At 40.5% G+C, this 117,752-nt stretch overlaps 2 protein-coding genes across 2 annotated transcripts; both read left to right on the forward strand.

Annotated features, from left to right (window-relative positions):
* The first annotated feature begins 225 nt into the window (after positions 1-225).
* LOC136581729 (mucin-2-like) lies at positions 226-103,320 on the forward strand. The gene is given in 59 exon segments (XM_066582353.1): positions 226-301; positions 664-925; positions 4,920-5,034; positions 5,250-5,340; positions 6,128-6,243; positions 12,048-12,264; positions 13,352-13,477; positions 14,655-14,772; positions 16,798-16,936; positions 17,064-17,174; positions 17,295-17,364; positions 17,524-17,661; positions 18,689-18,853; positions 19,724-19,818; positions 19,904-20,030; positions 20,571-20,826; positions 21,709-21,832; positions 21,945-22,097; positions 22,152-22,303; positions 24,215-24,353; positions 25,235-25,345; positions 27,437-27,616; positions 27,980-28,219; positions 28,758-28,914; positions 30,048-30,179; positions 31,581-31,728; positions 32,467-32,513; positions 34,261-34,446; positions 35,645-36,313; positions 41,200-41,367; positions 43,147-43,560; positions 44,518-44,619; positions 46,822-47,235; positions 51,174-51,689; positions 53,447-53,548; positions 55,675-56,088; positions 57,133-57,234; positions 60,171-60,686; positions 62,435-62,536; positions 64,628-65,023; positions 68,983-69,084; positions 70,702-71,115; positions 76,528-77,043; positions 77,900-78,001; positions 80,073-80,486; positions 81,451-81,530; positions 90,617-91,703; positions 92,644-93,119; positions 94,414-94,588; positions 94,738-94,985; positions 95,326-95,509; positions 96,454-96,643; positions 96,748-96,923; positions 97,034-97,109; positions 99,423-99,514; positions 99,827-99,858; positions 100,907-101,084; positions 101,227-101,331; positions 103,190-103,320. Coding segments are annotated over 59 exon segments (12,684 nt in total).
* Positions 103,321-103,476: 156 nt separating this feature from the next.
* Positions 103,477-108,191, forward strand: LOC136581730 (intestinal mucin-like protein; the record flags this gene model as incomplete). The annotated part of the gene is made up of 6 exons (XM_066582354.1): positions 103,477-103,614; positions 104,582-104,701; positions 104,790-104,885; positions 105,948-106,076; positions 106,632-106,671; positions 108,130-108,191. Coding segments are annotated over exons 1-6 (585 nt in total), but the record flags the coding sequence as incomplete, so codon positions are not given.
* Between the last annotated feature and the right edge of the window lie 9,561 nt (positions 108,192-117,752).

A 117,752-nucleotide genomic window follows, 5' to 3' on the forward strand; every position in this document is an offset into this window, starting at 1 on the left:
AGGCTAGGTCAGCAGTGCCAGAGTTAAGGAAATGAATATCTCTTAGTGTATCCCTCCCAAATGGCTTAATATGAGGCGAGAAAGAGAATGTTTACCTTGATTGTAAAGATTAAAAATGTTCCTGTCCCTCCTACTCTGATGTCACTAAGACACCAAATAATCCTATAAGAGCAAGGTGCAAATGTTCCTGACACTCTAGAAGGTGAATCGCCCCTGGGGCATACAATGGGGTACCATACTGCCAGCTTGTGGGTGCTATGGCTGGCTTTGGGGCTCTCTAATGCCTTAGAAGTGAGACCAGGTAAGTACTTCTTGCATTTTCTGAAATAACTGTTACATTCGATATGTTTCTAGCAGAAAAGAGTCACAATAACGGAATCAAAACAGTAATGTATTAATACTAATGATCGGGTTTAACTTACCATTATAAATACAGTTTAACAGCAGGGTCAATAGATAAGACCATGGTGAGTTTACACATACTTAATACCCTGGACAATAACACAATTGTACTAATTATTACTGATTTGATCTGTTTTACAGAAGTTCTGACCTTAAACAAGGCCTTTTAGTAAAGCTATAATTTTTTACATTATGCTTGAAAGAGCCTTGATTAGTGGAATTGTTCTCAGACTTATTCTAACCTTTAGCAATTTTCAACAGGTCGAATCCGTAATCATGGCCACTACGTCTGCAGTACTTGGGGAAACTATCATTTCAAAACCTTCGATGGGGATTTCTACCAGTTTCCTGGCAGCTGTACCTATAACTTGGCCTCAGACTGTGGAGATTCCTATCCGGAGTTCTCTGTCCATGTCCATCGCTCCACAGTCAGTGATCATCCTCTTATAGACAAAATCACTGTCGCCATCAAAGATATTGTCATCCAATTCAGAAGCAATGTAGTGATAGTGAATGGGGACATGTAAGTCTATTGAATTTATGTTATTTTTATGTGTGAACATCTATTATGCTTTTTTTTTCTTTTCCACTTATGATCTGCTTACCGTTTTGTCATGCCTTCCAGTTTTTACAATGTTATTGAGATAGACGATGAATTACTTATAATCTTGTCTCTTTGATCTACATAATCTATTTATTCCCCTATTGACTTATAATAGCTTATGGTCCTTCTAGATGAGCCGATTCTTGTTTGAAGGAGCGAACGAGCGGGTGAGGTCATCGTTAGCTCATTTGTTCTTGTACAGCCTGTTTAGACAGGCATAGGAATTAGAGATGAGCCAACCTACTCGGCCACGCCCCTTTTTCGCCCGAGCGCTGCGATTTTCGAGTACTTCCGTACTCGGGCGAAAAGATTCGGGGGGCGCCGTGGGTGAGTGGGGGGTTGCAGCGGGGAGTGGGGGGGGAGAGGGAGAGAGAGAGGGCTCCCCCCTGTTTCCCGCTGCTACCCCCCGCTCCGCCATGCCTCCCCCCGCCCCCCGAATCTTTTCACCCGAGTAGTGAAGTACTCGAAAATCGCGGTGCTCGATCGAGTAATTACTCGAAACGAGTACGTTCGCTCATCTCTAATAGGAATCATTGGCTCGTTCAAATGAGAATTGTTCAATCTCCATATAAGTAAATGTGAAAGACCATTAGTCGGATCTTCATTTTCATTGCCAGATAGAACAGAACAGCAAGCTGCATTAAGGAATAATACAAAAGCTAACTCTCTTATCAGAGTGCTTTATGTGCCACTCTTTATGCCAACCACGACCAGCACCTTGTGACAACTTGAGTGAGGTTCGAAGAGCCAGGAAAGTCATGCAAGGGCTTAAACAGATGGGCCTGTTTTAGTCCCATTATGCGGCCGTGGAAATCACGGCTGCATAACAGGACGAAACAAAACCATTGATTGTACCGTTAATACTACGTGCGAGAAAGATAGGGCAGGAACTATCTTCCCACTTTTTTTTCAAACTTGCACGCACTTGTGTCCTTTTGTTTCAATAGTTGTCTTCACGTGAATCTTTGAAAAATATGCTTGTATGTGAACACTTTTATAAAATTCTCACACCAAGCCATAAGAACTTTGGCTTCAGTGTGCTGTGATGACACTTAATACCGACATGTATTGTGAGACGACCCCTCTAAAATAACGCATCGCAATGAAAACCCAAAAGTGGAAATAATGCAAATGTGAACAGAGGTGTATTCAGAGTTTGGGTTGTGTAAATTATGTAGTTATGTGTAAATCATGAACCCAATCCATTTTATCTAATACCAGCGGATTTGTATGGGGAAGTATATGTGGCTGGCAAAATTCAGCCACAGAATATCTATCTATTTAAAATGAATGATATGAATCTTGTCTTGTATTTCATGATAGAGGAGTTCTCCATTCCTAACATTTTATTTTATATCTATTGTCTGTTAGATCCTCGAAAAATGGGATGGAGACTGTTGTCTGGTTTGTCTATAAACTGAAGGACGTGACAACAGTCTATAAACTGTTGTCACGTCCTTCGGTTTTAATGACTTGATGGCCATATATTTTTGGTCTTGGCTCCAAAGACATCAGTTGGTTTCTTAAAATTGACCAGTCTGAGGTATAGAAGTGCAAAAGTCAGAGGCTGACAAGACTGAACTAGTACTACTAAATGATGAAACCACTTCATTTAGGACATCTGCTTGATGCTCAATCCCATTTCTTCACCCATATAATGTTCTGAAGAATTTCTAAATCTAACCAACCTTAGATCTCTATTCTCTGAAAATGTAATAGACATTTATATTAAAAACCTGACCACTTTATTCTGTTAAAGTAATCGATAAGTTATCACGTTAAGTTAAATTGATACCTTTTTACTGTTACTTCTCTCTTTAAAAGTTTAGTTCAGATTTTATTGTCTGTTTTATTACAAGTGCTACTATAGAGCTGCTTTGTAAAAAGTGACCTTCATGTAATACAAAGTTTATGCTAAGGGATAATTAAGCTAATAGTTATTTAGGATTGAAGCTGTGACACAATAATTCAATAGAAAATACTGTTTTTTCTGGTTCAACAATCCCTAAGATTCCCAATGATTGGTCATCATTATCACTTATCTCAATGTACAATCCATGTAGGTCAAAGCCAACTCTAACAATGTATTCCTGTGTTCATTGATATAAAGTGAGTGACTGCACATGCTAGGTCCACTGATTTTGACTGATCCAATGTCAATTTGAGTAAATGTGTTCTATACTTGATAGATAGATATATGGATGGATGGATGGATAGATAGATAGATAGCTCTGGTGAGAACACATCTGGAATACTGGTGCTTCTTTACTATTCAAAATATGACAGTTTTATGGTGCAAATCTTGCAAAAAAAACTGTCTTACATGCTTTCACAACATTTATCACGTGTTTTTAGACATTTTTTCCAACTTGCCTGAAAAAAAGAGCATAACTTTAACTGTGAAAAAATTTGCCCCAAATTGCTGTAAATTTTGGCAAAATTTGGGGGGTAAAGCAAGAATTTGGGGAGTTAATTACATTTTTATGTATTTCATAGATAAAGTAATAATGTTTGCAAAAGTATATGAGCAGTAGAATACACAGATGGCTATCGGTAACTATCAGTAGTGAAAACTATGCTTTGAACACCGCTGTGGTTATATAATGGAGATGCTGAGTCCCAAATACAGTATGTCAAAGTTATAGATAGAAAAACTTTCCTGAAGCCCTCATGTGAATGCTAACTTTTTACAGTGTTGTATTCTGAGAAGAACAGCTGTGGGCCAGAGAATCTGACTTATAGACTGACATTTGTAGAAGATGTTTGTTTGGGTGTTCTCCGCTCTTATAAAGTAATTAAAGTGGAGTTTCTTTATGACCACACCAAGCCTTATATGTGTCTTAGGCCATATGGTGAGCAGCTTGAGGTGGGACTCATCAGATTACACAATTTAATAGGAAGCTATAAATATTTATAGCCTTACAATTTGCTGGGTTAATCAATAAGTGAATATTAGGAGGTTTACCCTTTACTTTAAAAAATATATGTTAATGATTTGATATAGTACAATTACATCAACTAATCTAGAATGTATTGCCGAAAAACCACAAGACTCTATGGTTATCAATATGAAACAATTATTCTATTGCTTTTCTAAATATGGTTTTACATTAAAATAACATTTAGAATGTTCTAGAATATTCTGAAGCCAAATCAGGAAAACCAGTCCATACTAAGAAAGTAGGGACATTTCTAAGGAGCATCTATTTAAACCTGAGATGTCCATGGGAATTAGAAGTTAAATTTAACATGACTTTATGATACTTGGCATTAAAACAGTTTACATAAAGGCTTAATCTACTCTCTCAATCGTTATTTCCCATTACTTATATGTTGACTGAAAGTTAAAGTAGTATGTACTTCCAACTCAAGCTCAGTAGTAGGAACACCCAGATTCAACACCCATTGATTGAATCCTTTGGGAGCCTCCTAGCTGTGAAATACAATAAACAGTCTTAATAAAAAAAATTATTTAATAGTACTCGGTAGACAGAATGTACAATCCAATCCAAGATGTTGTATAGTTCATTTTTTCCATTGATCCAAACAAGCTAAAAAGTTAGGTCCTATGGTTAGAAAGTCCTAGATGACCCATTAATGCAGAAGAGAAGAAAGAGACGAGTAACTATAACAATTAAAAGTAGTTGGCATATAATGTATATAATAAATACATCCCTTCCAAAGACAAACCCTGTGCTTATAATAACCTTGTGTCTAGTCAATATAACGTCACACCAGGTCTCTAACCATAGAGCTTCAGACTTTTTAATGGTACTTTTTGTGCACTTTTTTACAAATCAATCAGCCAATTAACTTTAGATAACTGTCATAGTATTTCTACTCTTTCAAGATGTTCCACAAAAAAATTTGGTGATCAATGAGAAGAAATAATTATCTTTTTTTTAATTTGTAGAGCCAAGATACCTTATTACAGCTTTGGAATCCTCATACATAAAAATGATGCCTACTATAAATTGCACACAAAGACAGGCTTGACCCTCATGTGGAATAAAGAAGATGCTGTCATGGTGAGTTTCAGAATAAATATAAAGCTACCAGACATATTTCATGCATTTTACGGGAAGGTGTTGGGTTGCTCATGTTGTCTTTACTTTCGCTTGATATATATATTGCTTCTAATTAAAAAGTGTGCTATAACTGACTTGTATGGGGAAGTTTTTTTGTGATTCCTTTTTTTTTGTAAAAAAAGTCTTGGATTAATATTTTCTCTCTTCCTTCTCAGGTGGAGCTGGATTCAAAGTATAATAACCGCACTTGTGGTCTATGTGGTGATTACAATGGGGTCCCTATTTATAATGAATTTGTCTCTGGCGGTAAGTAGGCTGTAACAATTGGTTCATGTTTGCACCTCAAATAGAGGTGAAATAGACAAGGTGTGGTATATACGAAAGTAATGATCTAGCACATACTATAGAAAAGCCAGGTAAGGTATGGTCTAACACAAAGCAAAGCTAGAGAGGTTGTGGTCTAGCATTTACTTAACAGTTACTAGTATATGATAAGAAGACTTAGAGGATGTTGCTAGGGTATTCCTTTAATATCTGAACTTCTGTGTGTTTGACTATTGAGAGTCCCATTATTCAGACATTGATTAATTATCATATCAATGTGCCTCCAGTGACTTTTTTGCTTCGTTCACATGAGCGCTGTTTTCGTGCATTAGAGACACGGGAAAAGATGGCGGCTATACTGCACTAAAGATCGCGTGAACGGCTGAATTCAAGCTATTTTCATTAGCTAGTTCCCATGATCGAAGGTAAACCAAAGATAGGTCAAGTTCTATCTTTTCTTGCACCATGGACCATAGATGTGTGCATTGCAGTCACTGTCCTAGCTTTGATTGGTGCGAGGATTTAGTACATCTAAAATTCCTTCATGTGAACGCTTCTATAGGAAACCATTGGTTCTCATAGAAGCGCTCTTTTCATGCACCTCTAATGCGCGAAAACAGCACTCGTGTGAACGAGGCCTTATAAGAATGCCTCTCTATGCAAATTGCCATGCAGGACATACTGTAGGTTATATTGCTCCCTTTTGTCAGATCTAGTCAATGTAATGCACACAAAGTATTGTGTTTCATGATATCTTTCTTCTTCTTAGATATTATGCTGAACGCCATACAATTTGGAAATTTACAAAACATTCATGACCCAAATAATGAGTGCACAGACACAGACGAGACTCAGAAAACGGACACAGCACAATGCTCCAAATTTGTAAGTAACTGTATTAGGGCTCATCCACAACAGCGTTAGGCCTAGTTAAGCATTTCCATTTCTCTGTTCCATACTCCTGGGCTACATGTACCACAGGTTAACCGCTTAGTGACGGAGCATTTTTGCTTTTTTCCATTTTCGTTTTTTCTTCCTTCCTTTTAAAAAATCGTAGCTCCTTTATTTATCCATCGACGTCGCTGTACAAGGGCTTGTTTTTTGCGGGACGAGTTGTATTTTTCAATGGTGCTATTTATTGTACCATATAATGTACTGAAAAACTTTTAAAAAATTCTAAGTGGAGAGAAATAGAAGAAAACGACATTCCAACATCTTTCGGTGCGTCCTCTTTCTACGGCGCACAAACTTCAACAAAGATGACCCGATAACTTTATTCTATGGGTCACTACGATTACTACGATACCAAACATATATATAGTTGTTTTTTTTTTGCTGTACTACTTGTATTTTTTTTAAGATATTTAATTTTTTTAAATTATTTTCTGTCCATTTTCTGCGCACGATAACTTTTTTATTTTTTTGTCGACATAGTTACGTGAGGGCTCATTTTGTGCGGTACGTCTTGTCGTTTCCGTTGGTACCATTGATGCGTACAATTGACTTATTGATCGCTTTTTATTACATTTTTTCTCGGAGATAGGGTGAGCAAAAAAGTGCATTTTGGGCGTCCTTTATTTTTTTTTTCACCGTGTGGGGTAAATAATACATTACTTTGATAGATCAGACTTTTACGGACCCAGCGATACCAAACACGTATTTTTGGTTTATTATTTTGATTTTTTTAATTGCAAATGAGGCCAAAGGTTTTTTTTTAATAATTAGTAAAACTTTTTGGCTCTTATTTTTACACTTTCTTTTAGTTCTCCCAGAGGACCACAACCAGCGATATAGCATTATGTCATACTGCTTTTTGACAGGCAGTTTATATAACCCAATCCTGCTGCCGTGACACCTGCACGGCTTCCCCGATCTCAGCGCGCGCGCGCGCGGGGGGGGGGGGGGGCGTACGGGACCCCCGAATGTCGTTTGGGGCATTTAACCCCTTAACGACGGCCCCATCGGGAAACTACGTCCTCAGAAAGTGGGCCTTAATCCTAGAGGACGTAGTTTTATGCATCCTCTTTGGATTGATGCCCACTGGCCTGAGGACGTGACAGCTCCATGCTGTCGGTGCCCGCAGGTAGCCGACAGCATGGAGCTGTCATCCCAGGATGCGGGCAGTCCCCCCCGGCTTTGCGATCGGCGCTATAAAATGAATAGCGCCGATCGCAAAAAAGTAAACAAAACAGTGTAAAAAAGTAGTAATTCAGCTGCTATGATGGATCGGATCCATCACGGCAGCTGAAAATACTCACACGGCTTGTCGGCGGTGTCCCCCGGAGATCTGGTCCTCCCGGACCCGCCGGCGGCCTTCTGCGCATGCGCGCCTGACGATGACGTCACGCGCACGCGCAGGAGCCCGGGTGTCCCCGGCAGATTTAAAATCTCCTGGCTCCCGGCTCCTGAAGGTAGCCGGGAACCAGGAGGTGTTACCGGGGACCACTGTGAGCGGTCCCCGGGCCCGCGATCACCGCTATCCATTGCGATAGCGGTGATCGCGAAAAAGTTTAAAAAGTAAAACAAAAGTAAAGTTTCACCTCCCCTCATGGATCGGATCCATGAGGGGAGGTGAAGATACTCACCCCCGGTCCTCTGCGATGTCCCGATGTCCCGGGACCCGAAATCCCCGTCTGCGCATGCGCGCCCGATGATTGACATCGGGCGCGTGCACAGAGGGGCTCGAGCCCCGGGAAATTCAAAATTGCTCTGCTCCTGGCTGCCATGTGTAGCCAAGAGCAGAGGGATGTCGCTGGGGACATGATCACTGTCATCCAATGGATGACAGTGATCATGTAAAGTAAAAAAAAAGTGCAAAAAGTAAAAAAAAAAAAAAAAAAGGGGTAAAAGGTAAAAAAAAAAAAGTGCAAAAAGTAAAAAAAAAGTTTTAAAAAGTTTAAAAAAGCTTGCGTTTCATCTCCCCCCACGGATCATATCCGTGAGGGAGGATGAAATGACGTACCTAAGGCCTGCGGATTTATCCGCGGACCTCAACCCAGCTTCTGCGCACGCGCCCGTCGCCAAAGTGGCAGGCGCATGCGCAAAAGCCGTGGTTTTTTAAAATCTCCCTGCTCCTGGCTACAAAACTTAGCCGAGAGCCTGGAGATTTCACGGAGAGCCGCGGTGAGCGGTTCCTGATCACGTGTTCGCCGTTATCCAAAGAATAATGGCGATCACGTAAAAGTTAAAAAAAGGTGAAGCTTCATCTCCCCTCACTGATGCGATCGGTGAGAGGAGATAAAATTTTTTACCGGAGGCCTCCATATTTGCACCCCGACGCGATCTTCTTCCGTGAACTTTCCCGTATTCTGCGCATGCGACCGCCGGCAAAACACCGGACACATGCGCAGGAGTCGGGGAGCCCAGGAAACTTAATATCTCCTTGCTCTCGGCGACCGTTGGTCGCCGAGAGCCTGGAGCAGTGACGGGTGGCCTCGTTGAGCGGTCCCCGGTCACGTGAAAAAATGGTAGCGATCTACCTTTGGCCGGTCTCACATGACCGGATAGGAATTACGGATTCCGCATGCGTTTGATTAGCGGTAATACGCAGATCAATCGCATTGGATTACACAATTCCGCTCACAGTAGCGGGTTGGAATTGCGTAATCCACTCGCAGAAAAGAGAACGCAGCAGGTTCTATTTTACCGCGGATATCCGCAACATAGAGCCCATTGTGCTCCATGGTCGTGGATATACCCGCTGCCCATACGCTACTACGTTGTATACGGGCTGCGGGTACCCGCGTCATCGCTAAGCGATGGTGCGGGAAATACAAACAAAAAAAAGGTGTACTGCGCATGACCGCCCGTGTAAGTACGCAGTTATGCGCAGTACATTACGCGGCCGTACGCAGGGTCACAGCCGGGCTCACAGCCGGGATCCACCTACGGCTGTGTGAGCCCGGCGTTATTCAGACCGCTACCTGTAATACGCAATTTACAAGAAGCCCCGGGAATGCTCGCCTTCCTGGAGTTCCAGGAGCAGCTTGTTGAGCGCCTTCTGTGTGAGACCGCCGCACCTCATCAAGCTTACGGAGACTCACAGAGCGCCACTTTTTCCACCCCATCCCCGCCACTGAGGTCAAAAAATGACTCCCAAAAAGCATGAGAGGAGGGGGGATACCCGGTTTTATTGCCCCATGTGCCCATCCCAACCAGCCTCCATAATTACCCGTCTTTGGAAATACTACACAGTTCACATTATTACTTTTATCTAAGATTTGGGGAACGCCGAAAAGGGCGTGGAGGGGGGGGGGGGGATTTTAGGGAGTCAATTTTTATTCCGTACAAATGAGCAATGGGGCCTGGAATTTATTCAGTTATGCCCTGCAATCCAACGCGTGTTCCCTCCATTACAGGCCTTGCCATGTTTCCTGTAAGTAGATTAGGGCCACAATGGGTATGTTTGTGAACACGGGACAAACGGGGGTATCCATTTGGGGGTGAACGTCTTCATTCCTATGTAAACTGTACAAAAAAAAAAGTTTTTAAATTGACAAAATTGCCAAAAAAATGAAAATTGTAATTTTTTTCTTCTGCTTTGCTGAAATTTATTCAAATACTGTGTGGTCAAAATACGCAGTACACCCCTAGATGAATTCGTTAAGGGGTCTAGTTTTTAAAATGGGGATATTTGTGGGGGTCTTTATAGTTTTGGACGCTCAATGACTCTATAAGTGGGCAATGGGGCCTGGAATTTATTCCGTTGTACCCTAAAATCCAACCGGAGCTCCTTCCTTTATAGGCCTAGCCATGCGTCCTTTAAGTAGATTAGGGTCACAAGGGGTATGGTTCTGAACACGGGACAAACAGGGGTATCCATTTTGGGGTGAAAGTCTTCATCCCTATGTGTGCTGTACAAAAAAAACAGTTTTTAAATTGATACAACTGCCAAAAAAATGAAAATTGTAATTTTTTTCCTACTGCTTTGCTTAGATTTATTCAAACATTGTAGGGTAAAAATACACAGTACACCCCGAGATGAATTCGTTAGGGGGTCTAGTTTTCAAAATGGGATCATTTGTGGGGGTTCTATGTTGTTTTGGCCGCTCAAGGGCTCTACAAGTGGGCAATGGGGCCTAAATCACCTTCATGCTAAATTTCTGTTCTGAAAGCCACCGACTACTCCTTTCATTTTGGGCCCCGTTGTGCATCCAGACAAAAGATTAGGGCCACAATGGGTATGTCTCTGAACACGGGACAAACAGGGGTATCCACTTTGGGGTGCAAGTCTTTATTCATGTGTGTGCTGTACCAAAAAAGCAGTTTTTAAAACGACAGAATTGCCAAAAAAACGAAAATCACAATTTTTTCCTTTTGCTTTGCTTCAATTCATTCAAAAACTGTGGGATCAAAATGGGCAGTACACCCCTAGATAAATTCATTAAGGGGTCTAGTTTTCAAAATGGGGTCACTTGTGGGGGTTCTCTTTGATTTTGGCCGCTCAAGAGCTCTACAAGTGTGCTATGGGCCTAAAACTCCTTCAAGCAAAATTTATGTTCTGAAAGACACCGACTACTCCTTTCATTTTGGCTCCCGTTATGCATCCAGACATAAGATTAGGGCCACAATGGGTATGTTTCTGAACACGGGAGAAACGGGGGTATCCATTTTGGTGTGTAAATCCTCATTTTCATGGGCTCTATAGGAAAAAAAAATGTCTTTAAAATGACATATTTGCAAAAATATGAAATTTTATTTTTTGTCCCCTAAATTGAACTAATTCCTGAAAAAAACTGGTGGGGTCAAAATACTCATGACACCCCTCAGTGAATACACTAAGGGGTGTAGTTTTTAAAATGGGGTCATTTGTGGGTGTATCTATTATTCTGACACTTATGAGCCTCTGCAAACTTGGCTTGGTGCAGGAAAACAAAGTGCTCCTCAAAATGCTAAAAAGTAATGTTAAATTTGTACGTCCTCTAAATGGTTAAAAAAAACACAAAAGTTTTTCAATTGTGCATTCAGAATAAAGTAAACAGATGGAAATACATATCTTATCAAAAATTTGTACAGTATGTTTGGACATATTTGAGATATTACGGTTGAAAATGTGAAAAAATGACAATTTTTTCAAAATTTTTCCAATATTGGTACTTTTAATAAATATACACAAATTATATCGGTCTCTTTTTACAATCTAAATGAAGTACAACATGTGGCGAAAAAACAATGTCAGAATCACTGGGATATGTAAAGCCTTTACGGAGTTATGCCACGTTGAACGACGCATGTCAGATTTCCAAAATTTGGCTCCGTCACTAAGGCGCAAACAGGCTTCGTCACTAAGGGGTTAAAGGGTTGATAGGCATGATCGGCCATACGGCTGATTGCGGCTATTGGCTGCGGGTGTCAGCTGTAATAAACAGCTGATGCCCGCACTGTATGGAGAGAGATAGCAGCGCTATCTCCCTCCATACATGTCCTGCAACAGCAGGACATAAAAACACTATAGGGCCGTCACTAAGGGGTTAAAGGGGTTGGATGTTTACCGGACAACATTTTCCCTTTTAGAGCCCACTGTGCTAATATAACCAAAGAAACACTATTTACCCACCCTCTGCCATGGGGATCCAGCACTGCAGCCCCAACAATTTTCCGGTGTTTGTACTTGAAAATAACGTCACCGGATATCACCGGATAAAGAATACATAACTAATGATAATAACACAGTGATATTTTCCCCTTAGCGCTCTGTGTGTGAACGGCACCTGACGCATGAGGCATTCTCCAATTGTGAAAGTTCTGTGAACGTGGAAAACTACATCCAAGCCTGCATGCTGGACATGTGTTCCTGTGATCAGTCTCAAGACTCCTTCTGCCTGTGCAGTACTATCACAGAGTATTCCAGACAATGCTCCCACGCTGGAGGACGCCCAGGAAACTGGAGAACTGAGAACTTCTGTCGTAAGGATTTTACTTCTGCCTACTTGAGGAAAACCTGACAGCTGCCCAGAAATTTTGTCAATACTTGCATTTGCCACAAAATAATGGTTGTGGAACATCTTTTCTTAAAGGGCCACTCTATGAAAATAATTTTTCCCCCCTCAACTGATTTCCTGTCATACTTTAGAGGTCTCCTCTGTGTATTCCCATCACTTCCATGATGTGTAGCCCCCTGTCTGATGCTTGTCAGGAATCATCCTGAAGATGAGATTTTTTTTCTTTCAATTTCACATCTAACCCATGATGCATCAGCACAACATTAGCTAAGGTAATACCATTCTACCTGATAGGGAGGCAGTTTAATTATCATTATATTCTATATTAATCTAAATAAGCTACAGGCCACAAGTAAACAGTCAGAAGGATGAGCTGTGATCTCCTCAATTATAACTGTGTGATCATCATCAATAACTGGTATTGGAGTGCATGTATGCCCCTGCAGGCAGTTTCAGTGGTAGATTCATGTAACAGCATCACACAAACTGAGAATTTGACTAGAAAATGAATACATAACCCCCAAGTAGATTTGAGTAGATCACATGACCATCTCAGGAAAAAGAGTCTGGGAGATTTAGACAGAAAGAAATAACTAACCAAGGTAACACTAGCTCATCTGTGTATGACTGTACATGCAAAGGTAGCCATCAATCACTGATAGGATCGGCCATTGAACTGTTCAACACAGAACAAGTAGAGATATAAATGAATAAAATACAAGTTCTACTGAATCTTTCCCCATAAAACTATATATCAGTCCGCTCAGCTCCTCCTGCTCTGTAACATGAAGCCTGCACTTTCGTCAGCATGTTCAAGCTGACAAACTCTCTATAATCACATTTTCTTATTATAACATTCAGTCTAATGGTAGTTTAGCTAGTGGCATTAACTTGGAGATCTCTAAGCTAAAAATCAGAGAGCATGGAGCTCAAAAAAGACCCCAGAACCCCGTTGCTCAGTTAATGGGTGGGGGTCTCAGTTGATACTAGTTATTTCTAGTATTCCATGCATAATATAAATTGAAAGTAATATGTGTTTATGTGTTTTCCAGCTAAGCAATGTCCTGCAAATATGATTTATCAAGAAAGTGCCTCCCCTTGCAAAAGCTCCTGTGCCCATCTAGAGATACACAGCCTGTGTGAGGAGCATTACATGGACGGCTGCTTCTGCCCTGAAGGTGGGTCATGCGGAAAATATATATAATTTCTGCTTATAATAATAAAAACTGTAAATTGCTGTTACTGTGTAAACATACTACAGCTGTACTGACCATAGAGGGAGCTTAGCATCTAAGATGGGCAATTTGGTGTGTATCCTTGACCCTTATTGCGAGGGTCCACTTGAAAATGGCCCATTAAAAGGCAAATGCTTAGCTATAACTTTGAACTTAACTTGACTCCAATAGGAGATGCAAGACTTTCGGGTGCATTGTAGAAGGTACAAGGCTTAGTGGATACAAGCACAATTAAGTACAAAGCTTGGTAGTTGCATAGCCTCTGAAAGGCACAGAGCTTAACGGTTACTGATAGCAACAGAACAGTCTCTCAATAAGGCCACACTGCATGTCAGTTACAGTCTCTTCTAGAGACCCGTCAGGTTAATGCTTGCGACTGCATCAATACCTGGTAGTCATGCCCAGCTACACCTTATACTTGTTAAATACTTTACAGTTAGGTATATCTAAACTCATAGAGGTATATAACACAACCCTCTAGATAGTCTCCGATTTCACCCTCAGCATAGCCTCTGTGGCGTTACCTACAGCATTCATACCCATGACAAGAGGAATCAGATATTCAGAGATCTTGACTAGTAATAATAGCATATAAATGCTGAGTGACTTTATAATCTGCTATAGTGCTTCAGGCCAGACAACGGAGAACAGTGCTTGGCATCACAGTTTCAGGGATATTGTAGCCCTGAAGTTAGGAGCACTAAGGCATATGTACCATAGAGGCAGTCTCTATGGCGCCTTTGAAGATGGGCAGTGGGCTTGACCCCATGTGTTTTCCCTTTTTCAAGATTCTGCAAAGTTAGAAAACAAAGAGGTTGAAATCCCACCAAATGATCCCAATATTGTTCTCTCCTCTATGATAAGGGAAGGAGAAAAAGATAAACAAGTTCTGTACCCTCCTGCCATAGGATGAAAGATGAGCTCGCATTAACGGAGACCAAGAGAGATGTCTCATTTTAATTCTCTATCTATAAAGCAAATTATATTTGTGGCTCTCACAGATTACAAATTAACAGACGTTAAGACTAATGTAGGAGGGAGTATAATGAACATTGCCTGAAAGTCAAAGATATAGCAAAATTACATTTAACAATAAAATATTTGTGTCTACTATTTCCAGGCACTGTACAGGATGATTACGGCAACAGGGGCTGTATACCAGTCAATGAGTGTCAATGCAAGCATCGAGGAACATTATATGCACCTGGGCAAACCATGAAAAATGACTGTGATGAATGGTAAGGACAGAAGTATGACAGCTTTTAACCCTTTAAATGCAACTGTCAATTCTGACAGCGGCATTTAAATGTTCTGAATGGCACTGCCGTGATAAAATGGTGGGAGTCCTGTCCGGATGTCATTGCAGCTTGAGGCCTTCAGAAGGCCCCAAGTGCTGCCATGATTGTTTTCCTATTGATAAGTGCCTGTGACATGTTTTTAATGGAAAGCCTATTAAAATACAGTGTAATGCAATACTATAATATTGCATTATACTTTATAACTGATAAAACTATTGCAAGTTAATATTCCCTATTGGGGACTAAAAAAATAATAAAGTAAGTAAAAAAAAAAACCTTTTTTCAATAATATATATTTTTTTCAAAACATAAAACAAATGATCACATAAAATAATAATGAAGTACAACTATTCCAATAGACATGTAACTCGTGTCATGAATTAAGTAAGTTATTGGGTAGAAATGACATCTATTGGTTTAAACAAATAAATAAAAGAGATAGGTAGATAAATACCTATTACCGGGTAAAACAAAAGAAAGTTCTAAACATATCTCCTGGGAACTATCAACCATCTGATAGACGCATAACAATATACAGAAGTATAAAAATATGGCAATCATCCAGATATGCACAGGATATCCAGGCTCTCCATGTATATAGAAATTGTAAAAATACCTATGTGTTACATGCAGACATTTTCTCATATACATATATATTGCTGTATACATATATCTGATTGATTAAAGTGATAGTTTCTCCTATATTAGGGATGTCAGTACTTGTCCATTGTCTAAGTTAAAGGGGTTGTCCCGCGCCGAAACGGGTTTTTTTTTTTTCAACCCCCCCCCCCCCCGTTCGGCGCGAGACAACCCCGATGCAGGGACCTAAAGAAAGCTTACCGGAGCGCTTACCTTAATCCCCGCGCTCCGGTGACTTCTATACTTACCGGTGAAGATGGCCGCCGGGATCCTCTTCCTCCGTGGACCGCAGCTCTTCTGTGCGGTCCATTGCCGATTCCAGCCTCCTGATTGGCTGGAATCGGCACGTGACGGGGCGGAGCTACACGGAGCCCCATAGAGAACAGGAGAAGACCCGGACTGCGCAAGCGCGGCTAATTTGGCCATCGGAGGGCGAAAATTAGTCGGCACCATGGAGACGAGGACGCCAGCAACGGAGCAGGTAAGTATAAAACGTTTTATAACTTCTGTATGGCTCATAATTAATGCACAATGTATATTACAAAGTGCATTATTATGGCCATACAGAAGTGTATAGACCCACTTGCTGCCGCGGGACAACCCCTTTAAACCAAGTCTGATAATGCCAACACTTTGCATCCCAGAATTTGAAAGTTTGAGCTTTTTTGGTCACCCCATCTCAAAAAATTGCAAAAAAAGCAGATCAAAGCTTTGTTTGCATGCCAAATTGTTACCAATAAAAACTACAGGCTGCCCTGCAAAAAACAAGCCCACACACACCTGCATCAATGGAAAAATCTAAAAGGTTATAGGGGTCAAGAGAGCAATTTTTCCTAAAGGCATTTTTTTAAGTAGTGCTACATAAAAAATATATAAATGTAGTTTAGTCACAATCGTACCGGCCTACAGAATAAAGATAACATGCCAGTTTTACTGAAGGTCGTAAAAACAACCCCCCACTGCAAATGGTGTTTTTTTCCATTTTGCCCCACTTAGAAATTTTTAAAAGTCTTCCAACACAGTAAATGGTAAGTTAAATTGTACCATTGGAAAACACAACTTGTCCTACAAAAAGACAAGTTCACATACAGATATATCACTGTAAAAAAAAAAAGTTATGATTTTTTTATATGTGGGGTTGCCAGAACTTCAGAATATGACATGGACACAGGAGCATCAAAATCTCCTGAAAGTGTTAAATACCCCGGCCAGAGCAACGGCACTGCTGGACCAACCTAGCTACGGACTTACTCTACATAATGTACCAATATTTGGCTTTGATGTATTTTATGAATGTTAACCCTTTCAATATTATATCTATTTTAGCCAATGTGCTGCTGGAAGATGGCACTGTACAGATCATGCCTGTCCAGGACTTTGCTCTATTGAAGGTGGAGCCCATTTCGACACTTTTGATGGGAAGGCCTATACTTTCCATGGGAACTGTTACTATTTGCTATCTAAGGCAAGGAACTTCTAGTTGCTGTAGCTTTTATGTATCCATCCCTTTGTCCATCAATGTAGCCATGTCACTGACTTGGAAACACTTAGCCAATTCACTTGACTATATTATATTTTATCCCTCGTTACAGGGCCCTACAAATGAATCCCATGTTATAGTAGGTGAGCTGACACCTTGTAGTTCCTTGGAGAGAGAGACTTGTCTTAAATCTGTTGTACTCCTAACAGACAGCAGGAAGAATGTAAGTACGGTATATGAATATATATTAGGTCCTTACATTTAACATGATAGAAACATTGAAGAATAAAGACTGTAACTAAGAAGTGTACCAAACCAACTCACTGTTGTTTCATTCTTCTAGATCGTGGTCTTCAAAGTAGATGGCACAGTGCTACTCAATAATCTTAAAATAACCCTGCCTCATGTCACAGGTAAAACTTGCAAATAGCAAAGTAATGAATAATATATAATTCTGTATAGAGAATAATACATTAAAAAAGGTAAACCATGGCACTAAATGGGCGAAGGGTGCTAAGTGGCGGCATTTGAGCATCAAGGTAATTATCACTGACTTTCTGTTTTCTCCACAGCAAGTTTTTCAATCCTGCAGCCGTTTGAAAACCACATCATTGTACAAACAACTTATGGCCTTCAAATGCAGATTCAGCTGTTATCCAAAATGCAGTTGTACATCACTATGGAGAAATCCGCCAGAAGACGACTAAGAGGTCGGTGAAACTATAGTCAACATAGTTTCTTGCATGCCAAAGATTAGCATGCTACATTTTATGGATTCAGTAAAAAATGATCCCAACTGAGCAACGATAAACCAACGCAAAGTGATATAGTTAGCACCAATTGGAATCCCACATGCCAAAATAGTACAAAGGCAAAAGCGAATATAATTACTCTTTTATTTGTATTTAGCAATATAAGTAATGCAGAGTCAGGCTGGTACTAAGCACAACATTCTTTGGAGAAAGCCATATTCTTCGTGCCAGTTTTTCATGCAGTTAAGCGGAAGCTAGAAGGGGATTCAAAAGGAATGGAGATATAAAAGAAGGACTTCTACTTCTCCTTCCTGCTGGATCCACTTCTGGCTTTGGATCAAAAAAGTGTTTCAAAAACTGTTACATAACTACCATAAAAAGGCTTCTATTGTGTCACCATTTCAGAACTTTACGCTTGGAAAGGTTGTCTATTGTGGTTTCTAAAGTCATTTGAACCCACCAACCAGATGACAACCATATGTGTATAGGTACCTCTTGGCTTTCCATTGACAGTCGAGTATCAACACCTGGTCCTTTTGTTCTTCCTGGAAAGTTTGACTGTGGTTTTCTCCACTCAACCCTTCGAAACCACATGAATGCTGGACCTCACTTAGGATTCATGTGTATGTGAAAGTTGGGAGAAGTAGCTGTTGGCTGAGCAAGCATTTGGCTGACAGTTATTAAAAGGTCTATGGGAACTTTTGGTTTCTTTTTTGCATACATCCAACATCAACTTCACAGCACATAGATTAGCCATGTCAATTAGTGCAAAAATCGGAGGAATAAAAATTGCAACAACAGTCCTTTATAGTCCTAGCAGTTTCGTCTTTAATTTAGATTTTCAAAGTAGGACGTATTTCTAAAGTATCAGGAAGGCATGGGGTACAATTATATTTGTGTATATTTGCAATATATGATTTATATCTGTGCTGATTTTTTACGATCATTATTCTAGATGTCCTTAAAAATTCATTGTCTTCTTTAGGCCTTTGTGGAAACTTCAACTCCAAGGAAGGAGATGACTTTAAAACATCTGGAGGTCTTGTGGAAGCAACAGCATCAGCCTTTGCCAACACTTGGAAGGCCCAGCCCACTTGTCATGATGTATCTGATTGGTTGGATGATCCATGCAGCCTTAGCATTGAGAACAGTAAGAATACAATTCACCTTGAATATGTATTATAATGAAAACATTTTTGTCTAACATTAAGAGTTTTATTGCCAATTCTTTAATAACAAAGGCAGGCATACATAGCACAGTGATTATCACATTATACATAGACACCATTGGCATGAGTAGTACATAGTTGAGCTTTCCTGAGAAAAAAACTAGTGGATCGGTTGTTAAAAAAATAAGAGTGTTTCTTGCAGTTAACACTTAGAGAATGAATGGGTAAGAGCTTGAATCATTTTGAATTGAACACTTCATTATTATAGGAACAGTGTGCAGTCAATATTGCACTCCTTGTAGTCCACTATACAACATGGACATTAAAAATACTGGTTGTGCTATAAGTTTTGTTTACCATCTTTTACATTGTCCTCTAAGAAGGTTGCATTGATTAGTGATATGAAATGATGTGAGAACTTGCACCAAGTCAAGATTTACAGTACACCTCCAGTAGAGATTGCTAGTCGAAAGACCAAATTTGTGATTTTACATTTGATCTTAGGTTCTGTTCACATTACCATTTTTAGGTTTCCGCTAAGGGTTCTAGTGACTAAAATTAGGCTGCAAACTTTGGTATTCTGCAGTCATAATAATTGAGACACTGCCAGAAACCTTATGGAGCTCATTGTACATTAAAGTCATCCACGAGGATACATTTGGATCCATTGGATAAAGATCCAGCATAGTTTAATGGCTCCATTATGAACGATAGCCATGACGCTAGTTTGCACAGAGCATAATATCGATTAATATGAGAATGTTAGGCATAGTAAATGTTCTTTCGTCAGGATCACTATCCTGATATTAAACTCATCAGATTTTAAGCGTACTACCCACTTTATTTTTCAGAAAATTATGCAGACTACTGGTGCTCTAAGTTGGAAAAGGACGAGTCTCCATTTGCCAAGTGTCATTCCACAATAGACCCTACTGAATATGCAAAGGTTTGCTTTAATTTTGTGTGTACAATCTCAAGATCATGCAGTTGTATTCTTTTCTCTATAAGTTCCTCTTATTTTTCACCCACAGAGGTGCCGCTATGATTCATGCTCCTGTAAGGACAGTGAGCACTGTATGTGTGCGGCGCTCTCCTCCTATGTCAGAGCCTGTGCTGCGAAGGGGATCATTCTGTGGGGATGGAAGAACGGAATCTGTGGTAAGAGCATCTTATGTGGCTGATTTTACAAACACAATGACTATCACCACTATTATTGTTGGGACCCATAATAGAATAATCAAAATGGCACTCCTTCAAATGCTACCTTAGACTATTGTCCCCTTGCATTCTTTTCTCCCTTTCAATCCATTGTCTTTTCTCCTCCTACTTTCTTCCATGTTTGTATGTGTGTCAGTGCAGGGGTGGAGCCATATAAAAGTTGACACCTATGAGGATGTGGGATGACACCATTCTGAACTAGCTCCTTCTTCATAGTAACATTACAAGTTCTAACAAGAGCTGATTTTAATAGATCATTTGACACAATCATTCAAGTACATTGTTGTGTTCTTCAGTGAATCAATTTGTAATTACTTTATTTGATTTTTTTGTGTTACTCTCTCTATTATAAATTCAGTTGCATCATCGAATGCATTGATATAATACAATTTTAAATTAAGGAAATATCTTGCGAAGGTTGAAATCATTGATTTGTTAATGTTAATTACTGTAAAAACTGTTTTCCAATTTTCCCTATAGATAAGGACATTGCTTCCTGTTCATCCAACCAAGTTTACATGTATAACTTGACCACATGCCAGCCGACTTGCCGATCCTTGGCAGAGGGAGAGAAGGCTTGTCACACTATATTTACACCAGTAGATGGCTGTGGGTGTCCAAATGGACAGTATTTGAATGAGAAGGACGATTGTGTGCCCATATCTGAGTGTTCCTGCTATTACCAAGGCACCTATGTGGAACCATTAGATGTTATCTACAAACATGATGAGCGTTGGTAAGTGTTCCCAACCAGCTTAAACTGTTCAATACTGTAAGTCATAGAATTGTAGTGTCACCCAGAGGAGCATGAATGGGCTTATACGTCTTTTCACTCACTCACCTTCTAGGTGCTCTCCCTAAGGAGATATATTTGAAATCCATTGTTCACATTTATATTGTGGTCAATTAATTTGACAACAAATCAACTACAAACATAACTCAATATACTCTATATATTTTAGGCAGAAATCTTTTTAACACAACATTAGTGATTTTTACCACATTTGTCAATCACAAGTGCTATGAAGTTATTTACAATATATTTAATTATTTTATAAAACAGCTCCTGCCATAATGGGAAGCTTCTCTGTACCACCCACGTCAATGAAAGTAAGGAAATATTATAATCTTCTATCTACTTTCTATATTTCTATAATTTCAAAGTCAGATTGATGCATTCAATAACAGACAGGGGTTGTTACCATTGAAAACAGTGTAATAGTCAGAAATATATATATATATATACATACATACATATATATATATATAAATAAATAAAATGGGATACCTTGAAGAAAGTAAGTAAAAATCCGCAATATACTGGAGATAGTAGAATTTTTTGACTAGTTTTGAAATTTACAATGAATAGAGTGATTAGCAGGGAATATATTCTCTCATCTGCATCATACATAAATAAGTAAAGTTAACGTGAACACCTTACATGATGGAAGACCTTTTGTAATGCCGCCGCAAAGTAGATTTAGGAAAGTTTGAAAAAGAAAAAGGAAAATTTTTTTTTTTTAGAATTGCTTAGTACCAAATCCAGTTTTGGCTAACAGGTCCCTATTTGTATTTTTCCCTTTGAATTGTAAGTATTGAAAGGGTTGTCTGAGATTAGGAGAAAGAGAGTCTTTTTTCATAACCAGCATCGCTTTTGTCTAGAAGTCGCATCTGGTATTGTAGTGCAGGATCATCTACTTGAGCTGCAATACCAGACACAGCCTATGGATAAGCATTATGCTGTTTGTGAAAGAAAGAAGACACTTTTTTAGTCTCATACAGCCAGTTTAATAAATAGATATACTACTGATATAAGCCAGATATACTACAGACTCATCTAGTGTCTCTTTACAGCTTGCCCTGCGGGAAAAGTCTACTTTGATTGCAACAAAGCCCAATCAAGTGGTTCGGGAGCCCAAGAGCACAGGAGCTGCAAGACTCTCGGAGTTGAATATGTATGTTGCATCTCTATCTCTTTTAATCATTGTTATTGTTACTAAGCATAATGTAAGACTTAATTGTAAAGCAGAAAATGTATAATTAGCTTTTCTTCTAATGCAGTTCCAGACAGAGTGCATCTCGGGGTGTGTTTGCCCCAATGGACTTCTAGATGATGGAGCTGGAGGTTGTGTTCCTGAAGACAGATGTCCTTGTGTCCATAATGAAGTCATTTATCCCCATGGAACTCATGCCAAAGTGGACTGCAATACATGGTAACATAACAAGGCAAAGTAATCGAATATAAAGCTAAATATACATTTCTGATTAGTCTGAGATATATTATTATAGGTGAGCTTGACATTTTGAAAATGCCAAGTATTCACCTCCAACTCGTTTCCTGGCTCATGCTGCAACGTGAAAGCTTATTTTATTCTTCTCTATCACATTTTAATGTTTTCCCCCTATTCCTATGAACACTTGTAATCTTTATAGACATCATTTGTATCTCTTGGGTCTTAATGCAAAATCTGCAACAAAGTACCCCACCTACCATGTAAGGATAGGGGCCATCAATGTAAGATCATTGGATAGACTACCACTGGAAGCAATGACAATGAGCATAACATTGTGTAGTCCCCCCTTACTGCTGTACCCCACAAAGCAGCATTCTCATTCATGAAGCTCTGTTTGGTACTATAGATGTAGCAGTGCTAATGCACAATGCGTTAGCGCACTTCAGGGATGGTATTAACGTAGCATGGCCGACTATCTAAATTAAAGAGCAGTGGCCATGCTATGAAAAAAGCATAGTGGCATGAAGAAAACCTATGCTACTAAGGTAGTGCACCAGCCATAGTGGTTGGCACGATTACATAAAACCTATTTTTCTTCTAATGAGACTGAGTTGCAAAAGCAGACACAACCCCATGTACATAGTTCTGTTGTGTACTACAGTAAAGATGCAACCTCCTTTGTTCTGTTGTTTGGCCCTAGGAGATCGCTGGTCAACAGATCCCACACTGACGACCAATCCTTTAGAAAGATCATCAATATTAAAACCTGTAAAATCCATTTACAACTAAATCACAAACAACTCTAAAAAATTGATCACTCTTTTTAACTCCCACTTTTTGAATATTTTTAATTTTGCATGAATTCATTATTATGCTCACTTGAGTATAATTTCATATCGTATGATTTAAATGAGTTGTTCATATAGACAATCCCTGTCTATACGGCCTATGAGGGCACGTGGACATCATAATGGGCGGTGCCTTGCTTGGGTTCCACCTCTCTATGAGAGAGAGTGGAGATGGGCTTTGGGATGCCATTTCAGCAGATCTAGCCTTTCCATGAATTGCATGAATGGTCATTCATTTGCATCGAAAATGTCTGGACAGAAATGGCTTTTCCTAGAGAGAACAGCTTATTGCAGAGGATTGGAAAAGCCAAACTTTTGAGAAGCAGCTAAACCCCTTTCTTTTAGGCCTTGTTCACATAAGCGTTATTTTGCATGCATGCGTGGTGCGCAAAATGCAGTGCTGCACAGATGTGCAGAAAAATGCGTGAACAAAGCTCTGTGCCAATTGCTTTCAATGGGGCTGCCGCTGCTCACCTCTCTGCCACTGTCGGGGCTTGGAGCGTCTAGCCGCTTGGTCCCCCTGCATTACTCTGAAGCTTTTTCAGCAGGTGGGGCTAAAAGGGCTGTGTCTTATTGGCTGAGTTCTCAGCCAATCACAGCAGTGAACAGCCATTCATAAGTCAATGAATGAAAGTGAAAGGTCAGTTTCACGTGAGTATTTTGCAACATGTTCGTAATACGGATGTAGAACAGATGACATTGCGACCGCATGTCATCAATATTTCATCATTGTTTCATTTGTACTGGTGTTATTGGTTTTATTTTCTACTGGATAAATACGGATCCATATTTCTTCAATAGAAAACAATACCAGTGACAGCAAATACGGAGGCAAAAACGGACAAATGGTGTTTTTAAAACATGGCCAAGAAAAATCTATAGATTTATGTAGTAAATCAGTATTTTACAGTATGTAAAACACAGACCAAATATGGAGTAAAAGTACGCTTGTCTGAAAACGGCTTAATCAGTTTGCGATAAGAGCATTCTTCAAGGAAATCACATACAGTAAGAAATTCTAAGCGGATATTTTCCCTTACAGCTCATGTCAGAAAGGAAGATGGACGTGTACTAATGCTGCCTGCTATGCTACATGTACAATCTATGGAAATGGTCATTATATCACATTTGATGACAAATTCTATGACTTTGATGGAAATTGTGAATTTGTGGCAGCACAGGTAAGCCATGCAATTCTAATATAACTATGAATAGCACTGACCACAAGACTCCTTCTCTTTCTACTATTTCTTTACGTATTATTAAGTACTATGTTACTATAATTTTGAGATTTCTCACTTACTGGTCTTTTTGTAGGCATAATATAAGGCATTCTTGATACTTCAAATTTCGAACATGTAATTCTAGAATCGGAACCTTGCTCGCCGAGGTGGATTGTAGTCACAGTGGAATAGCTTTTAGTGCTGGCGATCCAGAGGAAGGCAAGAAAACCCCAATAAGACAGAAGCCAATTAGCTCCCTTGGGGGAAAAAAATTCCTTCCCGACTAGATAATGGCAGTCAGATCAACATTTGAAAACTCCCATTACATTCCCTGCTGGTTATTTAATGTTTATATCCTGTAATATCATAGCACTCTAGAAACGCATCTAGTCCCCTCTTGAACTCCTCTATAGATTTTGCCATCACCACATCCTCAGGCAGAGAGTTCCACAGTCTTACTGCTCTTACAGTAAAGAACCCCCTTCTATGTTGGTGATGAAACCTTCGTTCCTCTAAATGTGAATAATCCCAATTTTGTTAGCCTTTCTAGGTATTCCAGATCTTCAATTATGAAAGTTGCTCCTTATAGCTATACGTGTGCTCTGGAACCCTTAAAGAGAGAAAGTCAACTCTTTCCTCATCATATAGAATATATAATGGGATATAACTTGATCTAAGGGTCATGTAGAGAGGTAGGGTCCTCCTGTCCTTCTTTGTAGTAAGTACAGTAAGGTCTATTAAATCCTAAATATGTGTTTAATGGAGAAATATTTTGATATGAAGTGCTTGCTGTTACATTTTCATTCTGAAGCTCAATAATGTAAGTTATTCCATTGCAGGATTACTGTGGCCCTAACCATTCTGCAGGCAACTTCAGTGTCATCTTAGAAAACATCCCCTGTGGTACCACCGGTGTTACTTGTTCAAAGTCTATAAAAGTCTTCCTAGGGGTATGTATTTCATAACCTTATTAGTGTGGTGCTTTTTAAATAAATGCTGCATTGAATTAATAGCAATCCCTATTTATTTTTTTCACAATGGTTACATTTTCAATTTTGTTGTGAAACTAATCACTTATTGTCACTTAAGGCCCGTGATCATGGAGTTTTGTTTGCCCAGATTCTGAATCATGTTCCGTGCCAAAATCTTTGTCAGAATCCATGGGATTTCCGCATTCCATTATGTTAGTATGAAATTGACATGTCATATCTGGCTCCATGTGGATTTGCCCCCATTGAATGGGGGTAAATCTAAAGTATTTCAAAATGCAAATCCATGGCAGAAATCCGAAGGTCAGCCTTATGTGGCAGATCCATGTCAGATTATGATGTGTGAGCGGGTTCTAAAAGCTCGCATTAGTTCAAATGTTCAGTGTATAACAATGCAATGAAGTCTTGTTTTTTTGTGCATACATTGACCTTCACTGGATCAATATAAGGAATTTATATCATGTTCATATGATATAAATTCCTTATATTGATCCAGTGAAGGTCAATGTATGCAGAAAAAAACAACATTTCATCATATAGACAAATCTCTCAAGGTTAATGTCGCTTTGTGGTTTTCTCTTAAATTCTTGTTAGGTTGTTTTACAACTATTTAAAGGCCTCACAAAGATCGTAAATCTAAATATGGTTCACTTCATTTAAAGTAAAATATTACAGCTAGAGATGAGCGAGTATACTCACTAAGGCTAACTACTCGAGCGAGTAGTGCCTTAGCCGAGTATCTCCCCGCTCGTCTCTAAAGATTCGGGGGCCGGCGCGGGTGACAGGTGAGTTGCAGCGGGGAGCAGGGGGGAGCGAGGGGGAGAGAGATCTCCCCTCCGTTCCTCCCCGCTCTCCCCCGACGCTCCCCACCCCCCCGCCGGCCCCCGAATCTTTAGAGACAAGCGGGGAGATACTCAGCTAACGCACTACTCGCTCGAGTAATGTGCCTTAGCGAGTATGCTCGCTCATCTCTAATTACAGCCAATTCAAAAATACAAAGGTAAATAAAAAATACGTGGAGGTATGTAAATACAGAAGTTGCAACCAAGCTCCTACTAAGAAGTCATTAGGACCCAAAAACCACTAATGTTGAAGTTGAATGGCTTCTTAGGCTAATTGCACAGTGCTATGATCATGCTACCTATGGCTATGTGAAACGTGAGTTTTTGTTTGTTAATAGACTCTCAATTGCATTATATAATTACAAAGCTGTAGTCCTTTTAGGAGGTGGGCCAAGATTATAAACATATATGATATACTTACTATACATCTTATAGCTGCTATGGGGCCTCCTGAGCAGAGAGAGTCAGCTCAACTTTCCCTCAAAAGGTAAAGAGAGCCAGAAGAGAGCTGCCATTCTTCAAAGGCTCTGCAACATTAAAAAACAATGGAACTGTTTTTCAAACTCGACATGTGATGTGTCAGCAACCTCTCATGCAAAAGATTAGTAGTCAAGTGTCTGTACAACCATTAGGTACTCTTGCCAAATTTTATAGTATAGGGAAGGCCTTATTGTAAATTTTGCTATAGGGCCCAATCTTCCCTACGTACGGCCTTAAGCCAGGTAATGCATTTGCGTCAGGCAAAGAATTGCAAATTACTGCTGTAGGATGCCAATTTAGATTAGCCCTATACAGCGCTTCTTGGCCACTCAATATAAGATCACACTATTGCACTGCAACTATAGTGAATGCGGTCTACATGACAGTCAACAGAAATCCAAACCTGCTGTATTTAGCACGAACACATTCATTATACGCACCATGCAGTCGTTTTGTTTTTTGTAACATGATGAACATCATAACGGAAACCTGACAGAGCCACTACAGTCAATGAGGTCTGTTGGGTGCCATTGGTGTCCAACATATGATGGATCCAACATCTCCGTCACAATCAAACTGCTCCTATATGTAGAAGAACAATGGAATTGGTTAATTACGACATGAACGAGGCTTATAGTCACATGCCAGTAATATTGCTAAAATGCTACAAACTGTGTACAAATATGAAGTAAAATTTGCCTCCCTGTGGTTATATTCTATCATTTTTCAGAACAAAGTGCTGAAGTTAGCAGACAAGCAGATAGAGGAAGCAGTAGGCGAAGGTGTGAAGGATGTGACATACCTAACTCGTACAGTAGGCGTTTATCTGGTCATTCAAACAAGCAATGGAATTCTTCTAATTTGGGATACAAAAACCACTATTTTCATCAAGGTGTCACCGGAGTACAAGGTAGGTGGATGATATTCAATGCTGCAGAACACAAGGATTATAGCATATGAAGAACATGGACTCCTTGCAGGGCACAATGTTGCATTAAATGGGTTGGGCAGGATTAGAATAACATGGCTGCTTTTTTTTTTTAATGAGGCCAGGGGCGTAACTATAGGGAATGCAGAGGATGCAATTGCACCCGGGCCCAGGAGCCTTAGGGGGCCCATAAGGCCTCTCTTCTCCATATAGGGAGCCCAGTACTATGAATAAAGCATTATAGTTGGGGTCCTGTTACAGATTTTGCATTGGGACCCAGGAGCTTCAAGTTATGCCCCTGACAAGGACGCTTAACTTACCACCTCCTTTTCTATTGTCTTCTAGGGAAAGCTTTGTGGTCTATGTGGAAACTTTGATGACAACTCCCAAAATGATTTTACAACCAGTCATATGTTAACAGTCGGTAATGTGTTAGACTTTGGAAATAGCTGGAAGGTTGATCCCACCTGTCCTGATGCTAAAGATATCGAAAATCCCTGTACTCAAAAACCACATCGCCACTCTTGGTCAGAAAAACAGTGCGGACTTATCAAAAGTGACGTATTTAAAGTCTGTCATAGCAAGGTAAGCAGATGAGACCCGACTGCATGTAAATTATCATGTATATATGCAATGATACTCCAGCGGTGCTTCTCAAAATGTGTGGCACTGACCCATGTCTTGATGAGGTGGAAAATACTTCCAAGGCATCCTGGAGTCAACAGGAAAGACCCACATTCCCAGAACATGTTTCTTCTGCCCTGATGAAAGGAATGTTTCACAAATTACTTCATCCGGGTAGACATTTTCCTATGCAGATTAGTACAGGAACAGCAATTACAATGTTACTTACTACTTGTGGCAGGAAAGACCGGAGTGTGGATGGTACTGTGGGCACATTGTCTTATACTTAGGGCAATGCAACTGGCAGCAATGATTCTCTTCATGTCCCACTTTTGGTACAGAAGTCAACAATTGATGAGGGCTATGGTTTGGCTCTAAAGCTCTAGAAGATGAAGTTTTCGAAAACTTTGCACTAGATAATGCGTTTTGACCCCTTTATTGTTATGAGTTGTTTTGAAAGTGTTGAAAAAGTCTAATGAGTTGAATCTACTTATTTAAGGTTGACCCAAAACCATTTTATGAGGCCTGCGTAAAGGACGCCTGCTCATGTGACAGTGGCGGAGACTGCGAATGCTTCTGTTCTGCCGTTGCTGCTTATGCTCAGGAATGTACCAAAGCAAAAGCCTGTGTCCACTGGAGAACACCAGACATATGCCGTGAGTCTATTATTAGCTACTATTACTCGAAGAATAGAGTATACAAAAACAGTAGCGTTAGTGGAAAGTTCCTCACTAACCCTAGTATGCAAGATGGAAATGTATCAGCCTATAGAGATAAAGGGTTCAAGCACAAATATTGTATTCAGTCAGAACACAATACCCCAAAAAGTCTATGGGCTCATACTTTACTTCGATATGCCTCCAGAGAAAAAAGGTACATATTCCATCCCAAATAACATAAAGAAGGTACTCACCCTAAAAGCTTTATTTGCAATAGTTTGGTATCATGTAGGTCCACAGATTGCATTTCAGAATTATGCAGTATATCAAATTAGTTTCTCTGTTACATTTTAGATCACCTCCGTGTACATGAAATGCATGTACAAAAACAACTAACCAGCATGAGGTCAAGCAATAAAAATACAAAGTTTAAAATTAAAATAATTAAAAAACATGGTGACTGCTAACTCGTTTTGGACGTTGTCATATCCTTAGTCATAGCTGTCACCAAATGGCACTGATCACATCTATATAGCTATTACATAACACAAGTAAAACACATTTGTAAAATGACATAATGATACCTGTGCAAGTAATCCATGTCTCCACCCTGCCCATTAGCACATAGCAGTGACGTCCTAATCACACGGGATACCCTCATGTGATAAGACATATGATGTGATCAGATAATAACATGGTAGGTGCCAAAACTTACTGAAAAATGAAAAAAGTGAAAAAAGATTGAAAAGATGTGTCCACATTCCAGGAGGATCAACCCAAGAGTGTACATGTTAAGTTAGATGCATGTGACAAACTATGAGTAAGGAAAAACTCAACACGTGATTAAATTTGGTGGTTATTATGAAAAAAAAATAAAAATTATGAGAAAAATAAATAATGATGGATGTTGTTGTTCCCACAGATGCATAATATTGTCACAATAACATACAATAATCGCTTTCAGGCCCAAGTATAGTATGTACATCCACAGTCCACTGCTACTTTAATCCTTCAAACGTCATTTCCATCAAAGTCGTCCATTCACACTAAGCTCACCAAAAATGAATTCTGAATATATGCACTCAATGAGAGAATTAATGGGTTACTTTCTTTCTTTCCATCTAATTTAGCCATATTTTGTGACTACTACAACCCTAAGGATGAATGTGAATGGCATTATCACGCATGTGGCAAAGCTGACATTAAAACATGCCGTTCCATTAACAACGTGTACACTAACGTCAGTATAACTTATCTGGAAGGTAAGCACCGTACTACTACGTTACCAGCGCCAAAAATGTAACTGCTAGAAATGTTTTAGTAATATTATATACTGGTGGTTGACTCTTTAGCTTGACTCTTAAAGGCCATTTACACGGGACGATTATCGCACAAAATTCGTTCAAATGAACAAAAATGTGCTGTAATCATTACTAAGGATGAGCGAGTATACTCGCTAAGGCACTACTCGCTCGAGTAATGTGCCTTAGACGAGTATCTCCCTGCTCGTCCATAAAGATTCTGGGACCAGGGGAGAGCGGGGGGGAGAGAGGGAGAGAGAGATCTCCCCTCCGTTCCCCCCCCCCCCCCGCTCTCCCCCGCAGCTCCCCGCCCCGCAGCGGCACCCGAATCTTTAAGGACGAGCAGGGAGATACTCGGCTAAGGCACATTACTCGAGCGAGTAGTGCCTTAGCGAGTATACTCGCTCATCCTTAAAATTACGTCTAAATTGAAAGCCATTGTGCGCCATTCATTTACTTGTCGTTTGTCGCTCAGTTTGAACCAGTATACGAATGATCGCTAGTTCGCTCTCTTCTCATTGCGCCTAAATACTCCCCGCTCAGTGTTTCACACAGAATGTGGAGCGCTGAGTGAGACGTCAGCGAGAAGTGAGCGATACTCAGCGGTGATCTGCCTGTCTTAAAAGTTCTGCAGGAGCGCTAACAACTAGCGGTGACGTCACCTGCTCATGCAGATCGTTTAGCTTATCCCTTGTAAATGGGGCATTAGGCAAGGTGATATCAGGGAGGATTGTTTGCACTTAGAATTACTTTACAATGGGTTCTGTTGTGTTAAGATAAGAGAGCAATATCTTGTTAATGGGTTAAGATAAGATAACGTTCTGAGCCCAGCTATCACAATCAAAGTCCGATCTGCAGGTTACAGGACTATACAAATTATGGTAAATAGGAAAGGGATTCTCCAATTCCTGCAAGTAATACCTGCTTGTTGTATAACGAAAAATCACCTAATTTGTGTATAAATACTTGATGGTTTCCAAGATATTCGCTTACATTCTTGGTAAAGTCAGTCTAATAGAGTCACGCTCTGTTTTAGTGTTTCTAAATGTTATTCTTATTTTGTTCTTTAACACCTTTATGAGAGTATGGATGTAGATTAGAGATGAGCGAGCATGCTCGTTTGAGGGAGCGGGGGGGGGGGAGGGGGGGGGGAAGAGAGACATAGGTGATACCACTGCACTCCCTTTAAATCAGATTGTACTGATGTAAGTAGTGAGTAAAACTTGAACATTATCTTAACCTTTCCTATTCAATACAATTTCAATGTATGGCAAAAATGGCCAGTACCATAAAATAGCTAAATGTTAATCCATTGTATAGCTGTATAAACAAGAGACACCATTGTATAATCTGTATTTTTAGGCTGTTACCCTACTTGCCCAGAAGACAAGCCTATATTTGATGAGTTAAAAAGAATATGTGTAACCAAGGATCAATGTGGCTGTTACGTTAACAATACTCACTATGACATTGGTGAAAAGGTGCCTTCCACTGAAGTCTGTACCTCTTGGTGAGAAACTCTACTGCCTGCAAGCAGGCAATATTTTATTTGCCAATTAGATAAATGATTGCTTAGGTTCATATACAATTAGCATGATCACTTTATGGCAATGATAGCATTCAGTAATGGACCATAATTCACACAGTTGACAATAATTGTAAATATCAGGGCTCTTTCACATGAGTGTAAATCGGACGCCGTTTTCACGGCCGGCTGATATATGCTATGATCTGATGCATTGGATTCCAATGCATCAGATCACATGGTGTATTCTCGTGGCGTAAAAGCCCGGGCCAATATAGCACCGGGCCAGGAAGATAGTCCTGGAACTATCTTTCTGGACGGAATACATAGGCCGCTGCATGGGCTTCTATGGGAGGCAATGACAGCTGCCGGAGAAGGGAAGTGGGAGGGAGTTAGCAGCTTGACTGTTAATCTCCCTCCCACCTTCTCTCCTCCCCTCCAACTGTTTGCAATGGAAGGGGTCGGGACGGGGATGGAGCTAAGCTCCACCCTATCCAATCCCTTTGCTGGCTGTGGACAGGGGAGGAGAGAGGAGGTAAGCTGTCTTACCATGTCCAATGGCATTGCAGCCTCGGCATATATGCGCCGGGGTTGTGCTGTCTGAATGGGCGCACAAACGTTAGATTTGTGCGCCCATCCAGGCATTTTTACGGTGCTGGTGCCGGGGTTAATGTATCATGTCACAAGACAACTGTGTAACAGTATATTTATTTTCTGTTTCAGTATCTGTAACCCAGTATCAAAGGTTGACTGTATCTACGATCGATCAGGTAGATTATCATTACAGATGAGTTATGATGATTGTGTTATCATTTTTGCACATTTTTAGCTTAGTGTATTTAGATTATTTTTAAGTGCGCTGTTAAACTTTTATAGTTAATGGTGATTCAATATCACAGACGCTTGATAGGTTATTAGTGGAAATGGGATGCTAATCCCGCCGGAAGAGAATGGGAAAAATTCACTAAGACTGCCACTTCCAATGCCCAACATAGTATGATTTTCCCCATGATGCAGCTAATATATGAAGAGGGCAAGCTGTCTAAAAGAAAATCTTTATTGCCCATAGTAACCAATCACAGCTAAATTTTTATTTTACCGCATCAGTATAAGAAATGAAAACTACACTGTGATTGGCTGTAATGAGCAACAGACAGGTTTTGTTTTACATAGCTTTCATACGAGTGTCATGTTGGGCTACTCTTCTATGCCTGTAGATGCTATGGTGATGATGAGTGGGTAGGAAGTGTAGCGTGTAGTTACATAATGCATACACATGGGGGCAGAGTTGTTCTGATAAGTCAGTGTGAGGCATAGTGTATAGTGGTACGTAATGCATACATATGAGGGCAGTGCTGTTTTGATAACAAACAGTACCACATCTGGCAAAAATGTATATACTTGATTAGGAGATATGAACATTATAGACCAGGATCTCCCTTTATGAGCCTGGACAGGAAAGACTTAATGGGCAAATTCTGGTGGTCTAGAGCAGTGAAGTGGTTAGTGGCCTTGTCATTTTGTTTCGTTTATTTAAATAGCCCCAAAATGGTGATTATTTTCATTATATATATTGAAATAATCAGCATTTTGGGGTTATTTAAATAAATAAAAGATAATATATCTTTTTTTCTAAAACAGATCTCCAATTCTACTTTTGCCCTTCACACAGCCGTAAAGTTACATAATGGAATTCTGTTGTTTCCTATACCCAACACTAGTGGGAACTTATTTCCTATGAAGGGTAAGGGTTCCTACACACGAACGGATTTGCATTACTGAATCCGAGGTTGGCATCCGCCTCCAGGTTCCGTGGCAAATACCAGCCATAGCATACTATGTAAAAGCACTTTTTCCTGCTCAGGAGCAGAAATCAATTGTGATTTTGTGCTCACAGAGGAAAAATAGCAGCATGCTCCATTTTTGCCCGGATACCTCCCAGCTGGCTTTCATTGAAGTCAATGGAAGACGTCCAACCTGCCCCATCCGTAACTGACATTACGGAAAGGTCGGGGGACTTAGCAACTGCGCAGGGAAATCTGTACTGCGCATGTCTGACAGCTCAACATCCAGACCATACATAGCACAGGGTCCGATTTAGGTGCGGGCTCCCACATCCGGAAACCGACCCGTTTATGTGCAGCCGGCCTGAAAGGTACAACCCTTTCCTGTTTGTATGTCCATGAAGGATAAAGGCTTTAATATTAGGACTACAATGCAAAGTGAAATTTACATATTATCAATTAAAAATTCTATACCTTCTATACAATAGGGTTACTAATGTCAATCAAGGGCATAAAAAACTATAATTTTATTAAAACATGAACATTTAGCTGACATGCTATTTAGTATGCATTTGCTGACATCGGCTAATTAGTGAATTTATGTGCTATTGAAGAACAGTGTTATCTTTCATGGGATGCTTATATGGTTCCACTCATCAGGATGTAATAAACATTAGTGATAATGATTGCATATATATCTTTCAGTAATTTAATTTCTTTACTTTGGTTACAGAATGTTTCTGTGTGATCAATGGAACACGATATGAAGAAGGTGAAACCATATACAGTGAAGAGAAATCTGGAGTTTGTATTGAGCTAAAATGTGAAAATGGGACAGCAACGCCACATTTCAGCATCTGCTCTACTGCAGCCCCCACCACTACATCAGCCACCAGGACTCCTACTGTATCTACACCAGGTAATAATATGTGCCGTACTTCTCTGCTATGTCTACACCTCTACAATACTTAGGGTTTTTAAGACCATTTAGAAGATTAATCATGTATTTCGGATCTTATATAGAAGAAGTTGGCATATTGTTCTCCTATTACTTTACTATGGAGCCTCTTCGCAACCAAATTCATAAATGTCTTATGAGTAATAACTCATCCATAATATCATTGTTTGTATGACCTGAGGTTAAAATTGACTTGAACTTTTCGATTTTCATCACAAAACAATACTTCTATTTTCAGTTACGACCACAACAATTGTGACTTCAACGCCCCCTATACCTACAACCTGTAAGTACTTAATACTTCTATTAAGTCGCAATTACTACACATCAAGATTTTTTTATGCTAAACCCTGTATTTGATCATTACATATAGAAGATTAAATATTTTAAAATATTTTTTTTAATATCATAAAATAAACTGAATAGTAAAAAGAACTTTCTTTACGTTCCTCTATTGCATGAGAACTATGAACACCCTTGCTTCTTCAATGTTAGTCCAGGCACATTGGCGTATTTGTACACACAGCTGTACCTGGAACTGCCACTCAGACCAACAAGTGCCCTTGTCCCTTCATTTCTGCTGATCATAGGGGTCCAAGAGGTCGGAGCATCACATGGATGGCCTCGTAGAGATCATGATGGATTGTTTCCACTCTATGACTAATTGGTTTCCGATATTCAGTGGTGTTTTTGTCTTTGCATCAATTAGGATTTGTGTGAAGTTTGAAATTGAAGATTTTTTTTATCTCTTCTTTCAACCCACCATTGTTTGCATATGAAACCACGTTTTAGCCTATGTCCCGTTTTCCTGTCCCGGGGTTCAACTGAATTTCTAAAAATGGCATTTAAGTGGAATCCTGGACACAACCATAAGTTTTCATTGGTCAAACTGAGATCAATAAGATCAGGCTTGTCTGCCTCACAACATTTGTGCCAGACAGAATGGCTTAGTATTTACGCTACCTTATTGGTCTTCGATTGGCTAATACAAGTTCATGGCTCTGAAAAAAGGGACATAGGCTGAAATGTGGTATGAACACATCTTTACTGGAATATACAGGTCTCCCTCACTTAACATTTGCCACAAATACTGTAGCCTGCATAATTTTTTGTGTTGTAAATCTGAATTTGTGTAACTAATTCATGTGTTTTTGTATAGCTTGTGTTTATGTAGAAGAGTGCAAATGGACTGATTGGTTTGATGTCAGCAAGCCAGGAGATGATCTGGATAGTGGTGATTACGAAACATATGAGGAGATAAGAAAACACCATACACTGTGTGACGTCCCACAGAACATTCAGTGCAGAGCAGTAGACCAACCTGATGTCAGCTTGGATGACTTAAAACAGGTTGTACATTGCAATGTGTCATCTGGACTCATCTGTAGGAACAGCGAGCAGAAGCCACAAGACAACCTTTGGCCAAAGTGCTTCAATTATGAGATCAGTGCATACTGTTGCGAAACTGTGTGTGAGCATTCCACAACAATCACTACAACACCAACTACCACAACACCAACTACCACAACACCCACTACCACAACACCCACTACCACAACACCCACTACCACAACACCCACTACCACAACACCAACTACCACAACACCCACTACCACAACACCAACTACCACAACACCAACTACCACAACACCAACTACCACAACACCAACTACCACAACACCCACTACCACAACACCCACTACCACTACTTCCACTAGTACAATTACTACAACTCCTGAAACAACAACTTCATCAACAACTCCATCAATGACTCCACCAACAACTTCACCAACTACAACTTCAACAGTTACTACTACAACACCTACAGGTGAGAAATATGATGAAATAATATTAATATAATATAAAAACCTAAAATCACTTGATTTAAATTATTAAAGAATCTACAGTCCCACTTAGGACGGCCTCACACGGACGTATTTGCGCGGGAAATTTTTGCACGTGCAATACGCAGCAAATGGAACCCTTTGATATCAATGGGTTTGTTCTCGTTGTTCTTTTTTGCATGTGCGTTTTGCTCACCCCCCAAAAAAATACAACATCCGCACATATTTATGCTTGTATTGCGCATGAAAAAAATTATCCTAATTAGCCTTTTAAATCAGGACAAAGGTGTTTCCCCCTCCCCCCAAATACGTCACGCAGAAGGGAGTGTTTTTGGCTTACGTTTTTGGCTTACACATATTGCCCCGTGTGTCCTTAAAATGACTATTACTAAGCAATACAAATAGCATTTGACAATAACTGTCTGCTAAAATCTTCTAGATATATTGATCCCCATATCGCTAGATCTTCATATTTCCACACATGAAAACCTTAGCGAGCATCGGCGAAATACAAAAATGTTCCGGTCGCCCATTGACTTCAATGGGGTTCGTTATTCGAAACGAACACCCGAACATCGCGGGAAGTTCGTTTCGAATAACGCGAACCCGAACATTTTGGTGTTCGCTCATCTTTAATATTGATCCCCATATCGCTAGATCTTCATATTTCCTGCCTAAAAACCTTCCAGAGTTCTAAATTATGCAATAGAGTTTTACTCAGAAGTTTATAAACTCCAAGGATATCAAAGAACTGTCATTGGCTTGCTGAATGTATAAATTGTATTCCTTTTATGTAGCAGCTGATGTATGTGATCCATTGTGCTCATGGATCAGGATTGGAACATATAGGAATGCATATGCTTTATAGAGTTATTAGAATAATGTATTGCCTGTTACAGTATAACATGTATCCTGATTTCTGTAGGTAATTGTGACCCAGATTGCGAGTGGTCACCGTGGTTTGATGTGAGTTATCCTGAATATGAGAAGGGAGAAGGAGATTTTGAGACCTATGAGAACATCGAGGCTAATGGAAAAAAAGTGTGTGAAAACAATTGGAGGCCACAAAACATTTCCTGCAGAGCAGAGAAATACCCAGGTTTTACATTGGGCCAGCTGGGACAGATTCTGACGTGTGATGTCTCCATCGGGCTCAAGTGTTACAACAAAGATCAGAAAAGGGACATGCCTGTTTGCTTCAACTATGAGATCAGTGTACTATGCTGTCGTCCTTTACCCGATCACTGCACTCCTACACCTTTTACAACTACTACAAGAACTACTACAGCCGAAAGTACATTCTCAGGTAAAGAATCTACTAAGGGAAAAAAAACTTTCTAAAATATTATTAAGGGCGGCACATAAAGCGTAAGGGTCATCAAAGTGAAAATAAAAAAAAAGACATACATAAAAGGTAGAAGAGGGAAGAGGAAAGCTTATTTCCTTTATGAACACTATTTTTCTATTCTAAGGGCCCAAAAGCAGATAGTAGCTGTTCTATATATACATTTGGACAAAGTGTATCTTTTTTCTGTTATTCTAATCTGTATAAGGGTTCCTGCACACTTGCATTTTTCTTGTGTGTTTTTTCACGCGATTGTCAATGGGACTTTCTAATGTTAAAAACTAGAGGTGAGCGAGCACGCTCGGATAAGTCAGTTACTCCAGCGAGCTTCGCTCTTCTCGAGTAACTGCATTCTTGTCCGAGCAGGCTCGGAGGGGCAAAAATGTAGACATAAAAAAAAACTAACACATAATTATACTTAGAAGAAAAATGGAAGTTTTCCAGCAGCTTGGGCGGTATAAAAGGATTTCCTTATTACAAAATTCCAGTAAAAACATGGATAAAAAAAATAACATGACTATTTCAAATGCCTACATGTTTCAAGCAGGAGCTCTTAGTCATGATTAAGAGCTCCTGCTCAAAACATGTGGGCGTTTAAGATACTCATGCTAGGTTTTTTCATCCATGTTTTTACTGGAATGTATAAATAAAGAAATCCTTTTATAATGCCTGAGCTGCTGGAAAACTTCTACTTTTCTTCTATGTTTCCTAGCAGTGGCTTTCTACTTCTGTGCACTCAGTAGGTTGGAATAGCAAGACTGAGTGAGCTGACAATTCCTCCAGTGTGCTGCATAGAATGATATTGGTTAGATGTGCTTGAGGACAAAAAAGGTTATTAATGAATTGGTGCACCTTCCAGCTAGAAAAAGTAGATTTTTTAGCTTTACAGAATATAGTATGTACTGCAATTATTCCATTTCTAATACCTAACTATTAAACTTAGTACTGTAACACACACATGGAAATGACTAGTGTCATAGAAACCCAGGCATGGTTCCTGAGGTGTGACCTGCATCTATTATGCATTAGCTACATGTATCATATGGATATGCTATAAATGCTTAAAAGGGGCCTACACTGTTAAAAGGATTGCCCCACCTCCAGCTGTTTTGCTGGCGAAAGCAGATAGCTCTGTACATTTGCACAGTGGTCTGAGTTGGTATTGAAAGCTGAAGCTTATTGAAGTGAATAGGACTCAAACTGCAGTACCAACCTGAGCCACTGTGCAATGTACGGAGCTATCTGCTTGCTGCAGATAAACAGCTAGACGTGGAACAACCCCTTAAAGCTATTGAACTTCTTCCATGTGTTATCTAAAGTGCACTATCTCTCTCATGGATAATGACTAGAGAGGTGTGGAGCTTCTATTAGAAACTGTACAGTAAAAGAGAGAGCAAGAATAATTTTTCTTTTTTTCTTTTTGCATATCAAATAATTGCTGCAGTTTTCAGAAACTATCTACTATCTACATTCAGTAATTTGTCTTATAAGGTCCAGTATAAGAACTCCCGTCAGGATACTTATTAATCAGTAATTTACTTCTAAACATACAGAGCCTACACCTCCACCAACGACTACAACTACTAGCCCCAAGACTACCAGTGTGACGGTAACTTCACCACCAACAGAGTTAACTACCACAGAGTGTACAACAGAGACTGAAGAAACAACTCCTGAAACATCAACTCCAAGTAAGTTATACTTGACAAATCTGTACATTTTTTATGTTTTTTTTAAAAAGAAAGTGTAAATTAAACAAATCTGGAAAATTAGCTCCCAACATGTATTATAGAAGAAGTTCCCTTGTAGTTCAGAAATGTTGGATAGTATAAATGGCCCCCTTAGAACACAATGTTAGCAGCTCACACTCAGAAAGTCACCTGGGACTAATATCTCCCAGGGATTTGCCGGTGCAACTTATATCCACTGATTACTTCTCTACCACATCTTGCCATTGCAATTTCATTGTCTTTTTGCTCTAAGCTGTATCGCACAAGGGGCATAGCCACAACTATATGTACAATGTTGTGTCATAGCCACGTAATCCAGCTAATTAGTAGCAGAATCGGACCCTGACCAACCAAGTTTTAATGAGCTATCCTAAGGACAAGCCATGAATATTGCAATACCAGAAAAAGTGTTTAATGGGGCTTTTTGATTTTTGTGTGATAACAGGGTGTCCACTTGCTGTGAAAAATCTATTGTCTCATCTAAATACTTAGATTAATAATAGAGATGAGCGAGCGTACTCGGTAAGGACAGATACTCGAGCGAGTATTGTCCTTTTCGAGTACCTGCCTGCTCGCCCGCAAAGATTCGGGTGCCGGCGGCGGGGGAGAGCGGGGGGAAACAATGTCCCCCCTGCTCTCTCCTGCTCACACCCGCAACACAGCGCTCATCCCCACCGGCACCTGAATCTTTGGGGGCGAGCAGGCAGGTACTCGAAAAGGACAATACTCGCTCAAGTATCTGTCCTTACTGAGTACGCTCGCTCATCTCTAATTAATAAACATTTTTTAATGTGCTATAGAGAATGAATATTGTTTTCAGACTATAAGACGCATCTGACTATAGGACATTTAAACAATATTTAATACTAATTAAAACTTCCCTCATGGTTTAAGTAAGTGGATGGGTGAACGTCTGGCTCGCCTTTCCCCCCTCCTTTGGATGATAATTTTTTTTCTTGCTAAGAAACGCATCTTAAGGTCCAAATAATATGAAAATCTTATCCTTCATGGTATCAAGACAAATACACATATTGCCCCGTGTGTCCTTAAAATGATTATTACTAAGCAATACAAATAGCATTTCACAATAACTGTCTGCTAAAATCTTCTAGATATATTGATCCCCATATCGCTAGATCTTCATATTTCCTGCCTAAAAACCTTACAGAATTCTAAATTATGCAATAGAGTTTTACTCAGAAGTTTATAAACTCCAAGGATATCAAAGAATTGTCATTGGCTTGCTGAATGTATAAATTGTATCCCTTTTATGTAGCACCTGATGTATGTGATCCATTGTGCTCATGGATCAGGAACATATAGGCATGTATATGCTTTATAGAGTTATTAGAATATTTTATTGCCTGTTACAGTATTACATGTATCCTGATTTCTGTAGGTAATTGTGACCCAGATTGCGAGTGGTCACCGTGGTTTGATGTGAGTTATCCTGAATATGAGAAGGGAGAAGGAGATTTTGAGACCTATGAGAACATCGAGGCTAATGGAAAAAAAGTGTGTGAGGACAACAAGAGGCCCGAAAACATTTCGTGCAGAGCAGAGAAATACCCAGGTTTTACATTGGACCAGCTGGGACAGATTCTGACATGTGATGTCTCCACTGGGCTCAAGTGTTACAACAAAGATCAGAAAAGGGACATGCCTGTTTGCTTCAACTATGAGATCAGTGTACTATGCTGTCGACCTTTACCCGATTACTGTTCTTCACCTGTGCCAACTACTACAACAACAAGAACTACTACAACAACAACAACCGAAAGTACTACTACTTCAGAGGTGACAACTCCCACCACTACAGAGTCCACAACAACAACCACACCAACAACCACCACCACAACAGAGACCACACCACCACCAACAACAACCATAACAACCACCACCACTACTGAAACTACAACTACTACACCAACAACCACCACCACTACTTCACCAACAACTTCAAGTGAGTATTGTGATGACATAATAACTAGGGTCTGATTTAAAAGATTTAAGAACCCACATTCACACTTAATATAGGAACAAAAGCAAAGAAAATAAGGGCCAATTCATAAAAATCAATCATTTTAAAAAAGAATTGGAATATGTGCAATGATTCAAATTGCACAATTGCTAAGACAATTGCAAATACAACAACACTGAACATATCGATGGAGTTGTGTTCACATTTGCTTTGGGCATTCTGTTTTTCTGTTCTGTAGTAGGAACAAAAAAAATGAAATGCCAGCCTTAGGGTGGCTTCACACGAGCGTGCTTTTGTGCGTACATAGGTACGCACCCATGTATGTGCCAAAACTCGCATGAATGCAGGCCCGTGCATTGTTTTCAATGGAGCCGCGGCTGCTACCACCGGCTCTATTGAAAACAATGCTCTGCCGGCACCACTGCATTCTTTTTCAGGGAAGGGCTTTACATATAAGCTCTTCCCTGAAAAAGAAAAATTTTAGTGTAAAAAATAAATGAATAAAAAATATACTTACCTGTCCACCGCTGCTGTGACCCCCGCAGAGATGAAGAACACATCTGTCATATGGACAGCTCCTAACACATCTGCCGCATGGACAGCTCATCTTGGAGATGGGCTGACATTTGCTTAAAAATGGAAGCCTTATAGTCAACAGAAGCTGTCCATCATATGACACTTCCACTGTGAGCACAATGGAAGTATTGCTTGATTACGCGTAACCACCCACCAAAGGCCGTGTCATCACCCACCGCCGGCAAGTCATGCACTGCACTGTGCATGTGCGCCATCTTGCCGGACGGGACTCACACAGCGGATCTGGAGAGGTGAGTATGGGGTCTTTGGGGGCGCCGTGTTGGATTCTGCTGCAATATTCAGCTGGCAGAGTCTGACACGGCCGTGGGCATGGGGCTTCATATTTGAAGCTGGATTTCCTAAAATTGACAACCGCTATTCAAAAAGTTAATGCTGAATTATATCAGCTAGATGTGATTGATGAGACAAAAGTCAAACGTTGCAACTTCCTGCTAGGAGAATTAGAATTTTACATTTTAGAAACTATAGTACTATAAATACTTTGAAGCAGAGGCGTAACTTGAAGCTCCTGGGTCCCAATGCAAAACCTGTAACAGGGCCCCCAACTATATTGCTTTATTCGTAGTACTGGAGAGTAGTATATAGAGAAGAGAGATCTTACAGGTCCATAAGGCTCCTGGGCCCGGGTGCAACCGCATCTCCTGCATCCCCTATAGTTACACCAGTGCTTTAAAGCATTTATCCAGCTGCTAATGCTCAACAAATGAACTTGATAACTCAACATGCAGCCAAAATGTTAAAATTGAAAAAAAAATGACAGCATTCTATTTTGGGTTTTCTCCAGCTGTACTCAGAGCACAGTATTCTTATAGTGGCCATTCTGAGTACTACAGGCTTGTTCTATGGAATTGAATGGGACAAGCCTGTAGAACTCAGAATGGCCATTATAAAAAATATGGTGTTCTGAGCACTGACAGAATGCTCAGAAATAAACATTAAAATGCTGCAGCGCTTGCACAAGTACCGCTGCCCCTTTTAGCAGCTGATTGGGGAAGATCCTGAGCAGCGGGCCCCCACTGATCAGATATTGATGGCCTATCCTGAGAATAGGCTATTAGTTTTTAAAGGTTGGATAACCCCTTTAACACAGATGTTTTAAAAATCCATATACATCAAAGAGTTACCAAATGTTTGCTGAAAGCATATTTTTTCTTTTTTATTTAGCAACTCCCAATTGTGATCCCATGTGCTCATGGTCAGAATGGTTTAATGTGACTTATCCCAAATTTGAGCCAAATGGAGGAGATTTTGAGACCTATGATAACATCGAGAAAGCTGGAAAGAAAGTGTGCGAAGACAATAAGAGACCAGAGAACATTTCCTGCAGAGCAGCAGATAAGCCACACGTTCCACTGGACCAGCTGGATCAGATGGTGACGTGTGATGTCTCCATGGGGCTCATCTGTAATAACGATGATCTTATAGGGTACATGCCTGTGTGCTACGACTATGAGATCAGTGTACTCTGCTGCCGTCCTTTACCTCCTGAATGCTATTCTACAACGTTTCCGACAACTACAACTACAACAGCAACAACAACTACAGCTCAAACTACAACTGAGACACCTACAACCTCCGGTAAAGGAAGGGTTTGCTTATAATACTAAATATCTTCTACGAAAATAATAAGCTTCTTAAATACTAATAACTTTTCCTCATCAATAGGTTCTGCAACAAAGAAGTTTATAATTTTGTTAGTTTCACACATTGTGGAAGATTTTTTAATATCTGTTCGAGTAAATTGCACCAAATGTATTAAAAGGCACATACCTTTTGAATAAACGTGGCACACCATGGACTGTCCTAAAGTCAAAATGCTAAAGGGGTTTTCCCACTACCTTAAAATTGCCTCAGAGCCACTCTGTACTTACTGGTTGCTGCAGACCAGGACATGTGACTGCGGCAGCCAATCACTGGCCACAGCAGTGGGCTTCTAGGAAGTACAGAATGGTTGTGAAGCAATTTTAGGTAGTGGGAAAACCCCTTTAAATGTAAACTTACTTTTTTCACTACTGCACAAAACTTTTAATCGGTGTGAAAAGTCAGAAGCTTTAGCACAAAATGCAGGGCACTAAAAGTTTCAACTTTTTTACATCACAGACTTGGCGCAAATTGCTTGATAAATCCCTTACATTATGACTGTATAATTTGAAACAGGTATTAAAAATAGCAGCTGTCCATGAATTAAAACATAACTATTGTGGATATTTAGTGACAATCATAGGGTATAAGTGGCATTATTAAAAAAATCAAAATGGGGCTCCCTTACCACTGCTGGGATATGTCACCAGTACAACTATGGAAGAAAGTGGTGGAATTGGGACTTCTTTCCCTTGCGGACACTGTTTCCATTAAAGGCCAAAATGCAGATTTATACTAGTGATTCTCTAGCAGATACTTGCATGTAATGTGTAGAATGTCTCTGTTATTCTGTTCTGTTTACCCCAATATTGAGTTAAGCACAGTTTATTTTTCTTCATTAATAATGTCCATTGTCACCCCAAGTATTATTAATACCCCACTTCTAATACACAGAGTCTACAACTCCAATACCTACATCAACGACCACAACCACCAGCCCCCCTACTACCAGTATGACGACAACATCACCAACTGTCACAAGTACACAGACTTCAAGTAAGTAACACTTCACAAACCTTTATATGTGAGACAAAGTTTTCCTTAAAGGAAAAAGGGTAATTTAAAGCAATCTGGAAAAATCAGAATGTAAGTGGTGAAATGGCTATTTAAGGCAAACTGAGCTGTACTGTGCCCTCAACGAAGCCAAGTTCATTTTGATGGCACAGATACATCATTACAAAACCACGCCCCCTAGACAACAGTACCAAGCAGGTGTCATGTTGTGTTGTTTAGCACACAGCATATGCCTAGTGATATGGCATATGGCTTAATCCCATGCAAGGGATGACTACAGGACAAGGACTTGTTGTGTCAGCTGTTACAACAGGGGAAAGGTCGAAGAGATATCAGAGCTCTGTGACCACTACTGCTAGTAGCCAACTACCTGCGAAGATGGCGGAATTGCGCTTTTATTTTCATTTCACTCCACTTTTTTTTACATAGTAACATTGAAAAATGCAACTCCTTTCCTGCTAGGAGAACTAGACTGTTCATTTTTAGACTGCTTCCTCATTTACTACAAGTCCACCATCAGGGCTGCGGGTGTTTTCATCTTACTTGCACTCATCAGTCGCTTTGCTACCAGTCCACCATTAGGGTTGGTAGTAGATTTAAACAGCACTTTTTCTTTGCTAATTTGGTATGCTTTCCATCATAGTGTGCCAAATTTTCAATTTTTCTAATAACCCCCCCCCCCCCCCCCCAAAAAAAAAAAAACATGGCTTCTGAGGAAACTTTAGCAGTAGAAACGCGTTGAGCCATTTTTTTCTTTTTGGGCTGAAAAGTCCAAATGTTAGAATTGAATCAGCTTAGAGAAACTAAAACAATTGGACTATCTCTTTGATCTGAGAAGGTTACCTGTCAGAAAGATTGAGGTAGGCAGCTCATAGCCTCTCCTGCTAGAAGTGCAGCTAATGACCGCAGCCTGATTACACGGCTCAGAAGGAATGCGGGTTAATCCCGACATCATTCTGGGGCTGCCATATTGTGGTGAACTATCAAAGCGCATATTCCCTAGAAGGTTCACCAGTCATTCAGTGCAGGAACTCTGTATATGCACTAAAGTTATCCACTTATACTGACCATGCTATTGTGACCATTATCTACATTGGAGACATTGGATGCATAATTTAAACTTGCACCGAAATATATCTTCTCCTCTTTTTTGTGTTAATGTATGTTAGTACTGTTAGTCAGCCCGTATATGTTTTTAAGAGTTTCTAATAAACTATATTCTTTTAGTCTATACCTGTGAAGGGATATTCCCTAGAAGGCTACCAACCCATTTAATATGAAGTGTAGTGAGATATCAGCTTTACACTCAGTCTGAGATGATGTCTTGCGTTCTTTTAAATGGTTGCTGGTCTTTCATCTGAGGAATATTTTTTTCTATGTCCCATTTAAGATGTATAATGTCTTTCACTCTCTTTATGCAGGGGAGGAAAATTAAAAAAAAAAAGCCTAATCTCAGTTTGGAAAAAAACAACTAGAGTTCATATATTTACTAGGTCAAAAAAATCTATTGACCATTTTCTCAACTTGAGCTTCTATGTTGATTCTCCTGCTGAGGTAGTTGTTGTTTTTGGGTCTGTGACCCTAAAGATACCAAACCATTCGTGGTCAGGGCCAACCTACTATTTGCTGATAAACGGCTTTCTGAGTTCTTAGGTTTGTGAAATAAAAGTTGTGTTCCCCAGAATAAAGGTTCTCTCTGCCGCTGTGAGATATAGTACTGTACATACTTTAACTTGATAACTCAACATGTAGCCAAGATTTAATTTTTTTTAATTACAACATTCTATTGTGGGTTTTCTCCAGCTGTACTCAGAGCACCATATATTTATAGTGGCCACTCTGAGTACTACAGGTTAGTTTTATCGAAATGAATGGGACAAGCCTGTAGTACTCAGAATGGCCATTATAAAAAATATGGTGTTCTGAGCACTGACAGAATGCTCAGAAATAAACATTCAAAATACTGTAGCGCTTGCACAAGCACCGCTGCCCCTTTAAGCAGTTGATTGGGGAAGGTCCTGAGCAGTGGGCCCCCACTGATTAGATATTAATGGCCTATCCTGAGAATAGGCTATCAGTTTTTAAAGGCTGCATAACCCCTTTAACAAAGACTTTTAAAAAATCCAAATACATCAAAGAGTTACCAAATGTTTGCTGAATGCATATTTTTTCTCTTTTATTTAGCAAGTTACGATTGTGATCCCATGTGTTCGTGGTCAGAATGGTTTAATGTGACTATTCCCAAATATGAACCAAATGGAGGAGATTTTGAGACCTATGATAACATCGAGAAAGCTGGAAAGAAAGTGTGCGAGGACAATAAGAGACCAGAGAACATTTCCTGCAGGGCAGCAGATAAGCCACACGTTCCACTGGACCAGCTGGATCAGATGGTGACGTGTGATGTCTCCATGGGGCTCATCTGTAATAACGATGATCTTATAGGGTACATGCCTGTGTGCTACGACTATGAGATCAGTGTACTCTGCTGCCGTCCTTTACCTCCTCACTGCTATTCTACAACGTCTCCAACAACTACAACTACAACAGCAACAACAACTACAACTCAAACTACAACTGAGACACCTACAACCTCCGGTAAAGGAAGGGTTTATTTATAATATTCAATATCCTCTACGAAAATAATAAGCTTCTAAAATACTATAAACTTTTCCTCATCAATAGGTTCTGCAACAAAGAAGTTTATAATGTTGTCAGTTTCACACATTGTGGAAGATTTATTAATATTTGCATTTCATGCATCAGACTTACTGGTTGCTTCTGACCAGAATCTGTGACTGCTGCAGCCAATCATTGGCCACAGCATTGGGCTTCTATAGACAGTGATTGGCTGCAGCAGTCAAATGTCCTGGTCAGAAGCAACCAATAAGTACAGAGTGGCACTGAGGCAATTTGTAGGTAGTCAGAAAACCCCTTTAAATTTACACTTTTTTCACTAATGTACAAAGGTGTTTATTGGTGTGAAAAGTCAGAAGCTTTAGCACAAAATGCAGGGCACTAAAAGTTACAACTTTTTTACATCACAGAATTAGCGCCAAATTTATTGATAAATCCCTTACATTGTGACGGTATAATTTGAAACAGATATTATAAATAGGAGCTGTTCATGAAATAAAACATAACTATTGTGGATATTCAGGGATAATGGTAGGGTATAGGTGGCATCTTGCAAAAATCAAAATAGGGGTCCCTTACCACTGCTGGGATATGTCACCAGTACAGCCATGGAAAGTGGCGGTGGGAATTGGGACTTCTTTCTCTTGTGGACATTGTTTACAATAAGGGCCAAAAGGCAGATATATATTAGCTATTCTCTAGCAGATACTTGTATGTAATGTGTAGAATGTTTCTGATATTCTGTTCTGCATAACAATTCCAGTTTACCCCAATATTAAGTTAAGCACAGTTAATTTTTCTTCATTAATACTGTCCATTGTCACCCCACCTATTATTAATACCCCGCTTCTAATACACAGAGTCTACAACTTCAATACCTACATCAACGACCACAACTACTAGCCCCCCTACTACTACTAGTATGACAACAACGTCAACAACTGTCACAAGCACACGGCCTCCAAGTAAGTAACACTTCCTGCTCTGCACAAAGCCAATCAGACCACGGACACATCAGTCCAAAACTATGCTCCCATAACAACATGACCACAGTGCCTCTCGAAGAGCTTTACCCCATTGATGATGTGTCTACTTATTACCAAGGATGTCACAGAAGTAGGAGGAGCCAGGGCAAAGCAGGAAGCAGATGCCATCTTGTATAGTTCAGAGCAGCATACGTATTATGGGCAACACATCCTCATGTTAGGAGCGAATGCAAGGAAATTTTGTGCCAATTTCTATAGCAAGTGGAAGGTCTAACAGTTATCAGGGCACAGTGACTACCAGTGCCAGTAGCCAGCAGCTTGTGATTGGAGATGAGAGTAGTCACCACAGTTGCGGTGGCCAGAGGCTGGCTACAAAACACTGTGCAGCCCATCCAAAGCACAGCATGGAAGGAGAGGGTATCTCCCTATTTGCCATGACAAGATGACCAGGCCATGTACCTGATCCAGCTGATAGCTGGAAGTTGAGACTGTTGAGAGAATGCTGGGTTCAAGAGGAAAGACAGAATTAGGAATAGTATCACTCAGTCAAAAGGAGTCAACGTGTTGGCCTGTGCATCAGCCACTATAGTCATGGACCTGTGGTATTGGTGAATGCCCAGTTTGAGTGGACACTACTGTAGGAGGGGAGACCCCAAACTAAACTATGTAAGGAGGATGAAAAGTGTGCCAAGTGTAGTTAGGTAAAATGTCATGTTTGCTAGGATCTATTTAGGAGCACTGCATAAAATATTAACAGATATTAGAAAAATGTTATAAATCCAGTGTTTATTGGAGTAACAGCCAGTAACAAGGATGATTATTAGGGGTAATGATAGAAATGCTGTGCATTTAACCAGAAAACTGTTACACGTATGTTAGAGTTAGCCACTGATGTGGAGAAAAGTGCAAACTTATACAAGGAAGGCATTATAGAGACTCGTGTTATAAGGAGAAATGCCCTTAATTAACACTGTTTCTTTTGCAAATGCAACAGAGTGATATAGTTATTATGTAGTTGCAGAGGGTAATGTTGTACCGTAACTGTATAATGGGCAACTGATGGTTAAAGCATAGTTTATACTGTTTATGCTTAACTATGCAGTTGGATTATTGTATCAGTCAGTGTTGTGGCCCATGTGGACGTGTTTTTGTGGTCTTGAACTCAGACCCGGAGATCATTGGAAGTTGTACAACACCAGGTTACTATGCAGGGTGTCACTTGTGTGTCTATGGATGAATCAGAAGGACATGTTGGACCTCACAAGGTGTTGCTGAGTAAGGTAAAAACTGCAGGGTGTGGCACGCAGGTTGTTGCTGTTGTGCAGCCGTGGTAATAAAGAGCAAGCATGAGGATGTCATGCAGAGCTAGTGTGGTCGCACCTAGAACCTCAGAAATCTGTGTGAAGAGATTGGAATCTGCTGAATTCGGTGAGCTATGAAAGAATTCCCAGAAGCATCCTGTCCAAAAGATTGGGTACTTTGATATTGGGACCATAGTAGCTGTAGTACCCCCAGCCATGTACTGCTGTGTTGCTGAATGAGATCTACTACCCTCCACCACAAAGACTATGAGTGTAAAACACTATGTAACGTCTTGAGTGTCTTTTAAGGCATGAGAGGACTAATAAATATTAAGAGACTGTGGACCTTAATTACTAAGACTGTGTAAACCTTAAAGTAAACAGCCTTACAATGCGAAAGATTTATCATGGTTGCTTTGCTGAATAATATATCTGCCAAATGTTAAGACTGTCTGGTCTACATTTAGACCACCTTTTTGTTGACCTTGTTTACACCAGAAATTGCAGCAAAATTTTTGTGTAATTTGCACCAATTTTGCACAATTTTTGGTGCAATTTAGGCCATGGCTTTTATAAGGGGGTAATAAGAGGCTGATGTGCCTTCTAGGCTGTGTTATAGTGGTGATGATGGGATAGCTCGACTCCCATGAGGGGCAATATATGACTTTTTCCTCTTTGAGGGGACAAAGTCTAGACACCTGCTGGAGTCTCTTTATGGTTTGCTGAAGGTAATGGTACACTGGGCCCCACAGATGATGATTTGTTACAGAAGCTTCTACCCCAGATTCATACACACAATTTTAACCCCCTCCAATCCACTGTCTGACATCGTACAACATTCTTATTGAAGGCTGTACAGCTCTGATGTCGGAAGACGTCTGGCAGGGCATTCTTACTGTATAATACTGGCCGCTCTGTTGTCAGTGGCCTCTCCGGCATGTCACATACTGCAGTACTGACTCAAGCCAGCAGATGGCACCATTGTAAAATGTCAGAAAGAGAAAGCTCCCTAGGTAACCCTGAATCAAAATTGGATTGCAAAGGGTTAAATGTATTTATATTTGAGAAATTATGGCTGAAATGGGAATACCAATCTGTATGTTGTGACCAAAAGTGGTTGTGTTAACAGAAACAGCCAAGCTGGCTGTTCTACACTGTTTCCATAAGTCCTATAGAAGTGAATGTGGGTTATGGAAACAGTGTACCACAGTGGGCAACGTTGTTCTTGTAACTCCCAAATTGCGAAACAGCGTAGCACCTTGTTCTATGCTGTTTCTGTAGCTCCCTACATACTTTATCTACGGGAGCTTTGGAAACAGTATTGAACGGACAGCTCGGCTATCTCTGTTGTTTCAGTAAAACTGGCCACCTCTGACTGAACCATACAGATAGGTATTCCCATGACTGAGATGGAAAAAAAATCTTTGACTATTTGATTTAATCTTCTGTATATATATTAATCTCCATATTGATAGGTTTTCATGTTTCTTGTCTAAAAACTTCCCAGAAAGTGCCTGATAACATGATAATATTTTATTTATTTTTCAAATGCAAGGACAGCAAAGAATTACCAAATGTTTGCTGAATACATGCATTTTTTCTTTTGCTTTAGCATCTACTGAATGTGAACAAGTGTGCTCGTGGTCTCCATGGTTTGATGTGGATTATCCCACTTATGAAAATGGAGGAGATTTTGAGACTTATGTGAATATCAGAAAGAAAGGATTTGAAGTGTGTGAAAAGCCAGAAAACATTTCCTGCAGAGCAGAGAAATACCCAGATTTTTCACTGGATCAGGTGGGACAGAAAGTGACATGTGATGTCTCCATTGGGCTCATCTGTGAAAATAAAAATCAGCCTAGATTTAATCCTGTGTGCTACAACTATCAAATCAGTGTCCTCTGCTGCCATCCTGACTGCCCAACTACAACCGCTCCAACTACTACAAGTACAACAACTCCAACCACAACAGAGTCCACAACAACAACCACACCAACAACCACCACCACAACAGAGACCACAACACCACCAACAACAACAACAACAACCATAACAACGACCACTATTATTATTGAACCTACAACTACTACACCAACAACCACCACCACTACTTCACCAACAACTTCAGGTGAGTATTATGATCACATATTCATTGGGGTTTGATTTAACCCCTTGACCGGAAATTTTCCGTGACGAGCTCCACTGTTCATAGCAACATAGCCCGGAAGATTTCCGGGCTATGTATCACTATGGGAGCTGCAGAGCACAATGCCACAAGCTGTGGCACTGTGCTCTGCCTGCACAGACCCACAGAGAACAAGGCAAGGGCTTTGAAAAACCAGCAGAAGATATTGCCGATATGCCGGCAACCTCCTGCTTTGTTTACAGGTTGCCATAGAGACCATCGGCTTATGGTCTCTGTGGCAGGGAGAGCTTGGTGCTTGGCTGTGAGAGGACAGCTAGGTACTAGCTCTTACAGCAGAGATCAGAGAAAACCTCCGATCTCTGCTGTGTTAACCCTTTACATGCTGCAGTCTATGTGACTGCAGCATGTAAAGGGCTGTCACTGCAGCATTTAAAGTCTGTCACCATCGGACCCCCGGAATGTGATCAGGGGTCCTGATGGGTCCCTGTGGAAGTCCCCTAAAGGGACAAAAAAAAAAAATTTTAAAAATAAAAAAAAAAAATTTAAATTTTTTTTTTATGAAATCATAAAAACACTTGTCTCCCTTTACTTTGTAAAAAATCAAAAATACAATCACACATGTGCTATCCATGCATCATAATGACCCAGAGAAGGAAGTTAATGCATTATTTAACCCCTTAATGACATGGCCCCTTTTTTTCTTTTTTCGCCATTTCTTTTTTTCCTCCCCCCTGTTTAAAAAATCACAACTTGTCCCGCAAAAAACAAGCCCTCATATGGCCATGTCAATGGAAAAATGAAAAAGTTATGGCTCTTGAGATGCAACTGCAAAATAAGTTGAAATTCAATGATTAGACCATTTTAAAAAACCTGCCCTGGTGGGCACGACAGGGTGGTAGGAAACCCGCCACTCAAGGGGTTAAAAGATTTAAGAATCTACATTCACACTTAAGATAGGACAAAAACAAAGATAATAATGGCCAATTCATAAAAAGGATCAACTTTTTGAAAGACATGGAATGTGTGAATTAATTGCAATTACACAACTTCTAAGACAATTGCAAATACAATGACACTGAATTTATTTGTTAGGCTGGGTTCACATTTGCTTTGGGCATTCTGTTTTTCTGTTCAGTCATAGGAACAGAAAAATTAAAGGCCAGCCTTAGACTGATCTACCACATGACGGATATCAATGGCACCTAATAGACCCCATGGACCGTCAAGTTTCCACAGTCTTATCCAGGGCAGGACTGTACTACCAGGGACTATACTCCAGGCCTGCAGAGCCACTAGTCTTTTCTGAAGCTTTGTCTTTAGTCCCCTAACAGGGATTTTCTCTAATCCCATCCCAGCCCCACCTGCAGCCTCGCCAGGGTTTGCGCATGGTACCACTCTCCTCAAACACTGGTTCCCATACCTGACTATTTCCACTGACTCAGTGGACTACTCAAAGCTATTCATGCAGGCTGATCACATAACAGTCACAATCCAGAATGTGACAAAACACCTTCCATACAGTACCAGAATATTAGTCCCTGGACCACTACTAGTTATTAGCAGTTCAACATTCACTCTGTGAACCATGCTTCAGGGCCCTGCTTGTGTGTAATGTGTAGAATGTCTCTGTTATTCTGTTCTGTTTACCCCAATATTGAGTTAAGCACAGTTTATTTTTCTTCATTAATACTGTCCATTGTCACCCCACGTATTGTTAATACCCTGCTTCTAATACACAGAGTCTACAACTCCAATACCTACATCAACTACCACAACTCCTAGCCCCACTACTACCAGTATGACGACAACTTCACCAACTATCACAAGCACACAGACTCCAAGTAAGTAACACTTCACAAAACTTCATATTTGAGACAAAGTTTTTCTTAAAGAAGAAAGGGTAATTTAAAGCAATCTGAAAAAAAGAATTAAATCAGAATGTAAGGGGTGAAATGGCTATCTAATGAAAAGTGAGTGGCGCTGCTGCTCTGGATGAAGCCACTTTCCTTTTGATGGCACGAATACAACATTCCAAAACCATGCCTCCTAGACAACATGGCCACAGTGCTACTTGCGAAGCCTTGCCCTATTGGTGATGTGACTGCACATTACCATGGATGTCACAGAAGTAGGAAGAGCCAGTACAAAGCAGAAAGCAGGTGCCATGTTGTGTAGTTTAGCACACAGCATATGCCGAGTGGTATGGCATATGGCTTAATCCCATGCTAGGGATGAGTACAGAAAAAAGACTTGTTGTGTCAGCTGTTACAGCAACGAAAAGCTCCAAGAGATATCAGAGCTCTGTGACCACCACTGCTAGAAGCCAACTCCCTGCGAAGATGGCAGAATTAGGCTGTTATTTTCATTTCACTCCACTTTTTTTTACATTTTTCAGTACATTATGTGGTACAGTACATAATAACATTGAAAAATACAATTCATTTCCTGCTAGGAGAACTTGACTATTTGTTTTTAGACTGCTCCCTCAGTTACTAACAGTCCACCATCAGGGCTGCGGGTGTTTTCATCTTACTTGCACTCATCAGTCGCTTTGCTACCAGTCCACCATTAGGGTTGGTAGTAGATTTAAACAGCACTTTTTCTTTGCTAATTTGGTACGCTTTCCATCGTAGTGTGTCAAATTTTCCCTTTTTCAAATAAAATCCCCCCCCCCCAAAAAAAAATGGCTTCTAAGGAAACTTTAGCAGTAGGAACGCGTTGAGCCATTTTTTTCTTTTCGGGTTGAAAAGTCCAAATGTTAGAATTAAATCAGCTTAGAGAAACTTGAGCAGTTGGACTATCTCTTTGATCTGAGAAGGTTCCTGTCAAAAAGGTTGAGGTAGGCAGCTCATAGCCTCTCCTGCTAGAAGTGCAAGTAATGACCGTAGGCTAATTACACGGCTCAGAGGGAATTTGGGTTAATCCCGACATCATTCTGGGGCTGCCATATTGTGGTGAACTGCCAAAGTGCATATTCCCTAGAAGGCTACCAACCCATTTAATATGAAGTGTAGTGAGATATCAGTTTTCCACTCAGTCTGAGATGATCTCTTGTGTTCTTTTAAATGGTTGCTGGTCTTTCATCTGAGGGATATTTTTTGTAGGTCCTATTTAAGGTCACAGCAAATGGAATTTGGTTATTGAAGTATAATGTCTATCACTCTCTTTATGTAGGGGAGGAAAATGAAAAAAAAAAGCCTAATCTCAGTTTGGAAAAAATCAACTAGAGTTGATATATTTACTAGGTCAAAAAAATCTATTGACCATTTTCTCAACTTGAGCTTCTATATTGATTCTCCTGCTGAGGTAGTTGTGTTAGTTTTGGGTCTGTGACCCTAAAGACACCAAACCATTCGTGGTCAGGGCCAACCTACTATTTGCTGATAAACGGCTTTCTGAGTTCTTAGGTTTGTGAAATAAAAGTTGTGTTCTAAGGGAACTTCCCTGTGATTTTTTTTCTCCAGAATAAAGGTTCTCTCTGCCGCTGTGAGATATAGTACTGTACATACTTTAACTTGATAACTCAACATGTAGCCAAGATTTAATTTTTTTTAATTACAACATTCTATTGTGGGTTTTCTCCAGCTGTACTCAGAGCACCATATATTTATAGTGGCCACTCTGAGTACTACAGGTTAGCTTTATCGAAATGAATGGGACAAGCCTGTAGTACTCAGAATGGCCATTATAAAAAATATGGTGTTCTGAGCACTGACAGAATGCTAAGAAATAAAAATTGTAAATACTGTAGCGCTTGCACAAACACCGCTGCCCCTTTTAGCAGCTGATTGGGGAAGGTCCTGAGCAGCGGGCCCCCCACTGATCAGATATTAATGGCCTATCCTGACAATAGGCTATTAGTTTTTAAAGGCTGGATAACCCCTTTAACACAGACTTTTTACAAATCCAAATACATCAAAGAGTTACCAAATGTTTGCTGAATGCATATTTTTTCTTTTTTACTTAGCAACTCCCAATTGTGATCCCATGTGTTCGTGGTCAGAATGGTTTAATGTGACTATTCCCAAATTTGAACCAAATGGAGGAGATTTTGAGACCTATGATAACATCGAGAAAGCTGGAAAGAAAGTGTGCGAGGACAATAAGAAACCAGAGAACATTTCCTGCAGGGCAGCAGATAAGCCACATGTTCCACTGGACCAGCTGGATCAGATGGTGACGTGTGATGTCTCCATGGGGCTCATCTGTAACAACGATGATCTTATAGGGTACATGCCTGTGTGCTACGACTATGAGATCAGTGTACTCTGCTGCCGTCCTTTACCTCCTGAGTGCTATTCTACAACGTCTCCAACAACTACAACTACAACAGCAACAACAACTACAACTCAAACTACAACTGAGACACCTACAACCTCCGGTAAAGGAAGGGTTTGTTTATAATATTCAATATCCTCTACGAAAATAATAAGCTTCTAAAATACTAATAACTTTTCCTCATCAATAGGTTCTGCAACAAAGAAGTTTATAATGTTGTCAATTTCACACATTGTGGAAGATTTATTAATATTTGCATTTCATGCATCAGCCTTAAGCAAAAGTCTGGTGGAGTAAATTGAACCAAATGTATTAAAAGGCACATACATCTGAATAAATTTGGAATACCATGGGCTGTCTTAAAGACAGAATGTTAAATCTGTTTTCCCACTACCTTAAAATTGCCTCAGAGCCACTCTGTACTTACTGGATGCTTCTGACCAGGATCTGCAACTGCTGCAGCCAATCATTGGCCACAGCATTGGGCTTCTATAGACAGTGATTGGCTGCAGCAGTCACATGTCCTGGTCAGAAGCAACCAATAAGTACAGAGTGGCACTGAGGCAATTTGTAGGTAGTCAGAAAACCCCTTTAAATTTACGCTTACTTTTTTCACTAATGTACAAAGGTGTTTATTGGTGTGAAAAGTCAGAAGCTTTAGCACAAAATGCAGGGCACTAAAAGTTACAACTTTTTTACATCACAGAATTGGCGCCAAATTTATTGATAAATCCCTTACATTGTGACGGTATAATTTGAAACAGGTATTATAAATAGGAGCTGTTCATGAAGTAAAACATAACTATTGTATATATTCAGGGATAATGATAGGGTATAGGTGGCATCTTACAAAAATCAAAATAGGGGTCCCTTACCACTGCTGGGATATGTCACCAGTACAACCATAGAAGGTGGCGGTGGGAATTGGGCCTTCTTTCACTTGTGGACATTGTTTACAATAAGGCAGATATATATTAGCTATTCTCTAGCAGATACTTGCATGTAATGTGTAGAATGTTTCTGATATTCTATTCTGCATAACAACTCCAGTTTACCCCAATATTAAGTTAAGCACAGTTAATTTTTCTTCATTAATAATGTCCATTGTCACCCCACCTATTATTAATACCCCACTTCTAATACACAGAGTCTACAACTCCAATACCTACATCAACGACCACAACTACTAGCCCCCCTACTACCAGTATGACAACAACATCAACGACTATCACAAGCACACGGCCTCCAAGTAAGTAACACTTCCTGTTCTGCATGAAGCCAATCAGACCACGGACACATCATTCCAAAACTATGCTCCCATAACAACATGACCATGGTGCCTCTCGAAGAGCTTTACCCCATTGATGATGTGTCTACTTATTACCAAGGATGTCACAGACGTAGGAGGAGCCAGGGCAAAGCAGGAAGCAGATGCCATCTTGTATAGTTCAGAGCAGCATACGTTTTATGGGCAGCACATCCTCATGTTAGGAGCGAATGCAAGGAAATTTTGTGCCAATTTCTATAGCAGGTGGAAGGTCTAAGAGATATGAGGGGACAGTGACCACCAGTGCCAGTAGCCAGCAGTCTGTGCTTGGAGATGAGAGTAGTCACCACAGTTGCGGTGGCCAGAGGATGGCTACAAAACACTGTGCAGCCCATCCAAAGCACAGAGTGGAAGGAGAGGGTATCTCTCTAATTGCCATGACAAGATAACTAAGCCATGTACCTGAGCCAGCTGATAGCTGGAAGTTGAGACTGTTGGGAGAATGCTGGTTCCAAGAGGAAAGATAGAGTTAGGAATAGTATCACTGGGTCAAGAGGAGTCAACATGTTGGCCTTTGCATCGGCCACTATAGTCATGGACCTGTGGTATTGGTGAATCCCCAGTGTGAGTGGACACTACTGTAGGAGGGGAGACCACAAACTAAACTATGTAAGGAGGATGAAAAGTGTGCCAAGTGTAGTTAGGTAAAATGTCATGTTTGTTAGGATCTATTTAGGAGCACTGCATAAAATATTAACAGATATTAGAAAAATGTTATAAATCCAGTGTTTATTGGAGTAACAGCCAGTAACAAGGATGATTATTAGGGGTAATTATAGAAATGCTGTGCATTTAACCAGAAAACTGTTACACGTATGTTAGAGTTAGCCACTGATGTGGAGAAAAGTGCAAACGTATACAAGGAAGGCATTATAGAGACTCGTGTTATAAGGAGAAATGCCCTTAATTAAGATTGTTTATTTTGCAAATGCAACAGAGTGATATAGTTATTATGTAGCTGCAGAGGGTAATGTTGTACCGTAACTGTATAATGGGCAACTGATGGTTAAAGCATAGTTTATACTGTTTATGCTTAACTATGCAGTTGGATTATTGTATCAGTCAGTGTTGTGGCCCATGTGGACGGGTTTTTGTGGTCTTGAACTCAGACCCGGAGATCATTGGAAGCTGTACAACACCAGGTTACCATGCAGGGTGCCACTTGTGTGTCTATGGATGAATCAGAAGGACATGTTGGACCTCACAAGGTGTTGCTGAGTAAGGTAAAAACTGCAGGGTGTGGCATGTAGGTTGTTGCTGTTGTGCAGCCGTGGTAATAAAGAGCAAGCATGAGGATGTCATGCAAAGCTAGTGTGGTCGCACCTAGAACCTCAGAAGTCTGTGTGAAGAGGTTGGAATCAGCTGAATTGGGTAAGCTATGACAGAATTCCCAGAAGCATCCTGTCCAAAAGATTGGGTACTTTGATATTGGGACCATAGTAGCTGTAGTACCTCCAGCCATGTACTGCTGTGTTGCTGAATGAGATCTAGTGCCCTCCACCACAAAGACTATGAGTGTAAAACACTATGTAACGTGTTGAGTGCCTTTTAAGGCATGAGAGGACTAATAAATATTAGGAGACTGTGGACCTTAATTACTAAGACTGTGTAAAAGTTAAAGTAAACAGCCTTACAATGTGAAAGATTTATCATAGCTGCTTTGCTGAATGATATAACTGTCAAATGTGAAGACTGTCTGGTCTACATTTAGACCACCTTTTTGTTGACCTAGTTTACACCAAAAATTGCAGCAAAATTTTTGTGCAATTTGCACCAATTTTGCACAATTTTTGGTGCAATTTAGGCCATGGCTTTTATAAGGGGGTAATAAGAGGCTGATGTGCTTTCTGGGCTGTGTTATAGTGGTGATGATGGGATAACCTGACTCCCATGAGGGGCAATATATGACTTTTTCCTCTTTGAGGGGACTAAGTCTAGACACCTGCTGGAGTCTCTTTGTGGCTTGCTGAAGGTAATGGTACACTGGGCCTCACAGATGATGATTTGTTACAGAAGCTTCTACCCCAGATTCATACACTTACGATTTTAACCCCCTCCAATCCACTGTCTGACATCTTACAACATTCTTATTGAAGGCTGTACAGCTCTGATGTCGGAAGACATCTGGCAGGGCATTCTTACTGTATAATACTGGCCGCTCTGTTGTCAGTGGCCTCTCCGGCATGTCACATACTGCAGTACTGACTCAAGCCAGCAGATGGCACCATTGTAAAATGTCAGAAAGAGAAAGCCCCCTAGGAAACCCTGAATCAAAATTGGATTGCGAAGGGTTAAATGTTTTTATATTTGAGAAATTATGGCTGAAATGGGAATACCAGTCTGTATGTTGTGACCAAAAGTGATTGTGTTAACAGAAACAGCCAAGCTGGCTGTTCTACACTGTTTCCATGGGTCCTATAGAAGTGAATGGGGGTTATGGAAACAGTGTATCTCAGTAAGCAACGTTGTTCTTGTAACCCCCAAATTGCAGAAACAGCGTAGCACCTTGTTCTATGCTGTTTCTGTAGTCCCTACATACTTTATCTACGGGAGCTTTGGAAACAGTATTGAACGGCCAGCTCGGCTATCTCTGTTGTTTCAGTAAAACTGGCCACCTCTGACTGAACCATACAGATAGGTATTCCCATGACTGAGATGGAAAAAAAATCTTTGACTATTTGATTTAATCTTCTGTATATATATTAATCTCCATATTGATAGGTTTTCATGTTTCTTGTCTAAAAACTTCCCAGAAAGTGCCTGATAACATGATAATATTTTATTTATTTTTCAAATGCAAGGACAGCAAAGAATTACCAAATGTTTGCTGAATACATGCATTTTTTCTTTTGCTTTAGCATCTACTGAATGTGAACAAGTGTGCTCGTGGTCTCCATGGTTTGATGTGGATTATCCCACTTATGAAAATGGAGGAGATTTTGAGACTTATGTGAATATCAGAAAGAAAGGATTTGAAGTGTGTGAAAAGCCAGAAAACATTTCCTGCAGAGCAGAGAAATACCCAGATTTTTCACTGGATCAGGTGGGACAGAAAGTGACGTGTGATGTCTCCATTGGGCTCATCTGTGAAAATAAAAATCAGCCTAGATTTAATCCTGTGTGCTACAACTATCAAATCAGTGTCCTCTGCTGCCATCCTGACTGCCCAACTACAACCGCTCCAACTACTACAAGTACAACAACTCCAACCACAACAGAGTCCACAACAACAACCACACCAACAACCACCACCACAACAGAGACCACAACACCACCAACAACAACAACAACAACCATAACAACGACCACTATTATTATTGAACCTACAACTACTACACCAACAACCACCACCACTACTTCACCAACAACTTCAGGTGAGTATTATGATCACATATTCATTGGGGTTTGATTTAACCCCTTGACCGGAAATTTTCCTGGACGAGCTCCACTGTTCATAGCAACATAGCCCGGAAGATTTCCGGGCTATGTATCACTATGGGAGCTGCAGAGCACAATGCCACAAGCTGTGACAGTGTGCTCTGCCTGCACAGACCCACAGAAAACAAAGCAAGGGCTTTGAAAAACCAGCAGAAGATATTGCCGATATGCCGGCAACCTCCTGCTTTGTTTACAGGTTGCCATAGAGACCATCGGCTTGTCAGAAGCAAGCCGATGGTCTCTGTGGCAGGGAGAGCTTGGTGCTTGGCTGTGAGAGGACAGCTAGGTACCTGCTCTTACAGCAGAGGTCAGAGAAAACCTCCGATCTCTGCTGTGTTAACCCTTTACATGCTGCAGTCTATGTGACTGCAGCATGTAAAGGGCTGTCACTGCAGCATTTAAAGGGCTGTCACCATCGACCCCGGAATGTGATCAGGGGTCCTGATGGGTCCCTGTGGAAGTCCCCTAAAGGGACAAAAAAAAAAATTTAAAATTTAAAAAAAAAAATAATAAAAACACTTGTCTCCCTTTACTTTGTAAAAAAATCAAAAATACAATCACATATGTGGTATCCATGCATCATAATGACCCAGAGAAGGAAGTTAATGCATTATTTAACCCCTTAATGACATGGCCCCTTTTTTTCTTTTTTCGCCATTTCTTCTTTTCCTCCCCCCTGTTTAAAAAATCACAACTTGTCCCGCAAAAAACAAGCCCTCATATGGCCATGTCAATGGAAAAATGAAAAAGTTATGGCTCTTGAGATGCAACTGCAAAATAAGTTGAAATTCAATGATTAGACCATTTTAAAAAACCTGCCCTGGTGGGCACGACAGGGTGGTAGGAAACCCGCCACTCAAGGGGTTAAAAGATTTAAGAATCTACATTCACACTTAAGATAGGACAAAAACAAAGATAATAAGGGCCAATTCATAAAAAGGATCAATTTTTTGAAAGACATGGAATGTGTGAATTAATTGCAATTACACAACTTCTAAGACAATTGCAAATACAATGACACTGAATTTATTTGTTAGGCTGTGTTCACATTTGCTTTGGGCATTCTGTTTTTCTGTTCAGTCATAGGAACAGAAAAATTAAAGGCCAGCCTTAGACTGATATACCACATGACGGATATCAATGGCATCTAATAGACCCCATGGACCGTCAAGTTTCCACAGTCCTATCCAGGGCAGGACTGTACTACCAGGGACTATACTCCAGGCCTGCAGAGCCACTAGTCTTTTCTGAAGCTTTCTCTTTAGTCCCCTAACAGGGATTTTCTCTAATCCCATCCCAGCCCCACCTGCAGCCTCGCCAGGGTTTGCGCATAGTACCACTCTCCTCAAACACTGGTTCCCATACCTGACTATTTCCACTGACTCAGTGGACTACTCAAAGCTATTCATGCAGGCTGATCACATAACAGTCACCATCCAGAATGTGACAAAACACCTTCCATACAGTACCAGAATATTAGTCCCTGGACCACTATTAGTTATCAGCAGCTCAACATTCACTCTGTGAACCATACTTCAGGGCCCTGCTTGTGTGTAATGTGTAGAATGTCTCTGTTATTCTGTTCTGTTTACCCCAATATTGAGTTAAGCACAGTTTATTTTTCTTCATTAATAATGTCCATTGTCACCCCACGTATTGTTAATACCCCGCTTCTAATACACAGAGTCTACAACTCCAATACCTACATCAACTACCACAACCACCAGCCCCCCTACTACCAGTATGACGACAACTTCACCAACTATCACAAGCACACAGACTCCAAGTAAGTAACACTTCACAAAACTTCATATTTGAGACAAAGTTTTTCTTAAAGAAGAAAGGGTAATTTAAAGCAATCTGAAAAGAAGAATGAAATCTGAATGTAAGGGGTGAAATGGCTATCTAATGAAGAGTGAGTGGCGCTGCTGCTCTGGATGAAGCCACTTTCCTTTTGAGGGCACGAATACAACACTCCAAAACCATGCCTCCTAGACAACATGGCCACAGCGCTACTTGCGAAGCCTTGCCCTATTGGTGATGTGACTGCACATTACCATGGATGTCACAGAAGTAGGAAGAGCCAGTACAAAGCAGAAAGCAGGTGCCATGTTGTGTAGTTTAGCACACAGCATATGCCGAGTGGTATGGCATATGGCTTAATCCCATGCTAGGGATGAGTACAGAAAAAAGACTTGTTGTGTCAGCTGTTACAGCAACGAAAAGCTCCAAGAGATATCAGAGCTCTGTGACCACCACTGCTAGAAGCCAACTCCCTGCGAAGATGGCGGAATTAGGCTTTTATTTTCATTTCACTCCACTTTTTTTTACATTTTTCAGTACATTATGTGGTACAGTACATAATAACATTGAAAAATACAATTCATTTCCTGCTAGGAGAGCTTGACTATTTGTTTTTAGACTGCTCCCTCAGTTACTAACAGTGCACTCATCAGTCGCTTTGCTACCAGTCCACCATTGGGGTTGGTAGTAGATTTAAACAGCACTTTTTCTTTGCTAATTTGGTATGCTTTCCATCATAGTGTGTCAAATTTTCCCTTTTTCAAATAAAATCCCCCCCCCCCCCCAAAAAAGGCTTCTAAGGAAACTTTAGCAGTAGGAACGCGTTGAGCCATTTTTTTCTTTTCGGGTTGAAAAGTCCAAATGTTAGAATTAAATCAGCTTAGGGAAACTTGAGCAGTTGGACTATCTCTTTGATCTGAGAAGGTTACCTGTCAAAAAGGTTGAGGTAGGCAGCTCATAGCCTCTCCTGCTAGAAGTGCAGCTAATGACCGCAGGCTAATTACACGGCTTAGAGGGAATTTGGGTTAATCCCGACATCATTCTGGGGCTGCCATATTGTGGTGAACTGCCAAAGCGCATATTCCCTAGAAGGCTACCAACCCATTTAATACGAAGTATAGTGAGATATCAGTTTTCCACTCAGTCTGAGATGATCTCTTGCGTTCTTTTAAATGGTTGCTGGTCTTTCATCTGAGGGATATTTTTTGTAGGTCCTATTTAAGGTCACAGCAAATGGAATTTGGTTATTGAAGTATAATATCTATCACTCTCTTTATGTAGGGGAGGAAAATGAAAAAAAAAAGCCTAATCTCAGTTTGGAAAAAATCAACTAGAGCTCATATATTTACTAGGTCAAAAAAATCTATTGACCATTTTCTCAACTTGAGCTTCTATGTTGATTCTCCTGCTGAGGTAGTTGTGTTAGTTTTGGGTCTGTGACCCTAAAGATACCAAACCATTCGTGGTCAGGGCCAACCTACTATTTGCTGATAAATGGCTTTCTGAGTTCTTATGTTTGTGAAATAAAAGTTGTGTTCTAAGGGAACATCCCTGTGATTTTTTTTTCTCCAGAATAAAGGTTCTCTCTGCCGCTGTGAGATATAGTACTGTACATACTTTAACTTGATAACTCAACATGTAGCCAAGATTTAATTTTTTTTAATTACAACATTCTATTGTGGGTTTTCTCCAGCTGTACTCAGAGCACCATATATTTATAGTGGCCACTCTGAGTACTACAGGTTAGTTTTATCGAAATGAATGGGACAAGCCTGTAGTACTCAGAATGGCCATTATAAAAAATATGGTGTTCTGAGCACTGACAGAATGCTAAGAAATAAAAATTGAAAATACTGTAGCGCTTGCACAATCACCGCTGCCCCTTTTAGCAGCTGATTGGGGAAGGTCCTGAGCAGCGGGCCCCCACTGATCAGATATTGATGGCCTATCCTGAGAATAGGCTATTAGTTTTAAAAGGCTGGATAACCCCTTTAACACAGACTTTTTACAAATCCAAATACACCAAAGAGTTACCAAATGTTTGCTGACAGCATATTTTTTCTTTTTTACTTAGCACCTCCCAATTGTGATCCTATGTGCTCGTGGTCAGAATGGTTTAATGTGACTATTCCCAAATTTGAGCCAAATGGAGGAGATTTTGAGACCTATGATAACATCGAGAAAGCTGGAAAGAAAGTGTGCGAGGACAATAAGAAACCAGAGAACATTTCCTGCAGAGCAGCAGATAAGCCACACGTTCCCCTGGACCAGCTGGATCAGATGGTGACGTGTGATGTCTCCATGGGGCTCATCTGTAATAACGATGATCTTATAGGGTACATGCCTGTGTGCTACGACTATGAGATCAGTGTACTCTGCTGCCGTCCTTTACCTCCTGAATGCTATTCTACAACGTTTCCGACAACAACAACTACAACTCAAACTACAACTGAGACACCTACAACCTCCGGTAAAGGAAGGGTTTGTTTATAATATTAAATATCCTCTACGAAAATAATAAGCTTCTTAAATACTATTAACTTTTCCTCATCAATAGGTTCTGCAGCAAATAAGTTTATATTGTTGTCAATTTCACACATTGTGGAAGATTTATTAATATTTGCATTTCATGCATCAGACTTAAGCAAAAGTCTGGTGGAGTAAATTGAACCAAATGTATTAAAAAGCACATACATCTGAATAAATTTGGAATACCATCTGCCGTCTTAAAGACAGAATGTTAAATCGCTTTTCCCACTACCTTAAAATTGCCTCAGAGCCACTCTGTACTTACTGGTTGCTTCTGACCAGGATCTGTGACTGCTGCAGCCAATCATTGGCCACAGGATTGGGCTTCTATAGAGAGTGATTGGCTGCAGCAGTCACATGTCCTGGTCAGAAGCAACCAATAAGTACAGAGTGGCACTGAGGCAATTTGTAGGTAGTCAGAAAACCCCTTTAAATTTACGCTTACTTTTTTCACTAATGGACAAAGGTGTTTATTGGTGTGAAAAGTCAGAAGCTTTAGCACAAAATGCAGGGCACTAAAAGTTACAACTTTTTTACATCACAGAATTGGCGCCAAATTTATTGATAAATCCCTTACATTGTGACGGTATAATTTGAAACAGATATTATAAATAGGAGCTGTCCATGAGGTAAAACATAACTATTGTGGATATTCAGGGATAATGGTAGGGTATACGTGGCATTTTACAAAAATCAAAATGGGGCTCCCTTACCACTGCTGGGATATGTCAGCAGTACAACCATGGAAGGTAGCGGTGGGAATTGGGACTTCTTTCTCTTGTGGACATGGTTTACAATAAGGGCCAAAAGGCAGATATATATTAGCTATTCTATAGTAGATACTTGTATGTAATGTGTAGAATGTTTCTGATATTCTATTCTGCATAACAATTCCAGTTTACCCCAATATTAAGTTAAGCACAGTTAATTTTTCTTCATTAATACTGTCCATTGTCACCCCACGTATTATTAATACCCCACTTCTAATACACAGAGTCTACAACTCCAATACCTACATCAACGACCACAACTACTAGCCCCCCTACTACTACTAGTATGACAACAACGTCAACAACTGTCACAAGCACACGGCCTCCAAGTAAGTAACACTTCCTGCTCTGCACAAAGCCAATCAGACCACGGACACATCATTCCAAAACTATGCTCCCATAACAACATGACCACAGTGCCTCTCGAAGAGCTTTACCCCATCTAATTGCCATGACAAGATGACTAAGCCATGTACCTGATCCAGCTGATAGCTGGAAGTTGAGACTGTTGAGAGAATGCTGGTTTCAAGAGGAAAGACAGAATTAGGAAGAGTATCACTGGGTCAACAGGAGTCAACATGTTGGCCATTGCATCGGCCACTATAGTCATGGACCTGTGGTATTGGTGAATGCCAAGTGTGAGTGGACACTACTGTAGGAGGGGAGACCCCAAACTAAACTATGTAAAGAGGATGAAAAGTGTGCCAAGTGTAGTTAGGTAAAATGTCATGTTTGTTAGGATCCATTTAGGAGCACTGCATAAAATATTAACAGATATTAGAAAAATGTTATAAATCCAGTGTTTATTGGAGTAACAGCCAGTAACAAGGATGATTATTAGGGGTAATGATAGAAATGCTGTGCATTAAACCAGAAAATTGTTACACGTATGTTAGAGTTAGCCACTGATGTAGAGAAAAGTGCAAACGTATACAAGGAAGGCATTATAGAGACTCGTGTTATAAGGAGAAATGCCCTTAATTAAGATTGTTTATTTTGCAAATGCAACAGAGTGAGATAGTTATTATGTAGTTGCAGAGGGTAATGTTGTACCGTAACTGTATAATGGGCAACTGATGGTTAAAGCATAGTTTATACTGTTTATGCTTAACTATGCAGTTGGATTATTGTATCAGTCAGAGTTGTGGCCCATGTGGACATGCTTTTGTGGCCTTGAACTCAGACCCGGTGATCATTAGAAGCTGTACAACACCAGGTTACCATGCAGGGTGGCACTTGTTGCTGTTGTGCAGCCGTGGTAATAAAGAGGAAGCATGAGCAGGTGGTGCAAAGCTGGTGTGGTGGCACCTAGTGCCTTGTGAGACTCTCAGAAGTCTGTGTGAAGAGGTTGGAATCAGCTGAATTGGGTAAGCTATGAAAGAATTCCCAGAAGCTTCCTGTCCAAAAGATCGAGTACTTTGATATTGGGACCATAGTAGCTGTAGTACCTCCAGCCATGTACTGCTGTGTTGCTGAATGAGATCTAGTGCCCTCCACCACAAAGACTATGAGTGTAAAACACTATGTAACGTGTTGAGTGCCTTTTAAGGCATGAGAGGACTAACAAATATTAAGAGACTGTGGACCTTAATTACTAAGACTGTGTAAAAGTTAAAGTAAACAGCCTTACAATGCGAAAGATTTATCATAGTTGCTTTGCTGAATGATATAACTGTCAAATGTTAAGACTGTCTGGTCTACATTTAGACCACCTTTTTGTTGACCTTGTTTACACCAAAAATTGCACCCAAATTTTTGTGCAATGTGCATCAATTTGGCACAATTTTTGGTGCAATTTGGCCATGCTTTTTTAAGGGGGTAATAAGAGGCTGATGTGCCTTCTAGGCTGTGTTATAGTGGTGATGATGGGATAGCCTGACTCCCATGAAGGGCAATATATGACTTTTTCCTCTTTGGTGGAACTAAGTCTAGAACCTGCTAGAGTCTCCTTAGGGCTTGCTGAAGGTAATGGTACACTGGGCCTCACAGATGATGATTTATTACAGAAACGTGTACCCCAGATTCATACACTTACAATTTTAATCCCCTCCAATCCACTGACATCTTACAACATTCCTAATTAAAGGCTGCACAGCTCAGATGTCGGAAGACGTCTGGCAGGGTATTTTTACTGTATGTTACTGGTCGCTCTGTTGTCAGTGGCCTCTACGGCATGTCACATACTGCAGTACTGACTGTGGCCAGCAGATGGAACCATTGTAAAATGTCGGAAAGAGAAAGCGCCCTAGGAAACCCTGAATTAAAATTGGATTGCAAAGGGTTAAATGTGTTTATATTTAAGAAATTATGGCTGAAATGGGAATACCAATCTGTATGTTGTGACCAAAAGTGATTGTGTTAAGAGAAACACCCATACCCATAAAAAGGATCCATTTTTTGAAAGACATGGAATGTGTGAATTGATTGCAATTACACAACTGCTAAGACAATTGCAAATACAATGGCACTGAACATATTTGTTAGGCTGTGTTCACATTTGCTTTGGGCATTCTGTTTTTCTGTTCCGTCATAGGAACAGAAAAATGAAACACCAGCCTTAGACTGATCTACCACATGACGGATATCAATGGCATCTAATAGACCCTGTGGACCGTCAAGTTTCCACAGTCCTATCCAGGGCAGGACTGTACTACCAGGGACTATACTCCAGGCCTGCAGAGCCACTAGTCTCCTTAGACCCCTAACAGGGATTTTCTCTAATCCCATCCCAGCCCCACCTGCAGCCTCGCCAGGGTTTGCGCATGGTACCACTCTCCTCAAACACTGGTTCCCATACCTGACTATTTCCACTGACTCAGTGGACTACTCAAAGCTATTCATGCAGGCTGATCACGTAACAGTCACCTTCCAGAATGTGACAAAACACCTTCCATACAGTACCAGAATATTAGTCCCTGGACCACTACTAGTTATTAGCAGTTCAACGTTCACTCTGTGAACCATGCTTCAGGGCCCTGCTTGTGTGTAATGTGTAGAATGTCTCTGTTATTTTGTTGTGCATAACAACTCCAGTTTACCCCATTATTGAGTTAATAACAGTTTATTTTTCTTCATTAATAATGTCCATTGTCATCCCATGTATTATTAATACCCCGCTTCTAATACACAGAGTCTACAACTCCAATACCTACATCAACGACCACAACCACCAGCCCCCCTACTACCAGTATGACGACAACATCACCAACTGTCACAAGTACACAGACTCCAAGTAAGTAACATATGACAAACCTTTATATGTGAGACAAAGTTTTTCTTAAAGAAGAAAGGGTAATTTAAAGCAATCTGAAAAAAAAAAAGTTAAATCAGAATGTAAGGGGTGAGATGGCTATCTAATGAAGAGTGAGTGGCGCTGCTGCTCTGGATGAAGCCACTTTCCTTTTGCTGGCACGAATACAACACTCCAAAACCATGCCTCCTAGACAACATGGCCACAGCGCTACTTGCGAAGCCTTGCCCTATTGGTGATGTGACTGCACATTACCATGGATGTCACACAAGTAGGAAGAGCCAGTACAAAGCAGAAAGCAGGTGTCATGTTGTGTAGTTTAACACACAGCATATGCCGAGTGGTATGGCATATGGCTTAATTCCATGCTAGGGATGAGTACAGAAAAAGGACTTGTTGTGTCAGCTGTTGCAGCAAGGAAAAGTGCAAATGTTAGAACTAGATCAGAGTTGGACTATCTCTTTGATCTGAGAAGGTTACCTGCCTGAAACATTGAGTTAGGCAGCTCATAGCCTCTCCTGCTAGAAGTGTAGGTAATGTCCGCAGCCTGATTAAACGGCTCAGAAGGAATGTGGGTTAATCCCGACATCATTCTGGGGCTGCCATATTGTGGTGAACGACCAAAGCGCATATTCCCTAGAAGGCTACCAACCCATTTAATACGAAGTGTAGTGAGATATCAGTTTTCCACTCAGTCTGAGATGATCTCTTGTGTTCTTTTAAATGGTTGCTGGTCTTTCATCTGAGGGATATTTTTTGTAGGTCCTATTTAAGGCCACAGCAAATGGAATCTGATCGTTAAAGTATAATGTCTTTCACTCTCTGTATATAGGGGAGGAAAATGAAAAAAACGCCTAATCTCAGTTTGAAAAAAATCAACTAGAGCTCATATATTTACTAGGTCAAAAAAATCTATTGACCATTTTCTCAACTTGAGCTTCTATGTTGATTCTCCTGCTGAGGTAGTTGTTGTTTTTGGGTCTGTGACCCTAAAGACACCAAACCATTCGTGGTCAGGGCCAGCCTACTATTTGCTGATAAACAGCTATTTGGGTTCTTATGTTTGTGAAATAAAAGTTGTGTTCTGAGGGAACTTTGCAGTGATTTTTTTTCCAGCATAAAGGATCTCTCTGCCGCTGTGAGATATCGTACTGTACATACTTTAACTTGATAACTCAACACGCAGCCAAGATTTATTTATTTTTTTAAAATTACAACATTCTATTGCGGGTTTTCTTCAGCTGTTCTCAGAAAACCGTATTTTTATGGTGGCCACTCTAAGTACTGAACGCTTGTTTTATCGAAATGAATGAGACAAGCCTGAAGAACTCAGAATTGCCATTACAAAAATCATGCTCAGAAATGAACATTCAAAATGCTGCATCGCTTGCACATCCACCACTGCCCCTTTTGGCAGCTGATTGCGGACGGTCCTGAGCAGCGGGCCCCCACTGAACAGATATTGATGGCCTAACCTGAGAATAGGCTATCAGTTTTTAAAAGCTGGATAACCCCTTTAACACAGACTTTTTACAAATCCAAATACACCAAAGAGTTACCAAATGTTTGCTGAATGCATATTTTTTTTCTTTTATTTAGCACCTCCCATTTGTGATCCTATGTGCTCGTGGTCAGAATGGTTTAATGTGACTATTCCCAAATATGAACCAAATGGAGGAGATTTTGAGACCTATGATAACATCGAGAAAGCTGGAAAGAAAGTGTGCGAAGACAATAAGAAACCAGAGAACATTTCCTGCAGAGCAGCAGATAAGCCACACATTCCACTGGACCAGCTGGATCAGATGGTGACGTGTGATGTCTCCATGGGGCTCATCTGTAACAACGATGATCTTATAGGGTACATGCCTGTGTGCTACGACTATGAGATCAGTGTACTCTGCTGCCGTCCTTTACCTCCTCACTGCTATTCTACAACGTTTCCGACAACAACAACTACAACAGCAACAACAACTACAACTCAAACTACAACTGAGACACCTACAACCTCCGGTAAGGGAAGGGTTTATTTATAATATTCAATATCCTCTACGAAAATAATAAGCTTCTAAAATACTAATAACTTTTCCTCATCAATAGGTTCTGCAACAAAGAAGTTTATAATGTTGTAAATTTCACACATTGTGGAAGATTTATTAATATTTGCATTTCATGCATCAGCCTTAAGCAAAAGTCTGGTGGAGTAAATTGAACCAAATGTATTAAAAGGCACATACATCTGAATAAATTTGGAATACCATGGGCCGTCTTAAAGACAGAATGTTAAATTGGTTTTCCCACTACCTTAAAATTGCCTCAGAGCCACTCTGTACTTACTGGTTGTTTCTGACCAGGATCTACAACTGCTGCAGCCAATCAGTGGCCACAGCATTGGGCTTCTATAGACAGTAATTGGCTGCAGCAGTCACATGTCCTGGTCAGAAGCAACCAATAAGTACAGAGTGGCACTGAGGCAATTTGTAGGTAGTCAGAAAACCCCTTTAAATTTACATTTACTTTTTTCACTAATGTACAAAGGTGTTTATTAGTGTGAAAAGTCAGAAGCTTTAGCACAAAATGCAGGGCACTAAAAGTTACAACTTTTTTACATCACAGAATTGGCGCCAAATTTATTGATAAATCCTTTACATTGTGACGGTATAATTTGAAACAGATATTATAAATAGGAGCTGTCCATGAAGTAAAACATAACTATTGTGGATATTCAGGGATAATGATAGGGTATAGGTGGCATCATTGCAAAAATCAAAATGGGGCTCCCTTACCACTGCTGGGATATGTCACCAGTACAACCATGGAAGGTGGCGGTGACATTGTTTACAATAAGGGCCAAAAGGCAGATATATATTAGCTATTCTCTAGCAGATACTTGCATGTAATGTGTAGAATGTTTCTGATATTCTGTTCTGCATAACAATTCCAGTTTACCCCAATATTAAGTTAAGCACAGTTAATTTTTCTTCATTAATACTGTCCATTGTCACTCCACCTATTATTAATACCCCACTTCTAATACACAGAGTCTACAACTCCAATACCTACATCAACGACCACAACTACTAGCCCTAGTACTACTAGTATGACAACAACGTCAACAACTGTCACAAGCACACGGCCTCCAAGTAAGTAACACTTCCTGTTCTGCATGAAGCCAATCAGACCACGGACACATCATTCCAAAACTATGCTCCCATAACAACATGACCATGGTGCCTCTCGAAGAGCTTTACCCCATTGATGATGTGTACTTATTACCAAGGATGTCACAGACGTAGGAGGAGCCAGTGCAAAGCAGGAAGCAGATGCCATCTTGTATAGTTCAGAGCAGCATACGTCTTATGGGCAGCACATCCTCATGTTAGGAGCGAATGCCAGGAAATTTTGTGCCAATTTCTACAGTAGGTGGAAGGTCTAAGAGATATCAGGGCACAGTGACCACAAGTGCCAGTAGCCAGCAGCTTGTGCTTGGAGATGACAGTAGTCACCACAGTTGCGGTGGCCAGAGGATGACTACAAAACACTGTGCAGCCCATCCAAAGCACAGAGTGGAAGGAGAGGGTATCTCCCTATTTGCCATGACAAGATGACCAGGCCATGTACCTGATCCAGCTGATAGCTGGAAGCTGAGACTGTTGAGAGAATGCTGGGTTCAAGAGAAAAGACAGAATTAGGAAGAGTATCACTGGGTCAACAGGAGTCAACATGCTGGCCTTTGCATCGGCCACTATAGTCATGGACCTGTGGTATTGGTGATTGCCCAGTGTGAGTGGACACTACTGTAGGAGGGGAGACCCCAAACTAAACTATGTAAGGAGGATGAAAAGTGTGCTAAGTGTAGTTAGGTAAAATGTCATGTTTGCTAGGATCTATTTAGGAGCACTGCATAAAATATTAACAGATATTAGAAAAATGTTATAAATCCAGTGTTTATTGGAGTAACAGCCAGTAACAAGGATGATTATTAAGATAGAGAACAGAAAAAAATGGTACTCCTGCGCTACTTTATATAAAACAAAGACCGATTCTTTTGAAAGATTACAACGGTCAGTATCAGTTAATAGTCAAAGAAACATTTATTATTACAATCTAAGGTCACAGCCTCATATAAAAATAAGTAGATACTTGCGGGACAAATATGCGACGCGTTTCGACGTGCTAGACGTCTTTCTCAAGCATACGTAAGACCAACAGAGCCAGGTATATATAGCACAATAAATCATTAACAATTACATACCCTTCCCTGAAAGGTCACCGGAGTTGTGCATGGTTCCGGTGTATAGCGCCATCTTGGGCCATGAGTGATGACGTTATCTCCTAATATTCTATGGAGCTCCTCTGAGTCGACTTTAAGAGCCGACGTACGGGGCTTCATCACATGACTCGTATTGTAGAGCTGCGCTGTATAAGAGACACGCAGCGCTGCGTTCCACACAGGGTCCAGGGGCGGCATCACAAAGCCGTGCTGCGTGACATATAACAGAGCTGCGCTGTGTAAAAGACACGGAGCGCTGCGTTCCACACAGGGTCCGCTGCGTGCCTCTTATGCAGTGCAGCTCTGTCATGTGTCATGCAGTACGGCTTTGTGATGCCGCCCCTGGACCCTGTGTGGAACGCAGCGCTGCGTGTCTCTTATACAGCGCAGCTCTACAATACGAGTCATGTGATGAAGCCCCGTACGTCGGCTCTTAAAGTCGACTCAGAGGAGCTCCATAGAATATTAGGAGATAACGTCATCACTCATGGCCCAAGATGGCGCTATACACCGGTACCGTGCACAACTCCGGTGACCTTTCAGGGAAGGGTATGTAATTGTTAATGATTTATTGTGCTATATATACCTGGCTCTGTTGGTCTTATGTATGCTTGAGAAAGACGTCTAGCACATCGAAACGCGTCGCATATTTGTCCCGCAAGTATCTACTTATTTTTATATGAGGCTGTGACCTTAGATTGTAATAATAAATGTTTCTTTGACTATTAACTGATACTGACCGTTGTAATCTTTCAAAAGAATCGGTCTTTGTTTTATATAAAGTAGCGCAGGAGTACCATTTTTTTCTGTTCTCTATCTTTGTATGATCTGACCTCTTATGAGGCATGGATTTTTTTTTTTGGGTGACATCTGCAGCTCTCCAGTAAAATTTAATTCAGTGGATTTCTTGTTAAAGAAAAATGCTATATGCCTACTTGGACACTGGGTGCTGACATGTCTGGCACCAGGTGTGTTGATACAATATACTATCGATTATCTGGAAAAGTGTTTGGCGCTCTCCCTGACTCCCTTTTCTCTGTTATTTTAAGGATGATTATTAGGGGTAATGATAGAAATGCTGTGCATTTAACCAGAAAATTCTTACACGTATGTTAGAGTTAGCCACTGATGTAGAGAAAAGTGCAAACTTATACAAGGAAGGCATTATAGAGACTTGTGTTATAAGGAGAAATGCCCTTAATTAAGATTGTTTATTTTGCAAATGCAACAGAGTGATATAGTTATTATGTAGTTGCAGAGGGTAATGTTGTACCGTAACTGTATAATGGGCAACTGATGGTTAAAGCATAGTTTATACTGTTTATGCTTAACTATGCAGTTGGATTATTGTATCAGTCAGTGTTGTGGCCCATGTGGACGTGTTTTTGTGGTCTTGAACTCAGACCCGGAGATCATTGGAAGTTGTACAACACCAGGTTACTATGCAGGGTGTCACTTGTGTGTCTATGGATGAATCAGAAGGACATGTTGGACCTCACAAGGTGTTGCTGAGTAAGGTAAAAACTGCAGGGTGTGGCACGCAGGTTGTTGCTTTTGTGCAGCCGTGGTAATAAAGAGGAAGCATGAGCAGGTGGTGCAAAGCTGGTGTGATCGCACCTAGAACCTCAGAAGTCTGTGTGAAGAGGTTGGAATCAGCTGAATTGGGTGAGCTATGAAAGAATTCCCAGAAGCATCCTGTCCAAAAGATTGGGTACTTTGATATTGGGACCATAGTAGCTGTAGTACCTCCAGCCATGTACTGCTGTGTTGCTAAATGAGATCTAGTGCCCTCCACCACAAAGACTGTGACTGTAAAACACTATGTAACGTGTTGAGTGTCTTTTAAGGCATGAGAGGACTAACAAATATTAAGAGACTGTGGACCTTAATTACTAAGACTGTGTAAAAGTTAAAGTAAACAGCCTTACAATGCGAAAGATTTATCATAGCTGCTTTGCTGAATGATATATCTGTCAAATGTTAGGGCTATCTGGTCTACATTTAGACCACCTTTTTGTTGACCTAGTTTTCACCAAAAATTGCAGCAAAATTTTTGTGCAATTTGCACCAATTTTGCACAATTTATGGTGCAATTTAGGCCATGGCTTTTATAAGGGGGTAATAAGAGGCTGATGTGCCTTCTAGGCTGTGTTACAGTGGTGATGATGGGATAACCTGACTCCCATGAGGGGCAATATATGACTTTTTCCTCTTTGAGGGGACTAAGTCTAGACACCTGCTGGAGTCTCTTTATGGTTTGCTGAAGGTAATGGTACACTGGGCCCCACAGATGATGATTTGTTACAGAAGCTTCTACCCCAGATTCATACACACAATTTTAACCCCCTCCAAGCCACTGTCTGACATCTTACAACATTCTTATTGAAGGCTGTACAGCTCTGATGTCGGAAGACGTCTGGCAGGGCATTCTTACTGTATAATACTGGCCGCTCTGTTGTCAGTGGCCTCTCCGGCATGTCACATACTGCAGTACTGACTTTTTTCCAGCAGATGGCACCATTGTAAAATGTCAGAAAGAGAAAGCTCCCTAGGTAACCCTGAATCAAAGTTGGATTGCAAAGGGTTAAATGTATTTATATTTGAGAAATTATGGCTGAAATGGGAATACCAATCTGTATGTTGTGACCAAAAGTGGTTGTGTTAACAGAAACAGCCAAGCTGGCTGTTCTACACTGTTTCCATAAGTCCTATAGAAGTGAATGGGGGTTATGGAAACAGTGTCCCACAGTGGACAACGTTGTTCTTGTAACCCCCAAATTGCGGAAACAGCGTAGCACCTTGTTCTATGCTGTATCTGTAGCTCCCTACATACTTTATCTACAGGAGTTTTGGAAACAGTACTGAACGGCCAGCTCAGCTATCTCCATTGTTTCAGTAAAACTGGCCACCTCTGACTGAACCATACAGATAGGTATTCCCATGACTGAGATGGAAAAAAAATCTTTGACTATTTGATTTAATCTTCTGTATATATATTAATCTCCATATTGATAGGTTTTCATGTTTCTTGTCTAAAAACCTCCCAGAAAGTGCCTGATAACATGATAACATTTTATTTATTTTTCAAATGCAAGGACAGCAAAGAATTACCAAATGTTTGCTGAATACATGCATTTTTTCTTTTGCTTTAGCATCTACTGAATGTGAACAAGTGTGCTCGTGGTCTCCATGGTTTGATGTGGATTATCCCACTTATGAAAATGGAGGAGATTTTGAGACTTATGTGAATATCAGAAAGAAAGGATTTGAAGTGTGTGAAAAGCCAGAAAACATTTCCTGCAGAGCAGAGAAATACCCAGATTTTTCACTGGATCAGGTGGGACAGAAAGTGACGTGTGATGTCTCCATTGGGCTCATCTGTGAAAATAAAAATCAGCCTAGATTTAATCCTGTGTGCTACAACTATCAAATCAGTGTCCTCTGCTGCCATCCTGACTGCCCAACTACAACCGCTCCAACTACTACAAGTACAACAACTCCAACCACAACAGAGTCCACAACAACAACCACACCAACAACCACCACCACAACAGAGACCACAACACCACCAACAACAACAACAACAACCATAACAACGACCACTATTTTTATTGAACCTACAACTACTACACCAACAACCACCACCACTACTTCACCAACAACTTCAGGTGAGTATTATGATCACATATTCATTGGGGTTTGATTTAAAAGATTTAAGAATCTACATTCACACTTAAGATAGGACAAAAACAAAGATAATAAAGGCCAATTCATAAAAAGGATCAATTTTTTGAAAGACATGGAATGTGTGAATTAATTGCAATTACACAACTTCTAAGACAACTGCAAATACAATGACACTGAATTTATTTGTTAGGCTGTTTTCACATTTGCTTTGGGCATTCTGTTTTTCTGTTCAGTCATAGGAACAGAAAAATTAAAGGCCAGCCTTAGACTGATATACCACATGATGGACATCAATGGCACCTAATGGACCCCATGGACCGTCAAGTTTCCACAGTCCTATCCAGGGCAGGACTGTACTACCAGGGACTATACTCCAGGCCTGCAGAGCCACTAGTCTTTTCTGAAGCTTTCTGTTTAGTCCCCTAACAGGGATTTTCTCTAATCCCATCCCAGCCCCACCTGCAGCCTCGCCAGGGTTTGCGCATGGTACCACTCTCCTCAAACACTGGTTCCCATACCTGACTATTTCCACTGACTCAGTGGACTACTCAAAGCTATTCATGCAGGCTGATAACATAACAGTCACAATCCAGAATGTGACAAAACACCTTCCATACAGTACCAGAATATTAGTCCCTGGACCCCTACTAGTTATTAGCAGTTCAACGTTCACTCTGTGAACCATACTTCAGGGCCCTGCTTGTGTGTAATATGTAGAATGTCTCTGTTATTCTGTTCTGTTTACCCCAATATTGAGTTACGCACAGTTTATTTTTCTTCATTAATAATGTCCATTGTCACCCCACCTATTATTAATACCCCGCTTCTAATACACAGAGTCTACAACTCCAATACCTACATCAACTACCACAACCACCAGCCCCCCTACTACCAGTATGACGACAACGTCACCAACTGTCACAAGCACACAGACTCCAAGTAAGTAACACTTCACAAAACTTCATATTTGAGACAAAGTTTTTCTTAAAGAAGAAAGAGTAATTTAAAGCAATCTGAAAAAAAGAATTAAATCAGAATGTAAGGGGTGAAATGGCTATCTAATGAAGAGTGAATGGCGCTGCTGCTCTGGACGCAGCCACTTTCCTTTTGATGGCACGAATACAACACTCCTAAACCATGCCTCCTAGACAACATGGCCACAGCGCTACTTGCGAAGTCCATTGGTGATGTGACTGCACATTACCATGGATGTCACAGAAGTAGGAAGAGCCAGTACAAAGCAGAAAGCAGGTGTCATGCTGCATAGTTTAGCACACAGCATATGCCGAGTGGTATGGCATATGGCTTAATCCCATGCTAGGGATGAGTACAGAAAAAAGACTTGTTGTGTCAGCTGTTACAGCAAGGAAAAGCTCCAAGAGATATCAGAGCCCTGTGACCACCCTAGCTAAAAGCCAACTCCCTGCAAAGGTGGCGGAATTGCGCTTTTATTTTCATTTCACTCCACTTTTTTTTTACATTTTTCAGTACATTATGTGGTACAGTACATAATAACATTGAAAAATACAACTCATTTCCTGCTAGGAGAACTTGACTATTTGTTTTTAGACTGCTCCCTCAGTTACTAACAGTCCACCATCAGGGCTGCTGGTGTTTTCATCTTACCTGCACTCATCAGTCGCTTTGCTACCAGTCCACCATGGGGGTTAGTAGTAGATTTAAACAGCACATTTTCTTTGCTAATTTGATATGCCTTCCATCATAGTGTGCCAAATTTTCTCTTTTTCCAACAAAACTCCCAAAAAACAACTGACTTCAGAGGAAACTTTAGCAGTAGAAACGCGTTGAGCCATTTTTTTCTTTTCGGGCTGAAAAGTCCAAATGCTAGAACTAGATCAGAGTTGGACTATCTCTTTGATCTGAGTAGGTTACCTGCCTGAAAAATTGAGGTGGGCAGCTCATAGCCTCTCCTGCTAGAAGTGCAAGTAATGACTGCAGCCTGATTATACGGCTCAGAAGGAATGTGGGTTAATCCCGACATCATTCTGGAACTGCCATATTGTGGTGAACGATCAAAGCGCATATTCCCTAGAAGGCTACCAACCCATTTAATACGAAGTATAGTGAGATATCAGTTTTCCACTCAGTCTGAGATGATCTTTTGGGTTCTTTTAAATGGTTGCTGGTCTTTCATCTCAGGGATATTTTTTGTAGGTCCTATTTAAGGTCACAGCAAATGGAATTTGATCGTTAAAGTATAATGTCTTTCACTCTCTTTATGTAGGGGAGGAAAATGGAAAAAAAGCCTAATCTCAGTTTGGAAAAAATCAACTAGAGCTCCTATATTTACTAGGTCAAAAAAATATATTGACCATTTTCTCAACTTGAGCTTCTATGTTGATTCTCCTGCTGAGGTAGTTGTTGTTTTTGGGTCTGTGACCCTAAAGATACCAAGCCATTCGTGGTCAGGGCCAACCTACTATTTGCTGATAAACAGCTATTTGGGTTCTTATGTTTGTGAAATAAAAGTTGTGTTCTGAGGGAACTTTGCAGTGATTTTTTTCCAGAATAAAGGTTCTCTCTGTCGCGGTGAGATATAGTACTGTACATACTTTAACTTGATAACTCAACACGCAGCCAAGATTTAATTTTTTTTTTAAATTACAACATTTTATTGTGGGTTTTCTCCAGCTGTTCTCAGAGCACTGTATTTTTATAGTGGCCACTCTGAGTACTGCATGCTTGTTTTATCGAAATGAATGAGACAAGCCTGAAGAACTCAGAATTGCCATTACAAAAATCATGCTCAGAAATGAACATTCAAAATGCTGCATCGCTTGCACATCCGCCACTGCCCCTTTAAGCAGATGATTGGGGAGGGTCCTGAGCAGCGGGCCCCCACTGATCAGATATTGATGGCCTATCCTGAGAATAGGCTATCAGTTTTTAAAGGCTGGATAACCCCTTTAACACAGACTTTTTACAAGTCCAAATACACCAAAGAGTTACCAAATGTTTGCTGAATGCATATTTTTTTTCTATTATTTAGCACCTCTCATTTGTGATCCTATGTGCTCGTGGTCAGAATGGTTTAATGTGACTATTCCCAAATATGAACCAAATGGAGGAGATTTTGAGACCTATGATAATATCGAGAAAGCTGGAAAGAAAGTATGCGAGGACAATAAGAGACCAGAGAACATTTCCTGCAGAGCAGCAGATAAGCCACACATTCCACTGGACCAGCTGGATCAGATGGTGACATGTGATGTCTCCATGGGGCTCATCTGTAACAACGATGATCTTATAGGGTACATGCCTGTGTGCTACGACTATGAGATCAGTGTACTCTGCTGCCGTCCTTTACCTCCTGAGTGCTATTCTACAACGTTTCCGACAACAACAACTACAACAGCAACAACAACTACAACTCAAACTACAACTGAGACACCTACAACCTCCGGTAAAGGAAGGGTTTGTTTATAATATTCAATATCCTCTACGAAAATAATAAGCTTCTAAAATACTAATAACTTTTCCTCATCAATAGGTTCTGCAACAAAGAAGTTTATAATGTTGTCAATTTCACACATTGTGGAAGATTTATTAATATTTGCATTTCATGCATCAGCCTTAAACAAAAGTCTGGTGGAGTAAATGGAACCAAATGTATTAAAAAGCACATACCTCTGTACTTACTGGATGCTTCTGACCAGGATCTACAACTGCTGCAGCCAATCATTGGTCACAGCATTGGGCTTCTATAGACAGTAATTGGCTGCAGCAGTCACATGCCCTGGTCAGAAACAACCAATAAGTACAGAGTGGCACTGAGGCAATTTGTAGGTAGTCAGAAAAGCCCTTTAAATTTACATTTACTTTTTTCACTAATGTACAAAAGTGTTTATTAGTGTGAAAAGTCAGAAGCTTTAGCACAAAATGCGGGGCACTAAAAGTTACAACTTTTTTACATCACAGAAATGGCGCCAAATTTATTGATAAATCCCTTACATTGTGACAGTATAATTTGAAACAGATATTATAAATAGGAGCTGTCCATGAAGTAAAACATAACTATTGTGGATATTCAGGGATAATGGTAGGGTATAGGTGGCATCTTACAAAAATCAAAATAGGGGTCCCTTACCACTGCTGGGATATGTCACCAGTACAGCCATGGACGGTGGCGGTGGGAATTAGGACTTCTTTCTCTTGTGGACATTGTTTACAATAAGGGCCAAAAGGCAGATATATATTAGCTATTCTATAGCAGATATTTGCATATAATGTGTAGAATGTTTCTGATATTCTATTCTGCATAACAATTCCAGTTTACCCCTATATTGAGTTAAGCACAGTTAATTTTTCTTCATTAATACTGTCCATTGTCACCCACGTATTATTAATACCCCGCTTCTAATACACAGAGTCTACAACTCCAATACCTACATCAACGACCACAACTACTAGCCCTACTACTACTAGTATGACAACAACGTCAACAACTGTCACAAGCACACGGCCTCCAAGTAAGTAACACTTCCTGCTCTGCACAAAGCCAATCAGACCACGGACACATCAGACCAAAACTATGCTCCCATAACAACATGACCATGGTGCCTCTCGAAGAGCTTTACCCCATTGATGATGTGTCTACTTATTACCAAGGATGTCACAGACGTAGGAGGAGCCAGGGCAAAGCAGGAAGCAGATGCCATCTTGTATAGTTCAGAGCAGCATACGTCTTATGGGCAGCACATCCTCATGTTACGAGCGAATGCAAGGACATTTTGTGCCAATTTCTATAGCAAGTGGAAGGTCTAAGAGATATGAGGGCACAGTGACCACCAGTGCAAGTAGCCAGCAGTCTGTGCTTGGAGATGAGAGTAGTCACCACAGTTGCGGTGGCCAGAGGATGACTACAAAACACTGTGCAGCCCATCCAAAGCACAGAGTGGAAGGAGAGGGTATCTCCCTATTTGCCATGACAAGATGACCAGGCCATGTACCTGATCCAGCTGATAGCTGGAAGTTGAGACTGTTGAGAGAATGCTGGTTTCAAGAGAAAAGACAGAGTTAGGAAGAGTATCACTGGGTCAACAGGAGTCAACATGCTGGCCTTTGCATCGGCCACTATAGTCATGGACCTGTGGTATTGGTGAATGCCCAGTGTGAGTGGACACTACTGTAGGAGGGGAGACCCCAAACTAAACTATGTAAGGAGGATGAAAAGTGTGCCAAGTGTAGTTAGGTAAAATGTCATGTTTGTTAGGATCTATTTAGGAGCACTGCATAAAATATTAACAGATATTAGAAAAATTTTATAAATCCAGTGTTTATTGGAGTAACAGCCAATAACAAGGATGATTATTAAGGGTAATAATAGAACTGCTGTGCATTTAACCAGAAAATTGTTACACGTATGTTAGAGTTAGCCACTGATGTGGAGAAAAGTGCAAACGTATACAAGGAAGGCATTATAGAGACTCATGTTATAAGGAGAAATGCCCTTAATTAAGATTGTTTATTTTGCAAATGCAACAGAGTGAGATAGTTATTATGTAGCTGCAGAGGGTAATGTTGTACCGTAACTGTATAATGGGCAACTGATGGTTAAAGCATAGTTTATACTGTTTATGCTTAACTATGCAGTTGGATTCTTGTATCAGTCAGTGTTGTGGCCCATGTGGACGTGTTTTTGTGGTCTTGAACTCAGACCCGGTGATCATTAGAAGCTGTACAACACCAGGTTACCATGCAGGGTGCCACTTGTGTGTCTATGGATGAATCAGAAGGACATGTTGGACCTCACAAGGTGTTGCTGAGTAAGGTAAAAACTGCAGGGTGTGGCATGTCTATTGTTACTGTTGTGCAGCCATGGTAATAAAAAGGAAGCATGAGCAGGTGGTGCAAAGCTGGTGTGGTCGCACCTAGTGCCTTGTGAGACTTTCAGAAATCTGTGTGAAGAGGTTGGAATCATCTGAATTGGGTGAGCTATGAAAGAATTCCCAGAAGCATCCTGTCCAAAAGATTGGGTACTTTGATATTGGGACCATAGTAGCTGTAGTACCTCCAGCCATGTACTGTTGTGTTGCTGAATGAGATCTAGTACCCTCCACCACAAAGACTGTGAGTGTATAACACTATGTAACGTGTTGAGTGTCTTTTAAGGCATGAGAGGACTAATAAATATTAAGAGACTGTGGACCTTAATTACTAAGACTGTGTAAAAGTTAAAGTAAACAGCCTTACAATGCGAAAGATTTATCATAGTTGCTTTGCAGAATGATATAACTGTCAAATGTTAAGACTGTCTGGTCTACATTTAGACCACCTTTTTGTTGACCTAGTTTTCACCAAAAATTGCAACAAAATTTTAGTGCAATTTGCATCAATTTGGCACAATTTATGGTGCAACTTGGCCATGTTTTTTTAAGGGGGTAATAAGAGGCTGATGTGCCTTCTACGCTGTGTTATAGTGGTGATGATGGGATAACCTGACTCCCATGAGGGGCAATATATGACTTTTTCCTCTTTGAGGGGACTAAGTCTAGACACCTGCTGGAGTCTCTTTATGTTTTGCTGAAGGTAATGGTACACTGGGCCTCACAGATGATGATTTGTTACAGAAGCTTCTACCCCAGATTCATACACTTACAATTTTAACCCCCTCCAATCCACTGTCTGACATCTTACAACATTCTTATTGAAGGCTGTACTGCACGATGTTGGAAGATGTCTGGCAGGGTATTCTTACTGTATAATACTGGCTGCTCTGTTGTCAGTGGCCTCTCCGGCATGTCACATACTACAGTACTTGCTTGAAAAAGGCTTGGTATAAGCCGAAACGCGTCGCAGCAACACCACAAATTGTTTTATACAATAAATTGACCTACAGAAATACGCCTTCTCTGTTGGATTTTCTGCCTTTCTGGATATGAGGGGTGCCAGGAGTCCAGGCACCCCCTAACAAGTAAGACCTTTACATGTATTAACCCCTTGAGTGGCACGCCCGGAAATTTTCGGGGACAAGCTCCACTGCTCATAGCAAGATAGCCCGGAAGATTTCCGGGCTATGTATCACTATGGGAGCTGCAGAGCACAATGCCACAAGCTGTGACAGTGTGCTCTGCCTGCACAGACCCACAGAGAACAAAGCAAGGGCTATGACAGAAGCAGAAGATATTGCCGATATGCCGGCAACCTCCGCTTCTAATGTCCTGCTTTGTTTACAGGTTGCTATAGAGACCATCGGCTTGTCAGAAGCAAGCCGATGGTCTCTGTCGCAGGGAGAGCTGGTTGTTAGCTGTCAGAGGACAGCTAGGTACCTGCTCTTACAGCAGAGATCAGAGAAAACCTCCGATCTCTGCTGTGTTAACCCTTTACATGCTGCAGTCTATGTGACTGCAGCATGTAAAGGGCTGTCACCATCGGACCCCCCCCCTTCCCCCCATAATGTGATCAGGGAGTCCTGATGGGTCTCTGTGGAAGTCCACTAAAGGGACGAAAATAAAAAAAAATTAAAAAAATAAGTAAAAAAAAAAAAGTTAAAAATTATTTTAAAAATAAAATAAATAAAATTAAAAACACTTGTCTCCCTTTACTTTGTGAAAAATTAAAAATAAAATTACACATGTGGTATCCCTGCGTTATAATGACCCAGAGAAGGAAGTTTGTACATTATTTAACCCTTAATGAAACGGTCCCTTTTTTTCTTCTTTCCCCATTTCTTTTTTTCCTCCCCCCGTTTAAAAAATCATGACTCCTTTATTTTTCCATCGACGTACTTGAGCAAGGGCTCATTTTTTGCGGGATGTCCTGTAGTTAACGTTGGTACCATTTTGGAATACATACGACTTTATGATCGCTTTTTATTGCATTTTTTCTGGGAGACAGGGTGATTGAAAGTGCATTTCTGGCGTTCTTTTTTTTTTTTGGATTACGTTCAGCGTGGGGATTAAATAATGCACTATTTTGATAGATCAGACATTTACGGACGCGGCGATACCAAATATGTATTTTTCTTTTATGATTTAGATTTTTTTATTATAGATATGGCAAAAGGAGGATGATTTAACTTGTATTACTTTTTTTTCCTAATCTCCCTACAAATTTTTTCACAAAAGTTATGCAATACATTATATATACTCAAAAATGATGCCATCAAAAAGTACAACTTCTCCAGCAAAAAACAAGCCCTCACATGGCCATGTCAATGGAAAAATGAAAAAGTTATGGCTCTTGGAACGCGACTGCAAAATTAGTTGAAATTAAATGATTGGCCCATTTAAAAAACCTGCCCTGATGGGCACGACAGGGTCGTAGGAAACCCGCCACTCAAGGGGTTAACACAGTACAACGGAGCGCTAAAGTGTGTTTTTTCCTTATTCTGATTGCATACTACAGTACTGGCTCTAGCCAGCAGATGGCGCCATGGTAAAATATCGGAAAGAGAAAGCCCCCTAGGAAACCCTGAATTAAAATTGGATTGCAAAGGGTTAAATGTATTTATATTTGAGAAATTATGGCTGAAATGGGAATACCAATCTGTATGTTGTGACCAAAAGTGGTTGTGTTAACAGAAACACCCAAGCTGGCTGTTCTACGCTGTTTCCATAAGTCCTATAGAAGTGAATGGGGGTTATGGAAACAGTGTATCTCAGTAAGCAACGTTGTTCTTGTAACTCCCAAATTGCGGAAACAGCGTAGCACCTTGTTCTATGCTGTTTCTGTAGCTCCCTACATACTTTATCTACGGGAGCTTTGGAAACAGTATTGAACGGCCAGCTCGGCTATCTCTGTTGTTTCAGTAAAACTGGCCACCTCTGACTGAACCATACAGATAGGTATTCCCATAACTTAGATGGCAAAAAAAATCTTTGACTATTTGATTTAATCTTCTGTATATATATTAATCTCCATATTGATAGGTTTTCAATTGATAGGTTTTCATGTTTTTTGTCTAAAAACCTCCCAGAAAGTGCCTGATAACATGATAATATTTTATTTATTTTTCAAATGCAAGGACAGCAAAGAATTACCAAATGTTTGCTGAATACATGCATTTTTTCTTTTGCTTTAGCATCTACTGAATGTGAACAAGTGTGCTCGTGGTCTCCATGGTTTGATGTGGATTATTGTGAATTCACAGAATATGTGATATAGCTCTACTGAAAACCCCCACCTGACTCACGAAACACCACTGTGCGACCAGAAAATTGGTCATTGGCGCACAGTGTCAGGAACATGAATAGTGGGCCCATTTTTTTTTTAATCAACTGTGAATATTGTGGTTTAAATGGACATGTTTGAACAGCTTTATGACCAACTAACACCAGAAAAAAGAATGTACTGCTGTTTTCAACAAAATGGAGCAATATGCTAAACCTCACATAACTCACTAGCACAGGTTCATGAACTGTTTACGGAAGAGGTAACTGTGAGCAAAAGTTAAGATTACCATGTTCCTTAGACTTGTCCCAGTGTGATTTTTATCTGTGGGGCAATTTAAAGCAGAAGTTCTATGCCAATAATCCGCATAGCCTGGATGAACTCAAGGAAAAATTTGCAAACTCTACCTGCAGTATTATGGTTGAAGAGCTGCAGGCAGTATCAGCCAGCATGTTGCGATGTGGCCATAGGTGCATAGTGGTGAACACTTCGAGTATCTATTTGAACATAGGTAAATCAATAAAGCTTTGGAAAAAACAATGCACTTGCTTGTTCTTCTTATTGCAGTCTTGTTGGAAGCAGGGTACTTTTCCGTGCTCCACCCTGTAGGTGGATAATGACTGCATGGGTCTGGAGCTTCTCTTAAGGTATCTTTTACATGGGACGAATATTGATCAATATCACTCGAAAGAGCAAATTCCAGTGCTAGTTGTTCAGTGTAAACATGGCCATTGATAGGAGGAAGAGCAATAAGTCACTAATCCTTTCATTTTAACTTACCAAAAGAATAGTCACTGGTTGATCAAAAGTTATCTGGTGCAAAGAAACAGTTGTTTGTATCTGAACCACTTGCTAATGAATTGTCAATGGAGGGTGTCTCAGCAAAGAGCTAAGGGACAATTCATTCTGGGTAAAAGCAAACAAAAGACTGTCATTCATGCACTTCAACGTATTTTCTGAATGATTATCTGAATGATAGTTGCTGAGTGTAAAAGTACCTTTAGAAACTATATAGTAAAAGAGAGAACAACAATGTTTTTTTGCATTGATTTTGCAAATGCCAAATATCAATATTCTTTTTGCATTAACACATCAAACAATTGCTGACGTTTTCCAGAAATTATCTACTGTCTACATTCAGCAATCTGTCTGTTATAAAGTTTTGTATAAGAACTCCCGTCAGGCTACTTATTACTAATCGATAACTTACTTCTAAACACATAGAGCCTACAACTCCGACATCCACATCAACAACTACAACTACTACCCCCAAGACTACCAGTGTGATGGTAACTTCACCACCAACAGAGTTAACTACCACAGAGTATACAACAGAGACTTCAGAAACAACTCCACGTAAGTAATACTTGACAGATCTTTTTGTTCAAGACTAAGTTTTCTATAAAGAAGAAAGGGTACATAAAACTAGTCTGGAAAAAAAGATTAAATTAGCTCAAAAGTAGGTCAGGATGGGTGTCGTGTCTCCTTAAAGACAATACCTAAAAAGTGTGTGGAGATACGTAGGGGGTGGGTGGGTAGGGGGATGGCATAATCTCTTTTCAAGTAGAGCACCCAAAAGGGGTGTGGGGACTTGTAAGGTTTCTTCATGCACTTGGGGGGGGGGGGGGGACCAATTGCTCATGGATGGAAAATTGCAGCATGCTCCATCTTCCTGCGGTTCATGCACAGACGGCTTCTATTGAAGTCAGTAGAAGCGTCCAGCCCATGGCCTGTCCGCCATTAACATTGCGGATGGGCTGCAGATTCCTCTGGAAAAGTAGGAGTTTAAAAAAAATCTGTACTGCGCATGTCCGGCGGTGAGCCGTGCAGACCATCCGTAATACAGAGAAGCCGGAAGCAGAGAGGTCCACGCAGATGCCTTCTGCACACACAGGTCCACGCGGTCACCCACCGCAGTCAGGGCAGGATTCCATGTGGGATTCCACATGCGAAATCCGCACCTGCCGTGTGCATGAGGCCTAACACACAGCAGTATTTGGTCAGTATTTTGCATCAGTATTTATAAATCAGAGTCAAGGGTGAGTCCAAAATATAAAGAAGGTGTAAATCACCCCTCTTTTTGGCTTACAAATACTGATGCAAAACACTGACCAGAATACTATTGTGTGAAAGTGGCCATAGTTTTATGGAACTGGAATCATAAATTAGATAGATTTACTGTTGTAAACGGAATGAGAGGATTGTTTTTGCTGTTTTTATTCATGTCTTATGTAACTAAACTAATACTCTTTTATTTTTATACTGCAGACTTCAAATCACCAGAACCTACAACCCCACCAACTCCGCTCCCGGGTAATTATAAAAATAAGCTAAGAGTGTGATACTAATGATACTAATAGTGCTTAATCCACTATTAGTATCATCATAGTAGTCTACTATAACCACCACAACATCAAATGTTACGGAAAAGAATATTAAACACATCAACATCTACCTCAACCACTGAGGTGTCTGGGGTCAATATCAGTACAACCCCTCTTACCATAGTCATCCATCACCATCGCCATTTTTTAACACACCTACTACCACTGCGACATATAGATCCACTGAATATACAATACACTGCTTTTTCTGATTATAAGGCAATATAGAGTATGCTCTGCCAGCCTTATTTTGCATTACAACTGTACTCCCTATTGCTGACCCACATACATATGTGATAAGCTTGCTCACAAGATGGCCATCAGTAATTGCTTGCTTGCTCCTCAAGACAATCACACCAGTTCTACTCTCATTAAAATAGACAGCCAAGGGCAGGTATACAATTGTCTACAAACCATGGCCAACTGCTTGCACTTGTGTGAATGACCTACTTGGACAACCACCCATGTGTTCACTCATGTACACTGACATTCATCAGTGTGGTCATACAAACATTCATGGACATTGTTGTCTGCTCAGTCGCTTAGGGTGCCTATACATGGAGTGATTATCACCCAAATAATCGCCAAAAACTGTAATTTTCAGTGATAGTCGGCCCATGTGTACATGGCCACCAACAAGGCATTGGGCGAGAAATCACTCACTTGTTGGAGTTGCTTTGCTTTTAGCTCAGCTAAAACCAAGTGACTATCGGCCCACATAAATAGGCAGTTGTTCATCTATGAACGACTGTATGTTTACAGTGAAAGGAGGTGGACGACCCAAAGAGATCTCCAGCACATTCTACACCATTCACTGAACGACTATTACTCCTGTGTGGAAGCACAGGGGAGATAGTTGCTGGGACAACTGTTGGGATGTTTATGCGCCCAACAGTTGTCCCATCCTAGGGAACCCTTATAAGCATACGCATTGACCTGCTGACATGACTAGGTCACTTTTTCTTGATCGTGTTATGGTTTAAAGCAGTTGCTGTTTTTCTCTTTTTACTCCCCAGTACAAATTATACATAAAATATCAGTATGTTTTATACTCCTATGTAAATCATTATCAAAACATAAAACTCACAACTAGTTTTTACCAGAAAGGATATTTTGAAATCTGATTGGGAATAGGGCCTGACATAATAAGAAGGCACACCTTGGCCAAATACATCCACCAATCTCACCCCCCTCACCCCAATTGTTGCTGATTTTCCTGAACTACTACATTTAGCTGATAATATGAAATATATTTGATCAAATTTGATTCTGGGTAAGCAACTAATGCTCCTACATGTCTGGTCAGGGAAGGCATCTGCTCTCAAGTGCCTCCTGTATATGGCTCTGTCTACAAGCAAATTGGTGATGCAGATAGATTTTGAAGAGACAACTATGTTTTAGATATGTAAATTGTGTATTCTATCTGATGTTGTCTTCAGGAACAAACATTAGATATTTATCTGGAGAAGAATAATTTGACATACATACTGAATAAATTCTGAAACATGCTCTATTGAACAATTGTTGTTGTGCTGAAAACTAATATACTGAACATGTGTTTCTCAAGAATGTATTTTTTATTCTTATCCTACCAGACCATCTTGACACATCTTTCTCAACTTCTAAAACTACTACCGCTAGCACCACCACTACAACCAAGACACCAACTATTACCACAAGTGAAACTACAACTATATATACACCTACTGAAATACCAACCTCAACTCCTGAAACTACAACTACTACTACAACCACATCACCTACCACCACCAGCACTACAACCAAGACACCAACTACTACCACAAGTGAAACTACAACTATATATACACCTACTGAAATACCAACCTCAACTCCTGAAACTACAACTACTACTACAACCACATCACCTACCACCACCAGCACTACAACCAAGACACCAACTACTACCACAAGTGAAACTACAACTATATATACACCTACTGAAATACCAACCTCAACTCCTGAAACTACGACTACTCGTACCACCACATCACCTACCACCACCAGCACTACAACCAAGACACCAACTACTACCACAAGTGAAACTACAACTATATATACACCTACTGAAATACCAACCTCAACTCCTGAAACTACAACTACTACTACAACCACATCACCTACCACCACCAGCACTACAACCAAGACACCAACTACTACCACAAGTGAAACTACAACTATATATACACCTTCTGAAATACCAACCTCAACTCCTGAAACTACAACTACTACTACAACCACATCACCTACCACCACCAGCACAACTAAGACACCAACTACTACCACAAGTGAAACTACAACTATATACACACCTACTGAAATACCAACTTCAACTCCTGAAACTACAACTACTACTACAACCACATCACCTACCACCACCAGCACTACAACCAAGACACCAACTACTACCACAAGTGAAACTACAACTATATATACACCTACTGAAATACCAACCTCTACTCCTGAAACTACGACTACTCGTACCACCACATCACCTACCACCACCAGCACTACAACCAAGACACCAACTACTACCACAAGTGAAACTACAACTATATATACACCTACTGAAATACCAACCTCAACTCCTGAAACTACAACTACTACTACAACCACATCACCTACCACCACCAGCACAACTAAGACACCAACTACTACCACAAGTGAAACTACAACTATATACACACCTACTGAAATACCAACTTCAACTCCTGAAACTACAACTACTACTACAACCACATCACCTACCACCACCAGCACTACAACCAAGACACCAACTACTACCACAAGTGAAACTACAACTATATACACACCTACTGAAATACCAACCTCAACTCCTGAAACTACGACTACTAGTACAACCACATCACCTACCACCACCAGCACTACAACCAAGACACCAACTACTACCACAAGTGAAACTACAACTATATACACACCTACTGAAATACCAACCTCAACTACTGAAACTACGACTACTAGTACAACCACATCACTACCTACTACAACCAGTACAACCACTACCCAAACTCCAGAAATCACTACCACTACTGAGTCAACCACAACAACATGTGTCTGTTTACACGATGGGAAACCATATCCACCAGGTAAGTCATTAGAAGAGTTTTACATTCTGCATTTAATACCAATTCCATACAAATACCTCTTCACAGGTCTTTACTTTGAAGTGTACTTATCATTACAACATGTAAAGTCAGTGCTGTATTAATGCCTTTAAGGGTTTGTCCCACTTCTAGCTATTTTCAGACAGCTCCGTACATTGCATAGTGGCCATTCACTGTGCATTGTAACAAAACTCTGTGAAAACAACTAGAAGTAGAACAACTCCTTTAAGTCATGCATTAGCCATCAGAGTTTATTTCTTACGCAAGGACCTTAGGTTCCCTTGCTTCCTATCAAGCATTATGTTTAAAACACTGTAAATGTCCATCTTGAGTGAACAGAGTGTTTCTTGTACTATGGCATAGAGTTGAAACACATCCGTCAATATAATATAACATTTTATTATTCCTGTTAAAGGGGTTTTACCAAAAATAACTTTTATTACCTGACCATAGTCTGGTGTGGATTTCACCATTGAGACCCCCACTGTTCCCAGAACAGAAGTCTCATGTCTCCCCCCTCCTCCATTCCAAGACGCCATATAGCCTCTGTGCACTGCTGTACAGGCTCTGGGCCCATGTCCATGAACCCTAAGGCTGTGGTCACAGGGTAACTGAAATTCATGAGCAATTTATGCAATTTCTATTATTCCCCATGGGTATGATTGTAACTCCCCTAACATGCCTAACCATGTCAACTTCATCTGGATTCACACATGACTGTCAGTAACAATATAGCCCCTGCCTTAGAGCCGCTTTCATTGAGCTGCTTCACTTTCTCTTTGGGTCCCATTCGCCCTTACCTCTATAGAAACTTTTTTACTCCCTCTTTATTACTTCGGAATGAACTATAGTATAAATTGGTATATGGAATTAGGTTGTTGAAATCAGGCAAAGCCATTAACCATTTGTTTTCTTACTATAGGAGAAATAGTTACTGGCGTTGTAGATGGGGTTTGGTGCTACAAAGCTGTCTGCAATGAAGAATGCCACGAAGTGATTTCTCACTGGTATTGTGGCTCAAGCACTTTAAGTCCTTCAACATCTACTACAGAAACTACTACTGAATCAACTACAACCAGCACTACAACACCAACCACAACACCTACTACAGAAACTACAACTGAATCAACTACAGCCAGCACAACAACGCCAACCACAACACCTACTACAGAAACCACAATGGAATCAACTACAACCAGCACTACAACACCACCCACAACAACTACTACAGAAACTACTACTGAATCAACTACAACCAGCACTACAACGCCAACCACAACACCTACTACAGAAACTACAACGAAATCAACTACCACCAGCACTACAACGCCAACCACAACACCTACAATACCTAGTACAAGTACAAGACCGGGTTGTCCATTTGACCCATATCGTGAGGTAAGTAAACATCATAAGTATATGTACATTTGCTATCTAGCTTTTATGAGTGAAGTTGATGGACTATTACAGCGAGACTGCAATGTCACATCAGCTTCTCTCACAAAAGTGTGGGCTACCCTTTTATTACCTGCTCCAAATTTTATCATTTTACAGAATACCACCAGTACCCCAATAACACAGACACTGAAAAGCAAGGATTGAAATACTAAATGTTCTGGTGGAAATACTTAAATTCCCCATATATAATTGCTCTATTCCATTTCATTTCCCCTCATGTATATTCTTTAGATGATAGTATAAATATAAGTAAATGCTAGGTCATAAGAAGAGACTGTTCATTGAAAAGAAAGAATCTCGAGCAAACATAAAAAATGACAGGTACTGTTTGAGGACACTTTGATGGCATATCATAGCCCATTTGTTGAAAGTCCAGCCAATGCTAATCTCAAAAATGAAGTAGCAGTGGAAAATAATAAGCCTTTTCATCTAATGAGGGCTTTTCAGGGGTCGCATGGTGAGCTCTTTATATTTAATGAATGACCATGAAGCCAACTGGAGAAAGCCAAGCAGAGCCCATAGGAGACGTAATGGCTTGGCAGTTTTATTAGCACCTCTTTCAGTTCATTCTACTGATTGGTGGGATCCTACAATGGACGTTGAGAGGATATTCCACAGATATGCTATCCTTGTCTTTCCTGGGACAATTCCGTTACAAAAAAGTGACATAAATAAAACTATATTTTCTTTACATATTTATTTCTGGGCTGCCGTTTTATGCTAGTAATAATGGGTAATTATTAGATGCTCTTATATGCGTACATCAAATAGTTTGGGATGAGCCACCTAATGGTAAGGAGGCATTCACAAGAGCGATTTTCACATGTGAGTTCCATCTGATTGCGATATAGATAGAACTCGCACGTGGAAAGAACACATTTATCTTAATTTATTTATTCACATGAATGATTTTTCTCTCAGACTGATGGTCTAGGATAGAAAAATTGCAGCACGTCCTATTATTGGGCGATTTTGTTCAAGAATTGCCCATTATTTTCTATCGGAGTATTGTGCAATGTGATTTTCTATGTTTACTATTGGAACAACATGCAATTTTCATGCACATGAAAATTGCATATGCAGCATTACGGTGCATTTTTCTCACAAACCGCTTCACAGTTGCAGAAAAAAATGCTGATTTACAAATATGATATCAGTCCGAGTTTCTCTGATCAATATAGCAGTCTCCGATGTAAATACACTCTATATACTGTATATGGTTTTGTTTTTTCAGCATAATGAAACCTGGATTCTATGTAACTGCACCATGGCTAGATGTATAGAAAACAACACAGTGGAGATCATTGAACTGAAGTGTGAACCACCACCTATGATCACGTGTGCTAATGGAAATCCACCAAGAGCTGTACCAGATGATAACCTTTGCTGCTGGCACTGGGAGTGTGATTGTAAGTGTTTCTGTTCTGGATCATTAAAAAATCCGTCAACATCATAAATCCTAAGCTAGGGCTACTGCACTTGTCTACAAAAGAGAATATACTGTGTATAATGTAAAAGAGTCTAATTTTGGACACATAATCTTTGTTTCTCCATTTAGGTTTGTGTACTGGCTGGGGAGATCCTCATTATGTCACATTTGATGGAACATATTATAGTTATCAAGGCAACTGCACCTATACCCTAGTGGAGGAAATTGAAAAGAGAATTGATAACTTTGGAGTATACATTGATAACTATGACTGTGGTGCAAGAGACCGAGTCTCCTGCCCTCGTGATATTATTGTCCGACATGAAACGCAGGTGATACGGATTAAAGCAAAAACCTTGACACCAATAAGCTTACAGGTAGGATGGACCAATGATATAGTACATTTTACAAATCATGAGGTGATCGTCCTACTGTAGTATGGTTCCATAAACTGGAAGATAAAGAGATCCATAAATGTTTTGTAATGATTGGTCAATTTAGTTTTAGCTAGCAGTTAAGATGATCCCATTACCATTAATGTTTGGCACCTTACACAACTGAGGTGGAGAACTTGGAAAATCAGTCGAAAAGTCTTACACTAGTATAGTATAATTTAGTGCAGCAGACCTTCTAATTTTGACAAATTGTTTTCTAAACTTTGCTAATTTAAGAGTTTATTACATTGTTATCCTGTTTACTTTATGTATTTATCTGCAGGTTGTTGTAAATGATGAAATTGTAGGATTGCCGTATAAGAAATTTGGTGTGAAAGTGTATACATCTGGCATCAATTATGTTGTGGAAATACCAGAATTGGAGGCTAATATCACATACAATGGTTTGAGTTTCTCTGTTCAATTGCCATATAGACTTTTTGGACATAACACACAAGGACAATGCGGTAAGTTTTTGGTTATGATATATTATAACACTTATAAAAGTCCTATCTGTGGCCCTGGCATGTGTCTTTTAGTAAATTCTTGAATTTCTCATGAAATAACTATTCTGGAGCACGTTTTCTGAGAGCCCTATGTTGTGCAGTTCCTCTGTCACTTCTCCTGGAAATTTATGAATGATCGGACAATTCAATGTTACCATTAGCGTTGAGCGATTTATGAAATAATCGGGCCATGAATACTCGACCCAATTTTCTAAAAATTATCGTTAATCAGGATGGCCATGATGTATGACTCCATGTACAAATGTCTACATGTAACATTTCTTAAATGCTGTGCTCTTCTCTCAGTCAAGCAGTTACTATCTGCCTGATGAAGGGGTCTCTGTGCTCTAAAAGCTTGCAAATATATAATTTTTCTGGTTAGCCAATAATGGTATCACTTTTATATTACTTTTGCCTTTTTTATACAAGAGTATTTAACATCATACGAGGCCTATACAATGCTTATTTCAGTTTTCTGCACTTACACAAATTTCCAACATTTATGTCAACCTTCCAAATGTTCCCTGCCAGATCTTATGCACACAATTATAAGAAAAATGCATTCTAACTAGTGAAGTTGAAGTATAGTTACATGGAATTACTAAAGCTCCAGTTGTTGGATAGGAACGTAACATAATGCATCCAAAAATTCAATATGCGTTTTAGTTTCCCCGATATGCTATTGCTGCTCCACTATCATCAATCATCATTGACCATCATTTGATCAGTTTAATCATAACTTTTTATTACATGATTTTTTAATGATTTGCTTGTCTTGCCTATTTTCTTCTACAGTAAATATAAAGGAGGAGTTTATATGCCAGTCACATAAAGAAAAAAATATTACAAATGATATCACAGAATCATAGACTAAATAGTTCTCATAGAACTCTATCTTTGTGTAGGTACTTGCTCCAACGAACGAGCGGATGACTGCAGGATGCGTAATGGTGAGATTGCACCAAACTGTGTAATCATGGCTGATTCCTGGATTGTGCCAGATCCAAGGAAACCTCAATGTAGTCGCTTAAATCCAACTGTTCCACCTTCAAAACCCTGCAACCCATCACCTTTATGTGGCCTCCTTTTAGAAGCGTAAGAATTTTATGATTTTTTAGACCTCATATTAGTTGGAATAACTTTTATTATTAATGTGTTTTGAATACTGATTTTTGGTTTTTTTGTATTTGGATTAAAAGACCTTTCAGCCAATGCCACCACGTTCTATCACCAAACAACTATCACCAGGCATGTAATTACGACAGTTGTCATGTTCCAAACTCCAACATTGAATGTACCAGCTTGCAGCAATACGCTCTTCTCTGTGGAGATCAAGGTGTTTGCATTGACTGGAGATCTCGAGCCCCAGAATGTCGTAAGTTTTTCTTTGTAGCAATGCATTTTACAAAAACACTTAAGCTATTGTACGTTTTACAGATAATAAGTAACATGCTATATTAAATTACTGGATTTCATTTATTTCAGCTATTTCCTGTCCCTCACACAAAGTCTACAATGCCTGTGGCCCAGCTGTATCAAAAACATGTGAAACCACGTAAGTGTTAAAGAAATATGTCATTAAGAGCAATAAGCTGTACTCCATCTATACATAGTAACATTAACTAGATGGTCGAATGATTTTTATTTGAGTGTCAAAGAGCAGCTTTAAAAGGAAAATAGCATATATGCTATGATCACAATTAAAAAGTTTTCCAGGCAAATCCTATTGATGACCTATCCTCAGGAATAGGTTCTCAATAGTTAATCGCAAGGGACCCTCCTTTTGGGATCTCTCGCCCGACCCAGAGTCGAAATAATCATAGAGGGCTTCACTCCTCAAATCACACTTCCATGTCTGACTTCAGTGTTGGAGCTGTAAGTGCCAGAAGAGTCATAGGAGGCTTCAGCTCCCATTAATTTCAGTGAGAGTGAAGCGCTCTATGATGCTTCTGCCTGTGACCCCAATACTGACATTTATGTCAGCCTTCTGCACTGACATTGGGCCAGATGATCACTGAGGATCCCGAGCAGTGAGTCCCTGGTATTTAACTACTGATGACCTGGGTCATCAATAGGCTTGGCCCTGTAAACCCCTTTAACATTAAAGTAAATGCTCATTCTTGAACAACCTTATCATTCTTTTTTATTAAACTCAATAGAAAAATAATAAATTGTTAATTTATTTCATAATTTTCTTAATTATGGCTTCATTTTTGTCACATATTACTCCAAAGCCACTCACACAAATAAAGTTAAAGGGATTTTCCCACAATTTAAAATTGCTTCAAAACCACTCTGTGCTTCCTGGTTGCTGCTAACCAGGATATGTGACTGCTGCAGCCAATCACTGGCTTTAGATGATCACTACTGTGGCTAGTGATTGGATGCCGCAGTCACATATCCTGGTCAGCAGCAACCACAAAGAACAGAGTAGTTGTGAAGCAATTTTAAGTAGTGGGAAACCCCTTTAAAGAGGATGAATCCGTTCTGACATGCTTGTTGTAGCAAATAATTACATTTCTCATAAGATAACAATTCTAGAACCTTTTTTTTCCTAAAATTCAGTGTTGCATCGTTCCTCTGCAAGTCTTACTTACATTTCCATTTTCCTTTCTGCTTAAAACGGATCCTGCTAAAAAAAAAAAAGAAAAACATGAATATAAAACGAAAATCAAAATTAAACAAATGGAAAGTATTGCTAAGTCCATTATTAACACAGGCTTATTTATCTTTTCTCTCCCTCCCATTGTTTCAGGGCAGACTATAAGTTGAGTCAGAGCCTCCTAGAGTTCATTATAAAGTGAACATAGGCTTTTTGCAGTGTACTGCTGTTCCTTTACAATTTGCGTTTTGTACAGTCTTGTGGAATATAGCAACAGTAATACCCTAAAAGTAGCCAACAGCTGCAATAAAAATCTTACATAAATTCTGTGCTGGAGGTTTATATTTCACTTTTTCTACAGTTCTCTTTAAAAAGAAAAGTGGCTGCAGACAGCAGTCATGTGATCTGTCTTTCCTTTTTTTGATCACTAGAGGTGAAAATGTAAAAGTCTCCAAGACTCTGCGCATGCTCTGAATGAAAATCGGAACAGAAACAAATGTACACCTTTCCCCACTGACTGCAATGTTAAAAAAAAATGTAGGGCCGTTCTGTTTTGGTTCTGGTTTTTAAACTGGTAGCAAAAGTGCTGCAGTTTGTGCTTTTGTTCCAGTTTTAAAAACTAAATGGAAGCAAAAACCATGCAAATGGATTGAAACTGAGTGTCTTCCATTTCAATTGACCTCTATGGGCATAAAAACAGAATCATTTTTTTTCCTGTTTTGCTACTCCCATGCGTGAAGAAGACGCACAGAGGAACTTGTCCTTATCCCTCCTAGAAATATGACTATATTGAGAACTGGGTGTTACTACCTGGGGATGGGGTATCCGTAGACAGACGGATATAGTCAGCACTGATTGGACATTGTCAGTGTCTGTAGGGACACCCCCAACTTGTAACACCCAGTTCTCAATTTATTCATAAATTTTTAAGAGCAATTGCAGAGGAACGGTACAACACAGAATTGTTAAAAAAGATGCTCCAGAATTTATGTGTAATGCAGAATAGAGGTATTTAGTAAAATAAACATGTCAGAAGAGTCTTATCAATACATTTTTGCTTTCCTGCAATCACCACTAGGTGGAGCTTCAAAGCTCATTGCATACAGTGTATCTGTGTGATATTATTTGGGACTGAATGTTGATTCTAAACCCGACATGGTGTTAAAAGGTGGACATTCACTTCGAATCCAAGTCTACACTCCATCACATTTCTATGCCAACACCTAAGCTAAGACTGTTTCTGTTTTTCAGTCCAGAGGAAAATGCTTTGAGCCAAAATAATAAACGCTTGGTTGAAGGATGCTTCTGTCCGAAGGGTACAATGCCTTTTAGCCAAGCGGTGGATGTTTGCGTGGAAACTTGTGGTAAGGATAATTAGTGAATAATTTACCTGTAAATGGTAAGATACATTGTTATCTATCACATGAAGCTGTGTTTATTAGTGATACTATGGGGCATGAGAATGTAATTCATTGAACTTGATATTATTGTAGATGGTTAAATAGCAGTTGGGTTTATGCTTAATTTGATACGATTTGGGAAATATTTGTGTCAGCTATTCCTCATCTGGCAGTCGTAAAGCCATAGTAAAATCTTAAAAACTAAAAATAAGAGCAATTCTTGATGCATTAGAAATCTGGACCTGGTTTCATGCTTGTATTTTTCTGTTCTTTCAGGATGTGTTGGACCTGACAACGTACCACGAAAAGTAAGTCATTCTTAAGATGGTCTTTTAAGGCTTTGCTATAATTGCGCATACACATATTGGGGTCATGTACAAAGCCTTTAACCACAGTTTTTGCAATTTTTGGTGCAAGTTGGAATTTGCGCAAAAATATGCTACTTTTAGGGGCTTGTCAGTAGGGGCGTGGCTTCCCCAAAGTGACAAATGTATGCATAATTTACACCAGAAACTGCTGTAAGCTATGCTAGAAATGTACACTAGGCCAGACCTGGCTTAGATTCCTGTATAAGCACATGGAGGTGCCACTATGTGCCTAATACATGAAGAGGAGTGTGCCGTTCTCAGTAAATTTCCCCCATTGTATATAAGTTGAGGCAGAAGTCATTGTGGTGCAATATGTGAAACTTTTCACATATTGTGAGAAAAAAACTGATTGAAATCTCTGTTCTTTCTCTGCTTAAGAGTCCACTGGGTGGTTCTTCAGAGTGAAGAAACCTCCAAATGAAATCAAAGCTATTAAATGGGTACATAGGTTTCTATGGATGCTGTATTACTCCTCTGGAAACCATGTGCGTGAGACTTTTACCGGTTTCTACAACTTCATTTTTTTCATAGCTTTGAACCCCCTACCCAAAACTTTGTTTCATCAATATACTCCCTGTGACACTACGGTGCCACAGTATCTGAACCATGACATCATGGCCTAGAGACCTCCTGTAAACATGGCACATGGGCTTCTAATGTAGAAGACACGGCCTGTTTATTGGACCTCACTGATGACGCCCCATGTCAGGGCCTCCTATTGGCTGCAGCAATCATGTAGGTAAACAACCGTATGACCGCTGCAGCCAAAGTAAACAGGCCGACCGGCAGCGAGGGACTAACATGTCAGTGAAAAGATAAGTATTACTGTTATTTTTTCATACATATTTCCCCCCCCCCCCCCCCCCTCCCCCCAATACCACCAATATATTTATTTATTGGAAAACTCCTTTAAGTACTTACAGTTTGGGTAACTTTGGATGAGAAATTTCGATTTTGTTAACTGTTGATTAATGTTGTATCCTTACAGTTTGGCGAACAGTTCATATTTGACTGCCAAGACTGTGTTTGCCGGGAGGGTGGCAGTGGAATAACTTGTCAAGAACATGAATGTAAAGCATTGAAACTAGTGAAGTGTAAGCTGGAAGGCTTTTATCCTGAGATCCAGGTCAGCTCCACCGATAGCTGCTGTAATGAGACTGTGTGCAGTAAGTACGGTTCTTTCCTTCATCGTTACACTACAAATGTACTTTAACTATTCTTTAATGTGAACTTCTGTCTAAAAGATCAATCTAGACATAAGTGACTACCGAACATAAGACTAATTATGATATTCTTTTCTCCTTTCAGAGTGTGACACTCAATTATGCTCCAAGGAATCCGCCAAATGTCCAATTGGCCATGAACTTGTTGGAAACATTCCAGAGGGGCACTGTTGTCCCGTGTATACATGCAGTATGTGATCTTATATTTTCACGGTCCCTGAGAGATCCTTTTTTTTCAATTCTTTTATTTAACTTTTTGTAATTTAAGGCAAACAGATAAAGGATACGGTACGCAGATCGAAAACGTATCCAATACAGTAAAGGCATGGCGCTTACCAAAATAACAGCGCAGGTTCAGAAATAATGATTCACTATTTGGTGTAATACAAGGAACCTCTAAAAAGTCAATAGCAATAAGGAATGGGATAGGAAGGGAAGGGGTAAAGGGGAAAAGGAAAAAAAGGAGGGGGCTTTTGGAGTAGGGAGGAATAAGGAGATAGAGGAAAGGCGCAAGAAAGGTAGAAATAGGAGATCCCTTTTTAACCATTTAGTGACAAGCCTATTTTTTGCTTTAAGGACCAATTGATTGTCATTGTCGCATGGCAAGAGCCATAACTAGTTGACATAGCTGTATGAGGGCTTGTTTTTTTAGAACAAGTTGTATATTTTAATAGCACTACTCTGGAGTACATATAATGTGCTGTATAACTTTTATTCATTTTTTGGAGAGCAGATGGAAAAAGCCCTCAGAAATTCTGCTATTGTTTTTGGGTTTTGTTTTTACAGCGTTCACCTTTCGGTAAAAATAACATTATAACTTTCTCATCTGAAACAGCACGATTACTGCAATACCAAGTTTATATCAATTTTTTTTACTTTTTACTACTTTTGCCCTATTTTAAACATACTTTTAATTGAATCTGCATCGCTGTATTCTAAAACCCACAGCATTTTCATTTTTCCGGGAGCATAGCTATGTGAGATCTTGTTTTTTGCGGGAAGAGTTGTAGTTTTTATTGGTACCATCTTGAGGTAGTTGTGACTTTTGGATTGCTTTCTATTGAACAGAACCCCCCCCAGATTGTATGGGTATCTAATTTCTGAAAGCAGAGCGGACGTTATTTAAATCCGATCTGTTAGATTTTCAAAAGTCACTCCAAATTTTGGAATAATATTGGTGCTTCACTTTCATGTTCCAACTCATTTTTTCATAAGTACCTGCATTCACTTCAGGCAGTTATTCCCTGATGGTGGATTTAGCAATGTCCTTTCAATATCTAGGAAAAATGCTTTTGCTGCATTGAGTAAATGGAGTATAACTAATTGATGATTCTAGATTTTGGGCACTGAATCTGTTGAGGAGAATGAATTCTGAAGTTAAACTCCTATAATAATGAATGGAGAGAGTGGTGGACGTATGTGATCACCTCTCCATCCATTCTCCTCCTGGATGTGACTGCTGGTGGTCAAGTAACCTTGGATGGGTCAGGATATCCTGTTGTTCATATTGACGCGGGCCCCAAAAGGTGGAACCCAAATCTATCAGACAATTAAGTATATATGCTGTAGATATACCATAAATGTCCAAGTTGGGAATGCCTATTAATGATTCTATGTTTCTTGAACCAGAGGGGTTTATTCAAATCACATTTAAACCATATATGTGAAATATAAAATATTTCCTACATTTGAGTTACATTTCAAGCAGTCTGTGTAGCAATTGTTGTGTTTTCTAAGTACACAATAACATTTTTAACTATTCTTGAATTCTATTTGAGATGGACAGGTTCCTCTTTCTTGCTTTTAATGGACTCCCACTTTTTATTAGCTGTCATCCAACAGATATAAATGGGATCCATCAATAAAAGACAAAAAAATAAAGCAAAAACACATAAAGTTCTATTATACAGGATAAAACACTAGTGTGAACTTGGTCTAATTGTGTTAATGACTTATGACAGACCTCAGTCAACCAGTTAGGTCTGAATTTCGAAAGCAGTTTTTTGTCAGTAAAAAAAAGTACTTATATTGTCTCTTCTTTCTTGTAGATCCTAAGGCTGTTTGTGTAGAAGGAGATGCAGAATATTTGGTAAGTTATTTTGATATGTTTAAGCATATTCTAATATGGCTTGAAGATCCTACACTCCACAGTCTTTATGGACTGCTGTATCTGGGATGATCCATATTTAAAGCCATTACATAGAACTGGCACATCTGTACATAACGCAGGCAGTGAATAGATTTCCATGGGCACCTTTTAATGCTCCATTTCCTCTGTAGTGGTACTGTAGGGGAATTCAACCCTTGCTGCCAGGTTTCTATGTACAGATAGGTAATGGGTTATGGTAACTTTACTATAATGTACTACAGTGCTGTTCTTCAATGCCAGGGACACCTTATCACTCACATGGAAGCGCAGGGCAGGGATGGCTTTGTGGGCAAAGAAATGGCAACTGGGCATCTAGTACTGTGGGTTAGCACAGAGCATCATGTTGCAGAAGGTGGCTGTGTCCACTACCCTGAAGGGAAGCATTTCCATTGCAGCAGCTGTACCTAAGTATAGCTTGTACCATTGTGAGCTGTCCCTGTTTGGCGCAGCATAATTGAATTCCCAAACCTCACTACTAGCTCCATAAGCCCTGCAAATAATTCATAGTAGCCAGAGTCGTGACTGAATTACGTCCGAGGCTACAGACATACACTGTGTGTATTTGCTGTTTCCCTGTTGGGTTTTCTTTTTTTCTTTTGACACAAAACACCATAGCCAAATAAATCAGCAGCAATTCCTGAGTGGCACAATATGTGAGAACAGAAAGCCACACAATACAGATTGTATACTTGTATACTGTCCTTGTTTGGTTCAGTGTAATTGAATTCTTCAAACCCCGCTGCTAGCTGTGTAAGGCCTGCCAATAATTCTGCAGCAGATATTATGAGAAATTTAATTTTCCTGCGATTTTTGCCAAAAATCAGTTTGGACTTACCCAATTTCATGTTGCTAAATCGGGGCAATTTTATTGCCTCACCAATTAAGATGAGCAACACTGCTTGTTGTTGTGCCTACATTATGTCACATTCCACGTTGCAGTGTATATACAATAGAGTACAAAATTACCCATAATCTTGTACTAGCCACCTAGCAGTATCCATAACAGTCACTATTCTACGGTGGTAATGCTTCAGGCTCACATCATCATATCTGGTAGTCCTGCCCAGTTGCCTATTGGAGGAAGGTCACTCACCTTGTATCCTCTATTACTGGTGCATACCGTGGACTGTACCCTTTTGCCTTGTTGTTAGGCAATAAATCTGCAGGCATTCACAACGCTCCCTTTAAACTTTTACAATACATTACCATGCTCAATATGTGATGGCTCAACAGTGGGGAAAACCCACTATCCCACTTTGTATCTGATCCTATTGATATTGTATTTTTGTAGCTTGGAGCATTGGTGTTCTCCGACAAGTGCAAGAACTGTGAATGTGCAAAGAGTAACACCACCTCAACAGGACTAGACATAATATGCACACCTGTACCATGCAATGTACAGTGCCCAATGGTAAGTACAATGAATATATGTAATGTCTTGTAATATATGTATATATGTAATGTATCTTTAAAAAATTCCTCTCATCTTTTAATCATAGGGCTTTGAGCTGACAACAAGCGAACGAGACTGTTGTGGAGTATGTAAGCAGACCCATTGTGTTCTAAACCACGGTTCTATTTCCAAACTCATAGCGGTATGTTCACACATCATTATTTTCATTGAATGCACTAGCAATATTTAATTGTTATGCCCACCTTTGCAACCACATTTTCTTATTATATATTAATGTTTCTAAAGTCAAAATCAAGCAACTTTGCAAAAGTTCCTACCATTTTGTGTGTACAGCTCTTCTGCAAATGAAGACTACGATAACGTTCTGCAGCAAGTTATCTGTCAGACCAGAATGTGGATCCAATGTACCTCTAAACGGACTTGACTTAGGACTAGTTCTGAGGGCTGCACCTGGAGACCCCCGATTTCACACCTTAACACCACCAATTAGGTTCTGGTCTTTGCTGCACAGAACCCCAGACTATTACCCTAGAAAATCTCAGTTAAAAGGCAGCTGATGTGACTTGGTCAGATATAGTATAGTGCAGCACTACAGGATGTAGATAGGGAAGCAGACATATAACAGAGCTATGGTCTGGTCACACAAAATTCATGCACAGGGATCTCTATAATACAGTACTGGAGGATGTAGACAAAGATGTAGTGTTGGAGCCAAAGTCAGGACAGGCGGAATTCTTGTGCAATCAGGAGACAAGCCACAGACAAGGCCAGGCAGCAGATAGAGCAAAGAATACTCAAATAAGCCAAGGTCAGGAATGGAGACGTCAGAAAAGCTGGGTAGTTAAGGCATGGATACTAGGAGATAAGAGAGAAACACTATTTCACCTTTACAGGGTATGAAACTGATTGCTGAGGCACCCTCCAGTGGCATAGGGAGCCTTCAATACACAATCCAAATAATACCACTATAAAGAGTCTAAAAAATACCTCTGCTGCAGCCCTTACGTTTGTGAAAATCCACCAATTAGGAAGTATAGAGCAGGCTATTCTTAGCAGAGATGAAGTAATGTATTAGTAGCCTATAACTAGTGGATACCTTAGTGCAATGACAGCAGTCAAACATGGAAATTAGCCTGAAAATCCACTAATCGTTCAGATTCCTATTTACTGACATAGAAAGAATTGAGAGCATCACCAATTGACTTTTACAAACATCCAACCCCTTTATTGTCTTTTTCTACAGCCTAATGTAACACTGCATGATGAAAATAACCACTGCATCATGTACACCTGTACTGTGATAAGGAACCAATTCATCAGTTCTGTCTCGGAAATTTCATGTCCTCCTTTTGATGAGAGTCAATGTGAACCAGTGAGTAACATGAATGAAATTATCCTAACAAATTGTATACTTTGTCAAAAACTGAAAATGTATTTAGCAATCTATGGGATCATCAACATTAGTTTAGAATTTACTCAGAAGATTCCATTTGACAAAGCCGTGAATTATGAAATCTAATATAAATGTTTATGTTGGTCCAGCATGTAATGTTTGTTTCAACCTTGTTTGGGGGGTTTCCTGCACCCTCTGAAAATTTTAATAATTCCTACTTTCCATCAATTCACAAGTGCAGCTATTTTAGATATAGTCACACCCGTACTTTGCCCCAAATTATCCTAACTTCATTTACTTATTACGTCTTGTATGACACACTCTGATAGTCACTAAATGATTTAATATCTAACTTCATATATGTCCTATTAATCTTATGTGGACATTTGCACAATAATCCCTTTAAATGATAAATGGGCCACTAAGATTCATTTTTATAGTTCATACCTATTTCCATCTTTCCTGGAACATTCTTATTTTTTTTCTTACTATGTCTTACTGAACAGACTGTAAATGCTTCTGTATATTTTGCAGGGAACCGTTGAAATACAATCTAATGGGTGCTGTAAAATATGTAAGTACAGAACATATGTATAGAATATACATTACAGTTTTATCTCAGTCATTATGACTTCTTTTTATTGATGCAGTAAAAACAGTTCTAAAGTGGTTGTATGGGAGAGAAGAGACAGCGCCGCTCTTGTCCATTGTGGCATTGCAGCTTGCATTCTAGCGAATCCAGCTGAGCTGTAATACTGCTGTGGCATACCAGCCACAGTCTAGGGGATGGTCCGGGGTGACCTCACAGCATCAGCCTCGAACCGTATAACAGTGGCGCCACTGCATGAGTCTGCCCATTTGGTTCTGGGTGCCGGTGCATATATTTCCTATACTGTGAACTGATTGGTTATGGTGGGATGGCAACTCCAGCCAGCCAATCGGTCATCACTGTCATGTATTGTTAAGTACCAGGGATTTTTTCTTGTCGCTTTGGGGGCTTATTCATCTACACCTAGTCTTGCTAATGCATTGCTTCTTTCATCTGCTTAATTTACATTCCCTATCTTCCATCTAGGGACAGACTAGGTGCCCCAAGTTCCTGATGTCTGACCGCCCCTATGGGGCAATCGTCTCACTTGTAGATTGTCCACCACACCTGTTGGGTTGGGGTTAGCATTCCCTTTCCTTATTTCTGTTATCTAGTCCTCCAGGAACATTTGTAACATCTGGGTCGGGCATATCTGAGGCGTCCATAGGGGGCCCCTGTATCCGCATCCTGCACGAACGTAACAAATACCAGGCCCCACCTAAGAAGCTATGCATTTCTAATGTCATTCAGTCCCTTTAAATTGGATCTATTTGAATATAAGTCACAAAATTAAGTTTGGCATTGACTACATTAAAGGGGTTGTCCCGCGCCGACACGGGGTGTTTTTTTTTTTCAACCCCCCCCCCGTTCGGCGCGAGACAACCCCGATGCAGGGACGTACAGAAAGCTCACCGGAGCGCTTACCTTAATCCCCGTGCTCCGGTGACTTCTATACTTACCTGTGAAGATGGCCGCCGGGATCCTCTGCCTCCGTGGACCGCAGCTCTTCTGTGCGGTCCATTGCCGATTCCAGCCTCCTGATTGGCTGGAATCGGCACGTGACGGGGCGGAGCTACACGGAGCCCCATAGAGAACAGGAGAAGACCTGGACTGCGCAAGCGCGGCTAATTTGGCCATCGGAGGGCGAAAATTAGTCGGCACCATGGAGACGAGGACGCCAGCAACGGAGCAGGTAAGTATAAAACTTTTTATAACTTCTGTATGGCTCATAATTAATGCACAATGTATATTACAAAGTGCATTAATATGGCCATACAGAAGTGTATAGACCCACTTGCTGCCGCGGGACAACCCCTTTAATAAAAAACTAATAATTCTTCACATTTTTTAATGTTTTAATAATGATAATGAACCATATTAAGAGGTAAGAAATGATCTGCTGTTGTGTCCAATAAGAATGATGGGTTATAATTTACTGTGCAGGTATTGAAAAGACTTCTGGCTGTCATCTAGAAAGAGACACTGGCTATATGTTCTACAATAACTGCCGGTCAGAAAAAGTCGTGACGACGTCTCGTTGTGATGGGACATGTGGAACCTATTCCATGTAAGTCATGCTGTAGTATATTGTACATGTAGTGTAAATGATTATCCCAGTAGAACATCTCTGAGGTATGAACGCTCCGGTATGTAAACAATACATACAATATTCTGGGGATCCGTGATAATTTTTCCAGTATTCTGATTTGATTGCATAGAAATGATGTGCCTACCATTCTCCAGTATATTGCATGCTACAGTGTTGAAGCAGTGGACTAAGTTAATTCCATGACAGATGCTAATATGTGTTTCCAGTACCAAGTTAATAATTATACTGCAGGTCATATAAATGAAACAATAGAAGATCCAGGTGTAGCCGGGCAATTAGTTAAAATCCCTATTCAGTTATCTCAATTCATCTGCAGTGTGTACAGACACCCCAATGTGGAGCCCTTCTCCTTAAAGAGAGTTAAAGGAGTTTCCTTGGCAAATGCTATTGATGACGTATCCTCAGGGGCCAGACATGATCATCGGGATCGGAACAGGAAGTCTAATAGGCGGCTTCACTCGCACTGAGATTAATGGGAGACAAGCTGTCTATTACACTTCCATCTCCAACCCAATGCAGGTGTCTCTCCACCTTCTACTGACAGAACGCCAGTTGATCTGCTGATCGGCAGGAATTCCGAGCGGCAGATTCCCGGCAATTAACTATTGATGACATGAATACCCCTTCAACTCCTCAGACTGTGATCAAGCATGATCACAATGTTATGTGATAGGGAATGTCTCTTTTTAACTGTGACCATTGGATAAAATCACCCAGATCACTAGGGAGAATGCCCAGGACCTGACAAAGGTCCCCATGACTGTCTCATCCAGGGTACTGGTAATATGCCCTAATAGATGCCTGTGTATTTTTTTGTGCACAGGCACAATATATTGCCATGCAGAAAGTATGCTAGCATATCGTTAAAGGGATTTTCAGAGTTATTTGTTTTTAATAGGGTGCCCATGGTAAAAAAACAATATAAGAGGCAATACTCTCTCAACCTGGGTCCCTGCAGCTCCAGCACCACATCTCCGTTCTTCCTGCTGGGTCAGCCAATCCCTGACTTCAATAGTGGAATCTGTGTTTTTGGGTTTTTTTGCTTGCACCTACAAAATCAGATAATAATTAAATGCTAGTGTATACATACTCCAACACTGTATGATAGAAAGTATTAGACGTCACATTACAAACAAGGATTGACACAAAAAAAAACACATATGACCCAGAATAGTTAGACAGCAACAAACACATAATATTACATTACAGTTATAAAAATAGCTTTTTCGATATCACAATGATGAAAACTGATGCATGAATCATTTTTGCATATTCCAGGTACTCTGCCGAAGCCAGAGCCATGTCACATAAATGTACCTGCTGCCAGGAGAAGCAGACCAGCAAGAAGCACATCAAGCTGCAATGTTCTGATGGCAGTGAAGTGGATCATGAGTACATGGACGTGGAGAAATGTGACTGCGTAAAAACAGACTGCGGACATACAGCAATCGAAGAACAGACTCCTGCCCGTTCTAAGCGCTCACCAAGGAGGAAAGGTCTTAATTTTGATTAGGGAGAGGTTATTGTTATTTGCAATGAGGGATACTAAATGTATTACCATAAACTAATGCCATTTTGGTTTAACATGCTAGAATTGTTTTACTGTCCTGAAATAAAAGCACTTACAACACATTGTTGTCTTAAGAACTATTTAATCAATTTAAATATGCAAAGTAGTTCCTCTGCTGATGTCCAAAAAATAAGATAAAGATGTAGCTAGAGGGGGCAGGTGGGGCATGTGCCCCAGGCACAATTAGGTGGGAAGGCAGAGGGGTTGGTGCCAGCTGCATGTTTGAGCTCAGCAACACTAAAAAAGTTGATTTCCTTCCCCTACAGTTACTTGAGCCTGCCCTTGTATATTCACATGGAAGAGCAGGGCTGTGCCACCTCTTCTAACAGGAAATACAGCTGACATAGCTCCACCTGAGCTGCAGCCCAAAGCTGCACAGAAGTGCAGCGCTGCACCCCACCACCCGGGCCTCCTGCCACTAAATAGCTGATTGCCGCTCAGTGCTCCTGACCTTCAGGTGCTTGAACCTGACACAAAGCATCTTTATCAGCAGCTCTTTACTTCACTGACTAAGATGCTATGGGTTGGGCTCCAGCAGTTTCAGGTCAGGAGCACTGAGCAGCTGTTAAACTAATAGCAGATTATCATGGTCGGTTTGGGTGGCCGTCTGGAACCTGAGGCTCCTGGAGGGTCTATGGCCTCCCAAACTGCTTAATATGTAAATAGACTGTAGGTAGTAGATGTATACCACACGCAGGAATCTATGTGGAACATGGGCAGGTACCTGCTCTGTGCAAGTTACTTGAAAGAGGCTAGTCATCCAAATTATGAACCACAGCAAAATGCCTGAAAATACTATGCTATGCAAAGCCATTAATTATATTTGACCAATGTTTATTAATTCGATTCCACAGCATTTAGATTGTGCATCCTACATATTGCAGGTTAAAATTACACTGAATAAATTAAATAATGTTGTCCAATGCAAATTAAAAAGGACATGATGGAGAATTTATCCCAGGTAGCCAACGATAAAAAAAACCTTTGTTTAAAGGAAAATCAAGCACCTAGGAGGAGTTGTCATTTTGCTGCTAAACTCAGCATGCAGTTAAGGCCCATTTACACTGGATGAGTATCGGGCAAACGATGCCCGACACTCGTCCCTGTATCCCTGTGTCTCCGCGCTCCTGCACAGGAGCTAGCACAGCTGACTCGCGCACGGAGCAGCCAGCAGGGGGGCAGGTCAGTGCAAGAGATTTGGCTCCCCCGCCCCTCTCCATTCACATAACACAGGCGCCATTCGCTATTGAATGGCGGCTGTTTAAACTGCACGATGAGCAATGATCTTCATCACTCATCTTTTGTGCTGTTGTGTTATGTGAATGGAGAGGGGCGGGGGAGCGAGAGGAGAGAAATCTCCTGCACTGCCCCGCCCCTCTGCTGGCCGCGCCAGGAGCACGGGGGCGCGAGGATACAGAGACGAGTGTCAGGCATCGTTTGCTCGACACTCGTTCAGTGTAAATGGGCCTTTACATTTTGTGGTGATTAGATGAACGGTCTTGCCACCTGAGCCCTAAAAGTGGTTCCACCCTTGGCCTATAAAAGGCTCTCAGAGGCTCCTTGTGTGTAATGAACCTCTTTTTAAGTTTGTGTAGAGCTTGTTGACCACTAGACGCCTCTACGATGCAGAGAAGAGATTTCACCCAGTTAACAGAATTAGAGAGGGGGTGCATTATTGGGATGTGAGAAGCTGGATGGTCGTATCGACAAGCTGCCCACCAGCTACGACAGTATGGCTAGACTGTTAGGAGGTGTTTGGACCAGTAAATGCGTGAGGGCACCCACACAAGGTGACTGGGCTCAGGATGTCCTCGACAGACTGCCAGTAAAGAGGATTGTCTGGCAAGCATGAGCAGCTCCAACTGTTTTGTTGTCCACTATCCAGAGTCAGGTGGCACCATCAATACAGGCCCCTGTGTCAGTCAGGACCATTTTCAGGTGCTCGGCTGATGGACATTTTTGTTCACAGTGTCCATTGGGTGTACTGTCTTTGACACCCACCCACCATCGCCTCTGTGTGAACAATGAAACTGGACTGCTATGTAATAAAACTGGGTTATCTTCAGAAACAAATCCAGGTTTCCTTTTTTGTGTCTGGAGACCACGGGGTGAGAGCCTCAATACTGCCTTTGCTGTGGAGCGGCACATTGCCCCCACTGCTGGTGTGATGGTCTGTGGGGCCATCACACATAACAGTCGGACATCCCTAGTAGTAGTACAAGGGACAATGACAGCTCAGCGATATGTTCAGGACATCCTGCAGCCACATGTGTTCCTCTCATGGCGGCTTCCAAGAGGCATTTTCAAGCAAAATAATGCTTGGCCGCGCACACAAGGGGGTCACGGGAATGTCTCCACAACGTTGCTTGTCTGGTAGCCAGATTTATCACCAATTAGACATGTACGGGACCATCTGGAACACCAACTTTAAGGGTCTACTAGTTTACACAATTTAGAGGCTCAGTTACAGTACATATGTAGCGATATGCTGCAGGATACCGTACAGAATCTGTATGCCTCCCTGGCTGCCCGTATCACATCATGCATCCAAGCTAGAGGTGGTACTACAGGGTACTAGAGCCTCCATGCCCACCCGTATCACATCTTACACCCAAGCTAGAGATGGTACAGCAGGGTACTAGAAACTCCATGATGGCCGTATCACATCTTGTATCCGAGCTAGAGGCTGTACAACAGGGTACCAGAGCCTCCATGCCTGTCAGTATTACATCATGTATCCAAGCTAGAGGCGGTAAAACAGGGTATTAGAGCCTCCATGCCACCCATATCACATCTTGTATCCGAGCTAGAGGCAGTACAACAGGGTACTAGAGCCTCCATGCCGCCTATATCACATCTTGTATCCGAACTACAGGCATTACAACAGGGTACTAGAGCTTCCATGCCTGCCCGTATCACATCTTGTATTCAAGTTGGAGGCAGTACTATGGGGTACTAGAGCCTCCATGCCCACCAGTATCACATCTTGTATCCAAGCTAGAGGCAGTACAACAAGGTAATAGAGTCTCCATGCCTGCCCGTATCACATATAATACCTAAGCTAGAGGCAGTACAACAGGGTACTAGAGTCTCCATGCCCACCTGTATCACATCTTGTATCCGAGCTACAGGCTGTACAACAGGGTACTAGAGCTTCCATGCCCACTCGTATCACATCTTGCATCGAAGCTAGAGGCGGTACAACAGGGTGCTAGAGCTCTATGCCTGGCCGTATCACATCTTATACCCAAGCTAGAGGCCGTACTACAGGGTACTAGAGCCTCCATACCCAGTTGTATCACATTTTGTATTCAAGCTAGAGGCAGTACTACAGGGTCCTAGAGCCTCCATGCCCACCTGTATCACATCTTGTATCCAGGCTAGAGGTGGTACAACAAGGTTCTAGAGCCTTCATGCCTGCCCGTATCACATCTTGTATCCAAGCTAGAGGTGGTACAACAGGGTCCTAGAGCCTCCATGCCCACCTGTATCACATATTGTATCCAAGCTAGAGGCAGTACAACAAGGTACTAGAGCCTCCATGCCTGCCTGTATCACATCTTGTATTCAAGCTAGAGGTGGTAGAACAGGGTACTAGAGCCTCCATGCCTGCCTTGTATCACATCTTGTATCCAAACTAGAGGTGGTACAATAGGGTACTAGAGCTTCCCCTCAAGTGTTCAATCAGGGGCGTACCTAAAGGCTCAGGGGCCCGGATGCAAAAGTTCAGCTCGGGGCCCCCACATCCCGGGCCTCCACCCCACACGCCCCCGTACCCATACCTAGATCGTGCTGCATACATGATCTGCCCCTTGGCGTAATCTTTCCAAACATGATGCATTTCCTGCACTACATGAAGATTTGTTTGTAGCCCCGCAGGCCACTCTCACACACACCGCTTTTTACCGCTATGAGCACAGCGCCCCGAGTGCCGTACTAACCACGGTACAACACTCCCATAGATTTTAATGAGGTTACTCAAATTTGTGCTCAAACACGGTGTTTCTAACACTGTGATTTTCGAGAGCTGTCTGTTCTGTTCCTGCATTTTTGTGGTTTTTAACACATCTCATCACCCATCACAATGATGGGGTGCATTCAAGAGTGCTGTCAGACGCTGTAACCTGTGTTCAAAAACGCTGCTCGAAATTCCGGTAAAAAGGCCACGATTTTGAGCTGCGTTTTTTGAACACATGTGTGAGAGCGGCCTTGGGGGGGGGGTCATGTTTTTGTTGTACTTTAGAACCACAATTAAGACACATAAAAAACCTGCATGCAGTATTTAAAGACCGTGTACGGTATTAGGGTGACTACCCACTACAGTTTTTTTTCACGGCGAAATTCACAGCGGTTTTTTTTTCTGCAGGGGTCTATGGGACTTGTAATGTTAAAGTCACAATCGCGCAAAACCGCGATTTCGCGGTAAATCATGATTTTGCGCGATCGCTATTTTAACATTACAAGTCCCATAGACCCCTACAGAAAGAAAAAAACGCTGAGAATTTCGCCGTGACAAAAAAATGTAGTGGGCAGTCACCCTAAAGGAGCTGCAGACTCTATTAATAACCGCATGTGGTTTTGATGCATTTTTTAATTGCGTGTAAAGGGTGCAAATAAATACAGTAAATCCAGGGAGATGTATAACTTATACGAGAGAGAGCTAGATAGATAGATATGAGATAGATAGATATGAGATAGATAGATAGATAGATAGATATGAGATAGATAGATATGAGATAGATAGATAGATAGATAGATAGATAGATAGATAGATAGATAGATAGATAGATAGAGGAGATAGATAGATAGAGGAGATAGATAGATAGAGGAGATAGATAGATAGATAGATAGATAGATAGATAGATATGAGATAGATAGATAGATATGAGATAGATATGAGATAGATAGATATGAGATAGATAGAGGAGGGAGACAGACAGATACACACACATATACACTTACCCCAGGGCTCAGTCCACTTCTTCTCCATGTGACAGCAGAAGCAGGAGAGGTAAACTCAGAAGCTTCCCCGTTCAGCAGGAAGCAGGGGGGGGCAGCACATGATCACTGTGCCCTGCCATCCCATGTGACCTCCTCCTCTGCCGTCCCATGTGACCTCCTCCCTCCTCCCCTGCCGGCCCATGTGAGTACCTCCCTGCTTTTCCTCTCAGGCTGGCTGTTCTGACTGCCGCATCATGCGGGAGAAAGAACGGCCAGCCATTAATGCACTGAATGTGCACGGGGGTATGGCGGAGGGCGGCCCCGGGGCCCCCTGAGCTCACGGGCCGGGTCGCCATGGCGACCCCAGCACCCCCTGACGCTACGCCTATCTGTTCAATGTTCCATAATAAATGTTCGTTTTGCTCTGATATTGTAATCACTTACCTATACTAACATTACAATCACACAGAGAACATTTAATTTGATTCCAACAACTCCTAGGGGATAGATTGTTTTTTTTTTACAATGAGCGTAAACATCCAAGCTCATAAAAATTGCTTAGTGGAATTAGGAATAGTAGTTGTAATGCAAATGCATCAGCTATTTCAAATACATAAAATAGCCAGGATAAACCAAGGTGGAGGTCCGTTTGCATGTTGTAAGGACCCTAGGTATAGAGATTCTAAAAATTAACTTTTATTAGAATATAGTTAAAAACTTATGTACAAACAAACAAACAAAAAATTCCGATAGGAGGTAGGGAATGTGTGAGTGTGCTATCTAATCACATTTCCAACACAGTATCATTCACAATAATTGATTTTTCTAGGTCTGACCGTAGTCAGTAAAAAGACCGCAACCTCAAATTCTCCGTAACTGAAAGTTGTGTGTTTCGAAATAACTTATACTCAGCCGGAGTTAGATATAGTTCCAATAATTGGGGTTGGATATAATTCTCATAGTCCAGTATATAAATAGTGAAGGGTGTGATACAGTATATTGGAGTACACCCTCACTAGTATCCAGATGTTATACGGTTTTAATTCAAGTATACTCTCACAACCTCCCAACGCGTTTCGCCCGTAAGGGCTCTTCAGGGGCTTAGATTACTCCAGATATATAATCCTGGAGTGAGGTTAGTTCTCGATAATAGAGAAAAAAGGGTGAGATGTTGTATATTAGAGAGGACTATAATCTATTAGCCAATGCGAATTGATCAGTGGGGGGGTACTGCATCAGTTCTATACCCAATTGTGAAAATTTAGTTGCTTAGGTAATTATCGTCAGACCTTCATATGAGTGGGTCAGTATATCGCATCCCGCATAATGTTATAAATGCTGGTAATGCAAGTAAGTCGAAGTACAGTGGGTCCCCATAGGGTAATACCTAGGTAGGAACCAGAATGGTCTGTACTTGAGAGTTACTAAACGCCGTCTAATAAAGTTATTGCAAACTGAGCCTCAATAAGTCCTTCAAGGATAGATAGATTTTAAGCTCCTTACAAATTACAAGATCACGATGCAAACTAGGAGAGGATATTGCATATTGCAGAGATGAAAAGTACCCTCCCTATATCAGAAATAAATCAAAGTAGAGATAAAACAAAACAAAAAAACCGTGGCATGACAGCCCTAATGGTGGACTGCTTTTTTTGTAGACACTGGTGGAATTCTTTCTAAACCTCAGCTGGCTTTTCTTTTATTCTTAGCATGCTGAATGCAGCAGTAGCAACTAGACACAGGTTGATGAAGCAGAAGCAGCTGAGCCAAAAGCGCAGGTAAGTATAGCAGGAACCGCTCTCTGCTAATCTGCTGAATGCAGGGCACATGGCATTGTGAAGTGAATTTGTATGAGATGGCTTCCTTTCCCCATTGCTTGGTACTGCCCACATCATTTTACACTTTCCTGTACTACGCTACCATGTGGGCACTGATTATGAGTGTAGTAGGAGCCGTTCTCCGCTACACTGGTGAGTGGGTGCTGTGACATCGTTCTCCCTCAACCCCCACCTCCTGGCTGGTGAGTACTGGCTACAGTGTCTTCCATAGTATAAACAATTACATGTCAAGTCCCCTTTATTGACCCACATGGCCAATCATTAATGACCTATCAACTGTTGATGACCTGAGGATAGTAAATAGCAAATATCCGGAATACTCCTTTAAGTCCCAATGGTGGAATGTCACCATCATTTTCTACCAGTAGCCTTGTGCTGTATAGTATCTTATGGTAATTATAGGAATGAACAGGAGTGCTTTACACAGGAGGCAAAACTGTACATGAGATGAAAGCAACCAGTTGTTTATTTTTCTTCTATGTATGTGGCTCAGCTGTTAGCTCTGTTTCCTTTCAGTGCTGGGTTCATATCCCTTCAAGGATAACATCTGCATATACTTTGAAAAACTCTATCCAGATGTTGCACTTGGACAAATTTGAGCCTACAACTCCAGCACTGCAAACCATCAGTGCTAACAACTGAGCCACCATACCTGACCTTACTGCTTCAGAGAAGGAGAAGAACAAGAATAATAAACCCAAAGCGACCATAAATAAACCATCCAGCTGCTGCCCTTGGACAAATTTGAAGATAGAATGCAAGCAATGCAGGGCAGCAGTGCTAAAAATTGAGCCACCACATTTGTCTGTTCAATTACAGAGAAAGGGAAGAACAACATGAATAAACATAAAGAGAACATACAAACACTATTCAGATGTTACCCTTGGAAAGATTTCAACCTAGAATTTCAGCACTGCAAGGCAGCAGTGCTAACAACTGAGCCACCACACATGGCTTTCTTGCTCCAGAGAAGAACAGGAAGACTAGGCTGCCTAGCAAATACATGACACAGTCACAATATTAATAGGCAAATGATCATGACAACCCTGGGGACTTTCAGATGGCATATCCAGATGGCACCTTTAAATTGTTTGGGACATCTAAGTTG

This window comes from Eleutherodactylus coqui, chromosome 11, assembly GCF_035609145.1.
Source record: "Eleutherodactylus coqui strain aEleCoq1 chromosome 11, aEleCoq1.hap1, whole genome shotgun sequence".
NCBI classification, from domain to species: domain Eukaryota; kingdom Metazoa; phylum Chordata; class Amphibia; order Anura; family Eleutherodactylidae; genus Eleutherodactylus; species Eleutherodactylus coqui.